The sequence below is a fragment of the Panthera pardus genome, unplaced genomic scaffold (assembly GCF_024362965.1).
Source record: "Panthera pardus isolate Hobbes unplaced genomic scaffold, ASM2436296v1 HiC_scaffold_6, whole genome shotgun sequence".
Lineage (NCBI taxonomy): Eukaryota > Metazoa > Chordata > Mammalia > Carnivora > Felidae > Panthera > Panthera pardus.
Genome location: NW_026526991.1, coordinates 77,536,064 through 77,661,335, shown reverse-complemented (window position 1 = coordinate 77,661,335; position 125,272 = coordinate 77,536,064). Strand labels below are relative to the sequence as shown.

At 38.4% G+C, this 125,272-nt stretch overlaps 2 protein-coding genes and 1 long non-coding RNA gene across 9 annotated transcripts; 2 read left to right on the top strand and 1 right to left on the bottom strand.

The window, feature by feature from the left end:
- Positions 1 to 9,231: 9,231 nt before the first annotated feature.
- ETFBKMT (electron transfer flavoprotein subunit beta lysine methyltransferase) lies at positions 9,232 to 15,312 on the top strand. Of its 4 annotated transcripts, none has more exons than XM_019452390.2 (5): positions 9,232 to 9,516; positions 10,408 to 10,558; positions 10,880 to 11,322; positions 13,391 to 13,521; positions 14,328 to 15,312. In XM_019452390.2, exons 3-5 carry the CDS (start codon positions 10,997 to 10,999, stop codon positions 14,669 to 14,671), a joined length of 801 nt encoding a protein of 266 aa, XP_019307935.2. In that variant the 5' UTR covers positions 9,232 to 9,516; positions 10,408 to 10,558; positions 10,880 to 10,996; the 3' UTR covers positions 14,672 to 15,312. The 4 variants fall into 4 exon arrangements, with proteins under 4 accessions (XP_019307935.2, XP_053751970.1, XP_019307934.2 ...); XM_053895995.1 differs by lacking the exon at positions 9,232 to 9,516 and adding an exon at positions 9,562 to 9,765; XM_019452389.2 differs by lacking the exon at positions 9,232 to 9,516 and adding an exon at positions 9,562 to 9,798.
- Positions 15,313 to 18,136: 2,824 nt separating this feature from the next.
- AMN1 (antagonist of mitotic exit network 1 homolog) lies at positions 18,137 to 75,234 on the bottom strand. Of its 2 annotated transcripts, XM_053895997.1 has the most exons (8): positions 75,007 to 75,234; positions 62,842 to 62,993; positions 52,375 to 52,507; positions 48,726 to 48,870; positions 45,781 to 45,998; positions 45,400 to 45,456; positions 38,186 to 38,297; positions 18,137 to 19,881 (listed from the first exon to the last, which is right to left on the bottom strand). In XM_053895997.1, exons 2-8 carry the CDS (start codon positions 62,874 to 62,876, stop codon positions 19,808 to 19,810), a joined length of 774 nt encoding a protein of 257 aa, XP_053751972.1. In that variant the 5' UTR covers positions 62,877 to 62,993; positions 75,007 to 75,234; the 3' UTR covers positions 18,137 to 19,807. The 2 variants fall into 2 exon arrangements, with proteins under 2 accessions (XP_053751972.1, XP_019307940.1); XM_019452395.2 differs by lacking the exon at positions 62,842 to 62,993 and having other exon boundaries at positions 75,007 to 75,231.
- A 1,012-nt stretch (positions 75,235 to 76,246) lies between these two features.
- On the top strand, positions 76,247 to 92,776 carry LOC109268804 (uncharacterized). 3 transcript variants are annotated; one of them, XR_002080799.2, is made up of 4 exons: positions 76,247 to 77,391; positions 78,879 to 79,029; positions 86,592 to 86,674; positions 92,274 to 92,776. It is a non-coding gene; the product is annotated as an uncharacterized LOC109268804 (long non-coding RNA). The 3 variants fall into 3 exon arrangements; XR_002080798.2 differs by having other exon boundaries at positions 91,697 to 92,776; XR_008419757.1 differs by having other exon boundaries at positions 86,592 to 92,776.
- The last annotated feature ends 32,496 nt before the right edge of the window (positions 92,777 to 125,272 follow it).

Here is a 125,272-nt window from a genome sequence, read left to right as displayed (position 1 = left end):
GTGCATTTGCAAACTTTCTTCTTAGGGTATATGTTAATGTGAGGCTGCTGGGAGGGGTTCATGGCTGAAGAGACTCAGGTTAGCCCTGGGGACCCCACCACTCTCAGGAAGACCACTTTATCTTCTTAAGATCTGAATTTGAACTTCTGCTGAGCAATGAGGACTTTGGCAAGGGACAAATTCCTTTCAGCTTTATGATTGAGAAACTGGGAAGAAGAGACTTGTTTTCCCGTACTGAACATTAAAAACAGTTCACGTTTAATGTTTCGTTTGTAATACTATTATTTAAAACAAAAAAGACTGGTCTCAGAATTCGACTCAGGGTGCCTGGGTGGCTCAGTCGGTTAAGCATCCTACTTTGGCTCAGGTCATGATCTCATGGTTTGTGAGTTCGAGCCCCGTGTCAGGCTGTGGGTTGCCAGCTCAGAGCCTGGAGCCTGCTTCGCATTCTGTGTCTCCATCTCCCTTTGCCACCCCTGTCTCCCCAAAATAAATAAACATAAAAAAAAAATTCAACTCTCTTGTTGGCTGTCCTAAAGCTTTTCTGTTGGATTTCATATCAGTCTGGGGTCCAGGTTTCAAGGAGAAGGAAGACAATTCACAGGGAAAAGGGAAGATCAAATGTTTAGCAAATAAATGTTGCCATGCTACGCAGAGAAGTCTTTCCGATGTAAAAATTCTCTCTGGTAATAGCTCTCTTTCTGGTACAGGCCCCCTATCTAAATTCTTTTAGGCAGTTAAGCGGGGAGGTTAAAAGCTCTTTTTTGAGTCTGTTGGGCCTCAGTTGTCTTCAGCTGGAAATAATCTACGTGCCAAAGAGGCACCTTTTGAGGCGGCTTGCCCTGAACCCTATCACTTAACCTATAGTCTAGCAACTCCACTCCTAGGTATTTACCTGAGAAATGAAAACACATGTCCACAAGAAGAGTCCTACAGGAATATTCAGAGCAGCTGCTTTATCGGTAATGATCTCAAACTGGAAACAACACAAATGTCAATAAACAGAGAAAGTGATAAAGTATGTTCATACAATGGAATGCTACTGGGTGACAAAAGGAACGGAGTACCAATATCAGTGACAACATGGCAAATCTCAAAGTTATGCTGAGTAAAAGAAGCCAGATGCAAAAGCCTACACACGGCGTAATTCCATTTATGTGAAACTTTAGAACAAGTAATAGTTACCTATGGTGATAGATATCAAAACAGTGGCTGCCTAGAAGTGGGTGGGTGGATGGATGAGATTGGATGAGAAGGGGCAGGAGGAACTTTCCGGGGCAATGGGAATGTTTTATATTTGACAGGCGTGGGTTACATGCATGCATATATTTATTAAAACTCTCATCAGGGGTGCCTGGCTGGCTCAGTCGGTGAGCATGTGAGTCTTGATCTCGGGGTTGTAAGTTCAAGCTCCACGTCAGTTGTGAAGATTACTTAAAAATAAAATCTTAAAAAAAAAAGATCTCTCATCAGACTGTTCGCTTAAGATTTGTGCATTTCAGAGAATGTGAATTAGGCTTCAACCAGAGGGGGAGAAAAGGGAAACAAATCCTAGTCCTCATGGCAAGTCCCTGTCCTCAGTTCAATAAGCAAAATAAGGGATGAATACCTATGGAGAAAAGCAAAACAGGGAAAGGAAGGATTACTGTTTTATTTTATGATTTATGTATTTATTTATTTAGGAAGGATTGCAATTTTAAGTAGACTGGTAAGACCTTATGGAGATGGTAGCATTTGAGCAGACTTAAAAGAGAGGAGGGGTAAAAATCTCCAACAAAATACTAGAGAACTGAATTGGACAGCATAGTAAAAGGATCATGCACCATGACTAGGCATGATTTACCCCTGCAATACAAGGATGATTCAACATACAAAAAAATTTTTTTTAATATAAAATCTGTTTATTGGAATAGTTTCCATGCATGATGATTCGGGGTGATTTTGGTACTAAAGGAGCATCCTTCTGTAAGCTTTGCTGTTCCTCCTGTGGGTTGGTACAGGACAGTGGAGCAGCCCACATACAAAACCACTGTCCATGATGTAGGAGCTGGGGCTCTGCGCCAGGTGCTCCTTCTTGTGCTTTCTCTTCTCCTCTTCTGGGGACGGGTGCGGGAGGTCCTTCGTGAGGAGCGTGTTCTCCTGGGCAGGTAGTCATTGCTGGAAAGCTTCAACATACAAAAATTGATCGATGTCATACACCACATTAACAGAATGAGGGGGGGAAAACCACTCAATCATCTTAATTGATACAGAAAAAGCATTTGACAACTGAGGGGTTAGTTGTGCTTGTGGTCCGAGGGAAGACCATTCCACGTGGTCCAATGGAAGACCATTTGTGGTATAGCAAGTGTAAGGACCCTGAAGCAGGAAACAGCAAATGTATTTGAAAACAGCAAGATGATGGGTCTGGCATATTTGAAAAGGTGTTGAAGGGGGCAGATGATAGGAGTGGAAGTCAGAGAAGGGGCCAGGCTTGTGTGATGGGAAGGCACGGTGGGTGCAGTGCTACTGGAGGGCATACAGGGGGGCATTCACATGATCTGACTTCCTTTTCAAAGGATCCCTCTGGCTTTTTCTGTTGGGAACAGACCACAAGGAGCAAGGGTGGAAATGGAGAGGTTAGGAGGGCTAGTGCAATAATCCAGATGGTAGGTGATGGTGACTTGTACTAGAGAGAAGCAGTGCCGGTGGTAAGAAGTGGTAAGATTCTGGGCATATATTTTTTAATGTTTATTTATGTAAAAAGTTTTTAATGTGTATTTATTTTTCAGAGAGACAGAGTTGTCAGTGGGGAGGGGCAGAGGGACAGGGAGGCACAGAATCTGAAGCAGGCTCCAGGCTCTGAGCTGTCAGCACAGAGACCGTCACAGAATTCGAACTCACGAACTCACAAGATCATGACCTGAGCCAAAGTTGGAGGTTTAACCGCTGAGGCACCCAGGTGTCCCTGATTCTGGGTATATTTTTGAAGGTAGAGTCTGTAGGATTTGGTGGTGGATTAGTTGTGGGGAGTGTGTGTGTGTGTGTGTGTGTGTGAGAGAGAGAGAGAGAGAGAGAGAGAGAGAGAGAGAGAGAGAGGTGATGCTGAGAGGGAGAGAGGGAGACAGATGGAGAGGGAGAGGGAGGCAGAGAAGGAGAAAGCAGGAGAGAAGAGAGCAGTGAGAGAGAAAGCAGGCAGAGAATGTGTCATGGGTGACACCAAATCTTTCTTAAACTTTAGGATTTAGCTATCATCGGTGATAAGTGTTTCTGCCGTATTTTACAACTGAACGAGTGTATGGTAACATTGTGAGTGAGAATCTGCTCTTTACACAGAATTAAGCCTATGTCACAGTTGCAGGGTTTGTTGGCTTTTGTTTTTCTTTGACCATTTAGCTGACACACCTGGCTGATGTTAAGCTTGCTTATCACTAGATGGCACCGTAGCTTTAGTTGGCAGAAGATTGCATGTTTCAGTAACAGCTCAATCCCTTTCATTGCAAACTGGTTTTAAAGGGCCAGCTGTCAGGATTTTTAGGCGTGACTAAGTGACCTGGGTTTGTAAGTTTGCCTCCTGAAGGAGCAGCAACCTCAGATGAGGAACTGAAAAGAAAAAACCTACACATTCACACCGATATGGTCCTACACAATGGTTGCAAGGATAGTTTGGTGGAGAGAACCTAGAAGGAAGCTTAAGCTCTAGAAACCCCCTAACTTCACACTTCAAACGTCTGGGGAGAAGCACATTCTGGGATGGCAGAGGCAAATCACACTTCCTTGCATGCAATTTTTTTTGCAAGTAAGCTTTACACCCAACATGGGGCTTGAACTCAAGACCCTGATATCAAGAGTCACATGCCCTACAGACTGAGCCAGCCAGGCACCCCTCCTTGGGTGCAATTTATGTTCTTTGCATCTTGAGGCTGTTTTTAGAACAAAACTGAAGTGTCAATATTTTATTAGAAATATATTTACAAACTTATTTCTAATTTGTATTTATAAACACTTAAAAATTATGTTATGTTGGGGCACCTGGGTGGCTCAGTAGGTTAAGAGTCCAACTCTTGGTTTCAGCTCAGGTCATGATCTCACAGTTTCGTGAGTTTGAGCCCTGCATCAGGCTCTATACTGGCAGTGCAGAGCTTGCTTGGGATTCTCTCTCTCTCTCTCTCTCTCTCTCTCTCTCTCTTTCTCTCTCCCCCTCCCCCACTCACACTATCTCTCAAATAAATAAATAAACTTAAAAAAATTTTAAAAATTATATTATACTTATAAACAATATTCTCCCAATGTGGCAAAAGAAGTTATGTTTTTCTTATCATTCCATATAATTCCATTAGCTTTATTGTTCTCCCGGCACTGAGGAAAAACAAAGATAGAAAGCCCCTATTTTTGGTGTACCTGAATTGTGTAAGAACAGAAAACAATGCAACAATTTCGATTTAAAATAAGCCACAAGGCTCAATCAGTTAAGCATCCACCTCTTGGTTTTGGCTCAGGTCATGATCTCACAGTTCATGAGATGGAGCTCCACGTTGGGCTCTGTACTGACTGGGCTCTGTACTGATCCTCTCTCTCCCTCTCTTTCTGCTCCCCCCCCCCCCCCCGTCAAAATAAATAAATAAACTTTAAAACTATTTAAAAAATAAAATGAGACGATTTGAATAGAAGATGAATGGATGGCAAATAAGCATATGAAAAGATGCTCAAACAACATAGATGAATCTCAAAATAATCATGTTGAGTGAAAATAAAGATGAAAAAGAGTACATACTGTATGATTGCTTTCATATAAAAATCTAGAAAATACAAATTAATCTATGGTGACAGAAAGCAGATCAGTGGCTTCATGGGGATGGAGGAGGGGATGTGGGCAGGGACGGGGTGGGGGGTGAGAGAACACAGGGACACCGAATATGTTCACTATCTTGATTTTGGTGATGGTTTCATGAGTGTATACATACATCAAAACATCAAATTGTACACTTGAAATATGTAAAGTTTATTGCATGTTAATTATACCTCAATAAAATTGTTAAAATTTAAAAATGAGACACCGATGTGTAATGTTTGTTAATTTACTCATTTATTTGCTTTCTCTTTCATGTAGCAGAATTTATTGACTATCTTAACCGTGCCAAAAGATAAAAGAGGAAAGAGATGGTCTGCCTCTCAGTCTAGTAGAGGAGCCAGGCAGTGACAGTGCTGCATGATATTCTTGTCGGATAGACCCGTAAGAAGCTAAGAAAATGTCCAGATTAGTGTGTATGTGTGTTGGGGAAGGCATTTCAAAGGGCCTCGACCCTGAGCTGAGTTCTGAAGGATGAGGAGGTGGTTAGAGACAGTGAAGATGGGTTGTCTATGTGGGGGTGGCCCTAGCTTGCTGTCTTCATCAAGGCTTAGGGTGAGAAGACAAGGCCCAGAGGCAGGGGAGCAAACTGTAGGAGAGAGAAGGAGCGTTTTGAAACCAGGCAGGATAGAGAGATAGGGACTGATCCCTAAGACCCTGGGAAGCTGTGAGCAGGAACTGGACTCTGATAGGGAAGGTCTGGGGAGTCAGGGAGGATTTTAAGCAAGGGAGAACATGATCAAATAGCATGGGTTAAAGAACATGGACAGGTCAAGCTGAGAAAGAAACACCAACATTCTTGCCCTCAGGTTTTTCCATCATTATGGTTACACAAGTATATTTAACTAGCCTCCAAGTCCTGCTAGGAACTTTTCCTGAATCTGTTCAGATGTGTCCAATTCCATCCTTGGCACAACTGCCTTAGTTCTGTCCTCATTATTGCTTGCTTGGATTACCACTACATCCTCCGATAGGGGTCTCCTTGTCCCCTGTCCTGCCTCTATGCTCTACCTGAAGCTTAAAACATTGTTCTGAAACTCAATCTGATCCTCTCAGTCTTAACTGAAAACCTGATCTTCAGCCTCCAGTCTTGCGCCTTCCCAACACTATCTCCACATTTCCAACGATAATCAGTTTCAGTGTACTTATCAAGCATTTACAATATGCCAAGAACTGTGCTAAGCACTTTACTTTTTTGCATTAAATCCTCCCAATTCATTATTATTATTATCATCATCACTATTTTACAGCTGAGAAAACTGATTCTTAGTGTAGGGGAGGGAAAGCTTTCCTCTACCTCTTATGGGATCTTCATATTTAACTGAGAGAAGATAAATGAACGGAAAAAAATAGAACGTAAACATGCAACACATACAGAACTCACTCATGAGTAACTCAAAGGGGGTGGTTAGAATTTGGCACTCCTACATCTAACTCAGTAGGTGATGGGCAAGAGTAGAGAGGGCACTGACAGGAATGACTTTTTGGAAACATCAGTGGTTCTTTAGGAGAATAGGTAGGAGATAATTTTGAGACAATGTCTGTTTGGGTGTGGTATTGATTTCTCAAGTGTAAGAGGATTAGTTGCTCCCAGGAAGGGGTTTATGACAGTTGAGTTCTTTTGGGATGTTCTGCTTCGGACAGATAAGGGGTTTCGGGAAGTCAGATCCCTTCAGCTCAAAAGAATTCTTATGCTGAAGTAGCATATTTTGGGGTGGCATATCCTGGTTCTCCTCATTAAGGAGGTTTTTAACGTACCTGAGGTCATTTAGCTAATAAGTATAATTGACTAAAAAAACCCTTGAAGACAAATTTCAGTACAGAACAAGATTTTTTACTTGCACTTTCAAGAGAGTCTGCTTATTAGAAAGCTGGCTCTCTGAAGAAAAAGAAAAATGTAGGCAGATATTTAGAGGTAAATATCATAAAGTCAAATGATAGCTCAATTGTTATTAGACACTTGGCAAGTCTGCTTGGTAGCATTTGGGTCAATTTTAATAAAAACAAGACAGTTCTTTCTTTTAACCAAGAAATAATAATACATCAACACCAAGCAACAACAGAAAGAAAAATTCATGTCTGTTTTTCATGACTTATCTGGTCTATCTTATCTTACAGGAATGTAAGGCCTTTTCTGGACTATAGAATATACAATAGCCCAGGAAAAAACATTTAAGTTGTACTATAGAGAAAGAGAGGAAGGCAGGATTGGAGAGAGACTAGTTCTAAGAATAGAAAGTGGATCAATTTTAAAATTATTAAGGTGGGCTGGGGCAGCTGGGTGGCTAAGTGGGTTAAGCTACCAGCTCTTGATTTCGGCTCAGGTCATGATCTCAGGGTTCATGAGTTGGGAGCCCCACATCAGGCTCTCTGCTGTCAGCACACAGCCAGTTTTGGATCCTCTGTCTCCCTGTCACTTCCCCTCCCCCACTCGCATGCGCTAGCTCTCTCAAAAATAAACATTTAAAAAAAATATTAAGGTGGGAAAAGGACATTGAGCAGTCCCTTTACCTAGTTCCAAGTGTTGGTTAAATTAGCTTCACATTACTAAATGCATCTTCAGTGATGAGCACTTAGATTTTCTCTTTAAAGTTTATTTATTTATTTTTGAGAGAGACAGGGACAACATGAGTTGGGGAGGGGCAGAGAGACAGGGAGAGAGAGAATCCCAAGCAGTTTCCTCGGCACTGTCAGTTCAGAGCCCTACGCAGAGCTCAAACTCTTGAAACCGGGAGATGGTGACCTGAGCTGAAACCAAGAATCTGATGCTAAACTGACTGAGCCACCCACGCGCCCCTTGAGCACTTAGATTTTTACTACAAATCCTCTTTTGTAGCAACATTAGGCTTGCTTCTTCTCCCTGGTGTCTTGGGCAACAATTGGGTTGTTCATGCTATTCACTGGGATAGAACACAGAAGCTAGTTAAAAATAATTCTTTGACAAATTGATCTTGAACATGTATTAAGGTTTATTGCCAGTGAGGGAATGGGAGAGCATGTGGAAATAAGAAGTTATAGTTGAGAAAACAAAGGTTACATCAACAGCTAATTTTTTTAAAAAGTAGCTAGTTAATAAATAGAGTTTTATTCACAGTCATTAGTTTTATAGAGGAAATCTAGGGCAGAATGACTCAGAAATGCTAGGTGTGTAGCCTACCAATTTAAAATAAGTATTGCTATTCATGCAAGAAGGAAACGATAAGGATGCATCTGGGGTTGTTAACTGGAGTAACAGTTTCATTCCCTTCTAGTAGTTCCTAGAAGTTCCACTTTACAGGGAAAATGGGAAACCCCATAAACCGAGGGCAGAAATGGAAAACAGAAGCAACGAGCTCTAATTTTGAAAGGTGGCTGCCAGATACTGCAAACTAAGACGCAGAAACATGGTTTGCCTGTTTTTTCATTTGGGGTCAATTTTCCTTTCCTTTGGCACACCAGAGCAGGTTTTAATTGTTGTCAGGAGGGATGGTGAGTTGATTTTGGACTATATTTAGTTGAAGGTTGGAAGATGGACATATGGGTCCAGAACTCGAGTGATATAGGTTGCAAACAGATTTACATTGTACATTTATGAAAATTATTGTAAAAGGGAAGACATACATCATGATTTAATCTCAGTTGAAGGTAAATGTCATAAAAGGCTTATACTGTGTCTATTTTGCTCACCATTCTATGCAGGGTGCCTAGAAGTGTGTGAAGGGGCTCAGAAGGAATTGCCCCAAGGTATGCCACTTTGGCCTGCAGATTATTTCTGAGCTGAAAACAATCAAGGTACAAAAAAGACTCAGGAAGAAACTGACCTCCCCTAACTGCCTAAAAGAATTTAAAAAGAGAACCTGCTCCAGAAGATAGCTATCACCATAGATGACTATAGTATAAGATGAATTAGATGTGATTAGGGAGGAATTTAGCAGTCTTAAAATTCCTCTCTACGTCCCATTGTTTCCTATGGGGCAGCAAACATTTGTTTACGAAACATTTACTCCTTTTCATCTTCTGTGAATTGCTTTCCGTCCCTTTGAAGTCCCAAACTCCCTTCTCCTCAGTTCAGGATGACATATATCCTCATTTTATCTTCCTGCCTTTTCATTTCTCCTGTACCTGGCATTCCCCATAGGTACAAAATTCAATTTGGTCTTCTTCTGTTAATGTATTTAATGTCAATTTAAGACTAAGATCAGCTGGAAGAAGCTTTGAAGGGTAGAGGAAACGAAGAGAAACCTGTTTCCTCTCCAACACGTGCCCGGCACAAAGCAGATGCTCCAGTCTGACTGGATTTTGTAGAAATCAGAGTTTGGCCGTCCCCTGTTCCCAGAGGGAGGTCGAGCGCCACCTCCTCCGGAAGCCCTGTCCCTTTAAGAAAGGTAGGAAAAGGGAGAGAGAGGCTGCTGGGAAGGAGGGCGGGCCGTCTGCCACCCGGAGCAGCGCGTCAACCTCCACGCGGGGGCTCGCAAGCGCCAGGGGCGCTTCTAAAACACGCAGGAAAAGACGCACTGGGTCCGGGGGCTTAGCTTCCTTGGGTCCTGTTAGCCCAGCCTGGTAAGAAGAGGACTGTGCCTGTCCCTTTAAAGGCTGACTCCTGTTCTCCTTGGAGGGAAATAACGTGGTCACACACACAGTTGGGACTTACCCTTTTGAACTTCCCCTTCTTTCCTTAACATTGCATACAGGTACCAAGTGTCCTCTATGTAAGTCGCGTGTTCATAACAGATGCTTCATTGGTGCTGGAGTGGGAGGGGGAAGCGTCGGTCTAAAAGACATGGTGTCCCAAACCAAAATCAGTTTTACGTTTGTTCTGCTGTATTTTTAATCTTAAGCTTGTGCGATTCAAGGGCTGACCCGATACTTCTAATAGAAGGAGTCCAGTGAGAAGGCAGGCTGTTAGAGACCCTGGGATCCCGAGGGCACGATCCGGAGATGATTAACACCCGCTGGAAGTCTGTCCCGAGTTCACACAAGTGGCCTGACAGGTATTTTAGCCTGCCTGTGTTTTGATATTTTAACTGATCGCTTGCATTTACAAGTGGGAGTTTATGTGTAAATATCTGGGTTATTATCTTGGGAAGATCTGGCAGTGTTCTTCCCTGGAACCAGTTTGCTGGCCTCTTTGGACGATTGAGAAACGATCTCCAGTTCGCTACAGTCTTTCTGTTACAACCATTGGCATCACTCATCACCAGTCTGGACCCTAGTAAGGGTTTGAGTTTGGGGCCCCTCCTCTAAATACTGGAGTGGATGGATATATGACTATTTAAAACATTTATGTAGTACTGATCAGAGGTCCCAAGTAACTGGGTGTATAGTTCGTGTTTAAACTGCTGTTCCTTACTCTCGCTTATTCTCATTCAAGGTGTTTTTCTGTTGGAACAAGCGTTTTTGGCCCAGGCTTGGGAAAGATGAGTCATCAGAGATATTTACAGAAAGATATTTGGGAGTTGATATTCTTTTGTGACAATTAAATCCACAAAGTTTTCTTTTAAGGAAAACATCTGAATCTTGATTACATTGATGTTTTATGCTACAACAATTTTTATTGAAATAGAGTGTACTCAGTATGATTTATATGTCTTTGTCCACAGGCAGTTATAGTTTGTTAACCTCCACAACTCTTGGCAAGGCTTCATAAAAGCAAGACCAGTGTTTGCCCTGGTAATAACTCTGCCTCACCCACTAGAATCTAAGCTTCCTGAAGCCGCAGACTTTTATTTTGTTCAGGGTGCGTGCTTAAAGGTAAGGGATTTATTCAATGTGTGAAATCACTTTAAAGGTAAACCTTACTTTATGTAACAGGCATGTTCCCAAGGATTTCTCTCAGATTCAAATGCGTGTATATTTGTTGTTCTAAATTATTAAAAGGCTTTTGTTGTGAAAAGGCTTCCTTTTTGAAAGGTTGTATTTTCCTAAATTGATGCACCAACACTTCCATCTGAAATGAACTTACACTTGTGAATCATCTGCTACAGAGCTTACACTGTAATATTTTCTCACTGTGTAATGGGATTTGGATGTGTCAGTGAGCCTTGGAATTTTCAGCTTTATTTCTGTTTTTAGAGACGCACAGATTTCCAGTTGAGATCAGTGTGGCAGCCAGACCCTTCCTTCCTCATGAGGAGCAGCAGCTCTTGTCAACAGCATCACTGACAGAACCTGTGTTTTGGAAAAGGACTGATGGCTTTGAGCCTGGGTGGGAGAACATTTGCACCCTTTCCTGTGAACCACTCTGGTGTCTTTCTGAAAGCTGTGAGAAGCAATGGTCTTCCCTTGTTTCCCTGGAGACACAGCCCCTGGAGAAGAACTGGAAACGTTTTGGATCCTGAGATGAAAGCTTTCCTGGAAGAGAACACTGAAGTCACCAACAGAGGCAGCCTCACTCCTGAAATCTGGTTGCGGCTTTTGACGCCAAGATGCAAGTTCTGGTGGCAAAGAGCAGACCTGTGGCCCTACAGCGATCCTTACTGGGCAATCTACTGGCCAGGAGGCCAAGCCCTGTCTAGGTACTGCCCTAATTGAAATGGGAACCTTTAAGGACCATTCAGATCCTTTCTGTTTTCTACAGATCCTTTTTTCTGCATTCTCCTTCTCACAAAAAACCAGAGCAAATCCCTAAATTCTTGTTTGTTTAATTTGGAACAGTTTACTTCAGGCTTATCAAGGTAAGTCCCCATATACAGTTCTCTCTCCAAGAGAAACCCTAGGGTCAGCTGTCAAAACCATTGCCAGCTATAAATGATCTGGAAATTTCACACTATTCTCAGGTTCATGGTTCATATTATATGGCCAGTGCAGAGTTCCTAGATGGAAACTAAAGCCCCAGTCCTTCAGCTTTCCGTTTAATTTCATAAATATTGCTCCTCGAGCCTCACACTCCCTCCATCATTGCATCTTCTCAATCTCTCAAAGAACAAGAGATATGAGTGGGCCCCACAAAGGTTCCCTCTTCTGTAGTGGCTTATTGACGTCTCAAGTGAACTCTGGACTTGAATCAGCTTTTTTTTTTTTTTTTAAAGTAAGCCATATGCCCATTGTGGGGCTTAAACTCATGTCCCCAAGACCAAGGGTTGCACCTCTACTGACTGAACCAGACAAGCGCCCCTGAATCTGCATTTTTTAAGGTCTCCTAATTCCCCAGACTGCAAAAGTGTTCTTTTTTTTTTTTAAGTGTATTTATTTATTTTCAGAGTGAGAGAGCACATTCGAGCAGAAGAGGGGCAGAGAAAGAGGGAGAGAAAAAATCCCAAGCAGGCTCTGTGCTGTCAGCTCAAGTACTGGGGCTCCATCCCACGAACCTCAAGATCATGAATGAACCTCAATATCATGACGGGAACCAAAATCTAGAGTCGGAGGCTTAACCGACTGAGCCACCCAGGCACCCACAAAGGTGTTCTTTAGAACATTTTCTCACACATTCACACTATGCTTTTTATTAAAACACAGCTGCTGAAACAAAGGCAAGACCTTGGAGCATTTCAATCTGGTCTTTGCTCTTGGATTGGTAAGTGATTAAACCTGTTTATGTCTTGAGGTTCTAGAGCTCTGAAATGAAAAGGATAAGGACTTCTCATTCACAGGTATCATATGGCCTAACAGAATTAATGTTGCTTACAGTTTTAAATGTAAATTAAATAAATGTAAATATAGGGCTTTTCAGAGAATGAAGATTGGAAAACTTTCTAGGTGTTAAACAATTCTGATTTTCTGGTCATTGTTGGCAAATTTTCAAGCTTTCTTCACTTACATCCTACCTTAAAAATATTGACATTTTAAATGACATCTATTAAAGTGATTGTTTATCAACTTCAAATACGAATTCCTTAACAGACTGAATCAGAGGCTGTACATCGGTGCACCCACAGATGTGTTTTGTTTGGCCTTGTAAGCTTAAAACAAAAAATCAGTTGCTAACATTTTAAAACTTGGAAAACTTCATGTAAAAATCTACTCTGACTTGAAAAACAGGACTATGTGATAACATGGGATTTTGTGTGGCAACAGTGAGCTGAAGATGGGGTAGCAGCTCTCCCTTTAGCCTGGCCATGGACACCCCTACTTTGCCATAGTCCCTGCTGTTCTTCACTTTCCACTAGTAAGGTCGAGTGTCAGTTGATATTTATTATTTCAGGGTTTCTCATCCATCTTCATTGTTTGATAACTATTTACCCCTGGTCCAAATTCTTTAGTTGAACTGGACTTTGTGCCTTACCAGAGAGGTCATTATAATGTTAGCAGTAGGTAAAACCATTCTAGGATGAACAATCAAGAGGAGACTGTGAATTTCGGATCTCACTTACTGAGTCCTGATTGTAGCAGTATTTTGTCTGCTTATATTCTTGGTGCGTAACAGTTTCTGGATCCTAGTAAAGTGCTCAGTACTTTAAAATGACACATTTTTGGTGGGTGCTTGGCTGGCTCAGTTGGTAGAGCATGTGACTTTTCATCTTAGGGTCATGAGTTCAAGCCCCATGTTGGTGTAGAGCTTAAAAAAAAAAAAAAAAAAGGCTTTTTCTTTTCTACTTCTTACTGACCTTCTCCCATCTCAGTGTTTTTTTCTTTCTTTCTATTTAGGTATCTTTTGGATAATCCTGATGTTGTCAGAGGAAGGTCTGTATTGGATCTTGGGAGTGGATGTGGAGCTACAGCTATTGCTGCTAAGATGGGCGGGGCATCGAAGATCTTGGCCAACGACATAGACCCTAGTAAGGATTTCATATTTAAAATTATTTAAAACTCAACTTTATTTTCTTTCAGGATAAATATCTATAGATGCCTCAATGTGATAGCTTATTTCCATGCGTATTTTGTAATCTGATATCGTGAACTTATGTTCAGTGGGATATTGATATTATCTGTGAGGATCCTGTGAGGCCTAAACTGAAGTAAATTTTTCTTAACAGGATTTATATTTATGTCTGTCAGATATCCCAAGGCGATACCACTTGGGAGCCTGGGAGTACTCACTGTTAATTTCTGGGCTGCGAATTTCCTGAAATATGTAGGTTGTGTGTATTTGACCCCAAACCGAAGTGAGGAGAGGCCTTGGGTTCTTAAGGGAGATTTTAGTCCATTAAAACCCAAGTTGAGACAGGTAAGTTTTAATTTCATCTGAGTTTCTTTTAGTTTTCAGTTTTACCGAGGATTTAGCTCTTGAAGATCCTGTTTTATACAGGGGTCTCAGTTCTAACTTGCCACGTTGCTCAAGCCCAAGGTTTGTTTCCCTGTCTCCTAGACTAACAAACCAAACCTCTTGGTTTCTAGGTCAGCAAATGTTCGTTAAAACCTCCACAGTTTTAGGTGTTTTGTGTTGTTTTGTTTTGTTTTCAGGATATCCATTCATATATCTGAAGCAGTAAATGGTTTCTATTGGTATAAACTGCTTTACCTAAAAAACAACTTACAACAAAAGGGAAAAAATATTGTTAGGAGCTTTTCTGAATCACTTAAATTAATCAATAGGGAATTAAAACTGCCCAGCATATACCAATGCATTATGTTCTCTTTAAAGTTGCAGGAATGGCTATCACACTGAATTGTGAATTGAACCAACTGAATCCTTTTCCAATTTTAACTAAAAACATTTTGGATTTGGAACAAGATAAGTGGGACCTTGTTGTGCTTGGAGACATGTTTTATGATGAAGACCTTGCAGACAGTCTTCATCAATGGCTGAAGAATTGCTTTTGGACCCACAGAACTCGAGTACTGATTGGTGACCCTGGGCGACCCCAGTTCAGTGGACATAGCATTCAACATCAGCTGCACAAAGTGGTAGAATATTCACTTCCAGAGCCTACTAGGAAGGAAAACAATGGATTGACAACAAGCACAGTATGGGATTTTCGGCCTTGAGTTGTCCAAGTGCTTCTAAGATGAACGTAGCTATGTTTGGGTTTACTCCTAAGAGACCTGCCAGTTTAGAGCATGCAGTTCCTGTTAAATGGCAAATCTTGTTTCCAAAATGTGAAGGCTTAAAGTTTTGTCAGCCGTTGTCACGTAGTTCTGCATTATGCCAAATGTACAAATCTCTACCTACAATTTTCTAGTTTTACTGCTGAAGGGATAGAACTATAAAAGACAGTACCAAAATGGTAGCAACATGTAATTTAAGTAGTGGAGAGAAATGAGAAAGTGTGGCAAAGTCTGTTCGTGTAGTTGAGGACAACTATATGATATATCTTTGAATTAAACACAATACAAAATATATAAGAATGCTGTATTTCCAAAAAATTACCTGTAAAGATCAAAGATGCAGTTAGTATGGTACAGAGTACACGGGCTTTGGAGTCAGGCAACTCTGTCACTTTCTAGTTGGGATTTTCAGGTAGTTAAGCTCTCTGAGCTCTAATTTCCTCATCTATAAAATTGTAACAAAACTTGGTAAACCTCACCTCAAAGGCTATTATATTAAATGAAAGCATAAAGTACATAATATATAATAGGACCTCAATGGACAGTCATGCATAAAAATAAGGATTCTAGAATTTCCTACATACTCTGTACTGTGACACCTTATGATGCCTCTTTATGTCTCTCTAAGGTTAGCTAGAAATTGGTTATGCTACCACTACATGTCCTAGGTTGTCAGGATCTGATAAATCAGAAAAAACCCTATGACATAAGTGAGAATGTAAAGAAGAATATGTACAGTATACCACTATTTATATAGAAAAGATATACATATGTACTTACATATATGTTCACATATAAAATACGTATTTGCTTGCAACATACATAGACTATCCCTGAAAAGATAAATAAGTAACTGGTAACAGTGGTTGCGTTCGGGGTAGGGTACCAGATAGCTGGTAGACTGGGGTGGGAGGGAGACCTAGGTTTTACCTTTGGGTCTTATAATTTTGTACTAATTATATGTACTACATTTTCTTTCTTTTCCTTTTTTTTTTTTTTTTTTACTTTTTTTTTAATGTTTAGTTTTGAGACAGTGAGCACGAGCGGGGAAAGGGCAGAGAGAGGGGGACAGAAAATCTGAAGCAGGCTCCACCCTGACAGCAGCAAGGCAACGCAGGGCTTGAACTCATGAACTATGAGATCATGACCTGAACTGATATCGGACGCTCAACCTACTGAGCCTCCCAGGTGCCCCTATGTACTATATTTTCTATTCTCTAATTTAAAACTAAACACCAGCATCATATATGTTACAAGTGAAGTAGAAGATGCAGCCTTTCTAATGTGCTCTCACATTCTTATACACTGCTTAGGAATTGTTTATAACATACGCATTATATGTAAGCTTTCTAATAATACATGCATGCCACTGGGATTAGGGTACCAAGGAGATGTGATCAGTTATAGTCATACAGCAGAAATGTGCAGAAAGCAGTAAAGAACAAGTTGTTGCTTAGATAGGAAAATAGGATAATTAGATGGGAATTTTGGAGCTGGGGCTGCAGAGGAACTTGGGATTCTTGAACTTGGATGTTAGAGTTTATTCCAGCCTACTGAAACAACTCTTGTGCATCTAATTCCTGCTGGTTTACTGGGTCTCAAACATTATCAACTGTACATTTTTATTCAGCCTTGGTTAAAATTAATAGAAATTATAGGCTACAATGGCATAGGATGATATTTGAGAGGAAAGAGTTTTGTTGACATATCCTTTGAAGATTCAGAGTATTCTGCTGGTTATTGCCCTTCTTAGCAAGATAAGAAAGAGAAAATTGGAGAAAATTACACTCTGGAGCACTGTGGAAATTAACCTGAGACAAAGAGAAGATTTAAGCTTAAATATCTACGAACCCTGCTTCTATTATCCTCTCTTGATGATTTATTTGGAGGGCACAAGAAGGTCGTTGAGGTATCCAAATGTTACTTATTTTAAAATCTCCCATGTATATAATGGTGAGCCGTGAATGACTTCATAGTTTAACAAACAGGTTTGTATTAAGACTATTCACATTTAGTGGTGCCTGGCTGGCTCAATTAGTGGAGCATGGGACTCTTGATCTCACCCCACGTTGAGTGTAGACATTACTTAAAAAAATCCTTTTTTTAAAAAAAGGACCATTCAGGGAGCGCCTGGGTGGCTCAGTCGGTTAAGTGTCCAACTTCGGCTCAGGTCATGATTTCACGGTTCATGGGTTCAAGCCCCGCATCGGGCTCTGTGCTGACAGCTCAGAGCCTGGAGCCTGCTTCAGATTCTGTGTCTCCCTCTTTCTGCCCCTCCCCTGCTTGCGTGTACTCTCTCTCAAAAATAAACATTTATTTTTAAATTTTTTAAATGTTTTTTAATGTTTATTTTTGAGAGAAAGAGAGAGAGAGAGAGACTGAGCATGAGCAGGGGAGGGACAGACACAGAGGGAGACACAGAATCCGAAGCAGGCTCCAGCCTCTGAGCTGTCAGTGCAGAGCCGGATGCGGGGCTCAAACCCACGAGTTGTGAGGTCATGACCTGAGCTGAAGTTGGACACCTAACCAACTGAGCCACCCAGGTGCCCCAAAAATAAACATTAAAAAAATAATAAAAAAGGACCATTCAATTTTAAAGTGGTTATTGATATAGTTGGATTAGTATCTTCCATATTTGTAACTGTTTCCTATTTGTTGCCTGAGTTCCTGGTTTCCTTTTGGTGTTCTACTCTTGTCCTGCCTTCTCTGCTTTAAAGTTTTTTTTGTTTAATGTTTATTTATTTTTGAGAGAGAGATGGAGCGAGAGACAGAGTGTGAGCAGGGGAGGGGCAGAGAGAGGGAAACACAGACTCTGAAGCAGGTTTCAGGCTTTGCGCTGTCAGCACAGAGCCTGATGCAGGGCTCGAACTCATGTACTGTGAGATCATGACCTGAGCCGAAGCCGGGCGCATAACTGACTGAGCCACCCAGGTGCCCCCTGCCTTCTCTGCTTTAAAAAAAAATTTTTTTAAATGTTTATTTTTGAGAGAGAGAGAGAAAGAGAGGAGGGGAGGGGCAGAGAGAGAGGGAGACAAAGAATCCGAAGCAGGCTCCAGGCTCTGAGTTGTGAGCACAGAACGTGAAGTGGGGCTCAAACTCACAAACTGCAAGATAATGACCTGACCCAAAGTCAGACGCTTAACTGACTGAGCCACCCAGGTGCCCTGTGCCTTCTCTGCTTTTAACTGAGCATTTTCTATGATTCTCTCTCTTCCCTTAGGATATCAATTATACATACTAAAAAAAATTTTTTTTAGTGGTATACATTTATAACTAGGCCGAGTCCACTTATAGTACAAGCAGTATTGTAGCACTTAATGACTTTCAGTTTGTTCAGCTTTTATCTTTTGAGGACAGGAGTGATGACTTCCAATCTCTTTATAACATCGGACCGGAAACTGGAAGTACGGGTATTATTTTTATTTATTTATTTTTGTCCTTTATTTTTTTCTGTGTCCATCAATTCAACAAATATTGGGTGCTTGTTATGTACCAGATACTGTTCTAGGTACTGGGAATACAGCAACGGCAAAAAAATTTTTTCTGCCTTCGTGAAGCTTATATTCTAGGGTGGGGAGACAGAGAGTAAACAAAAAATAGACAAGATATCAGATGGTGATAGATGGTAAGGAGAAAAATAGAGATAAAAGTAACAGGTGAGGATGATAGAGATAGATAGGCATGGGGCCCTGAAATTTTAAATAGAAATAGCTAATACAACCAGCAATATAAAAAGTCAAGAATATTAAACTGCAAAGTGCTTTAGGAAGATAATCCTTTACAGACCCTAAAAAGCTGATCTTTAGATCTTAAAACTTGTTTCCCCAAGAGAGGAAAAAGCTACTTTGTTTGATGTTTACTATTAAATTTTATTGAATTTGTCTTTAGGGGTAACTGGCCAGCTCAGTTCGTAGAGGAGGTGAGTCTTAATTTTAGAGTTATGAGTTCAAGCCCCACATTGGTGGAACCTACTTAAAAGAAAATTCACAGGTAAAACAGGCTTTACCCATTTCACATATACATATGTACCACCTTTGAGGGGCAATATATATATCCATACTATAAACATACCATATTTATAAAGTAATTAATAGTAAGGTCAAGAAATAGAGTTGACTGTGTAAACCCTCCTTCTAAACATGTAGAAGAATTTTGCCTATGCTATACTTCCCTTCTTTTGCACTACATCAGAGTTAAAATAGAAAATCTTTAGGAAAGTCCCACTGAGACAGGCTCATGGCACAGGGAATATTCTGAATTTGGGGGTAGTTTAAACACTATATTTCACTGTATATGTGTGATCATAAAAGAGCAATTCATTTGAAAACTAAGACCTGTGCTATTTGTTTCACAATGTGAAACCAACAGAGCTTTAGAAACAGCCTCTATAATGATATGTTGTAGCTACTCATTCTTACACATTCCTGAATGCAGTTTTTAAGGAAGAAATTTCATAGATGCATAGCACGTATTTGGAAAAAGTAGCCATAAAAAGTAAGTGGCTGGGCAAGGGCCTCAGTAACATTCATATGCTGAATGGCTGAGGTGTATGATGTCATGGGTTTATGGCATTAAACTATTTCTTTGTTTTATTGAAATATTGAATTCTGGGAAGATTTAAAGGCCTGATGTTCAGCTTTCCTTTTAGCCAATGAGCACTTAAATACTTCAGGAAGGTAGGGGCCAGAAAATAGTTAGGAAGGTAATTATGCCTTTAGAGATACTTAGAATTCTAATGGTTATTCATATTGGTAAAATTTCTCTTATAATGGCTCAAATATGTCAGTAGGAGAAGGAAATCTCCAGGGAAAACTGGTAATTTAAAACTTTGTTATTTAAGAAACAAACACAATACTCCCCCCACCCCGACCCCGAATACATCAGAGGGCATGCTAGGCTTACCATGTCAAAAACAATGACTCCTCAAACAAACATAGAATAATACCACTATTAAAATGTTTAAGAGTCTGGTTAACTTCAAAGCAAAAACCACATTATTGGAAAGCCAATCTCAAAAACCATTGTTTCCTGGGAATGTAGTATGAAGATCATTGCTTTGATAAGCTTCAATAAGCATCAATAAACAGTCCAAGTCACTTGCTTTAGTTTGTTTGGGCCTACTAATTGCTCCAGGACTTCTCGTGAATGATCTACAAAAGAAAACAATGACAATATATTAACTCACAATAATCAGAAATATTTATTATGTCCTCAATATAAACTAGGGGTGATAATAACTATTATATCTCATAGGGGTATTTAAAAGATTAAAGGGCATGATATACAAAGAATAGCATACAACTAAAAACATTTAATTAATGGTAACCTTCATTTATTAGCTGCAGTGCACCTGTCATAGTAATACTTTTTAAAAATGGGTATTCATTATTTTCTCTGTAATTTCATCTTAATTTCACCAACCAGAGAGTAATGGTATAATTTCACCATTAGTCTGTGTTTGAACTTTCCCAGGGTCCTGGTGGGAAACAGACATACTAAAGTGGTGTGCTTGAACAGGGTTTAACGAAACAACTATTTACAAAGGAGTGAGCAGGATTAAAGAAAACCTATAGGTGTGGTAAAGCACCTTGGAAAGCTGCAATATAAATGCTTAGGGGAAGGAGCAGTTACTAGGACAATTTGACCGGTAGGTAAACATTTTCCACATCATACAATATTATTATAAAGCATGATTTTTAATCGATAACTATTATATGAATTCATTATGATTTAACCAATCTATATTATTGGACATTTAGATGTTCTCAGTTATTCATAATGTATAGCAGCAGTTTTAATATGGTTTACATTTCTTTTGCAAAATTGATTTTATAAGATCTTTTAAAAATATGAATTAAAGCAAAAATACTGATAAAATGTTACTGCTTTAAAAATTATTCACAAGTTTACCAAACTTGTTCCATAGATACAGCCTATGTTGTATATACAACAGATCTCCAAACTAGTCTTGGAAAGTTTCTAGGTTAGTGGTTGTTAGTTACAGATTTCACAAACCAATAGAAAAAAAATTGGGCCCAATATATGGTCCCTAAATTTGATTTTAAGCAATACAAAAATAAGCCAAAATGCCAAGATTTAGTGCAAGCAAGAGAATCAGATTGTATGAAATGAGAATTATAGTTCAAAAAACAAAGGTTTATATCAGCAGCTATTTTTTTTTAAAAGCAGCTTGTAAGTGAACAAATGTAGTTATTTTGTCATATAAATATCAGGGGTGGGGGTCCTAGGTGGCTCAGTCAGTTAAGCGACCAACTTCAGCTCAGGTCCTGATCTCACATTCCTGAGTTTGAGCCCTGCGTCGGGCTCTGTGCTGACAGCTCAGAGTCTGCTTCAGATTCTATGTCTCCCTCTCTGTCTGCTCCTCCCCCACTTGTGCTCTCTCTTTCCCTCTCTCTCTCTCTCAAAACTAAATAAACATTTAAAAAATGTATCAGGGCGCCTGGGTGGCTGGCTCAGGTATGTCCAGCTCTTCTTGATTTCAGCTCAGGTCATGATCCCAGGGTGGTGGGATCAAGCCCATGTCAGGCTCCATGCTCAGAGTGAGATTCTTCCTCTCTCTCTCTCTTCCTCTGCCTCTTCCCCTTGCTCTCTCTAATGTAAATTTAGAAAAAAAATTTTTCAACGTTTATTTATTTATTTTTAATTACTATTATTTTTTTTTAGAGAGAGAGCGTGTGCGAGTGTGAGAGGGGCACAGAGAGAGGGAGACACAGAATCTGAAGCAGTCTCCAGGCTCTGAGCTATCAGCATAGAGCCCGACATGGGGCTTGAACCCATGAACTGTGAGATCATGACCAGAGCCGAAGTCCGACACTTAACCAACTGAGCCAGCCAGGCGCCCCAACGTTTATTTATTTTTTGAGAGAGAGAGCGAGAAAGGCAGAATGTGAGTGAGGGAGGGGCAGAGACACAGAATCTGAAGCAGATTCCAGGCTCCAAGCTGTCAGCACAGAGCCTGATGCAGGGCTCAAACCCACAAACCGTGAGATTATGACCTCAGCTGAAGTCAGATGCCCAAACAACTGAGCCACCCAGGCACCCCTAATGTAAATTTTAAAAATATCATTTATTATAGAGGAAATCTAGATTAAAGACAGGCTTTAAATAGTATGAAAGCAAAAAGATGGACAAGGCTGTATCATGAAAACAGTAACTATTAACAAAGCTGGAGTGGTTTTACTAAGAGCCGAAATGGGGAATACTTCCTAACTCATTCTGAAGACCAGTATTACCCTGATGCCCTGATGCCAAATAAAGATATCACATACACACAAAGCTACAGACCCATATCTCTGGTAAATATGTACTCAAAAATCCTCAACAATACACTAGCAAATCAAATCTAGCAACATATAAAAAAGCTCATATGCCATGATCAACTGGGATCTATCCCAGGAATGAAAGGTTGGCTTAACATCTGAAAATCAATTAATGTAATACACTGTATTACTTTCTTATTACTAATGTAATAAATTACTACAACCTTACTGGCTTAAAGCAACACAAATTTATTATTATATAGTCAGAATTCCAAATTAAGTCTCATTGGGCTAAAATGGATCAGCATTCCTTTTTGGAGGCTCAAGGGAGAGGATTTACCTTTGACTTTTCCAGCTTCTAGAGGCCACCACATTCCTTGCATTCCTCCATATTCAAATGGAACAACATGGGACAGAGTCCTCATGCTGCCACCTCTATGATTCTCCTTCTGCCTCCCTCTTCCACTTACAAAGATTTATGATTACACTGAACCCACCTAGATAATCCAGGATAATCTCTATTTTAAGGTCAACTGATTAGCAACTTTAGTTCCATTTGCATCTTATGTAACATAGCATACTCAGGTCCTGTGCATTAAAATGTGGACATCTTTGGGTGGGGGCATCATTCTGCCTATGACATACACCATATCAATAGACTAAAGGACAAAAACCACATTATCATTTCAATAGACGCAGAAAAAGCATTTTACAACACTAATGGTAAAAACATTCAACAAACTGGGAATAGAAGGGAACTTCCTCAACCTGATAAAGAACATCTAGGAAAAAGCTAATACTTAATGATGAGACACTAATGTTTCCCCACTAAGATGAGAAACAAGATAAGGATGTCTGCTCTTTCCACTTCTATTCAGCATTGCAGTGGAGGTTCTAGCCAAGGAAATTAGGGAAGAAAAAGAAATAAAAGGCATCCATATTGGTAAGAAAGTAAAACTATCATTACCTGTACATTATATAATACTGTATACAGAATGTCCTAAGGAATACACTAAAAAATTAGAACTAGTAAATGAGTTCAACAAGGCTCCACATACAAGATCAATATACAAAAATCAAATGATTTATATACACTAGCAAGGAACAATCAAAAAATGAAATTAAGAATTCCATTTATGTTACCATCAAAAAGAATAAAATACTTAGAGATAAATTTAACAAAAGAAGTGAAAAAGTCTGAAAACTATAAAACATTGTTGAGAGAAATTCAAGATTTAAATAAATGGAAAGATATCTGTGTTCACAGATCAGAAGATAATATTAACACGGCAATACTCCCTAAACTGATTGCAGATTCAATGCAATCTCTCCCAGAATCCCGGTTGCCTTTTTTTTTTTTTTTAAGAAATTGACAAGGGATGCCTGGCTGGCTCAGTAGGTAGGGCATGTGACTCTTGATCTCAGGGTTGTAAGTTTGAGCTCCACGTTGGATGTAGAGATTACTTAAAAATAATAAAATATTTAAAAAAAATTAAGATGAGGGAGCATGGGGCACACTGAGGGCAAGGTATAGGCTAACAGCACACTCTGCCCCCCCTCCGCCCCCCCCCCCCCCCAGGGTGGAATACGTGTGATATTCCTTGGACACTCCTGGCTATCCAAGAACAAAAGGAAAGGGATTTAAGTGCTTGCCATGGTGATGTGGGAAACTAAGGCAAATGAAAAATTAAACTCTCTTACTGCCTACAGCCCACTGACAAATCCTTGAAACCAGCAGAGTGACCTCCCACTACGAGCTCAGCTGCCTCTAAGATGACACTTTGCTGGGGGCAAAAGAGAATCTTAGCTGAACATTATCCCAACCTCAAGGATCCTGTAAGTCTACTTCCTTTATCTCAACTGCCCGAACATATACGCTGTCAATCATACTTCAAGATTATGGCCTCCTCAGTCCTGAGAGGAAAATACATTGCAATCCAGGCCTATCTCAAGAAACAAGAAAAATCCCAAATACAAAATCTAACAGCACACCTAAAGGAAATAGAAGCAGAACAGCAAAGGCAGCCTAAACCCAGCAGAAAAAGAGAAATAATAAAGATCAGAGCAGAAATAAACAATATAGAATCTAAAAAAACTGTAGAGCAGATCAACGAAACCAAGAGTTGGTTTTTTGAAAAAATAAACAAAATTGACAAACCTCTAGCCAGGCTTCTCAAAAAGAAAAGGGAGATGACCCAAATAGATAAAATCATGAATGAAAATGGAATGATTACAACCAATCCCTCAGAGATACAAGCAATTATCAGGGAACACTATGAAAAATTATATGCCAACAAATTGGACAACTTGGAAGAAATGGACAGATTCCTAAACACCCACACCCTTCCAAAACTCAATCAGGAGGAAATAGAAAGCTTGAACAGACCCATAACCAGCGAAGAAATTGAATCGGTTATCAAAAATCTCCCAACAAATAAGAGTCCAGGACCAGATGGCTTCCCAGGGGAGTTCTACCAGACGTTTAAAGCAGAGATAATACCTATCCTTCTCAAGCTATTCCAAGAAATAGAAAGGGAAGGAAAACTTCCAGACTCATTCTATGAAGCCAGTATAACTTTGATTCCTAAACCAGACAGAGACCCAGTAAAAAAAGAGAACTACAGGCCAATATCCCTGATGAATATGGATGCAAAAATTCTCAATAAGATACTAGCAAATCGAATTCAACGGCATATAAAAAGAATTATTCACCATGATCAAGGGGGATTCATTCCTGGGATGCAGGGCTGGTTCAACATTCGCAAATCAATCAATGTGATACATCACATTAACAAAAGAAAAGAGAAGAACCATATGATCCTGTCAATCGATGCAGAAAAGGACTCTGACAAAATCCAGTACCCTTTCTTAATAAAAACCCTTGAGAAAGTTGGGATAGAAGGAACATACTAAAAGATCATAAAAGCCATTTATGAAAAGCCCACAGCTAACATCATCCTCAACGGGGAAAAACTGAGAGCTTTTTCCCTGAGATCAGGAACACGACAGGGATGCCCACTCTCACCGCTGTTGTTTAACATAGTGCTGGAAGTTCTAGCATCAGCAATCAGACAACAAAAGGAAATCAAAGGCATCCAAATTGGCAAAGATGAAGTCAAGCTTTCGCTTTTTGCAGATGACATGATATTATACATGGAAAATCCGATAGACTCCACCAAAAGTCTGCTAGAACTGATACATGAATTCAGCAAAGTTGTAGGATACAAAATCAATGTACAGAAATCAGTTGCATTCTTATACACTAACAATGAAGCAACAGAAAGACAAATAAAGAAACTGATCCCATTCACAATTGCACCAAGAAGCATAAAATACCTAGGAATAAATCTAACCAAAGATGTAAAAGATCTGTATGCTGAAAACTATAGAAAGCTTATGAAGGTAATTGAAGAAGATATAAAGAAATGGAAAGACATTCCCTGCTCATGGTTTGGAAGAATAAATATTGTCAAAATGTCAATACTACCCAAAGCTATCTACACATTCAATGCAATCCCAATCAAAATTGCACCAGCATTCTTCTCGAAACTAGAACAAGCAATCCTAAAATTCATATGGAACCACAAAAGGCCCCGAATAGCCAAAGTAATTTTGAAGAAGAAGACCAAAGCAGGAGGCATCACAATCCCAGACTTTAGCCTCTACTACAAAGCTGTCATCATCAAGACAGCATGGTATTGGCACAAAAACAGACACATAGACCAATGGAATAGAATAGAAACCCCAGAACTAGACCCACAAACGTATGGCCAGCTCATCTTTGACAAAGCAGGAAAGAACATCCAATGGAAAAAAGACAGTCTCTTTAACAAATGGTGCTGGGAGAACTGGACAGCAACATGCAGAAGGTTGAAACTAGACCACTTTCTCACACCATTCACAAAAATAAACTCAAAATGGATAAAGGACCTGAATGTGAGACAGGAAACCATCAAAACCTTAGAGGAGAAAGCAGGAAAAGACCTCTCTGACCTCAGCCATAGCAATCTCTTACTCGACACATCCCCAAAGGCAAGGGAATTAAAAGCAAAAGTGAATTACTGGGACCTTATGAAGATAAAAAGCTTCTGCACAGCAAAGGAAACAACCAACAAAACTAAAAGGCAACCAATGGAATGGGAAAAGATGTTTGCAAATGACATATCGGACAAAGGGCTACTATCCAAAATCTATAAAGAGCTCACCAAACTCCACACCTGAAAAACAAATAACCCAGTGAAGAAATGGGCAGAAAACATGAATAGACACTTCTCTAAAGAAGACATCCGGATGGCCAACAGGCACATGAAAAGATGTTCAACATCGCTCCTTATCAGGGAAATACAAATCCAAACCACACTCAGATATCACCTCACGCCAGTCAGAGTGGCCAAAATGAACAAATCAGGAGACTATAGATGCTGGAGAGGATGTGGAGAAACGGGAACCCTCTTGCACTGTTGGTGGGAATGCAAATTGGTGCAGCCGCTCTGGAAGGCAGTGTGGAGGTTCCTCAGAAAACTAAAAATAGACCTACCCTATGACCCAGCAATAGCACTGCTAGGAATTTATCCAAGGGATACAGGAGTACTGATGCATAGGGGCACTTGTACCCCAATGTTTATAGCAGCACTCTCAACAATAGCCAAATTATGGAAAGAGCCTAAATGTCCATCAACTGATGAATGGATAAAGAAATTGTGGTTTATATACACAATGGAATACTACGTGGCAATGAGAAAAAATGAAATATGGCCTTTTGTAGCAACATGGATGGAACTGGAGAGTGTGATGCTAAGTGAAATAAGCCATACAGAGAAAGACAGATACCATATGGTTTCACTCTTATGTGGATCCTGAGAAACATAACAGAAACCCATGGGGGAGGGGAAGGAAAAAAAAAAAAAAAAAAGAGGTTAGAGTGGGAGAGAGCCAAAGCATAAGAGACTGTTAAAAACTGAGAACAAACTGAGGGTTGATGGGGGGTGGGAGGGAGGGGAGGGTGGGTGATGGGTATTGAGGAGGGCACCTTTTGGGATGAGCACTGGGTGTTGTATGGAAACCAATTTGACAATAAATTTCATATATTAAAATAAAAAAAAAGATTATGGCCTCCTCATATACATCTGAAGGGTCTCATGACTGAGGCTTTACTAAACGGTAATAAATGGTGTTTTCCTAACAACAGTTAGCCACCCCCCTGCCAGGTCCTGGAAACCTTGCTTCCAAAATTTCTTAGAGACTTACACTGTCCCTGACCCTCTCCCAACCTGAGGGTATATAATGAGTTACTGGTCACAACCCCAGTGCAGCTCTTTCTGCCCATGGGTCCTGTCCCTGTGCTTTAATAAAATCACCTTTTTGCACCAAAGATGTCTTCAAGAATTCTTTCTTGGCCGTCAGCTCCAAACCCCAAAACTTCATCACTAATATGTACATGGGAATTCAAGGGACCCAGAACAGTCAGTACAATTTTGAAAAGAAGAACAAAATTGGAAACTATACTTCCCAATTTCATTTTAGTTGTTTTTAGGATTATTTTGGCATTTTTACTAGTTAGGAATATGTTATCAAACATACATATTTGTTTTCTAACTCTATTTGAGTCATTCTTCTATAGAAATTTATTACTGCACATAAATAAGAGGACACTTTTCCCTCCAATAGTAACCATACAATATATTTTTATGTAATTTAAAGATTTTGAGGCTAGATGGCAGTATTATATTACTCAAAGTCTCCCCAGGCACCTTTTTCCTGAGAAAATAGAGTATTTAGGACTGTGAGTTTGAACAGGAGGAGTATTTGGTGCCTATGAGTTTATTATGCTATATGGAGAAACTGTGGATTCTCTAAGTATTTAGTGATCCCTTGCCAGAACACTGTAGAAACTGTAGGGGAGGAAAAACAATTTCCCCTCTATCCTCTAAGTTCTTGGCTGAGACACTCTTGTAAAAAAAAAAAAGGCAATTAACCAGAAAAAAACCCAGTTTATTAATATGTTTACTTATTTCATGTATGCATGAGAGATACCGAGGGAAAATAAGTAAACTCCCTGAGACAGCCCTAGCCACCACCTCAAATCCCATCTTCAGCTAAAGACAAAAGAAAGATATTGGGGTGGAGTGGGCAGGCCAATTATAGGAAGTTACTAGAAAAAGCACAGTAAGGAGTAAAAGGTAAGATTTGCTATACACATTTAGGTTGGTGTCTCCTCCATTGGTAAGATTCTCTTGGATTTAGAGTTACCCTTTTCCTTCCTGGTGTAGAGGGGGAGATCCTTACAGATGGAGATTTCCTTTATAAATGCAAGTTTCTCTTACAAAAGGATAACTTCTCCATTTTCAGAGCTCTCTGGTTGTCTGCTGTTTCTCAGACACAATCAGCTCAAAAAAAAAAAAAAAATCCTTATCCTAAAGAAGCGTATTTTGGGGTGGCATGTTCTGCCACCCTTTAAAACACAAACTCTCAACATTGAAAAAGACTCAAAACGTCATCAAACCAATCCCACTGCTGTTGCTTGATGTCACTCTCCTATTTCCCTCCCCTTTCTAGTAACAGTTAAGCCTCTTGACACTGTCGGCTCAGGAAATTGCTCTGTTGGGGAAAGAATTAGAGACTGAATCAGGTGACCTAGGTTTTTACTCCCAGTTCTACTATCAAGTGTTTCCACTTAAATTCATTCTCTGTTCCCTTATCCTTAAAACAAGGGTGTTGTATAGATGAAGTCTAAGGAAGCTTCTACCATCTCAAAATCTATGACTAACATAGATGGAGGCCACTTTTTGAAAGAGATGCATGGCAGGGGCTTTTAAAGCACCAAGAAAAAGAAGAAACTGTGGGAAATATAAATTAATGAATGTTTTCAAATGATCAAGGAAGATGTAATTTAGATATTTTTGTAGAATACACAGTGAAAAAGGTGAGGCTGGCAGATTTTTACAAACAATAGTTCTAATGCTTCAAGGTTCTAACGCTTCATTTGTGTCTGGCAGCAAGAAGTTCTGTCATGCGTGGGGCGGGTGGGGATCGCCCCGGGTGGCTCAGTCAGTTAAGCCCTTAAGCATCAGACTTCAGCTCAGGTGAACTCAGGCTCAGGTGATCTCAGGGAGTTCAAACCCCCTGTCAGGCTCTGTGCTGACAGCCTGGAGCCTGCTTTGGACTCTCTGCCCCTCCCCTGCACACACACACACACTCACTCTCTCTTTCAAAATAAATAATAAAAACATTTTAAAAACATTAAAAAAAAAAGTTCTATCATGTGGGATTGGTAATGGATGAATAAATAAGGAGAAGGAAACAATTATATAGGGTTTAGAAAAAGTAAAATACAAAATAAAAAAAGAGTTGTCCTTTAAGCAAGGAATCAACTTTAATTAAAGGAAACTCTGAAGCAAAACACCTGGGTCTTAAAATATATTTTTTTTAAGTTTATTTATTTTTAGAGAGATTGAGAGAGAGAGAGGGCAAGCGAGTATGAGCTGGGGAGGGGCCGAAAGAGAGGGAGACAGAGAATCCCAAGCAGGCTCCATGCTGTCAGCAGAGTCTGATGAGAGGCTGGAACTCATGAATTAGGAGATAATGACCTGAGCTGAAACCAAGAGTTGGTTGCTTAACCGACTGATTCACACAGGTGCCCCTTAAAATACTTTTGTTTTGGGCTCTATGTGGTAAATCGTGACATATTTATGATCCAGGAATTGAAGTAAAGAACTTCCTTGCATAGTAATCAGGATGAAACATATTCTCACATGTGACTAAAATTTGGGTCAGTTCAATAAAAAGTGGCAGATTTCCTGTTGGATTTTCCTGTCTTTCAGTGTAATACATAAATTAATCTAGTGCCGTCTCATTGCTTTATTGCCCTTCTAAAATCTAAACCTCCATGCCTGCAAATACTGTTTAACTGAATTGCATGTCTGTTGTAGATTAGTAAAGGTGTATGAGTTGAACTTACTGATAATCATTGCAGACATAATTGAATTAAAAATGGTTTAATAAGTTGTAAAATTATTTTCCTGCCTCCATAACATGTATAAAAAATATATTATGTGGGGGCGCCTGGGTGGCTCAGTTGGTTAAGTGGCCGACTTCGGCTCAGGTCATGATCTCGCGGTCCATGAGTTCGAGCCCCGCGTCGGGCTCTGTGCTGACAGCTCAGAGCCTGGAGCCGGTTTCAGATTCTGTGTCTCCCTCTCTCTGACCCTCCCCGTTCATGCTCTGTCTCTCTCTGTCTCAAAAATAAATAAACGTTAAAAAAAAATATATATATATATATATTATGTGAAAGAACAAAATTCAACTGAGTAAATTATTGGCTTTATTAATCGGTTCATTAATCAGGCTGCATCTCTTCTAGCAAGTAGAGGGGAGTTCTAAGGAGTTGTACAAAATGGAAGATTTTTATAGGAAGGAGAGTAAGGCAAGAACTTATTACAAAAGAAAAGAAAGGATTGGTTCAGGCAAGTTCACCTTCTCATAGGAGGAAAGGCAAGGAAGGGGTATTATTAGGTGGATTATCTCATCCTTCTTTGGGGGATGAAGAGGGCCCATATGACAGATTACCTCAGTGGTGCTGACCAGAAAACTCACATTGATCGGCTTAAAATTTCACTCTTGGACAAGTTGAAACTTCAGTTAAGTCTTAGTTTGCTGTACTGGGGCAAGTGACTCTACCTTTGGCCTGTGGCTTTCTAACAATCATAATTTACGATATTTTAAATAACAGCATAGTTTTTTTCTTTTCTCTTCTGCAGTGATAAAATCAGCGTGTTTCTAAGTTTCAAGACCCAATTTATAATGTGGAGTTCTGTTTATAGTCTGACCGTAAGATTAAGAAAATTTAAATATACTAAGAATTGTAGTAGAGAAGATAAACCTATTAATTGAGGGAATTTGACGAGAAACTACAGCAGACACTGCCAATTTTGGGGTCTGCTTAGTTTGAGGTTAACATTATAATTGAACATACATGTGCATATGTGTTTTTATGGAAAATAAATCATATTATCTTATATATTCATATATAAGCAACCACATAGATATATGAACATGAAGAAAAAATGTTATATAATGTGTCACATGAAAGACAAAAAACTTTCATTTACCAGGCCAAGAAATTCTTTGGAGAAAAAATAAATAAAAATTAAATATAAAGTGAATATTACCTCAGTTTATTCTCATTCAATGACAGCAGCAAAAATATACAATGGTTGTAGTGCTGACAGGAAAGGGGGAAGAGTAGAGATGATCTGGGTAGCTGAAAAACTTCGCTTCTTCTCTTTATAAACCTTTATTAATAAAACCATGGTATATGAAATCTTTTGCATTATTATCAGATCTCCCAATTTTATGTCTGACAATTATACGCAAGGGAAAGCTGAGGTCCACAAAAATGTTCTGTGCTAAAAAAATCTTGGGAAATGCCTGGATAAAGAAAGTTAAATAAGATTCTTAGCTATATTGTTTCTCAGAGTCTTTGATAAATTAAAATTCATTATAGTGGCATACTGCATTTCTCAAACTTTTTGGACATATAAACACTTTTAGTTCTATGCTATTGTTGGAGAATAAAAATTTCCCTCTACCCTTCAAGATTTTTCTGGCTGATCTATGAATTAAATTGACATGAGATAGATTAACAGGAGAAAATCAAATTTAATTTCCATGTATGGAGGTCTCATAGATATGGGACCTAACAAGTGACCAAGACAGGCAGCTTTTATACTTTTTTGACAGAGAAACAATAAATTTGTGGGGAACTGACAGGAAAAAGAAAACTTTTGTTTGGGAGCTTGAATTAGTAAGGAATTCTAAACAGAATTTGGGCTGGGGTAGTAAATAAGTAAAAAAACAAGGTTTGTTTACATAGGCTTCTTAGGTCCTGAATTCCGCATCTCTGATGATAAGGATGTCTTTCTATCTCCTGGTACAGGGAGGGTACCTTTCACATGGGAGATTTGTTTCCTGCTTTCTAGAGACAAAAGACGGTCAGAGTGTTCTTGCACGGGCTGTTTCTTAAGTAACTTTACTTTTTATTTTTATTTTTTAAAACTTTTATTTATTTTTGAGAGAGAGAGAGAGAAAAAGAGAGAGCTCAAGGGGTAGAGGGGCAGAGAGACAGGGAATCAGAGGATGTGAAGTGGGCTCTGTGCTGATAGCAGAGAGCCGGATGCAGGGCTCAAAGTCATGAACTGTGAGACCATGACCTGAGCTGAAGTTGAATACTTAACTGACTGAGCCATCCAGGTGCCCCTCTTAAGTAACTTTAATTCAAAATAATAAATACACTCCAGGGCATATTTTTGGGTGGCCTGCCCTGAGCCCAACACTATACTTATGGTATTTTCTAGAACACCATACTATACTAGGTCACTGTAGTAAGTTTAAGGGATTTCAGGGCAGAGCAAGGAAAAAGATATGACCACACGGTGGCAGTAGGACACAACGAGCTTTATTTGGGCAGTGCTTTGACAGATTTGTTCGCAGAAGTCCCTCACAACATGAGACCTTCCAAAGACAACAGTGTGTGTGTGTGTGTGTGTGTGTGTGTGTGTGTGTGTGTGGTGGGGGGGGGCACTACTGAGAAGGGAAGGAGGGTAAGGCAACTCTCAGAGGACAGGAGAGGAGGTTTAGGTCTCATGATGTTGCTCAGCATCAAGGTAAGGAGTCTCTGGGTCAGAGAGCTCCAAAAGGCAAGGGGGTCTTTCACACCCCTAGGTTTCATCTTATCTATGGTGGTAGATGTTGAATGAAGTTTTTCAGGGTATGCAAAGCAGGCAAGCTCTGGATGGCTAAAAATCTGCTTCTTCTTTTAAAAATTTATTTTATTTTATTTATTAATTTTTTAATTGTTTTAAAATTTAAGTTTATTTATTTATTTTGAGAAAGATTAGGTAGCACAAGCAGGGGAAGGGGAAGAGAGAAGGAGAGACAGAATCCTACGCAGGCTCTACACCATCAGCACAGAATCTGATGTGGGGCTTAAACTCACGAACTGTGAAATCATGACCTGAGCTGAGATCAAGAGGCACACTTGGGGCGCCTGTGTGGCTCAGTCAGTTAAGCATCCAACTTCGGCTCAGGTCACAATCTCACAATTCCTGAATTTGAGTCCTGCGTTGGGCTCTGTGCTGACAGCTCAGAGTCAGGAGCCTGCTTCAGATTCTGTGTCTCCCTCTCTCTCTGCCCCTCCCTTGCTCACATTCTGTATCTCTCTCAAAAATAAATAAATGTTAAAACAATAAAAAAAAAAGTCAGATGCTTAACTGACTGCACCACCCATGTACCCCTTTATTTTTTTTTATTTTAGAGAGAGTGTGTGAGTTGGGGAGAAGGACAGAGGGAGAGAAAGAATCCCAAGCAGTCTCCTCATTCAGCGTGTAGCCCAATGAGGGGCTTGATCCTATGACCCTGGGATCATGACCTGAGCTGAAATCAAGAGTCAGACACTCAACCAACTGAGCTACCCAGGCCCCCCCAAGATCTGCTTTCTTAGCCTGTATTTAAAACCATTAGATAAACAAAGATTCAGTGCTGGTGAGCTTTTGAACTAACAGTCCCAATTTGATGTGAAGAAGTAAACAACATAGAAGTCATCTTTGGTTCATTTACATAACAGTAACATAGTTGGTAAATGCTGGCCTAGATAATCTTCCAGGTCAAACTATAGTTATTTTATCCCAAGTATTTTGAACTTCTGTCATTTTAATGTCTACTTTCACTTCTAGTAGTCACATGAAAATATAAGAAGTGATTTGAAAGGGATATTTGTTCCTGCTCCAAATGCTGAAGTTAACTGATAACTGTTTTTTTTACTGTAAAGCAATGGTTCTCAAAGTGTGGTCTGCAGATCCTCCAGTCAGACCTTTTTAGGGTTGTGAACTAAACTAGTCATTTTATTCATGGCGCACCATTTTTATTTGAAAGAATGACTGTTAGCCTAAGGTTATTCAGACTTGGGTGCTTCTCAGACGATTTCTTGAAAAAGAGCAAAATGAACCTGTCACTTCAAAGAAAACAAGTGACAGAATTTGTTGGCAATGAAAAATTTTAGCATCCAAGTGAATTTTGGAAAATTTGTAGCTGCCACTATGATATTGACAACCACCCAAGGGTGATATTAACAAATGTGACTTTTTTTGTCTGATGAAATGTGTCAACATTGGAAGATCTGTATTACTAACAGAACCAATATTGTCTAAACTGCCAATGCATGACATTACAAAATCATGTATGGGTAAAAGATCCAAAGATCTAATCAAATGCAAGACAGACCAATGGATTGTAATGTAAGTATATAAAAATTTCATTAATATGTTTTCATTTCCTACACTGCAATTAACCTTTAAGAAACTACCAGTTACTGAGTTTTGGGGTAATATCAAAGAAGAGCATCCACAGGGTAACCAGAAAGATAATGAGGGTAAAATGAGCAACAGTTGATTTTATGACATGTTGTCTAGCCAAGTTATCCTGAGACAAATATAACAGAACATTAAAATAGAACTATTTCAGCTAATGTTCCAGGACTAGAGTTACCAGCTACTCTCTGAATCTGGTGAGATTCCAGACCACGTATACATGACTTGAAAATGCTTGGCTAAAATCTGATTTTGGAATCCATGGCACTTCATCCATTCCAAGATACGAAAGTGTTAAAGTTAGAAGGGATGGAGAGTAGGAAATTGAAGAAAGGATTTCTTTGAAGACAGCGGTGACTGGAGTTCTAGAAAGAAGCCTGGAGGTGCTTGCTTTTCCCTTCAAGCCTAGTGAGAGGAAATTCTAAGGAGATCAGTTGGTGAGTCTGATATGTCCCTTGGAGCTTGGGGGACACAGGACACCAATATCAGACCCACATCTGAGAAAAATAAAGTACAAAAAGCTATGGTGAGAGTCTATACAGCTAAAGAGAAGACTGGGTTGGGAAGTACCCACACTCTCATTGCTGAAAGTATGTGTTTCCTGTGGACAGAGGTGGGCTGCCATGGGTTTGCCTTACATTCTGCTCATGAAAGCAATTGAGATAAGTTAGGAAACCTGAAACAGAGAAAGACTGAAGGTGTATGCTGGATTCCTGGGGATAGAGAAAGAAAACAGTAGCTACTAGCCAGAAGAGGCACCATGGCTTGAATCAAGAGAACTGCAGATAGGAGATATATGCAGTGATGGGGGTGGGTAGTAGGAAGTGGGCCCTGCAGAACCTCAAAAGTGCCCCACTGTTGACAGAGGACAGATCAGCTCACCACAGGCCTGGAGTGCTGATATTCAATCACAGTAGCACTGATAAGTAAGCCTTTTCTTTCCCTTCCCTCTGTTCCTGCTTATCCCAGGCCCACCCTGTACTAACATTGGTGGGATCAGAAACTGCAGTGGGCAAGCTGCGGGTAGGAAGAAAACTGAGGGCTGGTAAAAGAGAGGAACTAACAATGTCTGCTTATCCACTGCAGGCCAAATCTGAGTTGACCAGAGGAGCAAAAGCTTTCACTTGAACTTGTTTGGAGTACTGCATGGATTGAAGACGTTTTAGTTACCGAAATGGGAGGTTTCAGTGATAAGAAATGACAAGGCATTTTAACTCTCTGAGAATAAGAAAAGTCAATGGCACCTGGGATTTCATCTGGCAGTAGGGAAAATCTGCTCTTTTGAGCAGATTTTTGAATACCCCTTGCTTATTCAATCTATTGATCAAATGCACACATAGCTCAGGGGGTAGATTTACACACTTAGATTGTTATTCTGGAAAGATTATCAAAGATTGCTGTTATTACATTCCATATTCTGTGGTCTTCTCTACCTTAAAATAAGAGCCTACTTGTTAGAATACATTTTTTTGCCTTATTTGATAACCAGAGAACCTCTGTTTGCCTTCTCACAACCCCCAGGATAATGTACGCAGGTACCAATCCCCTGCACTCAGTCCCATGAGTTTTTCTTGTTCTAAGTGATTTTTTAAAAATTATTATTACTAATTTTAATAGATATAACCATCCACATGATACAAAATTCAAAAGGTACAAAGGGTATATAGTATAGGCTTTTTCTTTTTCTTTTTCTTTTTTTTTAACGTTTATTTATTTTTGAGACAGAGAGAGACAGAGCATGAACAGGGGAGGGGCAGAGAGAGAGGGAGAGACAGAATCTGAAATAGGCTCCAGGCTCTGAGCAGTCAGCACAGAGCCTAACGCGGGGCTCGAACTCACGGACCGTGAAATCATGACCTGAGCCGAAGTTGGATGCTTAACTGACCAAGCCACCCAGGCGCCCCTAGGCTTTTTCTTGCTCTTTTCCCTCCACAACTTTCCCTGGAGGTAAGCACTGTTAACACTTTCTTTCTTTCTTTTTTTTAATTTGGGGGAGAGAGAGAGAGAGAGAGAGAGCAAGTGTGAGCAGGGAAGTGGGGCAGAGGCAGGGAGAATCCCAAGCAGGCTCCATGCTGTCAGCACAGAACCTGATGTGGGACTCGATCCCACAACCCTGGGATCATGACCTGAGCTGAAACTGAGTCAGATGCTCAACCAATTCAGTCACCCAGGTGCCCCTGTTAACACTTCCCGATGTCCTTTTTGGCCTTAGTTTTTTGACAAATGTCTTGGCCAAAAAAAAGACTTAGTCTTCATTATAGATGTCACTGATACCACATACAACCTGTTGTCGGCTAGGTTTACATTGACAGTCCAAACATAAGAACAGAAGTTTCTAAAAGGATTTCTAGGATCATAACTCAACCCAGAGAATAACTGTTTAGACTGTAACTAGAGAAATGACATGGAAGGACTGGGCATCAATGCTGACTTACAAGTGAAGTCCAGGTTATATTGTAGTATGTGGGCCATTGCAGAGGTGATGCAAAATGGCTGAGGTGCTAAGGTTTCAAGACATGGTCATGTATATTATCATGGCTCTTTTTTTTTTTCCACAATAACAAAATATTTTATTCATTACTTTATATAAATTGTGATACCAAAATGACATTTTGCCATTTAAAAATTTATGTTCTTATATATTACTATTATTGCGATTATATTTTATAAACAATAAAATATTCTTAAAGGTAAAATCTTTATATTTTACTATCTTTAGTAGTCATTTCTTTTTTCTTAAAAAATCTCTTTTTTATTTGAATGGAGTTGACACACAATGTGACATTAGTTTCAGGTGTACAACATAGTGATTCAACATCTCTGCATGTTATACTATCCTCACCACAAATGTGGCTACCATCTGTCACCACACAACAATATCATTGGTTATATTCCCTGTGCTGTACCTTTTGTTTCCAGTATCATGGCTCTTATACAGGCCAAATGGGCTGTGACTACTTTGTTCTCCTTCAGTGATGTATCACATTAGCCTAAGAATCCAAATTGTTCTGAATACGTTATGCTCTGCTCTGCTCACCACAAGTGCAGCTACCATCTGTCATCATACAACATCATTGGCTATATTCCCTATGCTGTACCTTTTATTTCCAGTGTCATGGCTTCCAGCCACAGGCCAAATGGACTGTGACTACTTTGTTCTCCTTCAGCGAAGTATCTATCACATTAGCCTGAGTCCAAATTGCTCTGAATCTCATTGGCTATAGTTTGATGAGATTATAGTCAACAGGTCATTTAGCATATTTAATAGATGTAATATTACAAGCTTGAATTTTTTGTGTCTACATAAAACATCATGTTTAATGTCAACACTAGTACCACCATTATCATCCTCATCATAGTTAACATTTTTTTAATTTTTAAAAATGTTTATTTATTTTAGAAAGAGAGTGTGAGCAGTAGAGGGACAGACAGAGAGGGGGATAGAGAATCTAAAGCATGGTCAGCACAAAGCCCAATGTGGGGCTCGATCCCATGCACTGCGAGATCATGACCTGAGCTGAAGTCAGATGCTCAACTGACTGAGCCACCCAGGCGCCCCCATAGTTAACATTTATTGGACACTTAGCATTACCAGCACCACCAGCATCATGACTAACATTTATTGAGCCTTTACTATGTGCTAGCCACCATATAAAGTGCTGTCAGATAATTTTCACGATCAAGTTTACTACTATCATGTCCATTTACAGATGAGGAAACTGAATAATGGAATGAGTTGAGTAATTTATTCAAGGTCACAGTTATTAAAAGATGAAGCCAGGATTTGAACCCAAGCAGTCTATCATACTAACCTGTTATTAGCGGGCATCCATGGAAGAGTAATATACGTATCTGAGGACAGCAAGTGAGGACAGCTTCTACAGCTTCATCAGTCAGATTCACACAATGTCCCATATGAATCTCCTATTTAAAAATAAAGAAAGGACAGTTAAAAGAAAAAACAAATTTATGATGACAGTATGAAAAAGCGTGGGAAATACTCTGATACAAAAAGAACCAGGGGCGCCTGGCTGGCTCAGTTGGAGGAGCATGCACATCTTGATCTCTTGGTCATGAGTTTGAGCCCCATGTTGGGTGTAGAGATTACTCAAATAAATAAAACTTAAACAGCAAACAAACAAAAAGAACAAACTATCTACTTGCAAGAAAAATCCTATAGAAAGGACTAATGTAAGTATGGAGTAATTTGGAAAGTATAGACGACTTAAAAGTTAAGTGCCCAACCATTTTATAAATCAATATGGCAAAATCTGTTAAGGCTGAAGACAAGTATACCCCAGAACCCAGCAGTACCAACTGCAAGTGTCCATTATACATAGAGTTACTCTTGTATATGTGCCCAAGGAAATAACTTATAAATGTGCTCATTTTAATATTATTTGTAATAGTAAAGAAGTGAGTAATGAATAAACAAATGGTGGTTTATTAATGGAACAGAAAAAAAGAGTTAAAATGAAAAATATCTCCTTGTATTAATAGGCATAAATCTCAAACAGAATGTTAGTTCAGAAACTTTGGAAACCTGTATGGTTGTGTTTTTTAAAGCCAAATGTGTACTTTCTATATCTAGCAATTCCATTCCTAGGTGTTTACCCAAGAAAAATGAAAATGTATGTCTACACAAAGATTTGTATGCAAATCTTCATAGCAGTATTCATAACAGTCCAAAATTAGAACAACCCAAATATCCCTCAAATGGTGAATATCCGAACAAACTGTGTCATATCCACACTATGGAATACTACTCAGCAAAATGAATAAATAAAAGGAATGAAATAGTAATACATGCAACAACATGGATGAATCTCAAAAACATTATGCTAAGTGAAAGAAGTAAAATAAAAAGGTAAAAAACAAAGAACAGTATTTCATGACTCCATTTATATAAAATTCTAGAAAAGGCAAAACTATAATGACAAAGTAAATCACTGGTTGCCTGGGGATGGAGGCATGGCAGGGAATGATTGCAAAGGGATGGGAGAAAACTTTTAGGATGATAGAATGTTTTATATATAATTGTGGTGGTTACAAGGCTGTATAACAATTACCAAAATTCATCAAACTTCATTACACTTAAAATGGGTAAATTTTATTGTATGCAAATTATAAAGCTTGAAAAATTAAACAATTTTGAATAAAAAAGCAAATTGTAATAGAACACATATATTATGAAGCTATCATTTGAAAATTTATAACATAAGACAATACTCTATCTTGTTTATAGATCTATATCTATATGTTTCTATCCATATATAGATAAAGTATGCAAACACACAAGGATAAATACACAGGCATCTTTAGAATAGTGGTTACTTCTGCAGGAAGAAAGGGAGAATGAATGTCATGGGAACTTTACAGGTAACATATAATTTTTAACAAGGAACTGACGTAAGTGCAGAAAATGTTAAAATTCAAGGAGTGCCTGGGTGGCTCAGTCGGTTAAGCATCCAGCTCTTGATTTTAGCCCAGGTCATGATCTCATGGTTCATGGGATCGATCCCCACGTCGGGCTCTGTGCTGACAGCATGAAGCCTGCTTGGGATTCTTCTCTCCCTCTCTCTCTGCCCCTCCCCTGCTCATGCTCTCTCTTCCAAAATAAATAAATAAATTTAAAAAAAATGTTAAAATTCAAGTGTTTGGTCCACAGGTTTATGTTATATTACTTTCTATACTTTTTCATATGTTTGAAATATTATATACCCCTTGTTTGATGTTTTAATTTGGAATCCTTCTGCATTGGTGGTGGGAATATAAAATAGTACAGCCACTATGAAAATAGTATGACAGTTCGTTAAAAAAATTAAACATAGCATTACCATATAATCCAGCTATTTCACTTCTAGGTAAATGCCCAAAGAATTGAAAGCAAAGACTCGAACATATTTTTGTATACCTATGCTCATAGCAGCAGTATTCATAATAGCCAAAAGGTAGAAACAAATATTGATAGGTGAATGGATAAACAAAATGTTTATGTACTTATATATACACACCCATAAGCATACATATACAAATATATTCATATATAAGCATGCACATGTTTCTGCATATATATATGAATATACCATATATCTACAATGAAATATTATTCAGTCTTAAAAGGAACGAAATTCTGATATGTGCAACAACAGAGATAAACCTTGCAAACATTGTGCTAAATGAAATAAGTCAGACACAAAAGGACACATATTGTATGATCCACTTATATATGAGTTATCTGGAATAGGCAATTCATCGAGACAGAAAGTAGAATAGAGATAGTTAGAGGCTGGGCATAAGGGGTAATGGGGAATTACTGTTTTAATGGGTAACGAGTTTCACTGTAGGATGAGGAAAAATATCTGGGAATGGATAGTGGTGTTGGCAGCACAATAATGTGAATGTGCTTAATTCCACTGAATTGTACACTAAAAATGGTTAAAGTGGTAAAGTTTGCATTGTGTATATTTGACCACAGCAAAAAATATTTTAAGAATTTTGGAAGTAAGGGGGCACCCTGGTGGCTCAGTCGGATGACTGCCTGACTCTGGATTTCCGCTCAGGTCATGATCTCACAGTTTGTGAGTTTGAGCCCCTCATTGGGCTCTGTGCTGACAGTGCAGAGCCTGCTTGGGATTCTCTCTCTCCCTCTGTCTCTCTCTGCCCTCCCTCACTCATGCTGTCTCTCTTTCTAAACAAACAAACAAACTTAAAAAAAAGAATTTTGGAAGTAAGGTTATATAATGGTTGACACATTTATTTATGGCATTAATATTTTTTCCTTCCAAAAAGTTGATATTAAGTTGGTGTGCATATTATAATCAATCATATCTTGTAAGTAAAGGAAACCTGCGTATACCGAAAACTCATAAAATTGAGGAAAAAAACATTTTCTGTTATAAACTGGCAAAGGTAGCCTATGATATAAATTGGCAAAGGATACGGACAAAGAAATACAATTTGAGAACAGATGGAAGGAATAGCGCTCCACCCAGGTACCATTTAAAATATATTAAGGCATTTAAAAAAAAAGATTCAATGTTGCAAACTGGGGTCTTGGCAAAATTGTGAATTCACAACATAACCTTTATAGGAAACAATCTTACAATATGAATTTAGGAGCATTAAAATATCTATACCTATTGACCCACTGATTCCATTTTTTGGGGTTTGTTACAGCAATGGAAGAAAAAATTTGTAAGCCCCAACATATGACTATTTCTAACAGTTAAAAACTGGAAATAATCTGGATTACCAATAACAGAAAAAAATGATTAAACTAAGGAATGATACATTGTATGAACAGATTTTGTTCTCTGATATACCAATGCCTAGAACATAGCAAGTGCTTAATAAATAATTGTTGAATAAATGAAATTTTACAGGAAAAAAACTTTTAACGATGAAGACTGTAGAAACTTACAAAATGACTGTAATATAAAGTCAATATGATAACATTTATTGAGGTACTATCATGTGCCTGGAACTGCAGTAATACATAGGGCTAAAATGATGATAAAATGATGAACAAAATGGTCTCTGCCACTGGGAACTTAAATCAACGGAAATTTCAAAAACAATCATGACATTCAATAAATGTTGTAACATAAGTTTGTATAACTGTTTCTCAGTCTTTAGGAAAGGTTGTTAGACTTTTTTCTTTCTTTCTTTCTTTCTTTCTTTCTTTCTTTCTTTCTTTCTTTCTTTCAAGTAAGCTCTATTCCCAATGTGGGGCTTGAACTCATAACACTAAGATCAAGAGTTGCATACTCTACTGACTGAGCCAGCCAGGTACCTGAAGTCCTTAGATTTTTAATCAAATTTCTTGTCTTTATTTCTTTTTTAAAGCTTATTTATTTATTTTAAGAGCGAGAGAGAGAGAGAGCATGAGCAGGGGAGAGGCAGAGAGAGAGAGGGAGAAAGAGAATCCCAAGAAGGCGCCATGCTATCAGCCCACAGCCCAATGCTGGGCTCAATCCCACAAACCATGAGATCATGACCTGAGCTGAAATCAAGGGCAGGATGGATGCCCAACTGACTGAGCCACCCAGGCATCCCCAAATTTATTTTCAAGTTATAAACAATTCAGTAACATTGATAATATAATTTCCAGGAAGAGAACATATAAAAAGCAAGAGATTAAAACAGAGCATGTGATAAAAGGTAGGAATACATATTGCCCACAAGAGAAAAATCAGTAAAAAAGATGAAAAAGTTTGTGTTTCAATGAGCCAGAAATTGTGGTCACATAAATACTAGATGCTATCAGACAAAAGTCAAAGTATATTTACTTTAAGGAAGGACTTAAGTTCTTCAATGTTTATTTTTGAGAGAGAGAGAGACAGAGAGACAGAGAGACAGAGCATGAGCAGGGGAGGAACAGAGAGAGAGGGAGACACAGAATCTGAAGCAGGCTCCAGGCTCTGAGCTGTCAGCACAGAGCCCGACTCAGAGCTCGAACTCATGAACTGCAAGATCATGACCTGAGCCAAAGTTGGATGCTTAACCGACTAAGCCACCCAGGTGCCCCTTCTTTAAAAATTTTTTTTTAATGTTTATTCATTCTTAAGAGACAGAGAGAGACAGAGTGTGAGTCGGGGTGAGGCAGAGAGAGGGAGACACAGAATCTGAAGTGGGTTCGAGGGTCTGAGTTCTCAGCACAGAGCCCAATGTGAGGCTTGAACGGTGAGATTATGACCTGAGCTGCAGTCAGAGGCTTAACTGACTGAGCCACCCAGGTGACCCAACTTCTAATGAAGTTTAGAAATATTTCCATTGAAATATTTTGGCACTTAAAGAAATAAGATTTGTAAGATTGAAAATATGAAAAATTGAATGATATGGCAGTATAATTGCCAACACTTATTGGTTCCTGAATCTCTTCCTAAGTCTGCTTAGGTTGGTGCTCCTAGTTTTGTAACACTGAAGTAAATATGCCGGTATGTTTCCTATCACTGCATAACATCTAATTTCCTGGTAGTTTTATTTGGGAATGGTAAACTGTGTTAACTGTTTGGGAACTTTATTAAAAATGATGATGGGGGCTCCTGGGTAGCTCAGTTGGTTGAGTGTTGACTCTTGATTGTGGCTCAGGTCATGATCCCCGGGTCATGGGATCAAGCCCTGCATTAGGCTCTGTGCTGAGTATAGAGCCTGACTGAGATTCTCTCTCTCTCCCTCTCTCTCTCCCTCCCCGCCCCCCTCTATCCCCTCCCCTGCTCATGCTCTCTCTCTCTAAACTTAAAAAAAATTATGATGATTATAGGATAATGTTGTTATAAGAATTAGATAACCTAATGAATATAAGGCAACAGTATGTAATATATAGTAAGTGCTCAACAAATGTTAGTATTTCAAACAGTAAACGTTATGGCAGAGTTTATTACCCCTACAGTTAGGATGCAATTTGGAATTTGGAACTTGGTATAAGAAAATATGGTAATTTGCTAATCAAAGGATTTGTAAAAATATATATGCTATATGTATGTATATATACACATACACATGCAAACACACATACATACAAGCAGCATGCAGATATAAAAACAAAAAAATTATCTCAGGGCAATAACTCAAGGAGAAATATTTGGGCAAAAGCATGGCACTGCTATTCTATTATGATAGTTAGTATTAACATTTATAATTCATTTACAGCCTGTTTACTTCCAAAAAACATTTGATGTGGCTTATTAATAAGACTTAAAAACCCCCACTATAAACTGGGAAAGGCAGAAACCAAAATCCTGGGATAAAAGGCTTCTTAATATATTTAGAAACAGGTTATAGGTGCCACATCAGTCACTGAATGGAAGGGCTGCACATTAATTTAGGAGTTTTTTAAATAGCTGTACAATGCAGCTGTTGGGGAGGAAAACTTTTTCTCTATTCTATTATGTTCTATCTTTGGGAGCTTGTGAATTAAACTGACAAAGACAGACTAACAAGAGAAAAGACAAAGTTTATTCACACACTAGCTCACAAAGAAAGTGGCTCAAAGAAATGGCTATGATTTTGAGTTTATATATCATCTTAACAGGAGAAAGGGAGGGGGAGATAGGACACTTAGAGAAAAATAGATGACTTTTAGGGAAAACAAAATGGGCCTTTAGAGAGTAAAGGAGGTATGATAGTCTTGTGACAATGTTTGTTTATTAATTTCTCATTTGATTCCTCCAGTGATGGAAGCAATCTTCCTGGTTTTGGGTAGTCTTCCTTGAAAGGGGTTCGAGGCAGTTGAATGCTTTTGGAAGTCTCTGTTTTTAGGCAGATGGGGTGTGTGTGTGTGTGTGTGTGTGTGTGTGTGTGTGTGTGTGTTTCAGACAAAGCCTCTTTTTGCATCTGTAGATTTTTTTAAAGTTTATTTACTTTGAGAGAAAGAAGAGAGCAAGCTGGGGAGGGTTAGAGAGAGAGAGAGAGAGAGAAAGAGAGAGAGAATCACAAGCAGGCTCCACACCTCGAGCACAGAGCCTGATGTGAGGCTCGAACTCACTAGCCATGAGATCACAACCTGAACCGAAATCTAGAGCCGGATGCTTAACTGACTAAGCCACCCAGGCACCTGCATCTGTTGATTTTTAAACATCTTTAGCTCAAAATAAGTTTTATGTGACTGGCATATTCTGAATCCCTTCATGTATATTAAGAAAATAGAATAGTAAGGGACTAAGTAGTCCTGGCAATGAAGATTCTAAAGAATGTAATTTTTACACTGATAAACTTTCATAATCTTTACCCATAATAAGATTATCCTTAAATGTGTTAGAAACTAAAACTTATGGAAAATGAGACCTTTTGTTAGAAGCAGAATGGGTTTTTATTTGAAGCATGCTTTATCTAACTTTACTGTTTTTCTTCACTCTGGAAATAAAGAGGTGGAGGCAAAAACCCAAAGCAAACCCAATCAAAATAATGCCATGGAAACACCTAATTTATAAGGCATTGGTTGTTTGCTACATTCAAAAAATAATTTCTGATGATAATATAAAGAATTTAGTCAGCACCAACTTCATAGATATTTAAAAATTACCTCTAATTTCTTGGCACAAGGTCCATTAACAAGCGCAACCACCCCATCATCTGACACCTAAGCAAAGAGAAAAAGCAACACAGCACACAAATGGGAAAGATGGAATTAAATTTTCTAAATATTATTAATCATTTATGTATAGTTTTATCGCCTCCCATTTAGCAAACATGTGTTTTAGCCACACTTATCTTTTTCACCCTTACTTAAAATAATTGAGGGAAATGTGCCAAATTATATTGCAATTATATAAACAGTGAAGCATGAGGTAGTCAACAAATTCAACAACAACCAAAAGAATTAATTATGCTCTTCTGATGAGTCATGGAAGTTCACTGGGCAAACACATACAGTCTCTATATAGTAAGTCTGTATTTCATTTACCTGCGTAGCTGAGAAATCAACACACTGCAAAAATGGGCAGTTTTCTCCTAATGCATGTAAGGACACATCAGTAATACCTAAACAGCCACCTAAATCAATGATCTTTAGTAGCCGGCAGTTACGTGCAAGAGCAAGGACTCCTTCATCAGTGAGATTGCAGCATCTTTTCAAAGAAGCTTCATGCAGGTATGAACAGGAGGAAGCCACTGCTTTTATTCCTGAGGGGAAACATAATTATGTATCAATGAGCTATATATGCATGTATATGAGAAATGTGACTGATTTTCATTTTAGCAGTCACCAGTATTGATGTATCCAACTGTATGCTAGCCTTTTGTAAAGTAGTCCGTCTGTGAGGATATACTTATTTTCCAGTGATGCTGCCATTATTAAAACTCTTTTGGAAAGTTTCAGGAATTCTCTACAGAGTCTGTAGTATATCATTCAGAATATCTGTAATGAATGGCAAGGCTTTACTGTTGACAAGTAGATTTGCCTTTAGGAAACAGCCAAAAGTTATTCAGAACCAAATTAGGCAATTAAATAGTAGATAAATCTTTTTGTTAAAACAAAAGTTTTAAAGTAATAAAGTTAATTTTCTTGTGGACTCTGAAGGGAAATCAAAAGTTAAATTGCCCCAATGTCTTAGGTAATAGTTTTCATTGTTATCCTTAGGAATCATACATATGTTTCTGCACTCTCTCTTCCCCCTTTGACTCTTAAATCCAATTAAACTGATGTAAATGCACATTGGAGACTGGTACATGATAATGAGCCACATAAATGAGAGTACTTTGGGAATCCTGGGCCTTTTAATCATGCACACACATTACAACAGTGTTAAAAGATAGCTCTATGAGCAAAATACACAAAAGGGAAGATGGGAAATTCATATGTAGGTCATTTTTACTGTTCTCTGTATCTTAAGATCTTTGATTTTTTATTTTTTTTACCCCCCAAAAGAACTTTTATTTTATTTATCAGTGTCCAGCATGAAAGTTCTTTTTAGTGAGTTACTATTTGTGTAAACATTTAAAAAACTTAAGCTTCTTTGTAATATTATAGGTAGCCTAACTTGCTAACCAAGATGACTGCAAAATATAGCCAACTACTCACAAAACTTTCCAGAAACCTAGCTAGACAAATCAGTCCCTCTTTTTTTTTTTAATTTAATTTATTTTTAAAATTTACATCCAAGTTAGCATATAGTGCAACAATGATTTCAGGAATAGATTCCTTAATGCCCCTACCCCCTCCCACAACCCCTCTAGTAACCTTCTGTTTGTTCTCCATATTTAAGAGTCTCTTATGCTTTTATCCCTTCCCTGTTTTTATATTATTTTTGCTTCCCTTCCCTTATGTTCATCTGTTCTGTGTCTTAAAGTCCTCATATGAATGAAGTCATGATATTTGTTTTTCTCTAATTTTGCTTAGCATAATACCCTCTAGCTCCATCCACGTAGCTGTGAATGGCAAGATTTCATTCTTTTTGATTGCTGAGTAATACCACTGTGTGTGTGTGTGTGTGTGTGTGTGTGTGTGTGTGTGTGTATATATATATATATATATATATATATATATCTCACATCTTCTTTATCCATTCGTCCATTGATAGTCTCTCTTTCTTATATTGAAGGGAAAGGTTAAAATTCTATATTGATAGAAAAAAAGGGCCAAAACTCTGTAATTCATGCAATAGTGACACTGAAAAATGCAGTCTGACTGGCTATTAAAAACTATGCATTGTAGGGGATGAAAGGTACAGCGTAGGGAATATAGTTGATGGTATTGTAATGGTCTTGCATGGTGACAGAGGGAAGCAACACTTGTGGTGAGCTTCGCATAATGTACAGGCTTGTCTAATCACTAAGTTTGTACCACTGAAACTATTGTAACATTGTATGTCAACCCTACTCCAATAAAAAAATTTTTTTAATCAAAAGACATAAAAACAAAAAATAAACTATGCATTGTACAGACTGATAGCAGAGTGCTTAGTAACCTTCCTCTGATGATGATTTAACTTTCTGTTGTAATTTTGCCTTAAAGTAAGCCTTAAGGCTTAAAGGCTTAAGACTCAAGGCTTAAAGTAAGCCTCAAGAAAGCCTTAAAGTATGAACTGGTCATTTCTTATTCTATTATACCAGGAAAAATATTTAAAATACAGAGGTGTCCATCCATGTTTATTTTATATATGCTTAGGGGCGCCTGGGTGGCTCAGTTGGTTAAGCGTCCGACTTCAGCTCAGGTCACGATCTCACGGTCCATGAGTTCGAGCCCTGCGTCGGGCTCTGGGCTGATGGCTCAGAGCCTGGAGCCTGCTTCTGATTCTGTGTCTCCCTCTCTCTCTGCCCCTCCCCCGTTCATGCTCTGTTTCAAAAATAAAATAAACGTTAAAAAAAAAATTAAAAAAAATATGTTTAAATTGCAAGTAGTGACTTAGTGTATTCTTAACTTTCAGCAAAGATTATAAGCAGGAACTCTAATTTGGATTCTTTCGCTTGGTTTGAATATTAAACATTTTTTTTAATGTTTATTTATTTTTGAGAGAGAGAGAGAGTGTGTATATATATATATATGTACATATATACACACACACACACACACACACATATATACATGAGTGGGGGAGGGGCAGAGAGCAAGGGAGACACAGAATCTGAAACAAGGTCCAGGCCCCGAGCTGCCAACACAGAGCCCAACATGGGGCTTGAATCCATGGGCCGTGAGATCATGACCCGAGCTGAAGTCAGACATATAACTGACTGAGCCACCCAGGTACCCTTAGTTTGAATATTTTTATTGATAAATACAGTTTCTGTTTCTTTGATATCTTTGTACTCACTTTTGACAAATTTACTACCCCTCCTTCCCGTTCTTTGTTCCAAAATTATACTAGATGAGGAATAGTAGTCTACCAATTTATTCAGTGTTAACAAACAGACCTTTTGAAGTTATGGAAATTCTGTTTTCTTTTGAGGAACTTAAATTTAATTTCCTCAGCTTTCTGCAGTTGCACAGGTGCAGGAGAGCAGTATCTGAAATATCACAGCTCCGTAGATCTAGAGTTTGGACTTCAGGATGTAAAATCTATAAAAAATACATGATTTAAAAATTAATTTTTCCTATGAATATAAATGTTTATTCCATATTCAGTGTTTTGGTGGTCCCATCAGATAAATGGTGGATGGAAAATGTAGCAAAGAATACAAAGACATATCTGTGTGGAGACACATATGTAAGGCAGGAAAAATACAAGCCCACTTCTAACTGGAGGTGCAGCTTCTAGCATCCCCAAAGTCTTTGCTGGGACCTGAGAAGCAGGATCGAGGTGGTGGCATGTGCTTATCTTTTTTCAGTAGATCCTGACTATTATTAGAGATCCTGGCTACATGCCTCTGCTCAGCAGGTATGAGTCTTTAATCACTTAGACACTGAATGGTTATAGGATATGAATATTACTTATCTACAACATTTACCTCCTTCATTCTTATTGGGAGCTAGTACAAGCAGACCCAGTATTTCTGAATGTTTACTTGAAAGCAACAAATATAGCAAATCAATTTCAAAGGGTTTTGAGCTCTTTTCTTGGGCGTTCTTTTTACTTTATTTTTCCAAAGTAGAACTAACTTTACTTTTCTGAATGTAAAAGTAATGTATTATTACTGAAAAGATTTAGACAATATAGAAAAATTATAAAAATAAGAAGAGTACTAAGTACATTATATACATGATGCCATTTAGTATTCTCTCTTTCTCAAACACACAAACACTCTTGAGAGATTCGTCATTACCATATTATAAAGGAGGGAACTGAGGCATCCAGAGCTTAAATAGTAACACAAAGTACACAGCAAAAAAGAAGCAGAGCTAAGATTGAAAACCAGGTCTTTCCAATTCCAAAGGCTATGATTTTATCCACTATAACTTAAATTACCCATCATACCAATGCCCAGAGAAAAGCATTTTAGTTTTGGTGTTTTTTGACTTAAAAAAAAAAAAACAAAACAACTTTGAAGAAAAATGGGATCAGATTATATATAAGATGAGCACTTTTTACAAAAACAACTTATTGTGGTTACATACGATTCCATTTTATGAATGCACCATAATGTATTAAATGCATCCTACACTGACAAACACTTCAGTTGAACATTTAGGTTGAGTTAGGAGGCAATATAGTATAGTGATTAAGAACATGTCCTCTGGAGGCAGACTGCCTGAGTTTGAACCCTTTGAGTGTGATCCAATTCTGGTTTGTGTGTGTGTGTGTGTGTGTGTATGTGCCTCAATACCCTCTTTATTAAAATTGGTAGAATATTTTGTGACAAAGGTGTCTCGCTTATGTGTTATATGTAACTGTCAACTATTATGATAAATGGTATTATGATGAGCATACCTATGTACTTTCCTGATTATTATTTCTTGGGATTCATGTCAGAAGTAAATGGTAAATGCAGATGCTAAATAACCCTATTGTGGTAATCATTTTGCAATATGTAAATGTATCAAATCATCACATTATGTTGTAGGCTGTAAACCTACACAATGTTATATGTCAATCATATCTCAATAAAACTGGAAAAAATACTAGGACTAAAATTTTTGAGTCCACAGTAAGTACATTTTTAGGACTTTTGATAGTTAATGCCACACTGTCCTCCTAAAAGGTTTTTATAAATTCACACTCCCACCAACAGGAGACAAAAGTGACTGTTGCCCACACTATTGTCAACACTGGATATTATTATTTTTTAAGTCTCTGGCAATGCCAAACTGAAAGGCAAACTGTGACTTTTATTACTAATGAGGTTAAATATACTTTTATACACTGATAGTGATTTATATTTTTTCCTTTGAGTATTTCCTGATTCTTCTGTTTTAGTATTTGTTTTGATTTTTCTTATTGGTTTGTTATCAAGATAACAAACCTATAGAATTACATGTGTATTGCAAATATTTTTCCTAGTTTGTTACTTGACTTTCTTTTTTTTTCTTCTTGCAGTAAGAAATTTCATATTATTATGTAATCAAATCCATCAATAGTTTTCTTCTTGGTTTCTAACTTTGGTGTCATGTTTAGAAAGGCCTCCTCCATCTAACTATAAAAAGATTTAGGAAATATTTCAAAAAGAGCCATCCAATGATGCATTCAACTTTGCAACAGATGTTAGATCTGGCTTTTTGAATAATTTCATAAGCAGGACTCCATTTTATAGGACAGGGATTTGAGAGAGAGCACTAAAGAAAGCATACTTCTGTTTTTTCTCTATCTCATTCACCCCTTAGCCCTTTCCTATTCAGGTAAAATGAAGTTTAAATGAATATTAAGGATTGTCATAAAATGAACATTTAAGCCACTCCAATATAAGCTAAAGGGTTAGAACAAAATGGGGATAGTGGGGAAATGAGGAAAAGCATCAATTTTCTGTAGTTTCATAATGTTTCTTCTGTGAGCCATACACAAACTATATATATCCACAGAACCACTGGCAGTAAGAACCTGGGGATATTATTCTACCTCCATTGAGTCAAGCAGACTGCAACACTAAAATGTCTATGTTCCAGTGCAAGCTAACATGAAGAAATCAAAGCACTACAGGTACCTCAGGCTGTTAAAAGAAACACTAATGGCACATGTAAGTGCAATTACAAAGAGAGGTCACAGGGACAGTCATATGCTGGAGTGCTATCACCACAGTTTGTTCCCTTTTGATTCCGGGCTTTGGGCAGAATGTGTACTAAAGTCAGCAGTTGGTAGTTAGAACCAGAGTTTCTATAGTAGACTAGTCTAGTCTAGACTAGAGTCTCTGAAGACAGTGATGATGGCTACAAACCCATTTTATAGTTAAGGGCACTGACGCTCAATGTTAGAGAGTGGCAAAGCTAGGATTTCAAATCAGGTTGGAGGCCTTTACTATACTTATTGCCTTATAGAATAGCCAATTTTAGCTTAGCTGTAAGGAGGGAGAGTGAGTATTAGTTAGCAGGAGGGAGGTATCCGGAAGAATGAGTTTACAGGAGTGGCTTTTAACTGCTGATTGTTAGCCATGAGTGGATAAAATCAACTTAGTGGACTCTGATCAACATTTTTGTAAATTGAAATAAGACATAATAGAACAAAATAGAAAATATCCAAGTGTACTGCACACAGTATGTTACATGTAAATGTGGTTTGTGTACCAGAGGCATAATAGAACATATATTTCTTACTGTGGGTTTTTTTTTTTTTTTTTTTGCCATTTGTGTATTCACCCTGCATTTTAATTTTTTCCAGACTTATTGAGCTATAATAGTTCAAAAAGCTTAAAACTTTAAAAAAATGTAGAGATCAAGGGTGCTGGTATAATGAAGACAAGGGAAGCAGATGAAAGAATGGTGGGAGAAGATTTTTAAGTAACTATTACACATAAACATTTGGTTATATGCAGAGAAAAAAAGAACCCCAATGTTTTATTATATTTTGAAATTATTACTAAACCTAAAAAAAACCATTATTACTAAACCTACTATATGCCATTGCTCTAAAAATCTGAAACCATATCTAAATAGTAAAATATAATATGCTTGCTTTACAAATATACATACTCTTACCTCACTTATATTTGAATCTGTTATCTGCCCCTGGGTACTCATTATTTTAATCAGTCTGTCTTTTATGTTTGGAGGCAAAGGCTTAATGTCTGTGATATATCTGGAAATATTCTTCATGAAGCACCAAAGGCATCTGAAATACAAAACAATACAGTAAATTACATGGTACCTATACTGATTCCTAATATTTGATGCTGTTTGTTAGCACTTAGTCCTTTCATAAATAGGGTGTACATTTAATATAAATATTTGCAACATAAGCTTGGTAAGATTTAAAAGCCTAGCGTGTACTCAGTTGTGGACCAGAGGCTCTTCCCTCACATTTTTTTTCTCAGCATACCTCATTTACTAAAATGCATTCTAAATGTCAAAAAAAGTTTTTCCTAAGTCCTAAGTTTTTCTCTAATTCCTAAGACATACTACTAACATTTCTGTTACATATTCCTAAATAAACAGTGAGCTAGGGCCTGTTAATTGACAAGTTTTATCTATTCATGCAGCAAACTTTTCATGATTTTTCTTAAAAATTATTTGTGTAATGAAATCATGAAAGAACTATGACCATAAAGACTGCACAAATAGTACAAATCATGGAGATAACAACCAGGGTTGTATATGCCTAGAGTAGGGTTATCAGAGCAGGCAATAACCAAGACCCATATGACCAACATATCTCATATGTGGCCTGAAATTCCAACTGAGAACCTCATACTTAAAACAAATAAATATAAATCTTCCTTAAATTTCTGACTACAAATATCCCCACATATATATAATTTTACATTCATGAATTTCCCTCTCTGATCCTTTCTCCTTCCTTCCTCCCACTAATATCTAGTGTATGTTCTTTCTTATTTTTTTCTATGCTTTTACACACACACATACGCACACACAAACATACACACATACACATTTAAAGGGTTGTGGGGGGTGGATGATCATTGTTTCCTAAAATGGCATCACTGTGTACTCTTTTCTATACCCTCTTTAACTCAATAATATCTTACAAAATTCTTCAAAGCATCAAGTATAGTTCTAATGCTCCTTTCATGGCTATATAACATTTCACAGTGTGGATGATTTATTTAGTCAGTCTATATATGATATTCCACTGCTTCTAGGACATGTTAACATATGCTGTCAGATTGTTTTCTAGAAAGTCTATAACACTTCATATTTATTATATCTACCCTATTTCTTTACATCCCTCAGGCAATAGGTTTATTTTACTTAATTTTTCATTTCCATTATCTCCATTTCCCAATCACATCCTCCATCATCCAGGAATCTAATGTCTAGTATGTACCCTTTTGATGTATGTGTCCTTTTAACATGCTTGTATTTCTAATTTATATATGTGGTATTTGTCATAGATTTATCTAGTTTTTCACTCACCACTGCTTTAAAAGTCTACCTACTCTTGAATGTTGGAAAATCTTATGTGTGAAAAGTGGTACATTATTACTTTAATTTGCATTTCTCTATTTACTGTAAATTTGACATCTTTTCATGAAACTATTGGCTATCTGGATAACCTATTTCTCTAAATTGTCTATTCATATCCTTTGCCTATTTTACTATTTTTTGACTTAAATTTGTAAGAGTTGTTTTTGTGGCCAAATATATGACTGAATTTGTATTTGCTCTATAAACATTTAGAGAATGTATGTTCTCTAAGAGATGTAATGTTCTCTCCATTATGCATGTTTGTCTAACTATATCTCTCCATGTATATATGTGTATGCACACAAATATATTATGTGGACATATATGATTGTTTATGGATAGTATTAATTCTTCTATGTTCTTTTTTTAATGTTTATTTTTATTTTTAAGACAGAGAGAAACAGAGCATGAGTGGGGGAGGAGCAGAGAGAGAGGTAGACACAAAATCTGAAGCAGGATGCAGGCTCTGAGCTGTCAGCACGGAGCCCGATGTGGGGCTGAAACCCGCGAACCATGAGATCATGACCTGAGCCGAGCATGACGCCTAACCAACTGAGCCACCCAGCCACCCCAACTCATCTATGTTCTTATTTTTTCTACTAAATTTGTAGAATTCTTAGTTTACAATACAATACTTGTATTTTGAAATCAAGTTACTTTCATTTCTTTTTTTTGGGGGGGGGAATATTTTATTTTATTTATTTATTTTGTAATTTACATCCAAGTTAGTTAGCATATAGTACAATAACTATTTCAGGAATAGAATCCAGTGATTAATCCCCTATGAAGTTACTTTCATTTCTACTAGTTTTTGCTTTTTGTACATTACTATTTTATAATGAAAAAATTTAAATACATAAAATTAAAATAGAATGACATAAAATCCTTGCATCATAAATCTAGAATTTTAAAATTTATTATTTATCATATTGTGTCAAATATCTTTAAGACATAAAACATTTCAGATAAAATTAAAGCCTCCTTTGTACAGCTACATAGGTTTACTCTCTTTATTGCCCTTGGTAGAGGCAACCACAACCATGAAGTTTTTTTTTCTTTTTTTAAACAGCTTTTAAAACAGTTTCTGTCCGTGATTTTAGTATATTTTTACTACTAAAGTATATGTGTGTAAATAACAGAATATTGTTTTCTATAATTGTAAAATGTAGTATATTAAATTTCCTACCATGGCTGAATGTGTCAATTGTCTTTGTATGTGACAACATTCCTTTTAGTAAGACTTTGGTGTTAGTTGCAAATTCATGATCATTATTTCTTCTTGTAGAATATTCCTTTCCTCAGTAAGTAATTTCTCTATCCACATTAATGTTTTTCACATTAGATTGTATTCAGTCTAGTTTTAACGTTCTTCTACCATTTTTCTTTGGCTTCTTTGGCTAACAAGTTTACAAGATTCATCTGCATTGTTGCAGGTAGCTATAGTTGATGTAAAAAAAATTGTTTCTTAAAGTTTATTCATTTTTGAGACACAGAGAGAGACAGAGCATGAGCGGCGAAGGGGCAGAGAGAGGGAGACACAGAATCTCAAACAGGCTCCAGGCTCTGAGCTGTCAGCACAGAGCCCGACGTGGGGCTCGAACTCATGGACTGTGAGATCATGACCCGAGCTGAAGTTGGACGCTCAACTGACTGAGCCACCCAGGTGTCCCAAGTTGATTTTAATTTTGAGTTTGTTCAAGTCCATTTTCAATACTGTATAATATTCCATTGTTTGAACAATTTGTCTTTTCTATTGTCAGCGAACATTTGGGTGGTTTATAATTTACTATTATAAATTATATTCATATGAATGCTCTTGGACAGGTCTTTTGGTGCACGTGTGCCTGTTTTAATCAAGTATATGTCTACAAGTGGAATTGCTGGCTCATAGGGTATGCATATGTTTAGCTTCATGCCAAACAGTCTTCGGAAGTGATTGTACTGATTCCTATCTTCAATTGGTGAAAGTTCCTGGAATCCATATCTTTGTCAGCATGGCATTATCAGTCTTTTTAATTGTAGCCAATTTATGAATATATGGCAGCAATGCAATGTGACTTTAAATTGCAACCCCTTATTGGGGCGCCTGGGTGGCTCAGTTGGTTGAGCATCCAACTTTGGCTCAAGTCATGATCTCGCAGTCTGAGTTCGAGCCCTGTGTTGGGCTCTGTGCTGACAGCTCAAAGCCTGGGGTTTGCTTTGGATTCTGTGTCTCCCTCTCTCTCTGCCCCTCCCCTGCTCATGCTCTCTCTCTCTCTCTCTCGGTCAAAAATAAATAAAAAAACATTTAAAAAATTGCAACCCCTTATTATGAATTAATTTGAGCATGTTTTCATTTCTTTATTGTTCATTTGGATAGTCTCTTGTGGAGTATCTGTTCAAGTAGCCTGCCCAGTTTTCTTTAGGGTCTACATTTTACTTACCGACATGTAGGAGTTCCTCTTCTATTCTGGACATGAGCTTTCTGTTGGTTATATATGTGGCAATTATATTCTCCCATTCTGTGGACTGCCTTTTCACTCTCTTTCCCATGTCTTATGTTGAAGTATAGTCTAATGTTTTCTTTATGGCAAGTTTCTTTTGCATTCTGTTTATGAACTCTTTCACTGTCCTAAGTTCATGAAGCTAATCTGCTATGCTTTTTTCTAGGAAAAATTAACTAAATGTGTTGTTTTATCTTTCACTTAAAAAAATTTTTTTTAATTAAATAATCTCTGTGCCCAATGTGGGGCTTGAACTCACAACCCTGAGATCATGCTCTGCTGAGTGAGCCAGCCAGGCACCCCGGCTTTTCACTTTTTGACTTAAAAACTACCTGGAATTGAATTTTGCAGTTGTCAAGAACTATGCAGAGTCTGAGAATTTCTCCCACTTACAAGCTTGCAAGTTAGCCTACTACCATTTCATGAATGCTAGCAGAAGATAGATTCCCGAGTCAAAGAAGAAGGACTTTATTATACGTGACAAGAGCAGTAGTCAGAGCTTCACATTTATGCTGGCTCTTCATGCCCTCTAAGTCCTACCGTGTAATATAGGTAGGGCCCAGATGAATGCTTGAGAAAAACAACGAGCTTGGGTGATTCACAACTTTTATGGTAAACTGAAGCAAGTTTGCTTTTCTTTTTTGGAAGGAGACAGTATTTGCTGCAAAAACACATTTGAGAAATGCCCTAGGTAAAGAGTAGTCAAAGCCTTACATTCTTGGCATAACCAGTAGGTTCATGGCAGATTGCCTCTCCCAACATCCACCCGACATGTTCTTGGCTGAACTCAAATATTTATTTAAGTACACCACTCAGTCAGCTACTCTAATTTGACCAACAAAGGGAGAAACCAAATCTGTTCAATTTGTCTCTTAAAGCATTTAATTAAGGCTACTATCAATAGTATTCTAAATAGTGAGATAAGGCCAATCTGCAGTAATGACCTCAACAGTGCCCCCCAGAGTCCCAGACTCAGCTAACTGTGAATAAGTATGGAGGGGGGGAGGAGGACTAGTCAGTCTCATTTAGACAGACAGGATGTAGTCCAATATATCAGCTATTATGAAACATGAAAAGGAATTTAGATTGTTATTCAATCTGAGGATTCCTTAATGCCCTTTACCCATTTAGCCCATCCCCCCTCCCACGACCCCTCCAGCAACCTTCTGTTCTCTATATTTAAGAGTCTCTTATGTTTTGTCCCCCTCCCTGTTTTTTATTTTTTTATTTTTGCTTCCCTTCCCTTACGTCCATCTGTTTTGTATCTTAAAGTCCTCATATGAGTGAAGTCATATGATATTTGTCTTTCTCAGACTGACTAATTTCGCTTAGCATGATACCCTCTAGTTCCATCCACGTAGTTGCAAATGACAAGATCTCATTCTTTTTGATTGCTGAGTAATACTCCATGGTATATATATATATATATATATATACCACATCTTCTTTACCCATTCATCCATCGATGGACATTTGGGCTCTTTCCATATTTTGGCTATTGTCGATAGACCTGCTATAAACATTGGGGCACATGTGCCCCTTCAAAACAGCACACCTGTATCCCTTGGATAAATGCCTAGAAGTGAAATTGCTGGGTTGTAGGGTAGTTCTACTTTTAAGTTTTTGAGGAACCTCCATACTGTTTTCCAGAGTGGCTGCACCAGTTTGCCTTCCCACCAGCAATGCAAAAGAGATCCTCTTTCTTTGCATCCTCACCAATATCTGTTGTTCCCTGAGTTGTTAATGTTAGCCATTCTGACAGGTGTAAGGTGGTATCTCATTGTGGTTTTGATTTGTATTTCCCTGATGATGAGTGAGGTTGAGCATGTTTTCATGTGTCGGTTGGCCATCTGGATGTCTTCTTTGGAGAAGTGTCTATTCATGTCTTTTGCCCATTTCTTCACTGGATTATTTGTTTTTTGGGTGTTGAGTTGGATAAGTTCTTTATAGATTTTGGATACTGACCCTTTATTGGATATGTCGTTTGCAAATATCTTCTCCCATTCCGTTGTTTGCCTTTTAGTTTGTTGTTTTTGCTTATTGTTTCCTTTGCTGTCAGTTTTTTATTTTGATGAGGTCCCAATAGTTCATTTTTGCTTTTGTTTCCCTTGCTTCTGGAGACATGTTGAGTAAGAAGTTGGCCAAGATCAAAGAGGTTTTTGCTGGCTTTCTCCTTGAGGATTTTGATGGCTTCCTGTCTTACATTTAGGTCTTTCATCCATTTTGAGTTTATTTTTGTGTATGGTGTGAGAAAGTAGTCCAGGTTCATTCTTCTGCATGTCACTGTCCGGTTTTCCCAGCACCACTTGAAGAGACTGTCTTATTCCATTGGATATTCTTTCCTGCTTTGTCAAAGATTAGTTGGCCATATGTTTGTGGGTCCATTTCTGGGTTCTCTATTCTGTTCCATTGACCTGAGTGTCTATTTTTGTGCCAATACCATACTGCCTTGATGATTACAGCTTTGCAATACAATGTGAAGTCTGGGATTGTGATGCCTCCAGCTTTGGTTTTCTTTTTCAAGATTGCTTTGGCTATTTGGGGTCTTTTCTGGTTCCATACAAACTTTAGGATTGTTTGTTCTACCTCTGTGAAGAATGCTGGTGTTATTTTGCTGGGAATGCTTGTTTTTTTTTTTTTTTAAGATTTTATTTTTAAGTAATCTCTACACCATCGTGGGTAGAGAATTTACAGTCCCAAGATTGAGAGTCCTGTGCCCTACTGAATGAGCTAGGCATCCCCACATTTTGTTTATTGATTCATTGGTGATGGACATTTAGTTGTTTCCACTTTTTGGCTATTGTGAATACTGCTACTATGAATATATGTGTATAAGTATTTGTTTGAGTACCTAGTTTCAGTACTATTAGGTATATACCTAGGAGTGGAAGCTGGGTAATATGGTAATTCTATGTTTAACTTCTTGAGGAACTGCCAAGTAGTTTTCTCCTTTACTCCTTAATATGACTTCCCTTAGTTCTTTGAACACATTTATAATACTTTCTCTGAAGCCCTCGCTAAGTCCAACACCTGGGTCCTCTCAAAGGCAGTTTCTTTTGCCTATTTTTTTTCTCTGTGTATGGGTCACAGTTTCTGTTTCTTTGTCTTGCAGTTGTTTTTTTTTTTTCAAAAACAGCATAGTCTAGATACTATAATACAGTAACTCTGGATATTGATGCCACAGATTTGTGATTATTTACTTGTTTGTTTAGTGACATGACTGGACTAAGGCTATTTTCCTGACTGTATGCAACCTCTGATTTGCTCCTTAGTGGGCACGACTTGGACGTAAGCATTGTTACCCTGGGATGTCAGCGGTTGTAGTAGGGGTCTCTTTGACTATCTCTTTCTCTGATTATTTTGTTAAGTCTGTATTAGTATCACACCCGCTGTCAGCCTTCACTCATTACAGATCGATTGCTCTAATGTTTTCAACAATGCGTGGGGTATAAATTGCTCCATAATGTCATCCAATTCATTTTGGACTCCTTTGTAGGATTAGTTTCAGAGGTCAGTGTTTAAGGCTTGTTCTGACCCCAGGAAGGCTCTTGTTATATGTTCCTTTCCCCGGTTCTCTCTGGTAAACTTCCTGGCCTATGGTTTAGCTTGCATCTCACATGAAGCTCTCAGGCTCTTTGTAATTACTTTTATTTAAACTCCCCCCACCCTCTGTTTCAAGTAAAGTCATTTTCTTGACAGCTTTGGAGTTCTGTGTTTTGCAGTCTGTCTTTCTTCCTGGGAAAAATCTTTAAGCCAGAATTTCAGAACTGGGAACAAGGATGATGATATGCTTTCCTCTGAGTGAAACCCCTACTTTAGGAGCAGGGTGCTGGGAAGTAGCTTCTGGTCTTCCTGGCTTGTCTCATTTAGGATGGAACCTCCACCCACAAATGAGCTGCCCGATAAGTGGGGGCTAGGTGGAGGTAGCAATCCCCCAATCACTGACCAAACTCACCCATAATTTAGCCTGTGCACAAGTATCTGGGGTGGAGTGTGATGATAAATGCTGGCATCCTGTCCTTCCCAGGAAAACACTGAGGCCTCTGAGTAGGAGCTGGGGGGAGAGGTAACCCCATCACCTTGGCCATACCCACCTGGAGTGGAGTTATAGTTCCAATGCCAGACTCTTGTTCTTACTGAGTTTTAAAAGATTATCTTGAATGAATGTTTCTTCATTTGCTGTATACCCTTAGGAAGCTGTCTGGAGACTTGAGGCAGTTGTTTTTATAATTTTCAACTTTTATGCTTATTTTACTGGGGGACATATTCTTGGAGCTTCTCATGCTGCCTTTTGTAAGTCTTCCAAATATCATCAATGTTCACATCCATTTAACAAATACCTGTATGCCATTAATAAGAAATATGGTGACTCCTTTTCTTTTAAAAATGTACTTGGGTTCTTTTAAAATAAACTGTTCACTTTAAGTTTGCTTACTTTTCAGTAAAAGTTCTTTCTATCTCCATTAATTCTACAACAATTCTTGGAAAGAAATGGTGTGTGTGTGTGCAAGAGAGAGAGAGAGAGAGAGAGAGAGAGACATTCATGTATTTTTAAAAATATATAAATTTGCTAAATTGTGTTAAAAATTGAGGTGAGAGATAGTTTTCCTACTTGTGGCTGGTGTTCACAGTTCAATCTTTCATACTTCCATAGGTATGCCATGAATGTAAGGTCCCAACCGCTCTTTATTTGGAGCATTTCTCAAGTGGGTTGTGTTTGCAGCAAACTAAACTGAGAGATGAGGTATCATCTCCCTCCAACCCAAAGGAAAGCTTGCTTACTGCTTGTTACAAAATTGTATCACACAATTGTTTTTGTGTGATACAAAAAACACTCAGTGTTTTTCTTCCTGTAATACACCCACTGTGCAGGTATCCATCTGAGACCTCTGTGTCATCCTCATGGGATTAGGGGGAGAAGGGTAACTGAGGCAAACTGCTTGTGCTGCTTGCTGTGCTGTAACACAGTCCTTTGTCTCTAGCCCAGAAATCGTAGGTCTTCTGCCAGTATCCACGAAACAGTAATAGTCTAATCAAGTAAAATCAAATCCTAGATCTAACAATATTGTGATGAGAATTGGATACTGATGGAAACATAGTTTTATGGAAGAGGAAGAAGAAAGGTTCTGTGGGCCTGGTCTGGAGATATGAGAAGACTCCTTGCGATCTGGTAGCAAATGTTCTCCCCATTTACAGCAATCTGTGCTGTCACCCAAAATAATATTTTTAAAAAATTGTTGCTTTCTCCACCTCCAGCCAAAGCAATTTTATGATCCACCTGAGGCAAGCAGCAGCTGTAGCTGTCAATTTGATCTGCTGCTGGGTTTCTTATCTCTGTCCATGTGCAGTAACAGAAAAATGTCTGTGGATATGGGTGGCCCTGAACTTCTGTGTATTATAAGGAAGGTTGCAGTTACTCAGTGACACTGCCCAGATGGCAGAAGCAAAACAATGTCATAGTGATCCAAATCGAGTTTAACAATAAATCCAGACTAGAGTGACCTGTGTCTCTTTGGTTTATATGGTTGTATGTAGAGAAGAAAAGGCCATGGAATATCCCTCAGTTGGGTTGAGGGTTTCTTTTTGGCCCATCTACTATCCCGATAATTACTGACCATATCACTAAAGATTAACAGGTAAGCTTCAATTTCCTTGTGCAGGTCATAATGGATACTATCCTGGGCTTATACTACCTCTTGCCTAAGACCTACCGGTTTCTCTTGGGATTTATTCACAGCTGAGTCTGGGCTCCTGGGAACACAGTTGAGGTCAATATTGCAGGTTGACCTCACCCTGCTTCTTGGAGCTCTATTAATAGCCTCAGTTAAATGTTGTATTTTACAAACTCATTACATTTGGTCCTAGCCTCTGCTAATCAAATTAATCAGTGTGGCTGAAAAAGTATCATACTCATGTGATTAATTTGTCAGAAGCCAAGATGGTAGGACCAAAAAGTGGAATGTTAGGAAAGGCAGTTCTTTATGGGTTTTTCATCATCTTACCAGTCTTGCTGGGAATGACAAGAATACACAGCCCTGATATGCTTTATCCGGGCCATTCACAGAGTTGTATTTATAATAAGCAGCCCTGTGCCATAAAGTAATGTCTCCTTCCAGGACAAAGAGGTTGCTTACTGCTTACTATACATTGGCAGAGTCCCTAAATTCAGTGTTTCTTTTCTGTAATGCAACTCGTTGCTTGAGTAGACATTCATCTGGGCTGTGTTTCTCTCCTGGAATGCAACCCATTGTTTGTGTTGGCATCCATCTGAGCCCTTCGTGTTGCATCTGTGCGTCTTGGAGGTCAAGAGGAAGTGACATAAACATGCGAATGCTCATGTTGCTTGCTGTGCAATGAATAATAAAGTCCTTTGTGCCTTTGACCCAGGAGACTTTGTTCTTCTACCAGTATCCACGAAACAAGACCAGGCTAAAAATGTATTTGTTTATATATGACAGGTAAAATCAAATTCTACACTGACAGTCACTCCTCTTATATTTTCCTTTATGCAGATTTCAGCTATATTTTAAATGTTTACTTTTTTCCATGGTGCCATCTTTTTTGCTCCCCCATGTCTCTTCCTCAGTCTTTGTCACCTTGGCCTTTAGGGTCCTCTTCTCTGAGCTTAGCTGTGCAGCCTGTGCCATGTATTCCCCACAGTAAACGGTTTACTCTTTCTGCTCCAGTTCCCTCCGGCAGCAACATAAGGGAGTTGGGACAGAAACAATTTAGTATTTTGAAAAATGCTGCTATGAGAATTACTAAATGGCTCACAAAAACTATCTAAAAGTCTGTTGGTCAAACAAAGAAACTTTATTAAATTTACTGCAGCAAGGGTTTAACAGGGTTTGGGTAATGTCTCAATAGGGGAAAGCTATGTTAGAGTACACTTGGGATTCTCCCTCCAAGATGGGGAACGGGTTAGGATGAGACAAAATTTGTAACATAATAGTATAAGACTGATGGACACGACACAGGGTCTCAAAGTAAGCCCTGATGAAACAATATATCCTGATAAATATAATCTTTGCTCTAACGATCAAAATGTTTGCCCTAATAACCAAACATTTGTTTAGATAAACTGATTGCAAAAATTTCCTGGAGCAAAAAGTTATATTGACATTAAGCGATCTCAGTTCTCAGTCCCAACAGTTGACATAGGTGGTCTAAGTTCTCAAGACAAAATGAAAACTGGCCAGCTAAAACTTAACAAAATCCTTAAAAGTTATAGACAAAAAGGGGGGGGGGCGGTGGATAGATCTCTCATTCAATATGAATTGCTCTAAATTTTATACTTAAAAGAAACTTATTAATATAACCATCAGTTATATGGTGAAGTAATGTAACAAAGAAATGATTTTTGGCAAAATGGTCTACTGATATGAGTGTTGCACAAAATTTGGTCCTTAGCCTTTTCTTCTCCCCATATTCTCTCTCATAAATTTAATATGGCTTCATCTACCATTTATTAGAAATTTAGTCCTAATATTTCAGTCTGCTTGTTTGATATTTCTACTGGATATTTGGATTCATTTTTCTCATAAGATACCTACTTCTCCACAGTTATCTAATGATATCACGATTCTCCTGGTCAAGAAAGCTGAAAACTTTAGAGTAATTTTTGCTTTTTCTTTTTTCTTGGTCCTTCTATTCAAAATTATTCACCACTTCCCAGATCCAAAGGATTCTCTAAGGCAGTGCTGTTCAAAATGCTAGTCAGTGAGATTAGGAGCTCATGCAAGGATGTAACCAAGCAGTTTCCTTCATGGAGAAGTCCCATCCTCTGGACAAACAGTGCACTTAGTAAAAGGGTTGATTGCTATTCTGGATCAAGCTCCTTACCTCGTTACAATCCAGAAATAGCTTACTGCTGACCAAGTGCCAGCCTGAACATACCTTGTCCCAAAAGGATTTGCAAATATGATTCTCAAGGCATATATGGACCCTTACATGGGGGACAACACCCTAGTATGACAGTGAAGGTCATGTGGTCATCTTTTTACTTTACTTCCAAGTTCTAGATGATTTTTCTTTTTGTATTTTATATTTAGAGAGAAAGAGAGAGAGGTGGGGACAGAGGATCTGAGGCGGGCTCTGTGCTGACAGCTGAGAGCCTGATGCAGGGCGTGAACTCACAAACCGTGAGATCATGACCTGAGGTGAAGTCGGACATTCAACCAACTGAGCCACCCAGGTGCCCCTAGATAGTTTTTCTTACCATGTTTTATTGTTTCCTCTTTGCTCACTAAGCACTACATTTTAAAGCTCCATCCATTTGAATATATATCATCTATTCTTCACTTTCCTAACAGCTGCATAATACTTGAAGGCACCTCTCCCAGCAATGGACATTCCAATTCTCCACAATGGAATTCTGCAATGAACATCTTCATACATGTCTCCTAGTTTGGGCACTCCTTACCTCTTTCCAAGATTTTGCAACAGTTTCCTAATTGTCTCTTTATTCCCAACTTCTCCCTAATGCAAATCTCTCTTTACACCCACTACAGTTACAAAACCTTTTATAGACCCCTACTGCTACAAAATTAAACAGTCTAATATAATATCATTTTGATCCCCAAAGTTCCACTTCTAATTATCAGCTTTATGTCTTACTGCTCTGCTATTCACATTGTATTCTCTAGCCAAATTGAAATACTACTGTCTGGTCTTCTCACATATTTCTAACTCCTGCTTGTCAAGCCTTTGCCCTTATTATTCCACTCCTTAGATGTTTTTCCTCCCATTTGCAAATGTCAGATGCTACCAACCTTCAAATACAACCCTCTTTACAAAGCCTTCTCCTAGTCTTGTATATTCTTCTCATCAGAAATTTCAAAATACTTTGTCAATCTCTCTTTTGTGCTATTATTCTACCAATATTATAGTTATTTATATACTTGCCTTATGCTTGCCCCATAAAACTGTACCTCCTTTATGCTAGATATTTGTCATAATCATCAGCATAGTGTTTCATATGCTAAATACATGCTTAACTGAATATTGAACAACTCCTAAAAATAAGGAACTGTGGCTGTGAATAGATAAAAGACTTGATTCTGGCCACAGAAGTTCAGAGGATCATTTATATGGATGCCTCAGGGAATCTTCAATACAAAGGCAGGAATTAAAAGACAGGAAGATAGCTAGGCTTTCATCTGTCTTCGTAACTTGCACTCTTAACTATTTCTCTGTCTTTACTGACAGAAACAAAATCTTATTTGGATCAGGTATAAAGTTAAAGCCAAGAATGAAAGCAAAATACTTTTCTCAGGACTCTACACAAGCCTGAGTTATACAAAGGAGAGTCAACAGATTTCTCTTTTACAAAAAGTGACTGTGAGGGGTGCTTGTGTGGCTTAGCTGGTTAAGCGTCCAACTTCAGCTGAAATCATGATCTCATGGTTTGTGAGTTTGGGTCCTGTGTTGGACTCTGTGCTGACAGCTCAGAGCCTGGAGCCTGCTTTGGATTCTGTGTCTCCTTCTCTGTCTGCCCCTCCCCCTCTCGTGTTCTGTCTCTCTCAAAAATAAATAAACATTTAAAAAAACATTTAAAAAAAGTGACTGTGGATTGAGGGACAGAAGTTTATGAGATGTAATGTAAATATCAATTCAAAAGCATTGATTTCAAAAGCATTCAGCAGATAAAGATAATTGTTCTCCTCAGCCTTAATTTTTACATGGCAATTTTTTTATGTAATATTAACAGACTGAAAACTCCCAGAGAGAAATAATTGCTATTGTAACTACAACTTCCAGCATATATTTCAGTGAAATAATTAATAACAATAAATAACACTTAGTAGTGTTTACTACTTGCTAGGGTTAAAATAACATGCAGACCAGGCTCAAAAATTCTTCAAGCAGACAAAACCAGTCAGGTCATATAAGTGAAACTTAATCCAGCTTATATCATGAATGTAAGAGAAACTTAACCTAGGTTATTTCTTGTAAATGTCTCTGATAATCATAAATAAATCACCTTTCTAAAATGGTATAAAGAATCACTTTTAACCAATCCCCTGCTATATGTAAACTCTCATTTTTAAAAATTTTAATTCCAGTATACATAACATACAGTGTAATATTAGCTTCAAGTGTATAATATAATGATTCAATAATTCTATGCATTGCTCAGTGCTCATCATGTTAAGTGCACTCTTTAATCTCCATTACCTATTTCACCCATCTCTACACCCACCTCCCTTCTGGTAATCATCAGTTTGTTCTCTATAGTTAAGAGTCTGATACTTGGTTTGTCTCTCCTTCTCTCTCTCTCTCTTATTTTGCTTGTTTTGTTTATTAAATTACACGTGAGTGAAATGATACGTTATTTGTCTTTCTCTGACTTCTTTCACTAAGTATTATATTTTCTAGCTTCACTCATGTTGTTGCAAATGGCAAGATTTCATTCATTTTTATGGCTGAATAATATTCCAGTGTGTGTGTGTGTGTGTGTGTGTGTGTGTGTGTGTGTGTATGTGCGCGCGCGTATCACATCTTCTTTGTCTATTCACCTCTCAATAGACACTTGGGTTGCTTCTATAATTTGGCTATTGTAAATAGTACTGCAATAAACATAGGGGTGTATATATCTTTTTGAATTAGCGTTTTCGTATTCTTCAGGGAAATACTCAGTAGTGAAATTATTGGATCATCCAGCAATCCTGCTTTTAATTTTTTGAAAAACCTCCATACTGTGTAAACTCCCCTTGTAATAACCAATCATTGTAAAGATTAAACAACTTCCTCATTCTCACTTTATGAGCCATCCTATGACCACATCTCGAGATTCTAACCATTTTTGGTTTTAAGTCTCCCTGTTCACTAACAGTTTGTTTCTCACTCTGTAAAACATTCATATCAACTAAAAATCTCTGAATTTTCTTTTGAAAGTTTTTGGTGTCAAAAGTGGGATCCAAAGATGAGTCCTGATGAGCTCCAAGGCCAGTGAGTAACTAGGTGCCAGCATCCATGGAGCCCAATGCACAATGCTTTCTTACCAACCATGGGATTCCAGGGCAAATCTTCCTCAGATCTAAACTCCATTCCCTTTGTGTTGACTCCTCTGATTTTACCGAGCAATGCTTGTTGAAGCTTTTCAGTAAGTGATGATATTCTGTTCAAAAGAGGGGGGAATGTGTGATTCCCTCTACTTTGGAATAACTGTTGAAAAACAGGAGCCCTGATAATTAAGTTTTCTTAGGGAATCTAAGGCAAAGATGGGTTCCATCTGGTCCAAAGCTCAGATCAGGATCTTATACCTTTTTAGAAAAATGGGTAAACTTTATGAAGAATAATTGGAACTGCAGTGACCATTTTGGGAAAATCTTTAATTTAGATAAAATAGCCCACCTTAGGGGCATCTTTAAAAAAAGAGGATCCCAAATTTCTTAAAGGCAATAAATGCATTCATTGGTTGGTATGTCAAAGCTTCTAAAAGACAAAATCATTCCAAAAATAGCTTCTCTAGAGAATTCTTACAGCAAATGAAAAATGTGTGGTAAAAGCTTACGTCATTGTAGCAAATAACCTTATCCCATCAGCCAGAAACACAATTTGGGTCCAACTATTCTTTTGAGTTTTGTATTGTTGTACCTGACATACAGCTAAAATTTTTAAATGAAAGCTACAAGATCTGTTTACAACTGTCTGTATACTAATGTATATGTATGTATATATGTATGTATGTTATGTATATGTGATTTCAAAAAGAGCTCTATTTAATTAAGGTTAAAGAAAAATAAGTACTTATATAAGTTTAAGGATTCTTAAAACTCTCAGAAATATAAACTAACTGAAATGCTTTTCAAGTTCATATGATCTGGAGAATCTTGAATTATAAAAGCTTCAGAAATAGTTTAGGGGTGCCTGGGTGGCTCAGTTGGTTAGGCGTCTGACTCTTGGTTTCAGCTCAGGTCATGATCTCACAGTTTGTAGGATCAAGCCCCACATTGGGTCTGCACTGATAGCGTAGAGCCTCCTTGGAATTCTCTCCCCCCTACTCTCTGCCCCTCCCCCCTCTCTTTCTCTCAAAATAAATAAAGTTAAAAAAAAAAGAAATGATTTAAATGTATTGGTTTAATAAAAATAGGCATGTCTTCACAGTAGTCAACATTAAACACAATGCAAATATACAATCTTTTCTACCTGAGTTTACTAGTCAAATACGCTGGTGCTATCTCTGTATAAAGTTTGTAAGCAAGGGGTGCCTGGGTGGCTCAGTTGGTTAAGGGTTTGACTCTTGATTTCGGCTCAGGTCAAGATTTCATGGTTTGTGGGTTCAAGCCCCACGTTGGGCTCTGGGCTGAGAGTGAGGAGCCTGCTTGGGATTGTCTCTCTTTCCCTCTCTCTCTGTCCCTTCCTTGCTCTCTCTCTCTCTCAAAGTAAATAAACAAACTTTAAAATAGTTTTAAATTTGTAAGCAAGAAAAACTTAAGATGCTAGTTAAGTGTTTAATGTTTAATACAAATATAATTATTAAAAACAAATTAAGTAGATTACATTAGATGATGGGTATTTGTTAAATATGTAGATCATTCAATAACAAGCTAATATACTGAAATATTAATTGCTAAACATATGTTTAAGTTTATTTACTTTTGGCTGCTTAATTTTTATGAGACAAAATATATTTGGAACTATTTTAATGTGGCCTTTTGCTGCATTAAAAAAATGTACTATGAAGAAGCACATGTCTCTAAAAAGTATATTTTTTTATAATTAAATATTGATAAATTTGCTAATCTACTACAGGATGCTGATATACGCCAGACAGTTCACAACTGCCTGTCCTAGTTTTCACTGGAAAATAAAGATTAATAATGGTTAAAACTTATAATCCATATATAAAAATAAGCCTCCTAAAAACAAGAGTGAAAGAAAACAACTTTGTATACAAAGTATGAGAGGAGAATGGGATGTGTTTTTTATAAGAGTAAGCAAAGAATATAGGATGTGTTTTTATTAGGAAAAAAAGTAATTTTGTCTTCAAGTAAAATGAGAAAGAAAAAAGGAATAAAACAAAAATCTAAATGAATACAGAAAGTTGCAAAAAGCTTGTGAAGAAATTTCATGTTGCATGGTCAAAGTTAGCTAAAATTCAATGGATTTATTTACAAAGATTTCCAAAACTGAGCTGAATAATATACTGACACAAAACCACAGTTTAATTTTCTCTGTTAGAAGAACAAATTTTCTTAGGTTGTTAGTCTGCTCCTAATAAGGGATTATGAAAGGTTTTTCTTTACCTTTGTGTATTTTGTCTAGGAAACAAAGATTCTGTGTCTTATTAAAGTAATTTCCTGTGTTTCATTTGGTCTTTATCAGGTTTTTGATTGCTTAGGAAAACAGTCTTTTCAATATTAAAAGAGCTAAGGTACTTTTTTAAAACTATGTACTTTCTATATTTGCTTTTGAAATCTTTTTGTCACTTTGGTTGAATAGATAACTAAGTATTATTTCACAATGACTTGTGATCCTATTTAATCAAGTGTTTTAAACCTTTTGGCATTTTTTACAAACTTCGCAAAATCAAATTCTAAATTAAGTCTTTTTGACTTTGAGCTAACTTTCAGGGTTCCTAAAGATCTTGAAGTTTTTTTTCTCTTCTTATAAAAAGGGAGACATTAAACTATAGGCTTTTTAAATGTGAAATTGCATGGAAAACATTATCAAGTAAAGCAGATGCTTAACCTTCTTAGGTTGTATTTGTATGGATACATGTTATTAATATAAGTGTTCCAGAAATTGCATGAAATTCCTAGGAATCTGATATGCCCTGATATAATGTTATCAGTCATAGTTCTAATCATTTTTAAATGTTGTATACCACAAAAATAGCCAAACTTAGCAGTCAATCATATCATTTTTTTTTTTGTAGTGAGCTGTAACAAAGGCTATTTTTATCTTTTGTCATTTAGAAACAGCTATTATTATACACTGAATCATCTATGAAAGCATTTATAACCAACTGCAGGCCAAAATGCTTTGTCTTCAAGGAAATTCATGGAAAAGACCCTGACAAATACTCTAGAATACAAGTTTCTGATAATTTTAAGATCATACCACTTAACTGGGTAAGAATTTCTAGCATGCTAATGGAGAAACTGATTGATTCATAAAACTGCTAATCCAAGAGCAAGAAAAGAATAATTGATTACATGGGACTAAACCAACTAATAGAGATGATTATCATTTTTATGACATTGTTTGAAGCATTACTGGTTCTTTAATGTTTTGCTTTCCAAATTTAAAGAACCCCCTTTCTGTTTTCTTTTAAACTACTATATAACTGGGGAGCCTGGGTGGCTCAGGTGGTTGAGCATCTGATTCCTGATTTTGGCTCAGGTCATGATCCCAGGGTCTTGGGAGGGAGCCTTGTGTCAGGCTCTTTGCTGAGCATGGAACCTGACTAAGATTCTCTCTCTCTCTCTTTTCCTCTACCTCTCTCAAATGAAAAAAAAAAAAAAAAGTAATAAAAATAAAATAAAATAAAATAATAAAATAAAATAAAATAAAATAAAATGAAATGAAATAAAATAATAAAATAAAGTAAATAAAATAAAATAATAAAATAAAACAAAATAAAATAAAATAAAATAAAAACTATATAACATAACAATGTGGTAAACTTTTGAGAACAAAAATTAAACATTTATCTTGTTCTCTCTACCTGATCCCTTCAGAGTTAAGACAAAATAACTCTTATTGAGTATTCTTACTTTCATGGCAGTGTAGGTATTAGGACAAACTCAATCAGAATTTGCTCTCTTTGTAACAGAACACAATTGGACAACCCATTGGCTTGACTTCTTGGCCTAAAGGGGTGTTTAAAGATCTAATATGAGATTTCTTATTACCAGACAGTTTTTAAGAAACTAACATTGGATTTGTGGAGCAAACAAAGACCCTTGGATTACCAAAGCTTGGACTTGAATATCATTTTTGAAAATGTGCATAAAGTAACTATTCTGCTGCACTTATATAAATAATGAGCTGAATTTAATGGGACCAGATTCATTTTACAAATAAATTGGTCTTATTATGATTATCTTTGGTGAAAACAAAGTGGCTATAGAGAGAAAAATTATGTTTCAATAGAAAACTATAGTGTACCTGTTATTATATTCTAGTCCTGTTCATTATCTTTGAGGCTTTGTTATCTTTCTATAAACTGGACTGGATCCTGAATTCTTCTAGTTCCCTCCAACATCTGGCTACAACTTTCCAACCTAACTTTTCCAATTTTCTCTTACCCTTCTAACTTGGAATAAAAACTAAAACTACCCTTTTCCTCAAGTCCTACAACCTAAAGTCAGACAACTTGATATAAACTTCAGAGAAATCACCACAACAGATCATGTACAGACAACCTTCCTGCCTACTTCTATTTCAGGCCACTCAAGAGAGTTCACCAAAATACTCAATGATGTCATCAAAATCATTCAAACTGTAAACCAGGAAAATCCAACAGATAGAAATTTCCTCCTGACTCCATTATCTAAAGACGTTTTGAAAAAAATGAAAATAAAACAAAATAAAATAAAGATGTTTTGAGCTCAAATCTAGAAATTTTCTTGACTGGTTGCTCTCCAGATTCAGAAACTGAGTTTGTAATTTGCTCCAAGTGTTAATTTGTATCTTTTTTTAGTTTCCATAGAAATGCCTAATTGCTCACACCATACAGAGGCGTAACTTAGATGGAAGCGCACCTATAACACTCCTGAAATAAGACATCCTCATGTTTATCTTTGGTGATCATAACATGATTCAATAGGGCAAGGCACTAATGCAATATTAAGAAATGTACTTTCCACCAGATTTTAAAATGTGATCCATTCCAAAAGAAAACATTCCTAGAGACTTAGTTTATTGGAAAGGATACTCACAAAAGACTATAGTTAAATCTCTTCAGGAGAGATCTTATCTTCTGCAAAATCCCTACCATTACAGCAAGAATCTGTAAACTCTTGCACAGCCATAGACACCCTAACCACTTAACAAGGAGATGCATATGCTGTAACTGGTTAAAAAAAAAAAAAAAGGTTCCATGGATTAAAAAAATTTTTTTTAAGTAGGCTTCGTGCCTACTGTGGAGCCCAACACAGGACTCCAACTCACAACCCCAAGATCAAGACCTGACTTGAGATCAAGAGTCGGACACTTAACTGATTGAGCTATCCAGGTGCCCCGTTTCCACGTTAATAAATTAGGAATTATTACCCCTAATTTAAAAGATCTTAAAGATCCGATGTCAATCTTTCATCAGATAGGTGATGCTTCTTCCACTGATTTACTTAGTTGGTTAAACCTTGGCTCCTGGGAATCTCTCCCAAAATTTTTGAATTTCCATCTCATAGTCATCATATTAACATCCCTAGCTGTAGCAGCGCTGACAACACTGACTCCATCTTTGGCCCTCCATCTTGTTTCTGCTCTTGCAATGACCTCCCTTGGAGCTGTAAGTTCCAAGCCCCTTGGAGGTTAAAGTATGCCCTGACTGGAATGCAGAAAGGCTTGCTCTGATCTTCTCTAAAGTGGTGCACAGAAGGTACCACTTTAGATAACTAGTAGAGATGACTGATGCACAAAAGGCACCACTTTAGATAACCAGGAGAGATGACCGCGAATAGATGGCGCCACTTTAGATAACTACACTTTGCACCATAATGCCCTTTGCTCTATGAAAGCTGTAAGTTAAGGTTTGGACTGGGTGGAGAATAGCTGCGTAATGGGACCGAGGTCCACACAGAGTCAAGACACTCAGGCTTTTCTTTCCAGGGAGCAACTTTATTCATTGTGCCGGCATGGGCTCAATGGGTTTGTACCTGAGAAACTGAGCACCGAGCACAGCGGGGGGGGTAGCCTTTTAGGCAATTTCTACTTCTTTGTCTCCCATAAATGGTAACATAGACATACAGACTGATTGGGCGGTCTAAGTTACAAAGTCGTGAGGAATGTCACGTACACACACATAGCCAGGTTGCCTTCCCTTGAGGTTTTCACCACATTCCTTAGGGAGGGGCTCTACCACAGGATCATCTATCCACTGGCTCCCCTTTGTCAGTAGGTCACCCTGAATAAAAGTCTGTGTAAACAGTAATGGAGAGGCTGGCTTCATTTTTCTGCTTCCAAGTGCCTGCTCAGTCTGGAGGATACTTTACTGTCCCTCCCCCACCTTTAAACACTAGTGCACTGTATCCTCTCAAGAGTTTTAAATGCCTTTCGGCAGCCACTCACACACCAAATGATAGCCATCAGGATTACACAACTCAAAGAACTCAACGGTCCCACTGCCCATGTCTTCAATGACCATGCAACTGTTGGTAATGGCAACTACATGACCATAGAGCCCAATGACTACATCAATGGGTATACAGTATATTGGGTATACATCAATGGGTATACAGTAACAGTATATCGGCTCACACTTTCAGCTTTCTGAGGGAATGACCCCAAGGGGATAATTTTTAAAATAAAATAAAATGGAGACCATGCTTGAAAATCCCCTAAGCAGACCCAACCAGTTAGGTCACATAAGTGAAGCTAAATCTGGTTTATTTCACGAACAAAGTGAAACTTAGCAGGTTATTTCTTGTAAATCCCTCTGATAATCATAAACAAAGTTTATTTAAAAAAAATTTTTTTTAAACATTTATTTTTGAGAAACAGAGTGAGACAAAGTGTGAGCAGGGGAGGGGCAGAGAGAGAAGGAGACCCAGAATCTGAAGCAGGCTCCAGGCTCTGAGCAAGCGGTCAGCACAGATCAAGATGCAGGGCTGGAACCCACCAACTGTGAGATCACGACCTGAGCCGAAGTCGGGAGGCTCAACCGATTGAGCCACCCAGGCGCCCCAATCATAAACAAAGTTTAAATCATCTCCCTAAAATAGTGTAAGACGACCACTTTTAACCAATCCCTTGAGGTTTTTTTAAATTGTAGTAACCAACCATTTTAATAACCAATCACTGCGAAGGATAAACAATATAGTCATTCTCAGTGTATAAGTCATTCTGCAACGACATGCCTCTGAGATTCTTGTTTCTCCCTCACTAAAAGATTTTTATCAAGTAAAGTTCTTTGAAATTTCTTTTGACACTAGGCATCCTTCAAAGGACTTTACATCCGTTAAATTTATTCCTTACTGCAATTCTATGAGATACGTACTGTTGTTACACTAATTCGATAAATCAAGAACTCAGGCACAGAGGTTAAGTTACTCTCCGTGGTCACGCAGCTGGTGAACGGCAGACTGGGCGCTGAACCCAGCAATCGCGGTCAAGCAATCACGGAGCCGTGCTGCCTCAAAGAATCAATATCTATCCCAGTTACAGGAACTGGGGGAACTCTGCCGAAGGCTTTTGAGAACCACATGTAGTGTTTTTGTTGTTATTGTTCTACCAAGGCTTTCAGCTCTCCTCAGAAACAGGTCACTGCCAGCAACTACCAGAGCATCGAGGGTCAAGGCTGACAGAGTTCGGACCACCACCCATCTGGCGGCGCCCGGGGCGGAGGACAGAGGGGCAAGCCTCCCAGCAGCACACTTGGCACAACTGTCATCTACGAGGAGATGACAAGTCAGGAACCCAGCAACAGAAACACCAGCGAGCCCTCTTCAGAGGTCCAGAGGTGGAAAGCGGGCGGGGAGGGAGAGCGAGCACAGGGCGGGGCGAAGGGGAGGCGGGGACCGGGTGAACTCACAGATCCAGGAGCTGACTGACCCGCCGCGAGCTAGGCATCGCGGCCGACCAGGGAAGCCTCTTCCGTGGTCCCGGGGCCGCCCAAACGCAGCCAGAGACCGTCCGTCAACTCCTGCCACCCGCGCGACGCGTAGGCCCTCGTGACGTCACACGGCTTCTTCCGGTGACCAGGACGCAGCCACCCTCGGGACTACAGAGGGAAAGAAGAGAAGTGGCTGGAGGTGATAAAATGTAGAGTAGCCCTAAACTCGGTGAGGCACGACGGGAGTTGTAGTTCTTCCACCTCGCGGGCTCCGTTTCCGGGCGGTTTCCCAGTAGTTTTAGCCCTGCGTGCAGCCTGGCCTAGTACGCCTCCGGCGGCGCTTTGCTTGGAGGTTGCTGCTGTTACTGTAGGGATGTGTTTGATGCTGGTCCATGCATTTGGCGACACACCCTGGAGACTCTCTTGGATACGGACACCATTAACGTCAAACGGAGAGTTTTAGAGCAACCAAGAGTGACCACTGTTTACCGAGCACTTTCTCTGAAGCACGCACTGCGCTACGTGCTCTCAATAATTAGCCACATTCATTTAATCCTATGAAGTCGGAATTATTTAGTCTTATTTTACAGATGACACTACAGGCCAACAAAAAAGCTCAGTAAGAATTCCATTATGGTGGTTGGGGGGGGGGGGGGCGCTTATGTTCAAATCAGAAGGAATTCCAGAGGGACACCCTTCATTTATCAAGCACTGAAGGAGAGTAGAGATCGTGTTGGTGCTGAGGATTCAGTGGTGAACATATGCACCAGACAAGTAGAAGGACAATCAGAATAACTGTTAAACGCTGATATGAAGTTGGTTCTATATGAGCACCCATGGAAGAGTAGGGAGAACAGGCAGGTAGGAGGGAAAATGGTGGTCTGTTAGGGACTGCAGACAGTTCAGGGTGGCAGCTACGAAGGGGAGTGGTGAAAGATGAGTAGAGCAGGGGTTGGCAAACTTTAAGGGCCAGACAGTAAAGATTTTAGGGTTTTGTGGGCCATACTGCCTTGGTCGCAGCTACTCAACTTGTAGCTGAAAAGAAGCCATAGACAGTATGAATGGGTAGAGTTGTGTTCCAGTAAAGTTTTTTTTATGGATGCTGAAGTTTGAATTTCATGTAGTTTTCACTGTCATAAAATATTAATATTTTGAATTTTCATATATATATGTATGTATATATAAAAGTTTTGTTTATTTTGAGAGAGACAGAGATAGCATGAGTTGGGGAGAGGCAGAGAGAGAGGGGGAGAGAGATAATACCAAACAGGCTCCTCCCTGCCAGGGTGGAGCCGGTCACAGGGCTTGAAACTCAAGAAACTGTGAGATCATTACCTGAGCCAGAACTGAGGGTCAGACGCTTAACCAACTGAGCCACTCAGCCGCCACATCATATTTTGATTTTTCCAACCGTTAAAAAATGTAAAGGCTTTACATTGGAAACAAAAACGGGCAGTGGGCTGGATTTGGCTGGTTGGTAGTATGTCCTCTCCTGATCCGAAAGCTAAACTGGGGCCTGATGATCTGTGTTATATTAAACAATTTAGGCTTTGGGTGGAGTCATAGATAAGTTTTAAGCAAGGACAGGGCATGCATAGGTAAAATGAGTTTTAGAAAGAACTCTAGCTGTTAAGCATTAAAAGAACTGTAGAGGTCACAGGTGGAGACCAGATAGGAGTCTTTTGATGACAGCTTAAGTTAAAGTAGTAACAGTGGAATGGATGGACAGATTTGAGAGGTAATAGAAGGAGAACTGATAGGATACAGAGATTGGTGGGGATGAGGGAAAGTGAAGACTCAAGGCTAATTTCTAGGCTTTGGGATTGGAGAATTATGTGGCATATGGTGGTGCTATTTATTGAGCTGAGAGGATTATAGGAGCTTTTTGAAGAGGAGGGTATTTAAATGTTGGACATGTGGATTTTGAAGTATCTATGGAAAATGTAGGCATGGAGCTTTAGGTCTGCAAATTGTGCTGGTTTGCTTATAAAGACGAGATTGAGGGGTGCCTGGGTGGCTCAGTTGGTTAAGCCTCTGACTTCGGCTCAGATCATGATCTCATGGTTCCGTGGATTCGGGCCCTGTGTCGGGCTCAGTGCTGACAGCTCAGCCTGGAGCCTGCTTTGGACTCTGTGTCTCCCTCTCTCTCTCTCTGCCCCTCCCCCACTCACGCTCTGTCTCTGTCAAAAATAAATAAACGTTGAAAAAAATTAAAAACATAATAAAATAAAGATGAGATTGAATAGCAATGACAATACATCCATTTACTTATTAATACAGTAATTTTTTTGGAAGAATTCTCTGCTGTTCTGGGAGCCAATTACACTTTGGAAGACCATAGGAGAGCTTGACAGAGCAGATAAGGTAGGACTTCATGGTCTTTTCTGTCTGTTGAGTGCTGCACATCTGTCCATCTAGGTCTTCCCACTGATTACTTGATTCTTCAAGCCCAGGGAAATATAGGCCACGTCCCCATCATTATGAGATGTTCAGCCTTGGGTGCCTGAATTGTTCTCAGTGGTCAAAGGAAGTCATCACAGCTGTTTTTTTGTTTTTTTCTTTTAAGAAAATAATTATATAATGAGATAGGATGACAAAGTTCTAGTTGTTTCTAGCCAGTTATTTTAAAGGTCAAAGATGTGTAAGCCCTCATGATATGAAAATTATTAGAACTATTTTGATTATGATTTCCTGCAGCTTTTAGGACCTGTGGTATCTACAAACCAGCCTCTCCGGTATTTAGCATACTGTATCAAGAATTTATTTTGAGTCTCCACTGAATAAGATAGATCTGATATACATTGTGATTGCCTTGACAGTTTTATTTCATCCTTTCCTCTTTTCTTTTCTTTTCTTTTCTTTTCTCTTTTCTTCTTCTTCTTCTTCTTCTTCTTCTTCTTCTTCTTCTTCTTTTTCTTCTTTTTATTATGGCAGCCATGTGGTTTGGAGAACTGACCCCATCTTCAGAGGTGGGTCTAGATTAGGCTAATCAGTGATTGCTGCAGTAATTGATTCAGGGATAAGCAGACCTTAATCAAGAAATCACCATATTCCCTCAGCCACAGAGTTGGATTCAAAAATAGGCCCAGGGGCATGTGACCTATTTGGGACCAATAAGCAGGAAAAGTTTTGCTGCAGATTTTTGAGAAAGAAGTTTTCTCAAATTTATGATAATGCTTCATGAATCAACATTCTCAGCATTGTCACGTTGAATGAAGTTATATAGAGGAAGACAGATTAAGAGAATCAAGGGAGAGCAGCTAGGGTCCTGATTGAACCGTGCCTGAACACCACCCTTCCTCTCTATTATGAAATGACAAAAATAAAACAATTTAGCATCGAGTTTGATGTTCTTTACTCGAGGGAAAAACATCCATAGATTGAGGGAATCAGTGCCCCACAAGCAGTGGAGCACTCTTCCCATGGGATGTTTGGGCAAGAATGAGTTTATAGTGTTTGAAGCAGCAACAAGGAAACAGGGAATGATTGGCTAGGGGGTCAGGGATTTCCTTATAAGGCCAGTATGTTAATCAGGGAATAAAGAAAGAATATTTGGCTTAAGCTGATTGGCTGGAGTTGCATATCTGAGAACAAATAAATCATTGCAGATTCTTAGCAGTTGGGGATTGGCTGACTGGATATACCAAACTCTGGTGAAGCAGAGCATTTACAGAAACATGAAAGTTAGAATCCAAGTTTTGTTTTGCTGATGTGGCAACTTGGGCAGGGGTGGCTTTATTTTGTGCTGTCACACAATTCAGTTAATTCCCTTTGTTGTTGATAAAATTAGTGGAGTTGAATTTTCTGTTTCTTGCTGCCAAAACATCCTAACAATTATGTATCCATAACAGGAGTCACCAGCATATAAATGGAAATTGAAGGTATGGGAATTGATGAGCTCACCCATCAGATGTATATAGAGTGAGAACAACAAGTCCTTGGAGAGGCAGCTGAGAACAGCCGTTGACTGGCAATTGACACTGAGAAGGAACAGCCAAAAAGGTAGGGGAAAAAAACAGTGGGGTGCTACAGAAGATAAACATGAGCAAAATTGTCACATGCTGAAGAGATGTCAAGTGGAATAACACTTGAAGGTAGTTCAGCCACAGGAAGGTCATTGAGGGTCCTTGAGGTGATGGTAAAGGATGTAGTCTGATGTAATGGGAGGAATGAAGGGGAAGAGAAGAAATAAACACACAAGTAGCCCAGCTCTCACAATACATACTTGTTCAAATGAATTGCTGCTTCTATTAAGACTCATGCTGAGAAGAAAAGGAGATTGTATAAAGGTAGAGCTCTTTGAATTTTTTTTTAATGTTTATTTTTGAGACAGAGGGAGACAGAGCGTGAGTGGGGGAAGGGCAGAGAGAGAGGGAGACACAGAATCTGAAACAGGCTCCAGGCTCTGAGCTGTCAGCACAGAGCCTGATGCAGGACTCGAACCCACGAACCATGAGATCATGACCTGAGCCGAAGTTGGACGCTTAACCAACTGAGCCACCCAGGTGCCCCATAGACCTCTTTTTCAAAGAAGGTAAAATGGGATAATTCAGGATGATTTATGGACCTTCTGGGTGTCAAACATGGTAAATACTTACATGATCTCATGTAGTCAATCATCAACCAAGTCTGAGATATCATGCTATCTTATAGATGAAGGTGAGCCTTACCTAAATAAATAGCCGTGTCAGACTCCAAAGACCGTGCTCTTCCTACTTTATTTGGGTGCTCAGGAGAGGTTTATTTTATTTTCGAGAGACAGAGAGAGAAAACTGGGGAGGGGCAGAGAGAGAGGGAGCCAGAGGATCTAAAGCAGGCTCTTCATTGAGAGTGGAGAGCCCAACGCGGGGCTCAAACTTATAAACCATGAGATCATGACCTGAGCCTGAGTCGGACGCTTAACCAACTGAACCACCCAGGAACCCCAGGAGAGAGGTTTATGATGCATCCAATACCATCAGTATAACTTGCAAAACTCCTTTTCAAAAGGTTATTAGGAATTTCAAGATGGTGACAGCAGAGCATTAAACCAAGGCTGGGCCTTGTACGACTGCATCATTAGTTTGCCCATGAAGCTGGCCTTGGTATATCCAGTACTTACCAAGAAAATCAGTTCCAACTACTGTCTATCCAGTAACTCTTTGTCAGAATAAAATTCAGAAAGAAATGTGAACACAGGGAAACTTCTTTAAAAAGTTGAAGTACAGTTGACATATTACTTTCAGGTGTACAACATGGTGAGTTGACAGTTATGTACATTACGCAATGCTCATCATAAGTTGTCATTATACAAAGTTATTATAATATTATTGACTATATTCTCTATGCAGTACTTTTCATCCCTGTGACTTATTTTATTTTATGTTTTATAACTGCAGGTTTCTACCTCTTTATCCCTTTTACCTATTTTGCCTTTTATTTGCTAATAAATAAGCGAACCAGGCCTTCAGAAGTAGTGGCTCATCTCATAGAATAGGAGGAATTTATAGCTCTGATGATATGGCGGATATTTATAGCTCAGATATGGCAGTTGACAGTTCAGATTGGATAAGAACAAGATGTTCCTGTCTTTTTGAAAGGAAAACAGGATGTTCTTATTTTTGTGGCTTATCTCAAGAGGCAAAGATTTCAGGATTTCCTGTTAGTAAATGCTTTTGGGAGGTTCCTGTTATTCATGGTTTATCTTGGAATGCAAGGTTGTTAGGAATAAGTCTTTTGTGGTGCATGGTAAGTGATTTGTGGACAGTGCTATGCTAAGGGCAGGATGTCATTTTCCCATTCTCCCCTCTTTGCTTGCTGTGCCCACTTTGCTATAGTTTCCTCTAGCTCGAAACCTCTTCCATTTCCTACCCTAGCTACCATATAAAGAAAACTTTATATGTTTCTCTGGGCAGGTTATATAAGAATACTAAGCAACATTACTTTCCTTAAATTATGCTATTTATTCCTAGTGTGTTTGTGTATGTAAAGAAAAATATATAATAAATGTATACAGATAAAATGATTAAGTATACCTTATGCTATGTATGTATGTGTATATATGTACACACACAGTTGACCCTTGAACAACGTGGATTCGAACTATGCAAGTCTACTTATATGTGGGTTTTTTCCAGTACTGCAAATGTATTTTCTTTATGTTTTTCTTCACTTATAATATTTTCTTCTCTCTAGCTTACTTTATTATAAGAATACAGTATATAATACATATAACATATAAAATATGTGTTAATTGACTTTATGTTTTGGTAAGCCTTCCTTCTGGTCAACAGTAGACTATTAGTAATTGAGTTTTGGGGGAGTCAAAAGTTATATGTGGATTTTCGACTGCATAGTGGGTAGGGGCATGTAACCCCCACGTTGTTCAAGGGTCAACTGTATATGTGTGTTTTTGTGTGTGTGCATGTGTGTGCATGTATGTAGTAAATCTTGGGTCATTTATAAGAACGTATAGGCATACAAGTAGATAGAAATAAATTGTTGTTCAAATCATCTTTACATGTCATATCAAAATATAAGAACAGGCTATGAGTTAGGGTCTTCACTCTTAAACCATATTATATTTATTTTTTTAATTAAAATTTTTTTTTTAATGTTTATCCATCCTTGAGAGAGAGACACACACAGAGTGTGAGCAGGTGAGGGACAGAGAGAGAGGGAGACACAAAATCCAAAGCAGGCTCCAGGCTCTGAGCTGTTAGCACAGAGCCTAATGCGGGGCTCGAACCCACGAATGGTGAGATCATGACCTGAGCTGAAGTCAGATGCTCAACTGACTGAACCACCCGGGTGCCCCATATTGCTTATATATAGATTCAAAATAGCAATTGCTCTTCTAAAGTTAATTTTCAGCTCAGTATAACCTATACTTCATCATCCACTGTTAACTCCAAATCTTCAGTTGGGTGTTAGTGTCCAGACCAGGTGCAAGATGGAACCACTTATGCTAAGCCCACATCAGCAAACTGGAATTTAACTAAATTTCTGTGCTTGGCTCTCCCAGAAAAAGTGGGCCTAGGCCAACCAATCAGTGCTTGCCTGTCCACACAAGTTATCTAACCTGGCTCCAAGACTCTCCTTTGCTCCATATAAGGGAAGTAATCCTGCTTTAACCAATCAGCAAATGCCTAGTACAGCTTCCTTGTTCCTTCTCATTTTGGTCTGTAAATATTTCTTGCCTTGTACAGCTCTTTAGAGCTCCTTTCTATCTGCTAGACTGGATGTTGCCCCATGTATGAGTTGCTGAATAAAAGCCTACTAGATCATTAAATTATGGAAAAAACTCTGTTAACAGTATCAGTGATAATTGTGAATACTTACTGGGTGGCTAGAATAGTGCCTTGCACACAGTGAATATTTTACAGGGTCAAACTCATTTGACCCTCAAAGAAATCCTCATTGGCAGGTATTTTTACTGTTATCATACCGATTTTCCACTTGAGGAAACTGAGGCCCAAAGAGATTAAGAAACATGCCCAAGTCCATGTGGCTAGTCAGTGGTAGAGCTGGGATTTGAAGCCAAACAATTAGGCTGCAGAGCTGGGTTCTTAAACAATACTATATTGTTGCCTCTACCTCTTTAAAATAAAAACTCTTGATAGTTCTTCATAATTATAAAATATAGTTATCAGAGATTTAGAACTAAAAGGTATCTTAGCTATAACTCATTCCATCATCTTAATTTTGTAGTTTCAGGAAAGTTGACTGATTTCTCAAGATTTCTGAGCAAAGATGGAACTAGAATATGTTTGCTAATTCCTTGCCCAGTACATTTTCTATTTCTCAGATCTTTAGGTTGTAACTCTAAAGGGGGCTGAAAACAAACAGAATAAAGAGAAGCCAGATGAGTGACTACTTTATTATCCTACCATGTGCAGGTTATTTCCAGGTAGGAATGTCCTTAATTGGTGCCAATGTGAAAGTATTTAATTTCTTTTTGTATCTCATACTGTGTCTTACTCTAAATTGGAAACAACAGTGCCCATGCTCATGAATTCTTGTGCATTGTTAAAATTTTCCATTGACTGAACCCTTGATTTAATTTGTAGATAGGCTATAGACCCAGGTCTTTCAAATTCTCAGGAGTTTGAGGCATAAAATGTATGACTCAGGATTCTTGCAGGAAACAGCTGCAGAAGTTCAAACAGGATAGGCAAGGAGATATTAATAAAGAGGCTGTTTATAAAGATGTGGGCAGAATGTAGGGAAAGCAGGGATAAGGGTGGTTCAATACCTAGACTAGCAATAGCAGGAAGCCCTTACCTCTCCTAGTCCTGAAAGCCAGGAAGGGAACAGTTACCAAAACCAGAGAGAGTGGCCATAGGTGAGGCCATCTAGAAGCAGCTATGGCTTTTGGGCCAGTAAAGGGATGTAGTCAGCCTATGGCAACACAGCTGGCAGGGATCCTGGAAGAGTAAATGCTCTAACCCCATTCTTCATCCCCCTTTAGATCTCCTGGTGCTTCTGTGCATAGTTTCAACACACCCAGAAATTAGAGGTGCAGTCTACAAAAGTCAGCCTCTTAGAGCCCAAAGTAGAGAAGGATAGAGTGGAAAATAACGGATTCATAAGCCACTGATTTTTATATAAAATAATTAAATATCACAAACATTTTGAAAATTAATAAGTAATAGCTTAGTCTGAGCCGAAGTAATAATTGTTGTAGTTTTATAACAGTGAGAGGGATGGCAATTGTGGTCTTTAATCATGATGCTGAGAGCCAGTGCAACAGCAGCTTAAGTTTTGCCTTTTCCTAGTTAGCTTCATTATTTTTATAAAACTATACAATTCGTAACTACATTTATTAGTCATTTGCAATAGAATCTAATGCCTGTTATTTCTGTCAGATAGACTTTAAAAATCCATTAATTACATTTATTCAAATAACTGTTTAATACCTATTATTTGCCAGGCAGTTTATCAGTAAACAAATGTCTCTCTTGGAGTTTACACATTAGTGTGAGAGCTACAAAACAGGCACACAAACAAAGCAGTATATGGAGATAAGGGCTATAAAGAACTATAAAGATAGAATGGGGGAGAGATGGGGGAGAAGGGGGAGAGACAGAAAGAGAGGGATTAGTTTTACTCTGGTGGTCAAGGAAGGCATCTTTAAGGCTGTAACATTTTTGCTGAGATTTGTTAAAAGATAAACTGAGGGGTATTAAAAATTTTATTTGAGCAAAGGTGGATTGGAATTGGGCAGTGCCAAACCAAAAGCAGTTATGAGTGCTGAGCCAACAATTCAGAAGAAAGACTTGTATAGAGAAAGTGCAGAAGCAAAGAAAGGAAATTATTTGATTGGCTATATATTAAAGTCTAGTTGGCTTTTTGTGATTGGTTATCCTTAGTGTTTTGATATTGGAACCTTGAGGCATTTACAGGCTTAGATTTTGGCTTGCATACGTAGGCCACCATGGCATTAGAGCCACCTCAGTCTAATGGCCTCCTTGTTTAATTAGTTTAACAGACTTGAAGGATGAAAGGAGCTAACCATGAAGGGATCTGGGGACAGAAGGAAAAGAAAGGCTCTGAAGCAAAAAATGTGCTCGGTAAAGTTCGAAGGATTGAAGGAGCCAGGTGGAAGGTGCCCCAGGGAAAGAGAAGAACTGTGGTGATAGTGAGCATGTACATCCATAGGACCTTCATGCCTGGGACTTCTGGGATTGCAATTCTGGGTTGGGGTCATGGTGTTGATGAGAGCATTTAGAATCTGAGACTGTTAAATCTCAGAGCCATGAAGCTTGCATGGGAAGAGCTTGGGCTGTAACCTCAGAGTTGGAACGCTTATTTTTTCCACAGTGAATGTAATGTGATTTGTAACAATGGTGAAGTTTTGGGGTGATGGGCGGTTCATGAGGTCTGGAGCCAATGGCCCAGAAATAATTCTTGAAGACATCTTAGGGGGCAAAAAAGGTGATTATTAAAGCATGGGGACAGGACCCATGGGCAGGAAGAGCTGCCCTGGGGTTGTGGGGAGTGACCATTTTATGGAGTTGGGGGAGATGAAGTTAAGAGGGGAGATAAAGTCAAGAGGGAGTTTCCAAAGAGACTTTCATATACTAAAGACTTACTGGAGGCCTAGCTATTAGCAAGGTAAGGTTCCCCGCCCCCCTCTTCTCTCTCTCAAGTCATTAACATTAAGACAGTAGGGAGTTCCTGGACGTTAGGCTGTGATGTGGTTGCCTTTTTCTGGTAAACTGGTGGAGACTCTTATCAGTTTAACCATTTGTTTTTGTTTTTGTTTTTGTTTTTTTGTCCTTTCCTGTTTTGGTGTGGCTGGGAGTGTCCAAGGAATATCATATATTTCCTACCTCGGGAGGGGGTGTGGGCTAACTTGTACTTTGCCCTCAGTTTGCCTCAAGCTTCCTCATCAATAGGACACATATATTTGGTCTTCATCTTGTTTCTGGCAGAGCTCCTAAAACCCTTGGATTTTTTTTTTTTTACATTTATTTATTTAGAGAGAGAGAATGTGCGTGCATGTGGGAGGGGCAGAGAAAGAGGGAGAGAGAGAATCCCAAGCAGTCTCTGAAGAGCCTGATTTGGGGCTGAAACTCAGGAACTGTGAGATCTGAGCAGAAATCAAGAGTCCTGTGCTTAACCTGCTAAGCCACCCAGATGCCCTAACCCTTGGAATTTCTTAAGAGCAATGGGAGTAGCCTTTGTTACAATATTTGGTCTTTTGTCCTTTGTTCCTGAAATAGCTCCAGATCCTTAAAGGTGAAAGGAGTGTCTTGTTATTCATAACAAGCCCCTTTCAACCACACCTGAGTTTATGTTAATGTGGTAATTTTTGAAAAGGCTCTAAGGATGGGGGCTGGTTGCCAGGGGAAGCTACTGGATTAGAAGGTTGGAATTTTTAGTCCCACCCCCCATCTCTGGGGAGGGGAGAAGGGCTGGAGGTCACCAGTGGCCAATGATTTAGTCTGTCATGCCTGTGTATGAAGGCTCCATAAAAACTCAAAAGAACAGGTTTGGAGAGCTTCCTGGGTTGGCAAACACATGGAGATTTGGGGAGGGTGTTGCACCCCAGAGAGAACATGGAAGCTCCATGCTCCTTCTCCCAAAACCTGCCCTATGCATTTCTTACATATGGCTGTTCCTGAGTTACATTTCTTAATAATAAATTGGTAATCTAATAAGTAAAATGTTTTCCTGACTTCTGTGAGCCGCTTTAGCAAAGTAATTAAACTGGAGAAGGGGTTCGTGGAATTTCCAATTTATAGCCAGTAGGTCAGAAACACAGGTGACAACCTGGACTTGTGACTGGCATCATATGTGAGTGTGGGAGGGGATTTGTGAGCCTTTAACTTGTGAGATCCTGTGCTATCCCCAGGTAGATAGTGTCAGATCTGAGTGAAATTGTAGGACACCCAGCTGGTGCTGCAGAATTGCTTGATGTGAAGAAAATTCACACATCTGCTGTCAGAAGTAAAGTAGTGTGCAGATGGTCCCCAACTTACAGTGTTTAACTGATGATTTTTTGACTTTATGGTGGTATGAGATTAATATGCATTCACTGTAAACTGTACTTCAAATTTTGAATTTTGTTCTTTTCCCAGGCTAGCAGTATGTGGCAGGATCCTCTTTTGTGATGTGGGTAGTGGCAATGAGCCACAGCTTCTAGCCAGCCATGATTGCAAAGGTAAACAACCAATACACTTATAACCATTCTGTTTTTCACTTTCAGTACAGTATTCAATAAATTACATAGATATTCAACACTTCATTATAGAACAGGCTCTGTGTTAGATGATTTGCCCAATGTAAGTGATCTGACCATGTTTAAGGTAGGCTAGGCTAGGGGGCGCCTGGGTGGCTCAGTCAGTTGAGCGTTTGACTCTTGATTTCAGCTCAGGTCATGATCTCAAAGTTCATAGGATTGAGCCCTGTATTAGGCTCTGTGCTGTCAGCACAGAGCCTGCATGGGATTCTCATTCTCTCTCTCTCTCTCTCTCCCTCTCTCCCTCTCTCCCTCTCTCCCTCTCTCCCTCTCTCCCTCTCTCCCTCTCTCCCTCTCTCCCTCTCTCCCTCTCTCCCTCCCTCTCCCTCTCCCTCTCCCTCTCCCTCTCCCTCTCCCTCTCCCTCTCCCTCTCCCCCCCTCCCCTGCATTCTCTCTCTCACACAAAATAAATAAACATTAAAATAATAATAAGTAGGCTAAGCTAAGCTATGATGCTCAGTAGTTTAGGTGTATTAAATTCATTTTTGACATGGTATTTTCAGCATATGTAGCTTTATCAAGGTGTAATTCCATCATAAGTTAAGGAAGATACATAGTAGCAGAATATTGAGACTAGAGGAGAAACACATGGAAGTGAGTTTTCCTTAAATTGAGTCACTTAACTCCTTGGTAATTCAGTTTCTTCACTTTTAAAATGAGGATAGTAATATAGTATCTTATCCAAAATCCACGAGGACAGATATATCTGAGAATTTCTAAATTTTAAGATTTTAGAATGCTGTCATGGTACATATACCAGATATTATGACACACCCTCACGGGGCTCTAGGGCAAATCAAACATTAATATTTCTGCATTGAAATGTATTATGGTTGACAGACTCTTAAAGTGACCCCACACTCTCCACTTCCTGGTGTTTACTCCCTTATATGATCCTGTCCCTTCAAGTGTGGGTAGGACCTGTGACTTGCTTCTAACTGAAAGAATATGGCAAAGATGATAAGATGTATATGATTGCAAGTGCATGATTATGTGATTACGTTACATAGGATTGTAGTATCCGTCTTGCTGGAGTGTCAGTCTCCGTCTTTTCTTCTCCCTACCACTCATCCTTGCTGGCTTTGAGGAAGCAAATGGCCATGGTAGTCCCGGGATGCCACACAGCAATGAATATGACTTCTAAGCTGAGGGCAGCCTCCGACTTACAGGCAGCAAACAAAACAAAACACACACACACACACACACACACACACACACACACACACACACACACACCAAACTGAAGCCCTCAGTCCTACCACCTCAGGGAACTGAATTCTGCCAATAACATGAGTAAACTTGGAAGTGGATCCTTCCCTGTTTGAACCCAGTAGAGACTGCAGCCCCAGCTGACCTTGATAGAAGCCTTGTGAGATCCTCAGCAGAGAACCCAGCTTGGACTCCTGACCAATGGAAACTTAGAGATAGTAGGGGCGCCTGGGTGGTTTAGTCGGTTAAGTGTCTAACTTCGGCTCAGGTCGTGATCTCGCGGTTGGTGAGTTTAAGCCCCGTGTGGGTCTCTATGCTGACAGCTCAGAGCCTGGAGCCTGCTTTAGATTCTGGTACTCCCTCTCTCTCTGACCCTCCCCCACTCACACTCTGTCTTCCTCCATCTCTCAAAAATAAATAAACATTAAAAAAAAAATTAGGGGCGCCTGGGTCGCTCAGTCGGTTAAGCGTCCGACTTCAGCTCAGGTCATGATCTCACAGTTTATGAGTTCGAGCCCTGCATCAGGCTCTGTGCTGACAGCTCGCAGCCTGGAGCCTGCTTCGGATTCTGTGTCTCTTCTCTCTTTGCCCCTCCCCAACTTGTGCTCTCTCTCTCTCTCTGTCTCTCAAAAAACAAATAAATGTAAAAAAAAAAAACTTTTTTAATAAAATAAAAAAAATTTAAAACTTAGAGATAGTAAATGTGTTGGTCTAAGTCACTAAATTTGTAGTAATATTGTTCCATAGCAATAGAAAACTAATAAAGTTATGGATATTCATACTTTTTTCCTGATTTTTAATTTTTAAAATAAAAAACATTATAAGTAATCTAAATAGCCTCACATCTGTTCAGGACAAATTTTGCTACCAGGAGAGTTTGGGCAGCAAATATAGGAAAAGTCTGTTGGTTTTCAGGGTCTTTTGGGCTTCCAAATTAAGATAAGAGATCTTAGACTTGTACCATATAACCTTATAGGGTTGCTGGGCGATGGAAAAAAAATACTGTGTTAAGGGTTTTGGAACAGGACTTAGCACATAAGAAGTATTCCATAAACTATGATTGACTATTATTATGATTAGAATCAGAGCTCCTGGGACAGGTCAGCCTCTCTGCTGTTATTCCTTGAAAGTTGCTTCTCAAGTTTCCCCATTTCTAACAGGAGGGCTTCTTAGCGGAGACCAGAAAGAGAGTTGGGGGAATAACTTCTGTTTATTGAGCCCCTGTTCTGGGGAGGTTTGGGCTGGGTGTTCAGCGAGCTATAATGTGAATTGCTTGTGAGTGAAAAGACATAGGGTCTGCTTGTGGCCTTACTGCTGAAGAGGTGCACAACCCTAGGGAAATGGCTTCTTGCTGAGTCTCAATTTCTTTTTTTTTAAATTTTATTTTTATTTTTTAAGTTTTTTATTTTGAGAGTGAGAGAGTGTGCAGGTGCATGAGTGCATGAGTTGGGGAGGGGAAGAGAGAGGTAGAGAGAGAACCCCAAGCAGGCTCCACTGTCAGCACAGAGCTTGATACAGACTCAATCTCAGGAACTTGGAGACCTGAACTGAGATCAAGAGTTGGACACCTAACCAACTGAGCCACCCAGGCACCCCTGAGTCTCAATTTCTTGATCTCTCAGATGGGGCTAGCTGATCCCTCCCACCTAAATATGTGAGAGGAGAGGTATGACAAGTGTACTTTAGACTGAAGGATTATTTTTGTTTTTAATGTCATTTGGAAAGGGGAAGAACATATGCAAGTTGTACCTGACCTTTTCTTATATACACAAAGGAAATGCTCCCAACCCCAATACAAAACCTCACCTTCATCCCTGTGCAGAGCACAGAGGAGTGGCTCCTTGTTTTTTGCCTAGTCTTCTGTGCAATGTGAATGGGGACTACAAGTCTCTACCTGCTCAGATCACCATACCTACCTTTGCATCCCCTATATTTTTTTAAGTTTGTTTATTTATTTATTTTGAGAGAGAGAGAGAGCACATGCGAGTGAGGGAAGGGCAGAGAGAGAGGGAGAGGGAGAATCCCAAGCAGGCTCCACGCCGTTAGTGCAGAGCTTGAACTCATGAACGGTGAGACCGTGGTCTGAGCCGAAATCAAGAATCGGATGCGTAACTGGCTGAGCCACCCAGCACCCCTGCATCCCCTATTTCTTATGCAGTTATGACCTGTACAGGATCTCTCTCTACTTCCTCCACTAGACTGTGGGTTCATGAGGGCAGTCCAGTGCCCTGCATGCACCTCAGTAAACATGGAATCAATGAAAACAGGAAAAGGAGTAAGGAGATTACCAGGTGAACAGAAGGGTAAGACACTTTCAACCTGGACACTCACTGTTGATAGTTCCAGGTATGGTCAGAATAGTCAAATTTGGATATATTTTGAGGGTTTAACCAATAGACTTGCTGAAGTATTGGAAATGAGGGAAAGAGAGAAATCAAGGCATTGTTCATTCATTCATTTTCAACTGATAATTATTGGCTATTGACTAGATACTAGGTACTATTTAAGATGCTTTAGGTGCAGAGCAAACAAGATGTTAAAGAGCTCATGTTCTGATTGATGGAGGCAAGCAATAAACAAGCAAGATATTACAAAGAATGTTAAGTGCTAAGAAGACAAAAGAGGACAATGTAACAGGTTATTAGGTAGGATATATTTGGCTGAAAACCCAATTCAGAATGGCGTGAACGTTAAGGGTTTTATGTCATGGGAAAACTCAGAGTAGGATTGTTCCACAGTTGGTTATTCGGTGGCTCGATGACATCATGGCTCCAGCTCAGCATCTCTGTGACTCTCAGGTTTTCTTCTCACGCTTGTAAGATGATTCTACAGGTCTAAGCAATACCTCCTCGCACTAAGGTGTAGGCAGGGAAAATCTGTTTTTTCTCACATCTGTCTTTTAAGGGCATAGAAATCTTTGCCTAGAAGAACCCTCCAGCTCTATCCTTATTAAACCATCCTTGCCAAGGGGAATGAGACATCATCTTTGATGTAGATCAGTCATGATTTATCCCTTGGGGTTGGACATGGGCCTGACCACCCTTGTAGCATGTAGGTATTGGATACATGAACAAAATGATGATTCTGTTAAAGAGAGAGGGAATGACCATAAGCAACAAACACTGTCATCCAAAGAGGCAGGGAATAATTAGAAAGGGTAATGTGACCTCCCTAGAGATGGTAATGCTTGTTTGAGTCTTGTCAAGAAGTAGTTGTTAGTCTTAGGAAATCTGGGGACTAGCACTGAATATAGGGTTTCTTTTTGGGGTGATGAAAATGTTCTGAAATTGATTGTGGTGATTTTTGCACGATTCTGTGAATATACTAGAATGTGTTAAATTATATACCTCAAGTGGGTGAATTATATGGCCTATGAATGATATCTCAAAGATGTTATTTTCTAAAAGAACAATAAATGCAATGCCTTGAGACTAGACAAACTTGGTATGAATCACAAAAATTGTTTGATTCACTGGGCCAGATTCAGTGGAGAATTCTCATAGCAAACTTCAGTTATAATTCATTCATTAACAAAGGGTATGAAACTCAATTTCAGAACTTTTATTTTATTATTATTATGTTTTTTGGTGCGAAAAGGTGATTTTATTAAAGCGTGGGGACAGGACCCATGGGCTGGAAGAGCTGCCTCAGAACTTTTAATAAAAGGTAGAGAAATACCCTGTATTTTCAGATGTGATATTCCCTGTTGGTGTTTTTTTTTTGTTTTTCCCCAAGAATGCAGTTTTCCAAGGCTTCAAACCACTCAGCATGGATGGCCTCCAACAGACCTGCAGCCACTAGTAGGTGGGATCTTGTCTCATCCAAAGGGCTTCTTCTGTGGCTTATAGAGGGAGATGTTACATTCTCCTTACATGTAACATCTGGTCTACTAATTCAGATGATCATTTTCCATTGGATACAAGCTTCAATGATAGATATTACCCAGCTTAGTTTCTGTCTTTCTCTTTTGTGGCTGAGATTATTTTTGCTGTTCAGGGATTAGTTTTTGTTTGTTTGTTTGTTTTTGTTTTTGTTTTTTTTGGTCCTAACACAATTATAAGAAAACATGTTTAAAAAATCACTTTAACATTATTGAAATATAGGGACGCCTGGGTGGCTCAGTCGGTTGAGTGTCCGACTTTGGCTTGGGTCATGATCTCATGGTTCGTGAGTTCGAGCCCCGCATTGGACTCTGTGCTGACAGCTTAGAGTCTGGAGCCTGCTTCTGATTCTGCGTCTTCCTCTCTCTCTCTGCCCCTCCCCAACTCCTGCTCTGTTTCTCTCAACAATAAATAAACATTAAAAAAAAAAGTTTTAAATGGGAATGCAAGCTGGTACAGCCACTCTGGAAAACAGTATGGAGGTTCCTCAAAAAGTTAAAAATAGAACTACCCTACAACCCAGCAATTGCACTACTAAGCATTTATCCAAGGGGTACAGGTGTGCTGTTTTGAAGGGACACATGCACCCCAATGTTTATAGCAGCACTATCGACAATAGCCAAAGTATGGAAAGAGCCCAAATGTCCACTGATGGATGAATGGATAAAGAAGATGTGGTATATATATGTACACAATGGAGTATTACTTGGCAATCAAAAAGAATGAAGTCTTGCCATTTGCAACTACGTGGATGGAACTGGAGGGTATTATGCTAAGTGAAATGAGTCCATCAGAGAAAGACAAAAATCGTTAGACTTCACTCATATGAGGACTTTAAGATACAAAACAGATGAACATAAAAGGGAAGGGAAACAAAAATAATATAAAAACAGGGAGGGGGACAAAACAGAAGAGACTCATAAATATGGAGAACAAACTGAGGGTTACGGGAGGGGTTGTGGGAGGGGGGATGGGCTAAATGGGTAAGGGGCACTAAGGAATCTACTCCTGAAATCATTGTTGCACTATATGCTAACAAATTTGGCTGTAAATTAAAAAAAATAAAACAGGTTAAAAAAAATTTTTTTTGAAAACACTGTGCTCACCATTGATAGGAGTACAGTGCCTTGTACAGATGAGGAAGCTGATACAAGTGTTATGTAACTGTTCTTTGTGTTTAATAAATGGCAGCACGAGAATCTGAAAAAAAATTTTTTTTAAATTATTGAAATATAGTTGACATACAATGTTGTATTAGTTTCAGGTGTAAAACGCACTGATTCAACAATTCTATACGAAAAGAAAGCATTTTTATCAGAGCCGGTGCTTTGCACCTTGCAGCTGGGCCTTTTCTAACACTCTGCAGAGGTGCAAATGAGCATTTACTAAGAACTGGCATTTGTCCAAAGCTGTGCAAGAGAGGGAGCTCAAGTCTATCTCCTAAACATAACTGAGGAACAAAAAGAAGGCCAGTGTTGCTGGAGTTCAGGGACAAAGAGATAGGCGGGACTGGATCATTTAGGGCCTTGACAGCTAACTGCAGTTGGGAGTCACTGGAAGTCTTGAAACAAGGACATGACAAGACCTGGAAGGTATTTTAAACAGATCTATTTAGAGCCATAAATTTGGGTAAAATACCTGCAACATGAGTAACTGAAGAAGACTAGTATCTAGAGTATAAAAAGTACTCCCACAAGATAAATATGATAAAAGCCAAAAAATGCAATTGGAAAATCAGCAAAATACCTGAGTCACCAGTTTCCCCAAAGAGGAAATCCAGATGGTCAATAAACATGTAAAAAATGTTCAGTCTCATTAATCAACCAGGAAAATATGCTAAAACCACACACACACACAAATACCCATATAAGCCACCAGATTGTTAAAAGTAGAAAAAAAGAATCTGATATTATCAAAGAGCTTTGACAGTAGTAATGCAAACATTATGTAGGGAGACCGTGGAGAGCACCAGGGACTCAGGATAGAGTGTTCATAATTAAAAGCCAGACAGAGGAAGGGGTGGGTCCTCAAAAGGAGATTGAGAAGGAGCAGCCAGTGAGAAAGGAGGGGAACAGAAGAGTGTGGCTTTAGGAAATCTTAGAGAGGAAAGTGTTTCAAAGAGATACTGCTCAGAGATCAATTATGATTTAGATGGAGAACAAATCATTAGATTTGGCAAGGTGAAGATGGGTGGCAGGTTTGATAAGGGATGTTTTGTGGAGGAAGCAGTTGATTGACTTTACCCAGCCACACTGGGGAGTTGAATGGTCAGGGGCCACCATTTAGTTTGTTCACTTTCTTCTTTTTTACGGTTTGCCTCAAAAAATATCAAGAGACATATTGTTGACCACCAATTCTTTATAAAGCAGTGCACGTATGCCTTCTTACATGTAGCTAGCTGGTATCAGAACTAAATCCATCATACCGTTTCCAGTCCGAGTTACAAAATAGTGATAATCTAAAAAAAAAAAAAAAAAAAAAAAAAGAGTTCTCCTGAAGCACTGGATTTTAATAATGAGCAGAACAAAAAGTCCTCTAGTACTTCTCCTTATACCACATATATGCCTAGAACTGACTCATTTTCTAGACATTTGTGATTAGTGGCATCATACAACTCTAAATAGAATATTTGCTAGCATGAACACAGAACAGTAATTCCTCTTTCACATTAAATGCCATTGACATTATATGATGCCAAATGCACTGACATGGAATTTTGCCAGCAGCTTGTTTTGCTTTCTCTGAGCACATTTTCAAGAACTTTCTAGCTGGCTTTTACAAACCTTTGACAACAGTGAGAACCACCTGGTTTAGTAAATAAGGAATGCAGCTCTGAATGAAATATTGGTAATTTTGGTCTGTTTCTGACTTTAGCAAAAATAATTATTAAATTCTGTACTAAATTGTTTTGTTGTAGTAGTAAAAAATTTAATTGGTTAAGCGGAGGTCACAATGTTATGCTAGAAATTGAAATGAAGGCATCATTAACTTCACGCCAAAACCTGACAAAGTTTCTTAGAAGATAGATAGCACAGTGTCAAAAAAAATAACTGCATTGCTGATTTTCAGATATTCACCCTTACACTTCTATCCGTATATTTTTTTACTTGTTTCTGTGAAATTACCACATTGGTGTCCTTCTAAAAATGGGCATCCTGTTCATTTTTTATATTTATGCCATTATAACTTTAATATTTACATTGCTATTTTCATCATTAAATTTTTGCTTTAGTGCTTCCCGAGTTCTTGATAACATTTATTTAAACATTGGCGATATCAGACCACACAGTAGTAACCACACAAAACTTAAAGTGTGAAAATATTTTAAATTGAGATGAACTGCACCTGATAACTGAATATTAGTGGAGACAAATTGCCAAACACAGTTCTTATAGTTCATGTGGTATGCCAAAAATGGTATAATCACAAAGAATGTAGCAGGACTTATTATTATTTGAAGACAGTAGTATAAAGTTAGTATTTTTCCTTTTGGGGGGTAAATCACTCAAAAGTAAAGAACAGAATAAGAAAAACTATGAGGCAAATCCTTAAGTTACAAAATAAGTGGATGGGAGTGAGAGTATGGGAGGTTGTTAAGAGTGCAGATTTTAGAAAGATCTTATTAGATTTAGGGTTTCAGATTGGATTGGGGTCAGGGTTAGGGTTAAATAGCAAAGTATACTACTTAAAAGTTAAGGACAGCTTAAATCTCTTGTATAGAGCCTAAATCTTTCATTTCAAAGGTAGGAATGCAATTCACAGGTTGGTTGCAGGAGCTTCCCTGGATCCACATGGCTTCAAGAATCAGAGAAAGTGCAGCAACATATGCATCACATAGACAAGTTGTACCTTCAGAAAACAGTCTTTGTCTGTGACACTTGGGGAAAAGAGAGACTGCACTGTGAATATCCATCCCTATATAGCCTATCTCCATTTGCTGGGGAAAAGTTAAGGTCAAGCAAAATACTGGGTCATAAGCAAAATTCTTGTTGGTTTGGAAAACAGAGTAACAGGAAGCCAGAGTAACAGGAAGCTGCCTGAATGGGCAGGAAGTCAGGAAGAACCGTGTAGGCCTGAGGAAGTGTTCCTATAGCAACACAATTGTTGTGCGTACCAACCCTTGGAATGGCAGCTATGTGGACAAGCTGAACCTGGGACACTCTTAAGCCAAAACCCAAGGAAGGCTGAAGTGGTCTTGGCTACTGACAGAAATAGAAACAAACATTATCTGGAGGAGAGCTCTCCAAGTTCAGTTCAGAGGACTCCCACAGATTATGACTAAGCACTGAACTCAGAAACAAGATTACCAAATACACAAGAAGGCAATAACCATGAGTAAGAGTCAGCGGAAACAAACTATCAATTTAGATTCCCCAAAGATTTCAAGTATTGGAATTATAGTTATATATATATATATATATATATATATATATATATGACATGTATAAATAAAACATGTATAAATAAAACATATATATAAATATGTATAAAGAAAATATATGTATTTATATATTTTTGAGGGGCACCTGGGTGGCTCAGTCCTTTAAGCATCTGACTTCAGCTCAGGTCATGATCTCATGGTCATGAGTTTGATCCCTGCGTTGGTTCTCTGCTGTCAGCACAGAGCCTGTTTCAGATCCTCTGTCCCCCTCTCTCTGCCCTTCCCTTGTTCTTGTGTGCACGTGCTCTCTTAAAAATAAAACATTTTTAAAAAAGCAGCTGTGTGAACTGTTTAAATAAAGCATGTAATTTAAAAAGTGATCATTCAATTAAAAACATCCAGGAATGAACAGAAACATTTTGGGAACAATTCAAAAGAAACCAGAAATAAAAAATACAGTTGTTGGCAGCAAAAACAAATAAGCAAACAAATAATAAACTGTGAAGAGATTAACTAGATTACTCAAGTGGGAGTTTATGAACCAGAAGATCTGTCTGAAGATCTGATCCTGAATGTAGTAAAGAGAAACAAGGAAATGGAAAATGTGAATAAAAAAAAAAAAAAAAAGGTTAGAAGATATGGAAGATGGAATGATAAGATCTAACATTTAGAGTTCCACATAGAAAGAATGAGAAAGGAGGAGAAGCAATATATAGAGATAATGGCTGTGAATTTTTTTCTAGAACTGATGAAAAACCATAAATCCACAGATCTTAAAAGCAAAGGGAAAAAATTAAAAATATAATTCAAGAAAAAAATCACAGAAATAAAAAGATACTGGAGTCTGAAAATATAAAAGGGCAAATACTATTTTACAAAAATAGTCCCACATGGTCAATACCAACATATGTCCTCATAAAATTATTAGATTTCAAAAATTAGCATTCTTTGAAAGTGAAAGAAAATAAATCACTTATAATGAGGAAAACAGGCTGACTTCACATTTTCCACAATATTCATTCCTGGAAGACATTGTAGATAGAGCAATACAGACAAAATCCTCAAGGAAAGAGATGTGACCCAGGAATTATATATCCAGTCAAACTGTTGCTGAAGTATAAAGGTAAACAGTTCTGAAAACACAAGATCCTAGGGATAATGTTTCCATTGACTCATTTGAAGATTCTGCCAGTGAACAATTTTTTATCAAACAATAGATAACTAGAAAGCATAAGGTAGGTAACATTAAGGAATGCTGATAAATAGGATTAAAACTAAAAAACAAATATGGGTATTATATTTACTAAACAAAGATAAACATTAAGAAAGATAATATAATTAACTAAAATTGGGAAGTTATGGAGAAGAAAGGGAGGTGGAATGATGAGGCAAACTACTAATTAATTGTTGCTTAGAATTGGGCATTTATAATCCTGTCTAAAGAAAGAAGATTAGACATTGACAAAAATATCAAGTCATAATTATCAGAAGAATTGCATGTCATAGGGGCACTTGTACCCCAATGTTTATAGCAGCACTCTCAACAATAGCCAAATTATGGAAAGAGCCTAAATGTCCATCAACTGATGAATGGATAAAAAATTGTGGTTTATATACACAATGGAGTACTACGTGGCAATGAGAAAGAATGAAATATGGCCCTTTGTAGCAACATGGATGGAACTGGAGAGTATTATGCTAAGTGAAATAACCCATACAGAGAAAGACAGATACCATATGGTTTCACTCTTATGCGGATCCTGAGAAACTTAACAGAAACCCATGGGGGAGGGGAAAGAAAAAAAAAAGAGGTTAGAGTGGAAGAGAGCCAAAGTATAAGAGACTCTTAAAAACTGAGAACAAACTGAGGGTTGATGGGGGGTGGGAGGGAGGGAAGGGTGGGTGATGGGTATTGAGGAGGGCACCTTTTGGGATGAGCACTGGATGTTGTATGGAAACCAATTTGACAATAAACTTCATATATTGAAAAAAAAAAAAAGAAGAATTTCATGTATAACCAAGCAAAATACCACACAGGAAATAATTTTTTAACCTTAAAAGCATGAATGATATCACAATATAACAACTAAACAGTCATGGCATTCTTATGACTAAATAATTGTAATAATTATAATTATAATATAATTGTAAATAATTGTAATAATTATAAATGAGTTAAACTCATCCAGTAAAAGGGAAGAGTCAGATTGGATACAAAATAAAAGTAATTCTACACTGTAAAGAAAGAGAAACTTAAAACTGAAAGAAAAAAACATTAAATAAGACAAGTGTACTTCATATGCAAAAGGGTGCAATTGACAGAGATAAGAATTAGGGATACCTAGGGGCGCCTGGGTGGCTCAGTCAGCTGGGCGTCTGACTTCAGCTCAGGTCATGATCTCACGGTTCGTGAGTTCGAGCCTCATGTCAGGCTCTGTGTTGACAGCTCAGGGCCTGGAGCCTGTTTCAGATTCTGTGTCTCCCCCTCTCTCTCTGCTCCTCTCCTGCTCATGTTCCGTCTCTTTCTCAAAAATAAATAAAGATAAAAAAAAATTAAAAAAAAAAGAGTTAGGGATATCTATGTACATATGACATAGCATCAGTATAAGCATAGTCCTTAAAGCAAAAGTTAAGTTCTACACAGAGAAGTAGACAGAAGCACATTAATGGCAGGGTACTTCAATTCATCCCCCAAGTCCATGACAGATTAAATATACAAAGAAACAAATAAGGATATCATGGACTTAAATAACATAATATAGTAGAGTTATTAATCAATTTTGTGATTCTGAAAACAGAGAATATATCTCATATTTTCCCAATTAAACAGGAAACCTTAATAAATTCCAAAAACAAACAAACAAAAGCCAAACAGTACAGACAACTTTCTCTAGAAGCAATAAAATAAAACTAGAAGGCAATAGCATAACAAGGAAACAAAAGCCCCACTTGGAAAATAAAATATCTTGGGTTAAACAGCTCTTGGGCCCAAGGGAAAAATGGAATTGCAGACTATTTGGATAAAACAGTAATAAAAACATTACATATCAGAATTTATGTGTTACTGCTAAACAAGTGTTCAGAGGAAAATATTTTAAATATTTTTATAGTATATCACAATTTGGTTAGAATAGCTAGGGATTGTACTAGGGGATTTCAGAAACCTACTACATACATAAATATCCTATTTAATAAGCAAAAATCACTGGCAACAAAATTATAATCCAAAACTCAATGGAGTTCTAGAAATCAAAGTGTCTTTCAAACTCTTATGATGTCAAAACAAAAATACGGTCTGGTCAAAACAAAAATATTAACAAGGCAAGTATTTATTAAGGGGGACTATTGCAATAGAGAGATACTCAAAACCTAAGCGAGAAACATCTCTGAGAAGGCATGGGCAAGCAAAACTTTTATATGCACAGTACAGGGGACAGGTGACTGTGGAAAGAGGAAGGGGGACACTAAAATTGCAAGGAGGGTGGGTCTTGAACTTAATGAACTGTGTCAAATATTGCAAAAGCAGAAAGATCAAGGTAGGAAATTTTAGTTGGTGGTTAGGCACATGGGGTGGAATTTACATCTGAGACGGAGCAAGCAATTACAGTGCAGAAAGTTTGCATAAAGGTCAGGGTCTAACTGTCCTTTAGCAAACTAACGTTATGTCAAGCATTAAGTTTGACCAGTTTTGTCACTGGCTATCAGTGCCTGCTTAAATGATTTTGTTTTTTAAGTGGATATAAATTGCATATGTATCAGGTCATGTGGATGCAAACATATCCTAGACTATAGCTCTATAAATGTTCCAAAGTAGGTCTTATCCACAGGTCATTAAATTACAAAGCAGCTAGAATATTTCACCATATTAACTAATAAGAAAGAATGAAGCATCCAAATGAAATTAAAGATCAGCAAAATAAATCTAAGAAAGCAGAGAAGATTAAAAAGATAAAAGTAGCAACTACTTAATTATAAAATAAAAATGGTAGAATTAAATAACCCAAGAGCTGGTTGCTTGAAAAGAAAAAAAAAAACTTTTAAGTATGTTAATTAAGAAAAAAAGCACAAATATACATGATGCAATAATTTGGAAATTCTAGGTAAAATGGGTTTGTTTTAAGAAACTATAATATACCCAGGGTGCCTGAGTGGCTCAATCAATTAAGCATCTGACTCTTGGTTTTGGCTCAGGTTATCATCTCATGGTTCATGAGACTGAGTCCCACATTGGGCTCTGCACTGACAGCATGGAGCCTACTTGGGGTCCTCTCTCTCTCTCTCTCTCTCTCTCTCTCTCTCTGCCCCTCCCCATGCTCTCACTCACTTGCTCTCAAAATAAATAAATAAACCTTAAAAAAAAGAAAGTAGCTGTAATATGCCAAACTGATCTGAAAATAAACTGAAAGTCTAAACAAATTAATTACTTAAAAGAAAGTATAAAGAGCTATCCCACACACAAAAAAACACTTTTTATAGGCTGTTACACTGCAACCTTAAAGGATAGATAATTCCAAAATTATTTAAGGTATTCCAGCACACAGAGAAAGAAGAAACCTTCCAAGTTCTTTATATGAAACAATAATTTAGATACTAAATCTGACAAAGACTATAAGGAAAGGAAATGCCCATTAATTTCACTTATTGATGAAATAATACTTAATAAAATATTAGGACATGGAATCATGCAATATCTTAAAAGAACAGTATGACAGAATGGGTTTATTTCAGGAATACAAAGGTGATTAAATATTAGGACATACATTTTATGAATAGATACAAAGAATATCAACTACAGACTTTGAAACAGGATTTGATAAAAACTTAAAATCTACTTTTGAATCAAAATGTTTATAAAAGAATAAGAATAGAATATACTACCTTAACATAAATCTATTTTAATGCCCAAGACAGCTTCTGTTTGATAGAAAAATATTAGAAGCACTCCCATTAACAAAAAGTTTAAAAAATAATGACTACTATTTCCACTAACGTTTTCCTAGCTAATGCAATTATCTTTATAATTTGGGGAAAACTTAGAAGTTAAAAAATATTGGAAATAAGTATGCTGCTCCCATTCAACATTGCACTAGAGGTTTCAGCCAAAGCAATTAGGCAAGAAAATAAAATAAAAGGCATCTAGATTAAAAAAGAAGTAAAACTATTTCTATTTGCAGATGACAGTTTTATATATATAGAAAGTCCTAGAGAATCTACAAATCCATGGGGGCTAATAAATGAGTATAGCAATGTTTCAGAGATACAGCATCAATATACAAAGATAATTGTATTTTTATGCATTAGTAATAACAATCCAAAATTGAAGAAAATACTTCCATTTACAATAGTATTAAAAAGAACAAGAAAGTTAATATAAATTTAACAAAAGAAGTGAATGGCTCATAGTTAAAAAATAAAACATCATTGAAAGAAATTAAAGAAGACTGGAAATTGAACAAACAGTCATGTTTATAGATTGGAATACCTAATGTTAAGATGACACTACTCCCCCACATTAACCTACAAAACAATGCCTGTCAAAATTCCAATTGCCTTTTTGCAGAAATGGAGAAGCTGGTCCTCAAGTTCATATACAATTGCAAGGGGCCTTATAGAGCTAAAACATCTTGAAAAAGAAGCACAATATTCCAGTTATAAAAATAAGTAAGATAGGGGCGCCTGGGTGGCTCAGTTGGTTAAGTGTCTGACTTCAGCTGAAGTTATGATCTTGTGGCTCATGAGTTCGAGCTCCACATTGGCTCTGTGCTGACAGCTCAGAGCCTGGAGCCTGCTTCAGATTCTGTGTCTCCCTCTCTCTCTCCCCCTTCCCCGCTCATACTCTGTCTGTCTGTCTGTCTGTCTCAAAAATAAACATTAAAAAAATAAATAAGATATAGGGATATAATGAACAGCATAGGGAATATAGTCAATAACACTGTTACAATTTTATATGGTGACCAACTTATTATGGTGACTATTTTGTATATAAATATCAAATCATGTTATACACCTGAAACTAATACAACATTGTATGTCAATTATTTTTTCAATAAAAAAGACTTTCAGATGTATAACAAAAGAAAAAGTTCAAAGTTCGAACACACAATTCTCCATTTGAAAACTTACTTTAAAGCTCCAGTATTCAAGGCTATGTGGTACTAGCATAAGGATACACATACAGATGAATGGAATGAACTGAGAGTCCAGAAAAAAACCCATACACTTATGGTAAAATGACTTTCAATAAGAGTGTCAAGACAATTCAATGGGGGGAAAGAATAGTCTTTAATGAATAGTTCTGTGACAATTGGAATCTACAAACAAATGAATTTAGAACTTAAGTACCACCCACTATACACAAAAATTAATTGAAACCGGATTAATACCTAGATATAAGGGCTAAATCTATAAGAAAACATAGATATAGATCTTTGTGACCTTGCATTAGTCAATGGTTTCTTAGATATGGCACCAAAAGCATAAGCAACAAAAGAAAAAAATAGATAAATTGGACTTCATTAAAATTAGAAATTTTTGCGCTTCCAGGACATTACCTAGAAAGTGAAAAGACAACCAAAGAATGGGATAAAGTGTTTTCAAGTCACATTTTAAAAAAATTCTGCAGGGGAAGAGTTACCATAAAGTAAGTCAAAAGGTAATGGCTACTTGAGGAAATTCATTTTATATTTGTATCACAAAGGGCTAATTTTCCTAATATAAAAGAGCACCTACAATAACTAAAGGAAAAAACAACCTAATAAAAATTGGACAAATCATATGACCAGATAATTCACAGAAAAGGTAATACAAATGATTTAAACATAAAAAAAAAGAGTAAACTTCTTTCACAACAGAATGTTAGTTAATGTCCTGCTAAGTGATCATTTTTGAGATGTTTGATTAGCAGAGAAAATAATTTGATAATAATGTATTGTGTGGCTGAGCCTATGGGGAAGTAGGCACTCTAATTTCCATGAGAGGATGAATTGCCCCCATGAAGAGAGATTTTGGCAGTAACTTTAAAAGTTACAAATTCACATACCTTTTGACCCAACAGTTCTGTTTCTAGGAATTTGTCCTACAGATAGATTCAAATGTGTATGAACTAACATTTGTACAAAGTTATTTATTAAGATCTTAGTAGTTTAAAAAAGAAAACTTCTTTAGGTCCATTCGAGAATTCTCTGCAGCTGTATAAGAGAATGAGACTACTCTGTGTACTGAAATGGAAGGCTGCCATAGACATACTGTTGCATGTGTGTAACAAGTAAGGTGCAGAAGACTATAGCCTAAACCACTTGTCTAAAATGATCAGTGGTGTGTGTATGTGTGCGTGTGTTTTCTTATATGTTGTAAAATATCTCTGGGGGCTCCTGAGTGGCTCAGTCGATTAGGCGTCTGACTTTGGCTCAGGTCATGGTCTCGCGGTCTGTGAGTTTGAGCCCCGCGTCGGGCTCTGTGCTGACAGCTCAGAGCCTGGAGCCTGCTTCAGATTCTGTGTCTCCCTCTCTCTGCCCGTCCCCTGCTCACTATCTCTCTCTCAAAAATAGATAAAGATTAAAAAAAAAATTTTTTTAAATAAAGTATCTCTGGAAGGATACATAACAAACTGACCAATATTGGCTAGGGGATGTGGTTGTGGTGAGACTTTTTACTGTTTATCCTTTGACCTTTTTCAATTTTATGTTTTAAGTAATCTCTACACCCAAGGTGGGTCTCAAACTCACAATCCCTGAGATCAAGGGTCATGTGCTCTACCGACTGAGCCAGCCAGGTGCCCCAACTGTTTTCAATTTTGAATCATGAAAATCATAATCTATTTTTAAAATAATGAACTAAGAATATAAGAGGATTTCTGTAAAAATAAGTAATGAATCTTTTAAAAAAATTTTTTTTAATGTTCATTTTTGAGAGTGTGATAGAGCATGAATGGGGGAGGGGGAGAGGTGGGGTGGGGAGGGACATAGAATCTGAAGCAGTCAGGCTCCAGGCTCTAAGCTGTTAGCATGGAGCCTGACTTGGGGCTAGAACCCACGAACCATGAGATCATGACCTGAGCCAAACTCAGACGCTTAACTGACTGAACCACCCAGGTGCCCCCAAGAAGTAATTAATCTTAACCTCACATTTATGAACTATGTGTGAACAAAATTACCTCTTTGCTTTTTCCCCCTGAAATGTCCAACTTTTTTTGAATATTTGATAAACCACCACTAGTTGACTACTCTTTGAGCAATTCTGTCCTAGAACATTAAACATTAAGATCCCAAAGAGTCCACCACAGATGGACTCAGGATCTGTCTATATTGCCTTAGGACTAAGTATTATATTCTTATACCAGAAATTAAATGGGATCTTATTTAGAGAAATTTAGTTCTTAATTCAATTCAGTAAATATTTGTTGAAAACCCATTATGTAATGTAACTTGTTATGGAGAGATGAATGTATCATGGCTGCCATTCTTAAGAAGCCCACAACCGTGCTAAAATACCAAACTATACTTAGCCATATAAAATATGTTCCAAAGATCCTAGCAACACCATGGCAACTGGTTAAAATAGCCTTCTTATAACACCTCTGTGCCTAAGTTTACATCTGAGAAGATATACATAAAATTGTTATTAGCAATTACCTCTGTTGGGTGGGGTTAGTAGGAAGAAGATCAGGACTTGTAAGTTTTTAAATATTAAGAAAATGAAGATGGTGGGATCATGAGTGATTTCATTTAGTTTTAGGATTTTTGTTTTTCAAATGTAAACATAGGAACAAATCAAGAGTTTTAAAAAAAACAAATAGAAGGGGTGCCTCGGTGGCTCAGTCAGTTTAAAGTCCAACTCTTGATGTTGGCTCAGGTTATGATCTCGCAGTTTGTGGGTTCAAGTCCCACATTGGGCTCTCTGCAAAGCCCACTTTGGATCCTCTGTCTTCCTCTCTGTCTGCCCCTTCCCCATTCGTGTGCTTGCTCTCTCTCTCCCTCTCTCAAAAATAAATAAATATTAAAAAAACACATAAAATTATTTCTTCCCATAATGAAAACAAATTCTTATATACTGCTTTTCCAACTACCTTCACTTAACAGTATCAAAACTTGGCACTTTGTGTTTTCCTTGACCTTTGATAAATTAAGAATAAGTTTGTCTTAAGAAGAATGTATAATATTTCAACGGATGAGATCATCAACCAAAATGTGAAACCTAGACACTGAATTTATTGTTTACTTAAGTAAGGGAAGGCTATGCTGATCAGACACAGTCTCACTGAGCAAAGCAAATACAGGTTTTATGGGAAATTTTGTTTGGGGAGGTATTGGTTACTGAGGAAGGAGTAGCTGAAAATCAGCCTTAGAGACATGGGTTATAGAAGCATGTTTCCTGTTCCTGAGGTGTGTTTACTGAAGTTGTCACTTATCAGTTAAATAGTTTTTAAAACCAGCTTTGGTGTTTGTTACCATGGCTATAAAAATATCCGTCTTTTCCTAGGTTCCTGGGGATATTTTTTTATTCTTAAAAAATAAGTTATGTCTCTTTTTACCTGCCCTGGATTTAAAAACTAGAGGTTATCTTACACTAAAAGGAAACAATTTCCTTAGTCTAACCATAATTTGTTATTAAAAGGTCTTAATATAGTGTATTCATTTCCTATTGCCAGTGTAACAGATTACTGCATATTTAGTGGTTTGAACAACAAGAATTTACTGTTTTATAGTTCGGTGGGTTAGAAATCTGACACAGGCCTCACTAGGCTAAAACTAAGGTGTCGGAAAGGCTGCATTCCTTCTGGTCTCAGGGGAAGATGCTGTTTCGTTTTCCAGCTTCTAGGGGTTGCCTACATTCCTTGCCTCACCGCCCCCTTCCTCCTCCTCCAAAGCCAGCAACATAGCATTCCTTTGACTCTGCTTCCGTTGTCACATATTTCTCTGATCCTTCCTTCTACCTCTCTCTTTCCCTTATAGGGACTTTTATGATCACATTGCGTCCAACTGGACAATCCAGGACATTCTCCCCAAATCTGGTTGAAGGGAGGTCCAAGACTGGTATGGTAGCTCAACACCACCACCAACTGACCCTTCTGTCTTGCTGTATACCATACTTGGCAATGACCGGTCAGTCTCCAGAATCATGCATGTGTTCCAGGCAAGAAGCATGAAATGGAAGAGGCGGGTACCAGAAATAGTATTCAGCTTACATTTCATTTGCCAGAACTGAGTTATAGGACCACCTCTAATGGCAAGGACATCTGAGAAGGTAAGTTAGCTTTCTTACATCTCTAAAAAGGGAAGGAAAATGGAGATCCGTGTTGGAACAAGGGATAGATGCGCTAACCTACCAGAATGACTGCAAGAACTAGATGAACTTAACAAAGAACTTTGTCCGGTTACTGAAGGGCAGGGACCAGGTGCTAGAATTTTAGTGGACGACTTGCTACAAGTGTTATGTAATACCTGGTGACAGGTTAGGTGTGGCTTCCACTCTCCTCCACTCCTCAGGGCTGAGTCACAAGAGATGAGGGCAAACCTGGTGCAGACAGTTTCACCTTAGGACAGCCACCCCATCTGTTCCCTCCCCGTGTTACCCGTGTGTAATCCCTGCTTGTTACATAGTCTCTTCAGGAGCAAATGCCAAGTCACATGCCTCCCAGTGCAGCTGCAACCCATCAGTGAGATTTCACAATGAATGCTTCTGTAAACCAGGTGCAATCTGACCTGGTAACATTCCACGTTTATCTTACTTTGCTACATTCTGGAGAGCTGAGTGGCAAGAAGGCAAATCTAAGGTCATATCCCCAGGGTCCCTTGGTCTGATGTAGGAGTTCAGACCAGCTGAAACTCCTTTTCTTGCAGGAACCAAGTACCTAAAAAAAAAATCATCCCTTTCTTCCTTTCCAATTCAGAATCAGTTGAAAGAGATACAGAATCAGACAAATGAAGGTCAAACTATCAGCTTCATAAAGCTGACTGGAAGACACGGCCAAGTGAGCACTCTCACACTTTTCCCAGAGTTATCCAGTAGTCACTGGCGCAGTTGAACAACACGGTCTTCCCAGTGGAATAAAGTCCCAGGAGAGGAAAGCTGACACGCTGTCTGCAAAACACTGGACTAGAGAGGGTGGGGGAAGGGCTGAGCTGTTTATTCTCCCCAGCTTCCCTAGGGAGGAGTAAATGAGGGGTGGAGAGAAGCTCAGTAATTCTCAGTTTTCCAGGAAGTTTGAGGTCACCAGGGAACAAATGAGCAGCCAGGTTAGAAAACCGTTTTGGTCTAGTTCAAATTACTGCATATGGAAACACAAGGGGTGGAGAGAACTCTTCTTCCCTATAGCTAGGAAAGTTCATTTTGTGTTTGTGTGTGTGTTGTTTTTCTTCTTTTTTCCTAATGTTTATTTCTGAGAGAGAGAGAGGAGAGAGAGAGGGAGAGAGAGAGAGAGAGAGAGAGAACGAGTGGGGGAGGGGCAGAGAAGAGGGACAGAGGATCTGAGATCTGAAGCTGGTTCCTCGCTGACAGCAGAGAGCCAGATTTAGGGCTCAAACTCATGAACTGTGAGATCATGACCTGAGCTAAGATGCTCAACTGACTGAGCCACCCAGGTGCCCCTGTTGTTTTTCTTTTTAATTAAACTTTTTTTTTGAGATAATGGTAGATTCACATACAGTTGTAAGAAATAATGCAGAGAGATCCCATCTAGCTTTCTCCAGTGGTAACATTTTGCAAAACCATAGTACAATATCACAACCAACATATTGACATTGATACAGTCAAGGTACAGATTATTTCCATCAACACAAGGACCCTTCATCTTGCCCTTTTATAACCATGCTCATTTCTTGTCCCCCACACTCCAGAAAGGGTTGGTTTGATGCGCTCTACTGTTTTCATAAATGGTAGATTTCCTCTGATGTATTTTCCTTCCTTTTAATACACAGCAAATAAAGACACTTGCTTTCAATTTCTTTGTATCAGTAGGACTATCTTTAGTCACCAAAAATGTTTTGCCTCTAGGCTTGTGTTAACACTCTTTTTGTTTGAGAGTCATATTACCTAGTCATATTACCTACAGTCATAAAACATTTCTCTGGGGAAAGGTGTGGGTAGGAAAATAAGTTCATTCATAAAATATCCTTCAGACATTCTTCACTAAGTTTGTAAATACCATGATCAATATAGATTTCATTTTTCCTTTGTTCAATCTCTGGAGCAGATTTTATTTTTAAGATGGTTGTGAAAATGAACTGTCTGCCTCCTGCTTAAGTCTTCAATAGCTAAATAGTGTTCTTTGATTGTATCAGAAACTAAAACACAATTAGAACTTTATTTGTTCTTTGTGGACCTGTCATGACATACCTCAGTTTCTCAGGACATGTCTCTCACTGGGTTTACTTCATAGAATTTCTGGAATCATTTCAGAAGACTCCCAGAAATACCCTCACCTCACCTGTTTCACCACCCTGTCCTTCCAGTTCTCCTGGTTTTGAAGTCCCCTTCTGGCCTTACATTTCTTTCTTTTTTTTTTTTTTTTTAAGTTTATTTATTTATTTTGAGAGAGAGAAACCATGTGAGCAGGGGAGGGGCAGAGAGAAAGGGAGAGAGAGGGAGAGAAAATTCCAAGCAGGCTCCGTGCTGCCAGCAGAGAGTCCGATGTGTGGCTTGAACCCACGAACGGTGAGATCATGACCTGAGCCGAAATCAAAAGTCAGATGCTTAACTGACTGAGCCACCGAGGCACCCCTGGCCTCACTTTCATCCCTAGCTTGGAGGCCCTACCACCTATCATCATTTGCAGGCTTCCTGACCCTCTCACATTCTTACTCTCCTGTTCCACCTGTACTGTAACCCCCAAACAATTGTCTTCTTCATTCCCGTTAGGAGGCAACTTGGCAAAGAACATACCGTATTAGGTTTTACATGTGACAAATATAGATTCAGGTCTTAATTCTGAAGCTTTTATTCTTTTATCTACAGCAGACATTTATTAATTTTTGCTCACCATCATCCAACCCCTTTTCTTTTGGCAACAGCATCACAATTCTTTAGTGAATTACCTGTCCAACCCTCTAGGCTTGGAGGCAGCTCCCCTAAGCATATGAGCCTTGCTAGGACAAACAGTTTCTCTCTCTCTGGAACTGGACTCTGGAATGGAGTGATCCAAAGCATTAAGTGATTCACATAGACAGCTATTTGTTTCTACTACCAAGACCTGTGAAAACATTTTGTTCTTTTTTTTTTTTTTTTTTTTTTTAAACATTTTGTTCTTTACATACTGGTTCATTAGCCTCCCCTTTGTTTTGATAGCTTGCACATATCCTTTCAATGAAATTGCTTTTTATCTTCTATTAGCCAGAGTAATTTTCTGTTGTTTGCAACCATGAGACCCTAATGTGCTAGCTGTAGAAGCTTATATTAGTGCCTTAAATTCTGTAAAATCAAGACAAATTACATATACATACATAGATGTCACGAGCATTAAATGTGAAAACAAACCTAATGGTTCTGGCATGTAAGAGCCACAATAAATCCGTGACCTCTAAATTCAGGTGAAACTCCAACAGAGCTTGGCAATCTTTATTTGTTCTGGGCCATCTGCTTCTCCAAAATTCCCTCAGCAGATTTTACAAACATTTATAATTTTCTTCAAGCTGCCCATTTAGCCTCCCACTCAATCTCAACAGCCTGTCTTAAGCATAACAGGAGAATGTCAAGGAGACAGAGGTACTAGGTTTGCAGAACCTTGGAAGGTTTTATTGATCTTGTGATTCATGCCAGTGTTGTGATGTCTCAAACCTAGCTCGTGAGAATAAACTTTTGAAAAACCATATATGATCAAAGCCATCCCAGATTGACAATGTTGATGACAACAATGGTAAGAGTCTCCTTTCCATTACCTACATCCTATAATAAGTAATACTTGGAGCGCTTCAGTGGTTCCTTTGGCATATAGGTACCACTGTGCAATATGCAGACTTAGACTGGGCAGATGGATGGAGTGGGGTTGCTCTGCTGTTGAAATTCTTTGTCTTAATTTGATGATGGTGGACTTGAAGGTCATATCTGCTAGCTTACCTTCTAATGTAGGCTTCTGGTATGTGTGGAAGTCAGTACTATTCAGTCTTTGAACAGCTGTTAGGATCAGAATGCTCCTGGTTTGTTCCAGTACTAGAGACACTATTGGAAACTTTTTGTGCCTTTTTCCCAAACATCAGAATATCAAGATTACATGTGGCTCTAAATAATTAATGTAGTAAAGGGCGCAAATTATGTCTTTTTTAATTGACGTATAATTAACATACAGAGGTGTATTAGTTTCAGGTGTACAATATAATGATTCATCAGTTCTGTACATTTCTCAGTGCTCAAGATAAGTATACTCTTAATCCCCTTATTAATATTTCATATTTTATATTTCATCTGTGAATTATGTCTTGGTTACAAGAGTCTATAAAGCATTCTCAAAATAACAAAAATACAAGCATATCAGTGTAAAATAACATCAGCCATAAATTTATGCAATCTCAATAAGTAAAAAAATAGTGCTATAAGAGAAAGGAATCCCGACTAACTTCCAAAGGTAGTTTCAGAGTATCTAGAGCCAAACCTTGTATTTTCTTATTAATTTCTAGATAAAGAAGCTTTTTGTATATACTTTTCTCTTTCCTTCCCTTCCCCCTCACTTTTCCTTACTCTTCCCTTCCTTCTTTTCTTCTTCTCTGCCTTTTCACCGTAAATAATCTAGGACTAGCATTAAGTTTGTTAGACATGGCATTTTCTCAGTACATATGTTGCAAATATTCTATTTATTTGTTTGTTTATTTATTTATTTATTTTCCCACTTGAGAGAGAGTATGCATGCACAAGCAGGGGAGAAGGGCGGGGGGCGGGGAGAGAAAGAGAGAGAAAGAGAGAGAGAGAGAGAGAGAGAATAGAATCTCAAGCAGGCTTCACTCTGAGCATAGAGCCAAACATGGGGCTTGATCCCATGGCACTGGATTATGACCTGAGCTGAAATTGAGCCAACCAGGCACCCCATCACATTTTTTCTATTTAAAATTTTGTTTTATTTTACAATTCTCTCCCCCCACAACTACTAAAGTTTTTCAATGTTTTCATATTTTTCCCTGGATGAAACATAATTTTTCTTCTTTTTATTTTTTTAAATGTTTATTTATTTTTGAGAGAGAGAAAGAACATGAGCAGGGAGGGTCAGAGAGAGAGGAAGACAGAGAATCCCAAACAAGCTCCATCCATGCTGTCAGTGCAGAGCCTGATGTGGGGCTTGAACTCAGGAACTGTGAGATCATGACCTGAGCCAAACTCAAGAGTTGGATGCTTAATGGACTGAGCCACCCAGGCACCCTGAAACATGAGTTTTTCTTGTGATCCCTGATCAGTTTTATACCTTAGAACCACAGTAGCACTTGCTGGCTGGTTTCTGGCAGTCTCTTGACTAGATGGGCTTAAAGCACAGAGATGGTTACATTAGCCTTAGAATGAGGCTCTGGAGGCTCCAAGATACGAAGAAATTCTGGGTGCTCAGTCTCAATGCCAGTGACTTCACTGGCAAAAATAAGGTTTGTGGCTTGAATAAAAGGAAACACCTATGCACCTGACGTCTAGTTTTGCCCATGAGAGGAACACATACCAACGTGGAAATGTTCAATGTTTCTGACCCTGTGGGCATATGAACAGCAGGCTGCTGCCTGGGACCATGTGTCTGGGCATCACGACGTTATTGAACATGATGAACTCTTGCTCACAGCACATTTATATGGTGGAAATGTGAGGATGTGAGGACGCCATGAGTAGCTGCAGTAACAACAGCTGTGGGTTGTGGACCCAGCGTCTGTGCTAACAACACACGGTGGGACGTGACTCAGAGTGTGGTCTTGTGACAATAGTTTGGGAGCAGTTTAGGTCTGAAACCCTGAGAATTCCAGGGAGAAGCTGGTCTTCGCTGGACAATTTGTCCAGGAGGACAGAATGTGGCAAGGTCCTGGGAGCCTTGGCACAGCCACCGTGAAGTATCTGAAGGTGGTGCTGGCGAATAGGAGTTGATTATGAAGCTGCATGCAGCTCTTGATTTTACCAATCTCTGCATGAACTGATTTTGACAGTGAGCTGCTGACTCTTCTTTATCTTGAACTAAAATGGTGAATAATGGCTTGGTGGATAAATTGGTGGCTTCTCCTAGGAAGACAGGGAAACCCTTTGCTGGGATCACACTCCATCATGCCTTTGCACTAAAGGTTGTGCCAAATGGATAAAACTCTGTTTGGAGATAAGGCTTCCTTTAGAATACTTTTTTTTGGATGCCTGGGTGACTCAGTTGGGTGAGTGTCTGACTTCAGCTCAGGTCATGATCTCACAGTTTGTGAGTTCGAGCCCCACATCGGGGTCGCTGCTGTCAGCAGGGAGCCTGCTTTGAATCTTCTGTCCCTTTCTCTCTGTGCCCCTCCACCACTTGTGTTCCATCTCTCTCTCTCTCTCTCTCTCTCTCTCTCTCTCTCTCTCAAAAAAAAAAAATATATATATATGTATATAAATAATACTTTCTTTTTTTATTAAGGTTTCCCCTCCCAATTACAAGTTCTCAGAAGTAACCGATCTCCTCAAACTGAGTCAACACATCTATCTATTGAGAAACCTGTGGGGCTTTCATAGTCTTAAGCAAGGAGTTGGTTATAATGGTGTGAAGTTCAAGAAAGAAGGAATCTGGAGATTTAGATTTGGCAGTTAGCTGCATACAGATGGTAGCAAAAGCCACTGGAATAGAAAAAAGGGAGAGTGTTTAAAACAATAAGAAAAAGAGGTGAGGGTTGAATTGCAGAGAATACCAATACTTACAGAGAGGTAAAGGAAAAAGGTCAGCCATGGAAGTAAGAAATAGTCATGAAATTAGAACAAAAGCCAGGGAGGAATGGTGTCACAGCAGCCAAGGGAAAAGAAATTCATGGAAAACAAATGACGCAGAGATTAAGTAAGGACTGAAAATGTGTTGGAATTTACATTTTTAAATGTTTATTTATTTTTGAGCAGAGAGAGAGGGAGACAGAGAATCTGAAATAGGCTCCAGGCTCTGAGCTGTCAGCACGGAGCCCGATGCAGGGCTTGAACACACGAGCAGTGAATTCACAGCCTGAGCCGAAGTCAGATACTTAACCAACTGAGCCACCCAGGCGCCCCAAATGTATTAGAATTTTAAATGAAGAACTCCTAGCAATGTTCCAGTGACCTGGGATTACAGTTCCATTGGACAGGTTGGGGTGCAGGTCAGATTTCTGTGGACCAGGTGAAGAAGTGTAAGCGTGTGTGGATTTCTCTTTCAGGAATTCAGCCATGGAGACTGGTAACTAGAGTTGAACTAGGAAGAACAGTTTAGGAAGGACTTTGTTTTTTCTTTTTTCCCAAGAAGGTATACAAGTGAAGTTTCAGAGGATAGTGTCAGAGTGTCTAGAACCAAGATAGAAGAGCTAGTAAGGACAAAGTAGTTTAAGTTGAAAGAGCACAAGGGTGATGGGAGCCGGAGAAGAGAATAAAGGATACAAAGGAAGGGAGGTAGCCAGGCTCCAGGATGTCCCCCCATGAGCCCTGCATCCTCGTATTCACACCCTTGTGTCACCTCCTCCCATATAGTATCAGGGATGGTCTTTGTGACCGATTGGATACAACAAAAATGGTGCTATGTCACTTCTGAGATGAGGTTATAAAAGACACTGTAGTTTCATCTTGGTGCCTTCTCTCTCCCTTGTCATTTGCTCTGGGGGAGGCCAGCTGCCATTGCATAAGCAGTCCTATGGAGAGGGCACACATGGTGACGAGCTGAGGCTTCTTGCTGACAACCAAGTGACAGGCTTGGGAGGGGATCCTCCAGCTCCGTTAAGTCTTCATATGACCGCGGCGCTGGCTGACAGTTTGGCTGTAACCTCATGAGATATTCTGAGGCAGCAACACTCAGCTAAGCTGTTCCCAGATTCCTCACCATTTGAAATGGTGTGAGATAATAAGTGTTTATTGTTTTAAGCTGCTAAGTCTCCGTAATTTGCTATGCGGTGTAGGGGAGGAAAAAGTTTTCTTCAACCCTGTTAAGGTCCCTGGCTGGGTCTGAAAATTAAACCGGCAAAGACAGATTAACAAGAGAAAAGCATACAAATTTAATACAAGTGTTATGTGACACAGGAGCCTTCAAAAGGAAATGAAGACCCAAAGAAACAGACCTCAGTATTTTGATGCTAGGTTTGCTGGAGGGTGGATTGTTGTGGAGGAATACAATAGATGAAGGGAGTATGAGGTAACTATAGTAGCATACTTAGCAAGGCCTGTTTGCTCGGATTCTTCTTAGTGTCCTTTTGTCTTTGGAGATAAAGATGCTCCTTTCCACCACATTTAGGGAAGGCGCCTCTCACATGAGGGCTTTATGACCCGTTTCAAGGCAGAAGGGTAGGAAGAAGGTCAGAGTGATCTTGCTTCTGCTTGTTTTCTCAAACTCCTTCAGCTTAAAACACTCAGGACTCATATTTTGGGATAGCGTGTTCTGAACCCCATCTGCATAAGTAGATAAATAATACAGGAGGGATTGGCTTTGGGCAGGAGGATGTTCTTTACTTTCTCTGAGACGTTATCAAGTCTGGTCATTTTTACAAGTTCTTATTCTTTAAGCTTATCTTTTATTGCTTACACTTGGTATCTTAAAATATTTCACATTCTAACTTACAACTAGACTTTAACTATTTTTATTACTCAAAAAAACCACATTAGAATCTCCTACTTTTTTGTAACATCCCATTGGAATTTGTTTATACTACCTCTTAGCTAGTATCCATTTAATGATTCATCTGAAAAATGTTTAAACTTTAGAGAATGTTATAATGTTATAATGTTATAAACTTTAGAGAAAGCAGTGGTTGCTTTTAAAATAGTAGAGTGACAGGTGAGCTATTTGCTAGTATATCCAAATTATCCAACAATAAGGCTTTACTGAACAAAGCGGTATGGGTGTTAGCATAAAAGCATGAACAAATACCCAAATAGTATATTTGCGAAGTTAATAATTCAGGCAGAAAAAAATGATACATACAGAGAACCCATGCATGCCTGAAGAACAATCTGAGAACGTATCAAATCAAAGTTGTGTTCAAAGCAAAAATCATGTTTGCATGACGAACAGTAGAGTATCAGTGAAGACAAATGATACCCTTGATCACAGAACAATGAGAAATTCTTCCAGCAAGTGAGCGTAACTGCCAAATGGGATCATATAAAAGAAGTATGAAGGGAAAACTAATTTTGAGGATATAACCAGGTGGAACTGAAGCTGATTCTTGAAGTTCTGCTTCAGGTCATCCAAGAGAGTTGTGCCCCGCTTTTAACCATTAATGATAAGTATAAGATTCATGCAGGAGCGCCTGTGTGGCTCAGTTGGTTAAGCATCAGACTTCGGCTCAGGTCATGATCTCACGGATCGTGAGTTCGAGCCCCATGTCGGGCTCTGTGTTGACAGCTGGGAGCCTAGAACCTGCTTTAGATTCTGTGTGTCCCTCTCTCTCTGCCCCTCCCCTACTCATGCTCAGTCTCTCTCTCTCTCTCAAAAATAAACATTAAAGGGGCGCCTGGGTATCTCAGTCAGTTAAGTGGTTAAGCGTCTGACTTCGGCTCAAGGCATGATCTCACAGTTTGTGGGTTCCAGCCCCACATCAGGCTCTGTGTGAACAGCTCAGTCTGGAGCCTGCTTCAGATTCTGTGTCTCCCTCTCTGTTTTCCCCTCCCCTACTCTCACTCAAAAATAAACAAACATTAAAAAAATTAAAAAAATAAACATTAAAAAAACTTTTAAGTAAAAGATTCATACATAAACAATTATTCTGCTGGTGGATGTGACTTATTGCATTAATAAACTTGTGAATTTTCAGTCATTTCCATTATTTGTCTCAGACCGTTACTCTTGTATTCATTTTAGGAAGGATTTATATGCAAACCATTGTACAAATTTTAAAATGACAAATATGGGGGCGCCTGGGTGGCTCAGTCGGTTGAGCAGCCCACTTCGGCTCAGGTCATGATCTCGCGGTCCGTGAGTTCGAGCCCCGCGTCGGGCTCTGTGCTGACAGCTCGGAGCCTGGAGCCTGTTTCAGATTCTGTGTCTCCCTCTCTCTGACCCTCCCCCATTCATGCTCTGTCTCTCCCTGTCTCAAAAATAAATAAATAAAAAAAAAAGTTAACAAAATTTAAAAATAAAATTAAAATAAAATAAAATAAAATGACAAATATGCCTCAAAGAAATGAAAGACAGTGGGTTTTTTTCCTTAACAAAAGAGGTGTTTTTTGTTTTTGTTTCTGTTTTTGTTTTTCATTTTTTTATTGCTATCTATTCTCCTTTGTTGTATTTTGGGTTTCCCTAGTTTGGAGCAGGATGGACCACAGTGAGAGTCTGGAGCTTGGCTGGGTCATGGGACCAGGCAAAGGTGACAAGATTAACCGGCCCTTCTGTCAGTACAGAGAAGGGTTTAACAAGGTGGACAAGGCATAGTTTTCATGGTTTCCCATTAATACTCTATAGGAAAAATTACAGTACTTGGATATGGAAGATCTTGATTTGAATTCTGATTTTACTATTTAGTAGCTATATGATACTGAGCAAGATATTCACCTCTCTGAGTCTCAGTGTCTCCCCCACAAAGTAGAGCTAAAAAAAACCCTGCCATTATTACATTCTATTTTTTTCTTAAAAGTCAAATGAGCCCTGTATGAAATATTTGTGAAGCTATTTTTTAAATCTATAAACATTATTATTTTTATTGTTGATACTATTATCGTTTCTACTTACCTTGAATTTTTGTGTTCTTGGCAAAAGCTTGAATGGTCTTTAAGTCTTGAATGCACTAGAGAAAGGCTAATAGCTAATGCTAAAAAAAAAAGGAAACAAAATCATGTCTTTTAAACAAAATTATTAACACATTTGAAATTAATTTTTGAGTAAAAAAATAACGTCTAAAACAAGTCTTTATCACTGGAAAATATTAAATATTTATTTCTTTTATTAAATTTTTTTTTTATGTTTTATTTATTTGTGAGAGAGGAACAGAGTGCGAGTGGGGCAGTGGCAAAGAGGGAGACACAGGCTCCAGGCTCCAAGCTGTCAGCACAGAGCCTGATGCAGGGCTTGAACTCACAAACCGTGACATCATGACCTGAGCTGAATCAGGTGCTTAACTGACTGAGCCATCCAGGCACCCCACATATTTAGTTCTTTGAGATTGCAAGGATTGTATTTAGCACCCTAGAACAAGATCTGTTTTCCCAACACTGAAAAGCTAACCTGTTAGCATTTGCTATTGCAAATAGTTGTCACAAAAAGAAAACAATGGAGATTTAATTTAGGGATTATATAAAAGGTGAGACCCTTAGTGTATTAAAACAATTTTTTTAAAATTATAAACGTAACACATCCATTGAAGAAAATTTGGAAACTGCATGTAAGTATGAAGAAGAGAATTATAACTCGTAACCACATTACTTAAAGATAGTCACTGTTAACATTTTTGCATAGTTTTTCCAATTCCTTTCTCCCTCTTTTCTGCTTCTTTTCCACATATTAAAAAAAAATTTTTTTTAGTGTTTATTTTTGAGAGAGAGAAAAAGAGAAAGAGAGATCATGAGCTGGGGAGGGGCAGAGAGAGAGGGAGACACAGAATCTGAAGCAGTCTCCAGGCTCTGAACAATCAGCAGAGAATCCCAAGCAGGCTCCTTGCCTTCAGTGCAGAACCAGACATGGGGCTTGATCTCATGAATTGGGAGATCATGACCTGAGCTGAAACCAAGAGTCGCTCACTCAATAGACTGAGTCACCCAGGCGCCCCTAAAAATCTTTTTAAAATAATATCTGAAATTATTTCAAAGGTAAATATTTTTTTCTCCAAGTATTTTCCTAAGGACCTACATTCAAAGCTTTGCATCACTCCAGACTCCTTTTTTTTTCTTCCTTGTGGGAAGTCATCAATTCTATCATTGAATCCTAAGAATTCTTTCCTTTCTATCCTATTACCATAGGCCTAGGCCAGGCTCTTTTCTCCTCCATTCTAGATTATTGAAGTAAGTTTTCTTACTGGTCTCCTTCTTTCTAGTCTTTTTGCTCTATAATTCATTTTATAGACCTTTTTAATGCATCATTACATTGCTCAAAAATATTGACTGTTTCTACATTCTATTGCAGAGGTGGCAAAGTGGATCTCCAAGGCTGGATATAGTCTGCAAATTTGTTTTATTGCTCCAATGTTCTGAACATTGTTTAATTAGTTGGAATCCTTTAGGTGGGTCATATGCTTCACTGATTTATGTTCCTCGCCTGGCTTCTAGGTTTCCAAGTATAGCTGAGCAGATTTTGCGTTGTATAATTCCAGGGAGCACTATGTACATAGCACCCCCTACAGTTGTGCAGTGCACAACCTATATGATCACAGCCCATCTTGAAGCCTCCAGATGTTTGAAGCTCTACACTCTAGTTTATATAATATGGCAAAGAAAACTGTTGTCTAACCCTGTCCACAATAACGACTAATCAAGCCCATGACGTACTAAAGCCTAAAAAAGGCTGACATTTCTAAAAGCATTTCACTCTAAGACAAGTCTTAAAAAAACAGGAATATTCTAAAAGCCTTGAATTCTAAGATAAGCCATAAAGTTATTTTTTATTCAAAAGAAACATTTTGTTTTTCTTTTTTATCAGAATGGACCCCAAAGCTATCTAATCAGAATTACTGACTACCAAGGAACAAATGGAGTTATCTCCTGACCTTGCGATTTTTTTAAATTCAAAGACTTCTATTTTCTTGAATAGGTGAGCCAGTTCTGTATTAACTTGTCTCCTTTGCAAATGAAAGTTAAAACTCTAGTCAGTTCTTCAATTTGTGTCTGAGTTTTGCAAAATAAAGTTCCTTTAATCCTAATTCTAAAGTCTTTACAATGTAGATCCTATATCCCCCACAGTTTTCTCTTTTGCATAAATATTACACTTGAGACAAACCAATTCCCCCCTTCACATAAACTTCACAATGCTTTGTTGCATTTCTCCTTCCCCTAATCCTCTGCCCTCCTTTCCTTCTTCTCTTAACCTACATTGCTTCTGCTTAAGGCCATTTCAATGCCACTGCCTTTGTGAAACATCTTTTGCCGCTCTTGTTTCCATCTGTTTTTCTTGGAACTCTTTATGCCCGTATTGTCTTAACCTTATTTATTTGATGCTGTGTGAACCTGTATGTATGTGAATTTTTTAAAAATTATTTTTTATCTTTTTTCTTAAAATTATTTTCTATCTTTTTTCTTATAAAAGTAAAACTTGTTCAACTTAAAATACAGAAAATATAAAGGAGCAAAATGAAATGAAACACTTGTCATAAAACAGTAAATATCAAAGGAAAAGAAACCCTAATGAATATTTGTATAATCTTGGGATGAAATGGGGATATTCTGATGCCAAAAATATAAACCTTGAATTTAGAAACAATAATTTCCTTTGTAAAAGAGTTACCTTTCTACATGAACACAGGAAAAAATGGACAGCCTTTTCAGACCTTGATTAATAGCAGCATGTATCTCTATAAAGCTCTTTGTGCTGTTGTACAGATAGGGTAAAAATGTGTAGAATGTTGAAACTTACAATAGAAACTGTTCATATCACCAGAGCTTTTGGTTCTGGACAGAATTTGGACAGTTCTGGCAAGAAAATAATGGAAAATTTGTGATTTCTGGGAATGAAACTACTAAACAGCAGATGGGAATTAATTACCATTCTTTTAGGCTTAGTGCTAAAGAGAAGCTATTGGATTAGTCATTAATACTTTTGACATCTGAAGAAATCTACCTTATTTTCAAAGAGCCAAAAAAAAAAAAAAAAAAAAAAAAGGGGAAAAAGGAAAGAAAAAAAGGAATTTCTTTCCCCCAAGGAAAATATAGTAAAACCTCTAAGTAATGAGTACCAAATAAAACACCTTCAAACTACTATGAATCACCGGTCTGTGTTCCAACCTATTGAGTGGGTGAGGTCCAACGACAGCTTGGGAAGTCCCCTGACTCCAAAATCTCTAGGCATACTCTCTATCCCTCATCTCATATGGCTTTTGAAGTTTTCATCCTTTATTATGAATAATTGATTTTTTCTCAAACTTACGGAAACTATGAATCAAAGCTTCTGTAGTAAATTGTGTTTTATTTATTGGCCTATAATATGTAATCTAAGTAGAAAATGATGAATTTATTATGCAAATACAAGAAAGCCTTGGGAAAGTCCCTTAGCTCTCCCTTAAAGATCCAGAATGTTGGCTTTTAGAGATGGCAACTTGGTTGGGTTGAGAAGGATGGTGAATGGTACAGTGTCATAGGGATTAGTGTTGAGCTAGTTCTTTGAGAACAAGTCATTTTCCACATCAGAGGATGTATGTGGAAGAGTTTATTAAAATTATGGAAGCAGGCGCCTGGGTGGCTCAGTCGTTATGTATCTGACTTTGGCTCAGGTCATGATCTCACAGTTAGTGAGTTAAGTCCCACATCAGGTGACCACAAGCCCCCTTTTGGGTGAACACAAGCCCTGCTTCAGGTGAACATGAACCCTGCTTCTCTCCCTCTCCCTCTCTGCCCCTCGTGGGATTCTCTCTCTTCCTCTGCCTCTCGCTCACTTGCATCCTCTCTCTCTCTCAAAAAAAAAAAAAAAAAAAAAAAAAAATTACGTAGACACTAATGCCAATCCAAGCCTCCTTTTGTTACTGACCCCCTTCCAAATGAATTGTGTCAGTCACTGTTTTGCCTGCTTTATATTTAATAACATATTTACTCTTCTGAACAACTTGGGAGGTATGTACTATATATCCTTTTGTTTTGTGGTGAGGACATTTGAGTTTGGGAGAGAGGAAAATTTATGTAAGAGTCCCTGAGGATGCAAGAGTTTTCCATGTGGCCCCTGTATGTCTACTTTGCCTGAATTGTTTCTCCCATTCTTCTTGCACAGGATCCTAGTCCCTATCTGTCTCTCCCATCTATGTTGATAAATTCAAGTTGCCCAAATAATGGCTGGTAATCTGCAGTACAATTTCCTCTTCTTTCAAGACACTTTTCTGACCAGCTATTCCCCAAACTAGCTGAATTTTGGCTGATAGTCTCCTACTCAACACCAGCTAAAATTCTATGAGATTCTTGCCCCTTCCTTCCCGAAGATAAACTGTTGTCTAGCTCCTTCAAGAGACTTCTTGGGACCAATATTTTAAAATAAAGTCTTATGCTAATGGTGCTCTGACTGATTTTTTCCATATTATTTTCCCCAAAGCCACATAGTTAGGAAGTAGTAGAGCTAGGATTTAGACCCTGATCGTTTAGTAGACTATACTGATAATTCTCCATTTTAAAAGTTACTGGTTGAATTTGTTTGCAACCTGAAATATCCTTTCTCATAGAAATATCCTTATCATAGAAGTGATCCCATGGTCTGAAGCCAGCTCTTTAGGATGTTATAACCACCCTGAGCTGCTATAAGTGGAAGAAACAAAGCAATAATGAAATAAAAGATTGGAATTAAGTGAATGAAAGAAGCAGGTTTTGACAGAGTCACCATAAAGTTTATTGTCCAAGTAGGAGACTTGGGAGAGTGAAAGAGTTGCTATTAATAATTACACTAGGAGAACAGGCATAAATGGGGACTATACCGGACACGCCAGCACATATCTTCAATCTAGGTGTAGGTCACAGCTGAATAACTTTGAGCAAGGCCTCTTAGCCTGCTTGAGCCCCAATTTCTTCACTGTAAGTGGGAGTGTTGACACCTAACTCAAGGGGGCAGTAGCGAGAATGAAACAAGAGTATACCGCACACTTGACTTTGTAAAGTACTGTATAAATATAACCTTTTAATAATGATAATTACTAATATTACTTACCTGCACCATCACACAGTATGTGAATACATATGTATGTATGTATAATTTTTTATTGAGCTAAAATTGACATATAATATTATATTAGTTTCAGGTGTATGATTTAATGATCTGTTATTTATATACATTGCAAAATGACTAGTGCACATCATCCACTGTATATTAAATGTTGATTTGCATTGCTTTTCTTTTTGATACTCTCCCTGTCTAGATAGTCTCTTTGTAACTGTAGTAAGAGGCAGAGAAAGCAAACCAAGCAGTAAGAGGCCATAGGCATCCATTCCCTACCAGGGCACACAAACTACCTGGGGAATAAGTTCTGTTTCATTTCAGGAAAAACAAAACAAAATAAAACAAAAAAACCAACTTGTTTTTATTGAAGTATAATATGAATCAATGTTGTTGATTCAAAGGTCAAATTTATAACTACAAACCCCAGTCGTGAATCCAGCTGGAGAAAGGTTCATGGATATTCAATAACCATGAAGTTCTTGAGCCCAAGTTTATTTTTATTTACAGTCTAAAATCTGTACTCAGGTATTCTTATCCTTGATCCATGGTTACATCTCCCCCAGGTCTTCCTCCAAGGTGGCATTGATTAGATCAATATGCTTAGTGATGATTTTCTTCATTTCTCATTATAATATTATCCTCAAGAGGAGGCTCATCTCTTTGGTAACCAGTGCATGCCTGGGGAGTCCTGCTTTGTGGAGCCCTTTACCTACGCCCTGGGCCAGCTTCCAATGTGTTCTTGGCTTACTCGGTAAGTAAGATCTGGTTGTCTCAAGTCTGAAGCACAATTTGATCTTCATTCTTTTATCTCTTGTCTGAGAGCCAGCTATTCAACTTCATTCTTCTTTATTGCTGACCAGGGCAATTTTCCCATAGAACTGAAAACCCTCCAAATACGCATATCTGTATGTCCTTGTTTTCCATTTTCCAAGGCTTTTAACCAAATATAACGGTTATTTACAATTCTATGTAAATTCTATGTGTGTTTCTTGCATTCTGTTAGGATTCATTTATTCATACATTCAACAAATGTTTATTGGGCACCTAGTATATGACAGGCATTGGTTTAGGTGTAGAGATAATACAGTGTGAAGACGAAGTTTTTGTTTGCATTCAATTGGGGAACACAAAAACAACAAATAAATAGATAATATATTAAATAGTAATAGGTGCTATGGAGAAAAATAAGAGCAAGGCGGGTTAGGCTGTTCTAGGGGTGGGTGGCAGAAATACCAAATAGTTTGTAGGGTGGTCAGGGAGAGCTTCTCCGTGAAGGTGACATCTAAATAGAGACCTGAAGGATGTAAGGGAGGAAGCCATATGGTTATGCGATGAAATAGTCTTCCAAACAGAAGGAAAAGTAAGTGCCAAGGTCCTGAGGTATAGAAGCATGCTTGCGTTCAGGAAACCGAAAAGAAGCCAGTGTGGCTGGAGCTGAGGGACCAATGGGAAGAATAAAAGGAGAAGTAGGGAGGCGAGGGCTGGGTGTTGCTTGTAAAATCATGAGTGAGATAGAATGTCATTGAGGCCTTGAGCCAAAATGTGACATGATCTGGTGTCAATTTTCAACAGCATGAAGAACAGCTACAAAGAAATGTAGAGATTAATTAGAAAGTTATTGCAATAATCTGGGCAAGAAATGATGATGGTTTGGAACATGGTGGTAGCAGTGAAGTGCTATGGGATGGGCAGTTATGGTTATCGTACATTTTGATTTTAAAGCCGATGTAATTTGTTAAAGGATTCATGGAGAGTTTGAGAGAAAGACATTAAAGATGATTCCAAGATTTTTGCCCTAAACATGCAAGAAAAGTTTTTCTTCACTGAGCTGGGTAATGCTATAGGAAGGGTAGGCTTTTTTTTTGTTTTTCCCAGTTGGGGAATATTGGGTTGTTTCCAGGTTTTGGTGATTATTGATAAAGCTGCTTTAAACATTCACATACAGGTTTTTTGTGTGAACATAGATTTTCATTCCTTCAGATAAATGTGCAAAGTGTATGTTTAACTTTAAAAGAAACTGCTAAAGAGTTTTCTAAATTGGCTGTCCTATTCTGCAGTCTCACCAGCAAAATATAAGGATGCCAGTTACTTTGAGTCCTCACCAGCACTTGGTATTGTCAGGTTTTTGTGTGTGTGTAGTCATGTTAATAGGTACATAGTATTTCATTTTCATTGTAGTTTTAATTTGCATTTCCCTAATGACTAGTGATGTTGAACATCTCTTCATAGGCTTATTTGCCATCCGTACATCCTATTTGGTGAAGTGATTGTTTAAATCTTTTAAAAAGAAGGCTATTGGGGCATTTGGGTGGCTCAGTTGGTTAAGCATCCATTTCTTGGTTTAGCTCATGTCACGATCTCATGGTTTGTGAAATTGAGTCTGACATGCTGACAGCATGGAGCCTGCATGGAAATCTGTCTCTGTCTCTGTCTCTGTCTCTGTCTCTGTCTCTCTCTGCCCCTCCCCTGCTCATGTGTGTGCATGCGCACTCTCTCTCAAAATAAATAAATAAAACTTTTAAAAAATAAAAAATAAAATAAAAAGAAGCCTATTTATTTTCTTATTTCTGCATTTTGAGAGTTCTTTCCATATTCTGGAGTCAAGTCCTTTGTCAGATAGATGGTTTGCAAATATTTTTGAGGAAAGGTAGGATTGAAAGAAAATCGGGAATTTGTTTTTGGAGAAGTTGAGTTTGTGATCCCTGACATTCAAGTGGGGGTGTGAAGTAGGTAGAAGTTCAGAGGAGAGGCTCAGGCTAGAGATATAAATTGGGAAGTTATCAGCTTGTAGATGGTTTTTAAAGCCATGTAACTAGTTAAGTCCACCTGAGCAAGAGTAGACAGAGAAGGGAAGAATTCCAAAGAGTGAGTTCTGTGGGAAGATGTAGAGGAATTAGCAAAGGATACTGACACGTAGTAGGGAGATAGGAGGGGGATCAAGAGATAGAAGGGTGATGTGGTGCATGGGTGGCTCAGTTGGTTAAGCTGCTGACTCTTGATTTTGGCTCAGATCATGATCTCCTGGTTTGTGGGATCAAGCCCTGAGTCTGGGTCTGCCCTGATAGGTCTTCCCCCGCTTGCATGCTCTCTCTCTGTCTCTCAAAATATATCAACTTTTAAAGAAAGGCAGAGGAATATCACAT

What these genes read in the sequence shown, in the direction of transcription:
- ETFBKMT (XM_019452390.2), top strand. Translation starts at nt 10,997, where the DNA reads ATGGCTTTGAGCCTGGGTGGGAGAACATTTGCACCCTTTCCTGTGAAC. An exon ending in GGAGGCCAAGCCCTGTCTAG is followed by an intron (nt 11,323 to 13,390) that starts GTACTGCCCTAA and finishes CTTTCTATTTAG; the next exon opens with GTATCTTTTGGATAATCCTG. An exon ending in GGCCAACGACATAGACCCTA is followed by an intron (nt 13,522 to 14,327) that starts GTAAGGATTTCA and finishes TTCTCTTTAAAG; the next exon opens with TTGCAGGAATGGCTATCACA.
- AMN1 (XM_019452395.2), bottom strand. Translation starts at nt 75,044, where the DNA reads ATGCCTAGCTCGCGGCGGGTCAGTCAGCTCCTGGATCT. An exon ending in CAGATTCAAATATAAGTGAG is followed by an intron (nt 48,871 to 52,374) that starts GTAAGAGTATGT and finishes TATTTTTTATAG; the next exon opens with ATTTTACATCCTGAAGTCCA. An exon ending in CTTGTGCCAAGAAATTAGAG is followed by an intron (nt 38,298 to 45,399) that starts GTAATTTTTAAA and finishes ATTTTTAAATAG; the next exon opens with GAGATTCATATGGGACATTG.